Source organism: Ascidia mentula, chromosome 6 (assembly GCF_947561715.1).
Source record: "Ascidia mentula chromosome 6, kaAscMent1.1, whole genome shotgun sequence".
NCBI lineage: Eukaryota > Metazoa > Chordata > Ascidiacea > Phlebobranchia > Ascidiidae > Ascidia > Ascidia mentula.
The window spans coordinates 1,265,005-1,409,183 of NC_138571.1; the positions used below are offsets into that span (position 1 = coordinate 1,265,005).

General features: G+C 40.8%; 5 protein-coding genes, 1 long non-coding RNA gene and 1 pseudogene across 7 annotated transcripts in view; 5 read left to right on the forward strand and 2 right to left on the reverse strand.

The window, feature by feature from the left end:
• Positions 1-11,228: 11,228 nt before the first annotated feature.
• LOC145906428 (uncharacterized) lies at positions 11,229-15,738 on the reverse strand. Its single transcript, XM_082993845.1, has 3 exons — positions 12,044-15,738; positions 11,718-11,780; positions 11,229-11,661 (listed from the first exon to the last, which is right to left on the reverse strand). The coding sequence occupies exons 1-3, from the start codon at positions 15,736-15,738 to the stop codon at positions 11,229-11,231; spliced, it is 4,191 nt and encodes a 1,396-aa protein (XP_082849971.1).
• A 16,892-nt stretch (positions 15,739-32,630) lies between these two features.
• Positions 32,631-36,662, forward strand: LOC145906581 (uncharacterized; annotated as a pseudogene).
• A 1,865-nt stretch (positions 36,663-38,527) lies between these two features.
• Positions 38,528-67,647, forward strand: LOC145906240 (NACHT, LRR and PYD domains-containing protein 3-like). Its single transcript, XM_082993668.1, has 7 exons — positions 38,528-38,800; positions 41,507-42,104; positions 42,512-42,652; positions 43,864-45,512; positions 46,782-46,943; positions 53,496-53,657; positions 67,483-67,647. Exons 1-7 carry the CDS (start codon positions 38,528-38,530, stop codon positions 67,645-67,647), a joined length of 3,150 nt encoding a protein of 1,049 aa, XP_082849794.1.
• Positions 67,648-69,160: 1,513 nt separating this feature from the next.
• Positions 69,161-74,142, forward strand: LOC145906244 (uncharacterized). The gene is made up of 3 exons (XM_082993671.1): positions 69,161-69,555; positions 69,721-69,856; positions 73,978-74,142. The coding sequence occupies exons 1-3, from the start codon at positions 69,161-69,163 to the stop codon at positions 74,140-74,142; spliced, it is 696 nt and encodes a 231-aa protein (XP_082849797.1).
• Positions 74,143-86,111: 11,969 nt separating this feature from the next.
• LOC145906245 (protein NLRC5-like) lies at positions 86,112-95,370 on the forward strand. The gene is made up of 5 exons (XM_082993673.1): positions 86,112-86,139; positions 86,334-86,443; positions 86,870-87,023; positions 93,263-94,911; positions 95,299-95,370. Exons 1-5 carry the CDS (start codon positions 86,112-86,114, stop codon positions 95,368-95,370), a joined length of 2,013 nt encoding a protein of 670 aa, XP_082849799.1.
• A 41,241-nt stretch (positions 95,371-136,611) lies between these two features.
• LOC145906623 (uncharacterized) lies at positions 136,612-139,311 on the forward strand. Of its 2 annotated transcripts, none has more exons than XR_014402840.1 (3): positions 136,612-136,650; positions 138,678-138,786; positions 139,040-139,311. It is a non-coding gene; the product is annotated as an uncharacterized LOC145906623 (long non-coding RNA). The 2 variants fall into 2 exon arrangements; XR_014402839.1 differs by lacking the exon at positions 136,612-136,650 and adding an exon at positions 138,458-138,630.
• Positions 139,312-140,655: 1,344 nt separating this feature from the next.
• Positions 140,656-144,179, reverse strand: part of LOC145906432 (C4b-binding protein alpha chain-like) — a 9,992-nt gene continuing 6,468 nt past the window's right edge. The window contains exons 3-12 of the mRNA XM_082993847.1: positions 143,698-143,869; positions 142,912-143,006; positions 142,667-142,846; positions 142,394-142,597; positions 142,125-142,316; positions 141,674-141,862; positions 141,398-141,610; positions 141,150-141,338; positions 140,742-140,921; positions 140,656-140,663 (exon numbers count right to left, since the gene is read on the reverse strand). Coding sequence (XP_082849973.1) covers positions 140,656-140,663; positions 140,742-140,921; positions 141,150-141,338; positions 141,398-141,610; positions 141,674-141,862; positions 142,125-142,316; positions 142,394-142,597; positions 142,667-142,846; positions 142,912-143,006; positions 143,698-143,869 — 1,622 coding nt within the window. The remainder of the gene's footprint in view (positions 140,664-140,741; positions 140,922-141,149; positions 141,339-141,397; positions 141,611-141,673; positions 141,863-142,124; positions 142,317-142,393; positions 142,598-142,666; positions 142,847-142,911; positions 143,007-143,697; positions 143,870-144,179) is intronic.

Below are 144,179 nucleotides of genomic sequence, written 5' to 3' on the forward strand. Positions count from 1 at the left end.
AGGCGGGCGTTTAAACACTTGGATGTGAAAATCTGTAAGAGGACGCATCAAGGTGTCAGATAGTTCTCCAAAATAAGGCAACACAATCACACCCTTCGTCACATCTAGGCGGAGAAGCCTGGTTGCGCCGCACAAGGAAAAGGATGGCAACAGTTCGCTAGCCCTCTTCACGTTACCCATCTACTGCTCCTCTGCTTCTTCCCCAGAAATCAGGATCTCCACTCTTGTGTACATTGTACGTACTACACCGGAACCCGAACTTCGACATAACATAACTGTGTCCAACTTCAACTTGCTTCTAGTTTTGGTTAACCTGCAGTAACGAATCACCGCTAAAAGCAAAGCTAGAAGCCACACGAAAAATAGCGGCTTTCTTTGTTTTAATGACTCGTAAAATGAGGAGGAAAAATGCGTTTACAAAGCCAAATAAAATAAATAATAATCAATAATCAATGAAATAAACAGAGAAAAATCAGTGATTAAATTAAGGTGTATTAAATCAACCAAATCCATAGAGATGTTAAAGAATAGAGAAGAATTGTTTGCACAACCACTTGTAACATCTGTTCGGTTGCCGGGTTTCGGTCCAACTTGATTCCCAGAAACTCCTCATCGTCACGCATCGTTAGTATCACTGTCGCCAACCATAACACTTCCATGGGAACAACCAAAGACTGAACTTCCTTTGGTTCAATTCCTTTGATCTAATCACAATCGAGGTCTTCTCGGCGGCCTGGGGCGCGCTACCTGAACTGGCACGGACAAGTCAACGTGCGCTGGCTTCAGCCGATTGATGGATACGTGTTGGTCGCGACCGGCAATATCAAGTTTAAATGGAGCCGGAAAACTGAGGTGTGGATAAACGAGGAAAGACTCCAATAATTGAAACGTTGGCAACAGTAATCAGCTGTGGAGTCAAGTAAAAACATTTCTTCTTGGGTAGTTTCTCTGCAAACGCGTATGTGCAAGGCGTTGTCTGTGTATATCTGCCAACAGCATATTAGGGTTAAATTTTTTGGCCAGCTCGCTGCAAAACCTTAAAGGGGATCGTAAGGAGTCATTTTTAATCAAGCGACTTGAAATTTTACAAACAAATACTAGAGTCAAGTAGAAAACGAGCAGTGCAAATCGAATGTCTTTTGGTTTTTATTCTTGTCCGAAAACACATGTTTGAAACTAGGGTGGCCAAGGTTTTGCGGAATTGACTGACTTTGACAGTCATTAGCGAGTCATTTAAACTTTTTTAAATTAGGCGACTGGAATTTTACACACAAGCTCTGCAGAAAACAAATAGTAAAAATTTGCGGATGTCTATTAGTTTTTTATTCCTGCGCGACAACCCGTGTTTGAAACTAGGGTGGCTAACGTTGCTTAGTTGCATCAAGTTTCGATCGTCGTCACGCTACGGTGCTCACAGTTTGTAGAACGTTTAATGACGTCGCCACAGGAAATATCCAATGGTAGATGAAAGCGCGGGCGCACGTAATCCTGCATGGGAATTTCCTCTTGCCTGCGAGTAAAACGGTGTACCACCGTGAGTAAATACATCTTGCCATGACATTGTGGTAATGGCCCAACTATGTCAATATAGACATGACTGAAACTGTTTGACGGACGTTGATATTCCTTTCGCGGCGCTTTGATGTGCTGTTGTACTTTGGATCGCTCACCTAAGAGTCACTACCTCACCCATATACCCACTTGCTTACACAATCCATGCCAAACAACCTTGGAGGCAATAAGCTGCTTGGTGATGCGGATAGATGGATGAGAAAGTGCATGAATAACGTCAAACACAATTTTCGTCCATGTTACTGGGACGACCGGAAGTGGATTACCGAGTTACACGTCGAATTAAAGCTTATGCAAAGTAGTCATGGTAGAACGCTAAAGGGCATCGGCGACTTTGTTGCTTTTCCCGTTGATTTACTGCACATCAGTGGTACTCTGATATCGCCGAGGTCGCTGTTGACGTTCGGACCAAAGCTCTGTGGTTTTTGAATTTACACAGTAAAATATGGTATTATGGTGTGTTTACACAGTAAAATTGCGTCCTTCAATAAAGTATTGTAAACATCAGATTGCTGGGTAAAGTGCCAACAGTTCACGATCAAATGCGCTGTGTTTGATGTCGGGCTTCCCCAGCTGACAGCTAAAGAATACAAGTGGCTGCAAGTTGCCGTCGTTTAACTTTTAAGACCAGAAATCAGTTTACCTCCGTCAATCACTCTGATACAAACTTACCAACTATTTCGTCGGTTGTTCCACACGGATGGGGATGATGTGAATATGTTAATATTATCGAGATTGATCGCTTTCGGAACGCAGGAACTGACTTTCCTTCATGACAAGCGAACGAACGAATTACAAATTGGCGCCGCGTTCTCACTCGACCCCGCAACAGCGCGTGTTTCGCGGTGTTTACGCACGAAACGAACTCGCATCGTTACGTCATCGACCCCCTGCATTGAATATTGTGATCAGCTATCCATCAAGTCAACCTGGAATGCATTGGAACCCTCACGCGGCTTTTAAGAAGCCTCACGCGGCTTTAGCCTGCAGGAAATGTATTCAGTTGATTTGCGTGGGAATGATTATTTGCGGGTCGTTTATATGGGATTTGTGAGTACACGGGCATGATTTATTTGCGGGTCGTTTATAAGGGATTTGTAAGTACACCGGCATGATTTATTTGCGGAACGTTTTGTGACTGACAAGGGCAGGGGAGTCCATATATGTTTTTTTCAACGCAGATAAAGGCGAGCTTACAAACCAACAGACACACACCAAAGCGAAAACAATGCACAAAAATTCTGCGACGAGAATGATGTCCGTTCTACGCTGTAATGTCGGTTTCTAAGCGATTCCTTTTCCCCCTAAAAAAATGAAACCAATTAAACTATTTTAATCAAATAAAAATTAACCGAATTTAACCGCCTTCGGCGTGCCAAGGTAAAATCGGGCGGGGAGAAAAATGCGTAAAGAAAATACGAAATTAATACCTTTGGGAGTCAGGCGAATCAGGCATCTCGGACCAAGCTCAGAACATAATTGGTCCATGATATTCATAACCTTAACAGTCACACAGTCGGTAAGCACTCCAGAACCGAAGCATTTATAATATTGGCAATCCAGAGCAATCGGAGCTAAATATTTCTCCGAAGAAAAAACGCTTTTGGCCTAAAGCACATCGTAACACCGGTGACTAGCATTTCAACCGACTTTTGACGAATGAGCGATGCGATAATGCATTCGGTATCGTCAGGTGGTGTCGCATAATACATTAACAATAACCGTTCAAATCCATCCTCGATATTCGGGAAAATCACCACCACCTGACTTTCGAGCATAAGCGTCTATGCCACGTTATAGAGGTTCTGGAGTTTAAATCACTGCCCCTCGTATTTCATAATAAGGAACAGCGTAATTTCGTGACTGGAACACAATAACAACGATTGTAAGTTGTCTTGCTGTATTTTTTTAACGGCACATAAACACACAGAGAGAATTAACTGAAATTCTGATACGATTGTCGCACACCGAAAAGCGATTTACTTACACGATTCCTTGCGCTCTCGGTAAATGGCAGCGACAACTTGTTCCGTGCTTTCAGCAAAGGGTAAGCCCTGTACCCAGATCAGCGCTTGAATCTTCTTGTTTGGCATTTTTGCAATTGTTGTAACAAATGTGATATCTGCTTGGTGATGCGGATAGGTGGGTGAGAAGGTCCATGAATAACGTCAAACACACTTCTCGTCCATGTTGCTGGAACGACCAAAATAAATTTATAGGCCTGGCGAGAAAGGTCAAAAGTGTCCATCAGCAACCGTGCCTTGATGGCTGCTGTAGTTAGTGCGGTATTTTCACGTGCGTATACAGAGTTGATTGCTTCTTAATTCTTTTCTTGTTTTTTTTTTTCATTTTATGGAGCAACAGGATTACCTGAACACCACATTGGGTCGGGTATTTTTAATCCCATCTATTCCTCAACGTTTCTGTTACTTTAGTCATAAAAATTGTTAAGCAGTCACAAACCTCTGCATCTCCAGTAAAGTAATATATTTAACGACATCTGTACAGTTTTTCATTACATATGTTGGACCCCAACAAATTCGTTTGCTGCTCGTCATCCACAAAGGTTTCGTCCAACAATAAATGTTGTATCTCTGAGGACGACAACATCTTACTCACAATTTTACATAATTATTTGCTGCCCACAAAAATAAAGAACATTTAAAATACCAAGTATGCGACAATAACGTGTAATTAACTCTGGTAATTTCACCCAATCCTGAACAATGTCATTGAGTATTCTCGGGTAAATTCTGATGCCCACTGATTAACAATGCGACAAATATATGGAAAATCCGCGTGGGGCAAGATTACTCTTCTCTGAAACGACGCAGCGATGACGTATCGACATTTGTGAAATCCCACGCTGAGTTGACCCCAGTGCGTTATTTCCAGTGTTATGTTAAAACGTAACGCTTATAAACACGGCGTTAACATGCAGTCTACAAGATGTTGATTCAAATCATCGAGCAAACAGAACATATTTTATAGACAACTCCCTTGTTACATAAAATATTGGGTCCAAAGCTAACTTCAGTTTCTTAATAAAGTTTTTTGTTAAGTTTTCCAATTAGCTGGCTGGTGGTATCCGAAATTGCAATGTGAAATTTTAAACGATAGGAACCAATAATATTCAGAGAATGACCCGAAGTTGATCAGTGACCAAATTTTGTTGCTTTAAGTTTCGGTCGTCGAATACTTGTCCAAACTTTGGTTGTGAAAATGTTGCCAATTGTCACTGAATCGACCTCCACTTTGAACCATTTCTAGTCGAAAAGTGGAATTAATATTTTTGGCACGACTTTGCATACGAGAGTTGCCACTAATCTCACACATGAAATCTGTTTGCTTTCACGACTCACAACTGTCAGATATCCTCGCCTGACAAAATTACACCTGTGAGTTTTTGAAGCAACAGTTTGATGCAATATGCCTAGGTTTTGAAGCTATGGCATTTCAACGATACCCCGGAAACCTAGACTGCAAACACAGGGTGCGAAATTAACAATACGTTGCCATCCATAACAACTTCCGCAGTGCTTTTTATTTACCTGCTTTCTTGCGACCTGAAATACTTTTGGTTTGTAACCTGTTCAATCCTGGCTTCTTACACTAAACTTTATTTTAAGCAAATTATACGCTTTAGAGTACAAAGAAAAGCTCGTGGCACCCCTGAAAGTTACAAATGGCATCCCGGTGGTAACCACTGCTGTATTCGTTTAAAATAAACAAAAAATAACATCTGGAAACTGCAATAAAACAAACGAACCTGACATAACCACAAAAAAACGATAAGGTTAAATATCACGCAAGGAAACTGTAACAAATATACCAGAACACTAAACTCGCCTGACATAACCACTCGTTATCCAAGTATAAGCAGGACGACGTCACACCGATAATGCGAAAGAATTACAGCAAAATAACAAGTTTGACTCAAATATTAACAAACCATTGCTTATTTGCAAACAATGTCAGTTGTTTTGGAACAATGAACACTATTTCCAAAATCCTTGTGATTTTCTTCATGACAAATATTTGAACTCAATATTGTGAACAACGATAAGATCACTGACGTAATAATCTGATGAGAAGAAACTTGCTGTGTTTATTTTCGACTTTTTAGTTTATGTTATTACAAATCCACTCTGGTCATTTTACAACAACATAATTAGATATTATATTTACATAACATGATCCTAAACCTCCAAGCTTAAGTTATTTTGTTGTTTAGATGGAGTTTCTTGATCTGTCCTACAACCGTTTGACGGATGAAAGTGCTGAGTCATTGGCTACATGTGTTCACAACATTGCAGACTTGCGTGCTTGGGATTGTGACTTCACACAAACAGGGAAGGATCTCATCACATCAAAGTCGCAAATAGTAACTTTCACTCCATTTTCAAAGAGGAAATCATTTTTTGACAGTTTTGATTCTCATTGACTCTGTTACACCACCACGAGTAAAACTATTCTCGTGTAAATTTTATTTCCCAAATTTATTTCTGTATTCTTAACCTCATTATATAATCCGGCCTTTAATCTTGACAACATGCAATTATTTTCCTGGAAAGTTGTGAGTTTGAACACCAGTGTGTCTTGACCACAATATAACGGCTGTGTTCAAGTAGATAGGAGGGCCTGGTTAACCCTGGGATCGTAAGTTCGAACCTCACCGAGAAATTGATTTTAAAGATCTCGCTCCGACTTATCGTCAAAAAAACTAATCGAAAAAATGGCTGATCCAGCTTGGCTGTAATATCAGTGAACCTATTACACACATTGTAATGAATTTAATTCAAACCATCAATCTTGCATAATTTGTGGATACTTCGGTAACCCTTTGATTTTTAACTTGTGCGCGGTGAAAATTTAGATTTGTTTGTGAATTATTTGTGGATTACTGACACTTTACTGTTTTTGGCAGCGATGTAAATTAGTTTATTGTGACGTCATTCTATGTTCTGCATGATTAATTGCATGTGTTATAAATAAATAGAGATAGAAGATATGCATTAATGAACAAGATATAACGTAGCTGCAGAAGGGATGAGAATATTGTGTGTTGACGACTTTGAAACTTCTAGTTATGACTTTACCACGTTGGGTGTAGTTAAGTGTTGTCACGTAAATAAAAACCGACTTCGACTCTGCAAATATTTTCGACTCGTGTAGTTTAAACTTTCCTTATAGCTGTGTGCTGTGATCAGTGGAAGTATTTGGTGTTTAGCTTGGTGGTGGGATTAACCTTTAGTTGGATTTGTTTGTTAGCCCCGTGCAATCACACCTTCATTACAGGAAATCAATTTCTTTCCTTTGGGATTTTTTTTTAACTTTCTGTAGCAAACTTCAGTTTGAAAGTCCACAATGATTGAAAGACAAATCCGTCAAACCCAGCAAACGTACATGGTAGTAAGAGAGTTAGATATATCACAGATTAGATGATTTGATCTGTTTATCCAAACAAGAACATTAGTTCTCAGTTAACTGACTCTCGGAAACCTTTGTAAACTGCACTCGGTTCTTCAAGCAAAGAGGTTGGACGTCCCTGCTCTATTCTTCATAAATCACATAGGAGTGATAAAACTAAGTCTCGGTTATGGGGAATTCCCAAAATTGTTAGTTAGGAGAAGAAGAATGTTGACGAGAAGTTTGAGTTGTGACACTGAATGAAAGCATTTCTTTATCGGGAGTTTTTCTGCAAACAAATTCAGGTGTTGGGTGTGAATATCGACACAACGACTCCTTGGTTGGATTTCATGATAAGTAAGCGGGATCTTTCTCCTTAAATTCGGTTTTTGTAACAGTTTTTAATTCTAGAGTAGAGCTTATTCGTTGCGTAAAATTGTTTGAGAGCGTTAAGTTCCCTTTCCATCTATTTTACTGTCCTTGCTTCATTATTAAAATCACATTCCATCGGTGCAGTTTGGCTGTTAGCAATTCTCTATGCGAAGTTATGTTGCTTATGAAGCGAAATTCTGTGCGACTAACAACAAACATCAATATATTCGTTCCGAAATCGACCTTTTCTATAACGCTACTTGTTGTATGTAGGGATTCTTCTTTGATGCCAACGAGTTTCTTGCGGGGTTTCGATTTGATTGAACGTCACACTAACATCAACAGTTACGTCACAAACAATGGCGAATTGCTTCAGTACAACATCAGACGATGAAAGTCACCACAGCGGAGATTCAGCGAAAGTTGGAGGATTAAATTTAATTTAGTAAAAGTCCATCGGCCAGGACCAAATTTTCACCGTTTCCATGGTCTTTTTTATGGCCAAATGACCATATTCAAATCTGACGCAAATGACGCAAATAGAAATAGCTGGTCGACTTACACGGAAATAAATCACGACGAGCGCGCGTTGTGGTTCCACTTACCGTTGCGGTACTAATTAAAGATTTCACGGTTTGCTCAATTGCGCCTCATAGCGTTAGGTTGTCTGCGCTATGGTGGCATCATGGTCATATACAAGGTCGTAGGTTTTGTTTACTTTCTTGAGCGTTGAAGTGGAAATATTTTTTCGCTGAAGTAGTTAATTTTTTTATTTTTGTTTCATTGAATTCTTCACTTCTAACACAGTTTTCTTATCTTCTGCCATTCCTGTATTTTCCAGATATTTGCGGATTGTGCGATTGGTGAGAGCTTTGTAGAACTCATGTTGGGTCACTGAGAGAGGAGCGAATATTAAAACTTCTCGCTTTCGTGGAAGTTCTAAATTTACATCTCCTTTGGTTCTTCGCAGTCGGTGCAAGGATTTTATGAAGCATCAAAACAACATTCTTCTCTTTATCGGAGCTCACTGTTTGGCTGCTTTTCTGGATTTTCTTGAAATCCAAGTAGCTCAGTTTGTTATTAATTTGAAGCATTTTTACTGAAGGAAAATGCATCCACTGCTTATCATGAAAAAGGTTTAATAGCAATTGGTTATATAATAGTTGTCAATATATATAATAGTTGTCAAAATATGAACTGGTCAATAGTGTTTGCAGACACAAATCTGTAAACTATCACAGCCCGTGTTTGGCCGATACGATGACAACGGTCTTGGGCTTGCAAATCATTTTGAGGATTTCAATCAGAGTCATAAACAATCACTGTGTCGGCTGCAGTTAAATTAATCCCAAGTCCTCCAGCTCTTGTTGTGAGCAAGAAAATAAACAACTCCGGGTCAGAGTTGAAACGATCAATGAAGTTTTGTCGAACTTCACATGGAGTCGATCCATCTAATCTTACATGATTGTGATTTCTATAGCGACAATAATCCTCCAGAATATCAAGTAGTTTTGTCATCTGACTAAATAAAAGAACCTCATGCCCTTTTGCATTTAAGACAGGCATCATTCTGTCGAGAAGATGAAGCTTGCCACACGATGTCACCAGTTCCTCGTCAATTCTTTAAATGCGACAATAATCCTCCAGAATATCAAGTAGTTTTGTCATCTGACTAAATAAAAGAACCTTATGCCCTTTTGCATTTAAGACAGGCATCATTCTGTCGAGAAGATGAAGCTTGCCACACGATGTCACCAGTTCCTCGTCAATTCTTTAAATGCGACAATAATCCTCCAGAATATCAAGTAGTTTTGTCATCTGACTAAATAAAAGAACCTCATGCCCTTTTGCTTTTAAGACAGGCATCATTCTGTCGAGAAGATGAAGCTTGCCACACGATGTCACCAGTTCCTCGTCAATTCTGTAAATGTCAGTGCCTGGTATTAGTGGATACTGGATGAGATATGGATGGTTGCAGCACTTACGCAGTTGCATAACAACATTATTTAATGATATGTTGGTGACAGCATCTGCGTCAAAACACTTCCTCTCCACTTTCTCCTTTTCCAACCGAGATTCCAAAGTGAGACTTCGACTTGTGTGTCCATTGTTGTTCTTTTGGGTGGCACTCATAGGCCACCATACAGCGGAAATAAGGAAAGCACAAACGAGTGTACCAGGAGCAATGAATGCGACTGAAAATGGGAAGTAATTTTTAAAAGGTAAATTCGAAATGCAATAAAAAATATCTAATTCTCGGTAAAATTATTTTCTGAATTTTTACAGATGTTTGCGTCATATGAAGCCATTTGGTCTCACAGCAAAAGTAAACCAATGCGTTCTTTTCCCGACAAACGGAACAATCGTATGACGTAGGGAGTTATAATGCGTTCAGAGAAACACGCAGTGGGTGGGTGGGTGCGACAGAAACTTGAACAATGCAACTGGATTCGTTGTATTGATTGATTGCGTTGTTTTAGGTAATTGGTTTTAGTTATAGACCATTGTAACGTTTTTGCTATGTATTTATTCTCCTTTCATTTAAAGAAAACGTAATAGGTGGCGCCATATCGACTCACCAAAGTATTTCTTATCTTAACGGTAAACTTCACACCATCTTCTAACCTACCATGTTTGAAATATTTGTGTTTCTGATAAAAGCAGCTGTTACGCATAATTTCCAAAACTTCCACATGCTTGGTATCCACACTGTTTTTTACCAGTCGTTCGTTCACACAGTTCCATGCGCAACTTTCACATAGTTTCGTATCTTGTTGCTCACAAACGCCACAGCTTTGCTGGACAGGAAACTATTAATCCTTCACACTTGCTGTTGTTTTTGTGTGATGTAGTGATACAACTGCCACATATATTTTGCACGAATTAAGTAAAAACATTTTGCGATATTTAAATATTCAAATGTGTCGCATTTTGCTCACAAACAAAGAATATATTTCTTGCGTTCGAAATTTTTTAATTCTACCGCCATACACTTTCACGTCAGTGGTTTACAAAGTTGGCAAGTCTATCTTGTGATATTACCCAAGTTAATTTCAGTCTATGCTTGTACATATTTTTTCCTCCAAACGTTTTCCATATTCACGCTTTTGTTACCTTTGTGTGAATTTTGTGGGGTCTCGTTACGTTGTACAGCGCACGTATTAAAGTCTTCTTGGTCATTTGCATTGTTTGGTAATTTACGCATTTTCCAAACCTAGTTGAGTTGTTTGATAAACTTAATCTAAACGACCAGGTTCAATTCACAAGAGAAAAAGCATTCAGTTGCTTAGGTTTCGTAATGACTTCGTCTGTCAATCTGAAACTTCTGAAATTTCACATTATTGAGTACTTATATAGGGCCCGACACTACATGTTACGCTTCTTAAAATAAACGCTTTCCTTGGTTCTCAGGACGCTGCATTCACGGCTAACCACAAGCCTGTTCCAGCACAACCGTTTAGAGAAAATCTTGTTCATAAAACCATAAAAATTGCACAGCCGAAACACAATCTCCCCAAAACAGTATGCCCAACGATTTTTCTTAGCGTCTCGTGTTCGTCCGGTTTTTCTTTTCTCTCGCCAGTCATTGGCCCAACCGTGTCACGTGAGAAGGGAGCTAGCGCTACGATATCAAATCAACGTGCGGTGACTGGTGCGTTCGAGACACTTAAATAATAAATACAAAAATATAAATCAATACAAAACATTTAAGTGAACAGGTGGAAGGTGAAATAACAAAAGGTGAAAAAGAACGTGGCGTAAAAGAATACGTGATTTAACGAAAGCGTGAAACTTGGAAATGAAACGCAAACAAGTGGGCAAATTCTTTTGCGCTACACACTCCCCCCTCTATGTCGAGGCACTCCCGTGCAGACTTATGGGGAATAGCGCTGAGTGGGACGGCGATTTACGCGAAGGCGACTGGCAATTCCGTTGTCATCGCGAGAGTTCGGTGCCTGCGCATTTTCTTCGTTTTCGGTGATATGGGTCCAGGTCACCACTTGTGTCGTGGGGTCTCCCGTAGGTGGCAATGTCCGGACTTCCTCTTCCACGGTTGGTCGCCCCTCCGTCTTGTCCGCCCCTTCACCTTGAATTTGTTTGAGGCGATTATAATGGACGACTTTTCGGTGTCCTTCTTCGTCCTCGATCTCATACGTCACGGCTGACTTGATGTCCACCACTTTGTACGGGCCTTTGAACGGAAGGTGGAATTTCCTCGCCATCCCTGGCTTCACCGCGGGGTCTGACACTCGCATTATAGGCGGCGACCACCGCCGACAGCGCCTCATCCCAGCACCGTTCATCGCGCTGTACGTAATTCCGTATCATGGAGAGTATTGTTCGGTTGTTGCGTTCGCACGCACCGTTTCCTTGAGGATGATACGCGGTCGTCCGGGTCTTTCGGCAGCCCATCAACCGTGCTAGCTCTTTAAATAAAATAGATTCAAAGTTTGCACCTTGATCGGAATGGATTACGTCCGGGACGCCGTGTACCGTAAACCAACGATGAAACATTGTCCCGGCTACGTCTTCTGCCCTTTGCGTCCTGAGTGGCCATGCGCGCACGTATTTAGTGAATATGTCGCATGCAACCAATACGTATTGATTACCACTGGAGGTCGCCGGAAGTGGCCCCATTATGTCCACCTCGACCCGCTCCATTGTTTGCATCTCCCCGGAAGGAACCAACGGAGCGCGGGGCCTTGCTGTAAACTTCTTACTTCTTTGGCAGTGGCGACAGGAACGGACATATGCCTCAACATCGGTCCTCCAACCGGGCCAGAAGTGTCTTTCTTCGATCTTCGAACAGGTTTTTGCCATCCCGAGATGGCCACCGCCGAGTGGTGCGTCGTGCAAAACGGACATAATCGTTTCTCTGGTGGTCTGTGGAGTGATAAGGCGGTACACACACGCGCCCGGTTGATGTAAGGAGTCACTCGTTTGATACAACAAGTTGTTTTGAACGATTAACCGCCCGAATTGCCCCCAAAGGTGTTTGGTCATCGTCGAGGCAGACCTAACAGTTCGGTAAGGTGGTCTCTTGCCAAGGTTTAACCACCTAAAAGCCGGGGAAATTTCGGGGTCGTCGTGTTGGGCTTTACTTATTTCCTCGTATGGCAGTCCAATGGAGCGACGCAAGTCTAAGGAATAAACTTTTTCTGTACCGTTGCGACGACTGTTTGTGCCGTAGGAAGTGTTGACCGGAAATGGCATCGCTTCTTCCTCTTCATTGGTCAAGCGGCTTAGTGCATCGGCGTTGCCGTGTTTTTTTCCCGGGCGATGAATCAGTGTGAAGTCGTACTCTGCGAGGCGTTCAAACCAACGCGCACACTGGCCATACATCTCCCGCGACTTCCACAACCACCGGAGTGACGAATGATCAGTCCGCAGGAGAAAGTGCCTGCCAAGCAAATAACACCTATACAATTTAACGGCGTATACTACAGCTAACAATTCTTTTCGCGTAGTGGAATAATTGCGCTCAGCTTTCGATAGCGATTTGCTGCCATAGGCGATCACATGTTCTTTGCCATCTACTACCTGGGACAACACACATCCCACCGCGTTATTGGAAGCGTCGGTATCTAATACAAAAGTCGCTGAAAAGTCCGGGTGCTGTAGAATAGGTGCTTGTGTAAGGCGTCGCCTTAGTTCGTCGAATGCATCTTGTTGCTCTTCCCCCCATTTGAATGTTCGACCCTTTTCTGTAAGCTTGTGTAACGGACCAGCCACCCGAGCATAATCTTTGATAAATCTGCGATAATAAGAAGTAAGGCCAACGAATTGTCGAATGTGTTTAACACTCCTCGGGGTAGGCCAGGAACTTACAGCATCTATTTTGCCGGGATCGCAAGACACTCCTTTATCGGAAATCACATGCCCCAAAAAACTTACTTGCGATTGAAACAAATTGCACTTGGTCGGTTTCAACGTGAGACCCGCCTCTACTAACCGATCGAGTACTCTACTTAAACGATCCATGTGCTCTTCAAAGGTAGTGGCATACACTATAATATCGTCGAGGTATGCCAAAGCGCCGCGCCATTCCATCCCGTTTAGAACTAGCCGCATTAATCTCTGAAAACTAGCCGCGGCATTGCACAGTCCCATGGGCATAACATTAAACTCGTAAAGTCCCATGTGCGAAGAAAAAGCGGTTTTCTCTCGGCAGTCATTCCGCATTGGAATCTGCCAATAGCCTGACTTAAGATCAAGAGTTGAGAAAAACTTCGCATGAGCCATTTCGTCTAAACTATCGTCCACCCTTGGTATCGGATAGCTACACTTTTTCGTAAGAATGTTGATTTGCCGGTAATCCACACAAAACCTCGTCTCATCAGACTTTTTCCGAACCAGAACGACGGGACTTGACCACGGCGATTGCGAAGGGCGCACCAAACCCTGTTGCTCCATCTCCCCGACAATTTCCTCCACTTTCCTTTTGTTTCCTGGGGCCATCCGTCGTGGCGGTTGTCGGACCGGTGCATGATCACCTGTATCTATCGCGTGTTCGGCCAAGTGGGTCCGACCGAGATCCCCTGCCTCTGTGCAAAACGCGGCTTGTTTCCTAGAAATTAATTCTTCGACACGTTTTTTCTGAGCGGACGTCAGTCCCTCATTAATTGAAACGGAATCTATAATCCTACCCGCTCCTGAGCGGCCGGCCTTTGGGGTTCGTTGCGCTGTTGTCGTGATCGAAGCAATATATTCACTGTTGATGCATCCTCTGTCTTCGCACTCACAACCTGGCGGTGGAAAGGATTCCACTGCAACACAGTTGTCGTCAGACGAACATGTGATGTTGCCGGAGGTCAGTATCGGAGTCAGGCGAGCAACATGCGAATCTGCAAGCAACCTCACCGGGTCGTCGGACAAATTTGCTAAAAATACCGGAACAGTTGCTTGCGAAGTTATAGTTACATAAGTTCCGCCGAGTAAACTATTTCGGAGTGTGAAGTCAAGGTTTTTCTCAACAAGAACTTGCATCGCACTAGGGACATTTTCTGGGGGATTCCTTATGAATGAACCAACAACGCATACCTCTGAAAACGGTGGGATCGTCACATCTTCTTTTAGACGTACATCTGTGCGTTTACAGTGGAAGGGAGAAGAAAGTAGAGCCGCGGAACCCGATCCAACGTAGAACAACATTTTTTTGTAACAGAGTTGGCAACCGTTGCTCTGAATGAAGTCCAGGCCTAAAATGCATTCTTCTTGAATGTAGCGTGTCACGCACATTCTTTGCGATAAGCGTAACCCGCAAATCCTTACGTCAACATCGACAGCGCCGTCCATCAAAATAACTTCTCCGGAAGCGTTGACATACTTTGTTTCCAACGGTAAGGGTTGTAACACCCCATTAGGCGTAGCTTTAAGTGACTTATATACGCGACGGTTTAATACGCTTATTGTCGCGCCGGTGTCTACTAAAGCACACACGATCCGATCTCCCAACAATATGTTCAGGTAGGGATTTTGTTTGTTCGTCTTGGCTATTCCTTGCACGGTAACCCGCGACTTACTTGGTGTCGGCCTTTGCTGGGCGGTGTTCACCACCTGCGATGGGGATTGTTGACTTGATGGTCTAAAAGGTGTAGATTTAATCGTCCTATCGCCGCCGCGTGGTCGACAACAATTTCTTGCCACATGGCCACGTACCCCACAGTTGTAGCAAGCGCTTGTAGACTTACTTGGGCGCAACCTTGGTGGTCCGGGTCGCTGGAGAACGTCGAAATCACGGCGCATGGCATCGAGCTCGTTACGAAAGCTATCAATAGATCGCTGCACATTCGAATTAAGCTCGACCAAAGTGTTTTGGAGTTCGACCAACTCAGGATTTCGGGTTGAACTTATCGATGTAACGGGAAGAGAGCCGTGTGACACATCGGACTCGACGACCATTTTAGCACAAACACTGAAATCCCGCTGTGGACACTTTTGTCTAACTGAGTCCACTAGTTGGTGGTCCTTGAGACCCCGCAATAAAGCGAGAAGCATCACCTCATTTTTAATGGCGGCGTCGGCTGCCCTCGGGTACGCACGGGCGGCTAAAGCTTCTATGGCATACACGAAAGTTCTACCGTCTTCTTGTGGCCCTTGGATTCGGTTGACCAACTGGATTCTTAGCGCGCATTGGCCAGTGGCGTTTACTCCGACTGCTTTGGCTTTAGTAACTATCTCTTCAAATTGCATTTCGTACAGATTATCGGCCCCGTTTTGAATATCCCATATAAAGTCTTTGTCAACATTTGTTAAGAAAAGGTGCTTCTTAACCTCTTCGGTAGCCTTTATGCTGGCGCAATAAGAATTAAAAACTTGTAAAAATGAGTTAAAATTGTCTCCGTTTCTAAAATGCGGGGGAGTCATGCCGATGTTAAAAGCCATCTTCCGGATCAAGAAAAAATATGACGAACCTTGGTCCTTTCTCGTGTGACAGGAACTCTTCTTCTGTGGTTGCAGCGTCCTAGCGTGCTCGCCAATTTCGTGTTACGCTTCTTAAAATAAACGCTTTCCTTGGTTCTCAGGACGCTGCATTCACGGCTAACCACAAGCCTGTTCCAGCACAACCGTTTAGAGAAAATCTTGTTCATAAAACCATAAAAATTGCACAGCCGAAACACAATCTCCCCAAAACAGTCTGCCCAACGATTTTTCTTAGCGTCTCGTGTTCGTCCGGTTTTTCTTTTCTCTCGCCAGTCATTGGCCCAACCGTGTCACGTGAGAAGGGAGCTAGCGCTACGATATCAAATCAACGTGCGGTGACTGGTGCGTTCGAGACACTTAAATAATAAATACAAAAATATAAATCAATACAAAACATTTAAGTGAACAGTTGGAAGGTGAAATAACAAAAGGTGAAAAAGAACGTGGCGTAAAAGAATACGTGATTTAACGAAAGCGTGAAACTTGGAAATGAAACGCAAACAAGTGGGCAAATTCTTTTGCGCTACACACACTGGCAAAATTAAGGAACCAATCTTACATCACAAATATTTTCACTATAACTTGACATGGTCTATCTTCGACTTCATCCATTCACGCAGCTGAAAGAATTCCACCCCATGTGCTTTAACATGCCTTGTGTAAGAGAATGAACTTTCAAGTTTTAAATCAGGTCATTATAAAAAAGGCGGACTTTGCGCCCAGTTGAAGAACTAATATATTTTTTACAATTTACGAACGTATTTGCGCACCAAGGTAGAAAGATTGGTAAATATTTGCCATAGTTCATAGAAGTAAATTGATTTGCAAAGGCGAAATGAAGAATTGTGCTTTATTATTAAAAATCAATTTAAAATATATGCCTGGCAGCTTCAGTAACAAATTGCTTGCTGGACTGCTTGTGCAACGTAGCAAATACAATTGTGTAGCGAAAAAGACAGCTTTGCTGGGCAGGAAATTTGCTGTTATTGAGGAAGATTGAGGACCATTGATGTTTGTCTTGGTCTCATCGGATTTTTTCCCACCATGTTTCTGTGGCAAACTTTCAATAGCATTTCACGTGACTGAGAGTTGTTCGGTTTGCCTGATACAACAGACTGAACTTATTCACATTTACACTAACGTTAGCACAATTATTGTTAGTAACGAAACTTTGTATATATTTTGCACACATTATGCATGATATTTAGCAAATTCTTGGTCTGAATAAAATGTCAAAAAGTACAGGAATCAGTCTGTGGAATTCGGTGACCGGCGGAACTGTCTTGCGAATCAATATAATATATTCATGGAACACCAAAAGTAGTGAATCAACGCCAGTATAGGATCTTTTTTGTTTTCAAAAGAAATTTTAATTTTGCTTTTTGGCATTTTCATTGTCTGTGTAACAAGAAAAGCAACAAAAAAACAAAAACCACAACAAAACCCATCAGTAAGTCCACTTTCGGGATCGCCAAGACAAAAATAGGCGATAAAAACGTTAAAAGTTTTTCTGCGAGTAGTCGTAGTCGCACAGGTAAGCAAGAAATGCCGATAGATAAACCCAAGGTGTTAGTAGACTATGGCAAAAAACGGGGAAGGAGCAAGGACAGTAACGTAGTCATGAGATAAGGCGATAACGCACACAAAATACAAAACAGTGAAGGATATAAAAGGCGATAAGTGTGTGGAAAGTCCTTGCAGCAGCAAAGACATTTTATCTGAGAGCATCGACAATGCGGATCTAAACGTCGTTAAGTGAGTGAGTTGTTTGCGGTTTTACACCATTGTATGGGAATGCTCGGTGTGACAGATCTCGTTTGTCGGAATTTAATACGCTGAATAGCTAACTGTATTTTGTTTGTGACAGTAAAAGATCGCCATAGCGGTTAAACTGTTGGTTTGTTATTTTAATTTACATAGTTGTGATCATTTATACGACGTCCGCATACAGCATAGTACATAGGAAGGTAACCAGTCACTTGTTGAAAATATTGCGTGATTGCAGTGAATCAAAATGATGTTTGTCTCTAATTTTATGAATTTGAAATGCAACCAAATACAATCGAGTTTGAATATAATCGAATTAGAATGGAATCTAATAGAATGGTAAGAAAGAACCAAAGCGTTACATTATAAAGTGGCGGTCACGTGATCAGCGACAGAACAAATTCACGTCTTCCTTCCATTCGAATTTTTTTGTAGAATCTTTCTATTCCAAGGCTACAAACTCATCGCCTATAGGGAATAAGTTTAGTGTGAATATGGCTGACAGATGTGCGTGTATTTATATTGTGAAGAATATCACTAACTGAACCAACCACATCCTCACAAGTTGAATTCACTTGTTCTCACTTTACACAATGACACTTATTATATTTTATTTATTTCCGAATTCCCTTGTGTGTAGATTTCATCTTCCCTAGTTTTGATCTGCAACTATAAACAACATTGGTCTGTTGTACGCTTGATTGTTTTTAAAATAAAAACTTTAACCGCTTTGTGCCCTCAATGTCACATTTGTTAAGGTAATGGTGGAAGGTCTGGAAATTCTGATGCAAATCTGAATTCTTCGAAGAGGTTTTATTTAGAAAGGTTGTAATAAATTAAACAAGACTTGAAAACCAAGTTTATTTGTGTCTCTGCGTTGTATATTTCAATTAAATATCCACTCGTCGTAAAACAAAATTTGTTACAAGGCGAAATAATTTATCACCAAATATAATTCGCGTTTCGGCGAAACTTCTCCCTAAAATGCAATCTTTCTCTCAACCACTGTTCGCATCTAATTGAAGCTGAGTCCGACAAGCAGCTTTTCCGTTTTTTCCTTTCTTTGAAAACGAGAGAATCGAATGTAAACGTACTAATCCTGACCAAGTAATTCGCTGCTCGTGCATCTTAACTCCATTAAACCGAATAAAACCGAGCACCAGGTTCACTACAGGGCGCGAACAGGACGAAATTTATCAGTTATAAGAACGAGGGACTCCGGACGCAACATGTTAATCACAAATGTACAAATAAAAATACTGAAAATAAATCAACTGGTAAAGTGGTTTTAGAAATGACCTAAATGAAAAAAACCTAATTGTATTTTGCAGGTAATTGTCTCATGGTCATTATAGCATGGCATTTATGTTGGAAACTACGTAAAACTCAGTCACGTCGTAAATATATAAACGGAATGAAACTGGTTCGAAACTCGTCATGGATCCATTTGTAACGACTGACGGAGTTCTGTTTATACTTTTTACTTGCATTTAAGTTTGGTAAAAAGGCAAAGACATTTCGGATGCACTTGTACTGTTGAAGATCAATATCGCAGAGGAATGTTTAACGAAAATTTTGCGACCAACCGCAAACCTCTAACACCTAACCTACGCGTTTCGTGCTGCTTAGAAAACATTACGTGACAATATTCTTGGCGTGCTTGTCGAAGTCTGCTTGAAGTTCCGCATTAGTTTCCCCCCACACAGAACCAACGCGTTTGTTGCAGCTTAGAAAACATTACGTCACCACACTCTGGGCGTGCTGGTTCTGCTTGAAATTCCGCTTTAGTTTCTGCCACACACAAGGACCTACGCGTTTCTTGCAGTTTAGAAAACATTACGTCACTAAATTCTGGGCGTGCTGGTCGGACATTCTGGGCGTGCTAGTTCTGCCTGAAGTTCCGCATTGATTTCTGCCACACACATGGAAATAGTCAGGTGATTTTTGTGTTCTTGGTTAAGTTTATTCAACATTTCAGTCAAAAATGAATAGCAAGAGTCGGGAAATGACAAATCGCTCCCACCCACAACATAACGGTAAGTTGATTCAACTAATTATTTTCAACTGTTGTAAACTATACAACCAGAAGTCGTACAAAACAATCCTGATAGCTAACATCAGAGTAAAATAGTACAAAAGTAAACGTCAACAAACGTTATAAAAAGCAAACATTCAACTAAGTCAGTTTGATAACCAGTTTTGGTGATCACCATGAACAACTGCGATGACCTAAGTAAACTCCTGAAAAACATAACATTGGGTGTAAAGACATCGTTTCTTCGAAAATGCGTGAAGGCTAAGGTACTATTACCATCAAATAGTAGAAAAGGCATTGATTTCGATCTGTTGCTTGTCCAACAGTCAAGAGGCATTGAAAAACAGATAAGAAAATTAAATCAGAACGGAATTAGCAAATGTACGTGGAGAAAGATCTCTCTGCACGACAAACAAATACTTCTTGCGCGTAAACATCACGTATGGACCAAGTACAATTGGAAATTTTGGTGGCTTCATCAAAAACAAACCAAACTGAGAAAGTCGTTTTGCGCTGTCGGATGTGACAACAAGAACCGTTCCAAAGCAAGAAACAAGAAATCAAGGCAGAGATATTGCACACGTAAAACGAACTGCAAGTCCAAAGCAGCTTGCAATGACGCTGAAAATAACATACTTGACAAATCCAGCCATCCGTTAGACCTTAACGCGAAACTTCTCCTATCGGGTGGCTTGAATTTTGTACCAACCCCTGGATGGAGCAACAAGACCAAGGATTTAGAATGGCTAAATCTACAAAGACACATCAGAAACGTGGAATGGTCTAATGTGTTCCAAGATAAGTCCGCAGACAAAAACCACCTAAAATTACCAAACAAACTGAAAATACCGAAATACTCACGACCCACCAAAGACCAGTTGGACGAAGAAACAATCGTCTACACAGAGCTCATAAGCTCGAAACTTCGTAATTTGGACCAACACGTTAGGGATTCATACAAATACAAAAACAACCTCTCTGTTCCCCTACGCCGCAGTTTACAACAACTGCAAAGGTTAGTTAGAAATAAGAGCATAGTTATTTGCAAGTCTGACAAAGACGGAAAAATTATTGTGATTGACTATAAGGATTACAACACTGTTATGGAAGCTCAGTTTGCAACATTTAAGAAATTAAATATGGACAAAATGGCTTTCCGCAAGCACTGCACGACGATCCACACCAAATGTGATCAGTACCTCAAGCAACTCCACGCTAATGCGGTTCTATCAGAAGAACTTCTGTTACATGTTGCAGGGATTAAAGTGTGTGGAAACAACTACCACCATGTATCCGGCCCAAGTGCAAAGTTTTTTGCGAACACAGATGCGGCGTACGCTTACCCTTTGTTTAAAACACACAAGCTGACGAAGGCACAGCTTAAGTCTGCCACGATTTTTGACATTCCGGTCCGACTCGTACAAGCAGCGGGGAATACCTGTACGTCTCGCGTCACAGCAATGCTGGAATATATACTGCAACCCATCGCAGTCAACTATTGTAAGTCCCTAGTCAATGAACACTGCAGAGACAGTGCCCATTACGTACAAGAGGTTCTTGATTGGAAAAGTGAAAACACCCACAGAGCACAACAACTAAAGTCAAGGCTGTACATAACAGCTGCAGACGTTGTTGCACTTTATCCGAATCTACCTCGGACTCTGATCAAAGACGCCCTCAAGGAAGCACTGTATGAACAATCACGTTTCAATGACGAAGGCAGAAGGCAGTTGGCAGACCTCATTAGCTATACCATGGAAAACATCATCACGGTGCATGGAGGTACGTTTTATACGCAAGTTAAAGGAATAATTACTGGAGATAACCACTCAGTATCCGTAGCCAACATTGCCCTACACTATGCAATAAAACCCCTGGCAAAGTCGTTGAAACACTCAGAATTGTTTAAAAGGTATATAGACGATATAATTTGGATAGCAGGTGGAAAAGCTGTCAACCGCAGCATTCAATCATCTGTTGGGAGAGCACTGGCCAAACATAATTTAAAATTAACTTTTCGCACCATTTGTACTGCGGATGCCGGAGAAGAATTGGAGTTCTTAGATGTGAAGCATGTTACAAGCACAAACCATCCATTCGGGTTTGTTATAAAAGACTTCACGAAAGCAACAGCAGCACACCGGAAGTTCCTCCACGGTGCCTCTCACCACCCCTTGTGGGTCTACAGTGCGATCGTAAAGGGTGAGGCTATCAGACTTCGCAGGACAAATGAACGAGAACAGGATTTCCACGACAGCCTACAAAAATTGCAACGTAAATGTGTTCAATCACACTTCCCCCAAAACGTTGTCAGACTGGGTATAACGAAGGCATTGCAGTGGATAGAAGATGACAGCAACTCAACCATCCGCACTGCACACAAAAAGGACGATCCCTGCGTGTGGGCCACGGGGTTTCCTAAACTCATTAAGCTCACAGAAAAAGAAAGATCACTCAAGCATAGTGCAATGGTCGCCTACAAAAGACCACCGACACTATCTTGTATACTAACCAACTACAAACGTATTGCACTTTCTGAAGATCACACTACTGTTCGAGGTAGTTCTGGCCCTTGTGGACATTGCAGTTTATGTGGTTGCCACGGAAAAGGGAAAGACATGGTTCCAGCTATGTCCTATATCTCCCTCCAGACCAGCACAACAAACCTCCAACAAAAGTTGACTAGCCAGAATTATGGCATATACGTAGCAGTGTGCACGCTGTGTGAAAGCAAATACGTGGGCCAAACTAAAAATAGTTTCGCCGTTAGGTGGCGTGGCCACAGAGCAAATTGGAGGAGCTTTTCCATTGCCAAAGGGGATGACAACGTAGCTCTGCTAAAGCACTACGCAACCCAGCACAAGTCCACTTTTGCAAATCAACCGAACATGGCGGATTGTTTTTATGTAATTTTTGTGGAACAACCACATTTTCGGGATTTAGACATGTGCGAGGCAAAGTGGTTTCACCTTACAGGTGCCACCATTAACATACAAAAAATGATATTGCCTAGGGTGCGTTGATGTGTTTTCTTAAAAATCGTTCTCTCTTTTTTATTGCTTTTAATCGTTTTAATGGCTACATGTTTTTTCGTGTTTTTCGTGTGTGTTTTTAAGGTGGTTTTACGCCGTTCGACTTATCGCCGCGTTCCTTATCTCCACCCGCGTCTGATGCGGTTTCTCCACAGTGTACGCAAATCTCTTACCTTCTCATGCAAGGCGGGTAACTCAGTGTTTTGCCTTCGCACAGTAGCATTGCAAGAGGTCGAAGTTGTTGTTGTTTTTTATCACTAGCCCTTTCTCTAATGTTGCTGTTTTTCAGACGTTTTTATATCATTTAATGTGTTTACTGAAGGAACTGAAGATGCCCATTGGGCGAAATATATATTCCTGATTTATAAGCCAGGCTGATCCTGTATAAAAAGCTACTGCTTTTTTTAGTATTATAAAATAAGTTGCAGTGATCGCTAGGCCTGCATCTGCAGTTTTGGGTAGATCCCAATATTTCAATTTTTGAAGTCAAAACATTCAATTGATTTGTTTTGTGCATGTTATCCAAACCTAACAACAGTTTATGAGGAACCACAAGTACCAGAAGAAAACAATGATTTTTCAAAGTTACGTTCAGAACTTAAGAGAATGAAGACTTTGCTGGTGGTGTTGGTTGTGATTGTACTGATATTTATTGGCACGACACTCGCCATGGTAAGTTTGTTATCTGATTTTACTTTGTCTGTTGACGATAAAGACGGGATATTTCCATATTACTGCGTGCTGGTTGGCGGCCAAGAATCTCTTGGTTAGAGAGTAAGATTTGGAAATGAAAACCACGCAACAATAAACATTTCACATGATAAGCAATGTGGAGCCAATAATATGAATTTGTGTATAAGCTGCAGACAGATGGCCACTGTTTCGACCTAAAAGGTCTCATCAGTGCAGCTGGTGTGACTATCAGACGACTTTGCTGACCAAACGGCCAAGCAAAGACTTCCACTTTGTGGTGACTATACAGTCACCGTCATCCGTTGGGCACCAAACTAGGTGCAACCTCACGGAGCAAACAAGGTGGAAACACTACGGCCAAGCAAACTCAACCAATAGCCAGAAAATGGAAATCCAGATTTTTCTGTGAAAAAACGGTGGACAAGACAACGAAGTCGCGCAAACTCATTTGGGCCACGGTCTTCCCTAATATTCTAAGACTATCACCCAAGGAAATGCATCTTCAGAACAATGCAACTATTGTTTACAGAAGAGGACGAACTATATCACAGCAACTGTGTAAATACAAACACATAGCGCATGAAACAAAACATTCAGAGAGTGGCCAATCTGCTCCTTGTGGTCATTGCGATTTGTGTGGCCACTATGGCCCACACGAGTCAATGGTAGAAACATCCAACGTTCTGTGCACCCCCACAGGTACAATCAAGTTACATCAGCGGCCAACCTGTCGCGACTTCGGTATTTACGTGGCGTCATGTAAAGAATGTGGGGCTCAGTACGTTGGTCAGACAAAAAACCGCTTCTCCACACGATGGAATATGCACAGATCCACGTGCAATAAGTTTCAATGCCCAGCGGATAATGACGCCACAGCATTAGGCAACCACTTCAAAACAAAGCATACTCATCTTTTCCACCAGAAACCCTCATTATCACGCTGTTACATTCGTGCACAAACCGTCTGCAGAGAATTTGGATGTATATGAGGATATGTGGTTGCATAGGACACGGGCACAGATCAACGTGCAGAGTATGATCACACTTGTATGCAAATAGTATATTTGCAATGTGCCTTGTTTGTTTTCAATTGCTCTTGTTGTTTTGCTGTAGCGTTTTATGTCGTCACGATTGCGTGAAACTGCCAACAATCATTGTGCGCCTAAAGGTTCAAAAGTTCGAACCTCTTGTTCCCTTCTTTGTGGTGTTTTTCCTCTTTACGGTTTGTTGCATTTTTGGCGTCGCGTATCGTGTGACGTATACATTCAGATGTTGGACTTGCTCGCGAGATTTGTCAGGTTTTGTGCGACATAATTTTTGTTGGAATTATACTGGCAGCCAGTTACTAGTTCTTTTCTTACATATCCAGGTTTTTATTTGCATTCTTTAATTTTTTAATTTTTTAATATTTTTTAATTTTTATTTAGGTACTTTCCTTTATGTGGCATACCTTCGCTTCTACTTAGTTATTTTACGTTGTTTTGTTCACTTTGCAGAAACTGATGATGCCCTTTTCAGGGCGAAATATATTTTTCTGATAAAAATAAAAACATCTTTCAAAGAGCTGTCTAACAGATTGATTTAAAAAGGTTTTATACTCAGCTACCACAGATACGGTATCGATCGACAGCCTACCAGGGTGGCTTGGTTCATCGATCCTGTGTTGTTTATTGTTTTTTCATTAACTTTACAAAAGATACTACATTGCAAAAAAAAACATTCTAATCCATTATATCGTCTATTTTATAACAAGACCTGATATAACAGTTTGCAAAAATAACGGAACCTTTGGTAAATTGTCTAAATATCATGTGGTGACAATATGTTCAATGGCATCGCAGCCAGGGCATGCCATCGAACTTAATGACGCGATACGATAGGGTCCTGCGCAGAGTGTCGATCCTGCAATGTGTTATCATGTGCTGCTTGAAACAAATTTCATGGTGCTTTATTGCGATCGTAAAATCATTTGCGAATTTAAAGGCGACTTCGATAGAAACAAGTTGCCAAGAAGTTGTCGCGATGTTCTTAAACATGGAAACACCAGTGACACCTACACTATATTTCCATTTTCTAACAACCTTGGCGGATCTTTGCAAGTATTTTGTGACCAAACAAGAGACGGTGGTGACTGGATGGTAAGGATGTGCAAGGATTTTATGATTACCAATAGTGATGTTCCTAGTTCCAAATTATCCGACCCGGCCGAATCCGGATAGCTTTCAATCAAATCCGGCCGAATAATTTGGATCCGGCAGTTTGTTAACACCGATTCGTGTATTTTATCGGTATGGCAAAAATGTTTAATTGCCAAACAGAATGCTATGTTAAGGTTAGTTTATCATGAGTGGAACAAAAAAAACGTGGGCATTTATTAATATGATATAACACGCAACAAAAATACTTAATAACAAACAACAGAAAAATCGGAAGTCGGCGTGTATCACAGACTGGGTCCCAAAAACGGGCAAACATTTCGCAAATTACTCGTTTTGGGACAAAAAAGCTCTCTCAACTATCCGGTAAAATTAACTGTATTATCCGGCCGGGTGTGGGTATTAAAAATTGGTCAATATCCGGCCTGGTCCAGGTACCCGGATCCGGATCCGGATCCGGCGCAAGACATCACCAATTACCAACATAAATTAGTGCAAAAAGGTCGCGAAGGACCGAGTGTCACTGTGGAAAATATTCCGTCCTTTTGTCAAAGTTATTGAATCAAGTACCTACGTTACTGTGATTTCACAGAAAAATCATCATCTTTTGTAGGATTTGGCCTGGACAACATTTATCACCAAGTGACAACACGCATATAAGAAATTTCCTTTTCAAACCCTACACGATGGGTGTGTTTGAAACAACGCTAGATGTCGCTCATGAGTAGAAATGGTTCGCATCAGATGTCGGTGTTTGACGCCAACCACATCGTCCCACTGTGCGGTGAACTTTCACCTAAATCTCCTTCCCTTTTTCTCTACAGACACAGTAGGTGATACGCTAGATGTCGCTCATGAGTAGAAATGGTTCGCATCAGATGTCGGTGTTTGACGCCAACCACATCGTCCCACTGTGCGGTGAACTTTCACCTAAATCTCCTTCCCTTTTTCTCTACAGACAAAGTAGGTGATACGCTAGATGTCGCTCATGAGCAGAAACGGTTCGCATCTGATGTCGGTGTTTGACGCCAACCACATCGTCCCACTGTGCGGTGAACTTTCACCTAAATCTCCTTCCCTTTTTCTCTACAGACAAAGTAGGTGATACGCTAGATGTCGCTCATGAGCAGAAACGGTTCGCATCTGATGTCGGTGTTTGACGCCAACCACATCGTCCCATTGTGCGGTGAACTTTCACCTGAATCTCCTTCCCTTCTTCTCTCCAGGCACAGTAGGTAATTGTCCTAGTACTTTTCATCGGTGTTAGGTTTCTCCAGTTTCAGTTTTAGTTTCCCCAATTCGATTCACCAGTGACACGATATGTCATTTGCAACAAATAGAACTGTGGTTCAGAAGTTGGATCCTTTGCTGTACATCAAAAGAACAATATGAACAAGTGCACTGAAGCGTGACGAAACGTGGAATAGTGATGGAAAAGCTATTCAATATTTACAAACTGATGCATTAGATATTGCTTAGTAATCAGTCACGTGTTTCCTGGGATTTTTTGTGCATAAATTTCCGCAAACTTTACTGAAAATAACTGTGTGTTGTAACAAATATCCACATCCCAAGATGTCGCGCAGATGTTGGATGATTTTGTTCAAGTTACCAAGTTAAGATGGGAAACTGCTTTGAAACTACTTTCATTGTTTGGTTGAAACCACTCGTACCTGATCGAACGCTCACGTAGCGACAAACATTAATGTTTGCCATCATTCGTGCCATTGTCCCGTCATAAAGGCGACTTGTTGTTTGTTCTGTTGCCAGGTTCGTTTACCATGTAATAAATGTTCTCCATCTGGTAGAACATCGAACCTTCGCCATCCTGATGTTAAAGATGGACCACATATTTAATTTTTGCCTTTTTCTATTGAATTCAAATGTCAGCAAATGCTTCCCTACACAAGCTTTATGTTGTCAGTATACAATATTATTAAGTTTTAACAAAACAATTAATTTGTTTTATGAATGGAAAAGTCTCACATCTGCATAAAAGTATTTCTACAAAACTTTGTGATATTCCATTGCGTGAATGTGAAAGTTTTGAGACGTTGACTTTAGGTTTGGTGCATTAATGATTCCTACACGATTACTGCTTGCTTTGTCACAATTTGGACACCTGATATCTCCAACAAGTGTTGTAGTTGAAATAGGTTAAACAGAGAAAGTCGTGTGTGAAATTCCATCGAAGTTGAACGAAGTAAGCGGTTGGTCAACGTTGATGTCAGTCGTCAATCTGACAAGATCAAAACTAACTTTAAACGAGAACAAATGATCTGAAAGTTTTTTGGAAAAACTGGGGAAATTGATTTTTTGAAAGTTTTAGCTTGTCTGGTTTGTGCGAAACAAACACGAAAAGAAAAATGTAATTGTGAACAAGGGTTTAAAATATCAGAGCATTTCAATCTGTCGCATCGCTGCAGAAGTTAATGTTTGACGTGAATCGTAGCTGGCTACCTGTACGACTAACTTTTCCATCAAACTCTCTCTCCAGAATAAGCAGGGTGTTCACTGACGCGTGGCGTGCTTGGTTGAATGTTGTTCATCGAAGGTTTGTTGTTGCGAAAGCAAGGAATTGGTAATTATTGTCATAAATGTATACAAACTTAATTTTCTTGATTAGACACTCTTTTGTAAAAGACTGACTTTTGTATTACAAAAAGTACTGATGAAGCGAGGAGAACTCGCGAAAGCTAGTGTACTTTTAGTAATACGAAAGTCAGTCTTTTACAAAAGAGTGCCTAATCAAGAGAATTTGGCTTGTATCCATATAAAGACTGATACGGCACGTTTAAGAATATCATAAATGTGTCACGTTTAAAGACATCTACATGCTTGGAGATTGTTTCAGGATGTCAGTAAATGTTTGAATTGCCAGCGGAAACTTTTATTATTAACAAATTCAAAGCTTCGGCTGAATAAATAAGTTCTGCCAGTAAAGCTTTGAATTTATTCAATATTATGCCTGGTAGAGTCAGCAACAAATTCAAACATTCATTGTTGCAAAATTCGGTTTTATTGTTTGATTAATTAAGCCTACATTTAAATGTTGTATGTTTGACATCTTGCAATGAAACCTGCTGGTTTAGGAAATAAGATTTATTATAGTGAAGGATATTATTTGAAGTATGGTCGAAAGTGAATTGAACTTGGATCAAGTAATGTTGAAAACCTGACATAGCCCAGTAAAAAGTTATGCATTGAAATTAAGCGGGCGAATACAAGTCATTACGATCATGTATTGACCAAACGTGTTTTCATTCCGGAAAAGGTAATTGTAAATACACAAACCTATCTTCTATGATTAAATTTCATTTATCACTGTCGCCCAAAGCAAAGCTTTTCTGTATTTGTGTGCGCAACAATGTTGCTTTTTAATTGGTTAGTATAACAATTTTAAACCTTTTTCACAACTTTGTCCGCTTTTGAAACATTTGTATCATGACAAACATTTATTCCATTTTGTTTCAGAAAAAATTAAAATCGAATCAAATCTTTGCAGCCAAACATGCCATTTTCACCACTTCAACAACAAGGTAGCGTAAAATCAAATCTTGCGAGCTCTTTAATAAAGACGTGTTAAATCAGTAAATATAAACGACCAATGTGGCCGGTCGAATCCCATTACCCCCAACCTGTCAAGTGCAATCGGCTGCGATCCAACGGTAGATGGTAATACACCGTAAGGAAATCACCATTATATGGGCGACTGTTTATCGGTGGCCATTACATTTGGCCTTTTGCATGTAATACCTTCCATGTGTAAAAATTATATTTGCATATTTTGAATATATTTTCTTTTCTGAGTTCTATGGCCTTCAGACACACTCACAAACCAGTTCAATGTGATTAAATTTCACTTGCTCTATTCAACACTAAAACATTCATATATTAAACAAGCTGGGAGTTCAAGAGATGTGGATGATCTCTCACAAATGTTACATGTTCTACCAACGACCAGCCAACATGACGTAGTTGATGTTCCGGGGACATCTTCACAACGTGTAGTGGTAACTTACAATGTAGAGATTGCAATTAGAAAATACAATTTTACCACAATGTTATATTGCGTTATTCTGCTCAGTCATCACAAACGACGGATGACTCATCACAACATAGCTCCAGCCAGGAATCGAGTGATACAGATGAAGAAGTGAATCAAACTGCTTCTAAATATGTAAAAAAACCAGAACAAATGTTGGAAGTGTTACCAACGACCAGCCAACATAACGTAGTTGATCTTCCAGGGACATCTGGAGAACGTGAAATTGTAAGTGAGGTTTTTGACCAAGCCTGCTGTAATTTGCAGGGACTGCTTGGCGAAATAGAATGACTAAATGATGTTTTTAATCCGGATAAACTGGAATGTTTTGTTTTTATAAATTGGATTGACTGAGTTTAGTGTAACTTATTGACAGAAGTGCTTTGTAATATCAGCAACGCAAAAATACAACCAACGGCTTATTTTTACTAATGCAACCAGTTTGAAATTTTGCACCGCAACATGTGCAGAAACACCAAGCAACGTTCATTTTGGAGAAACACAAGCTTTTCTTTATGCGTACTTTACCAGTGAAATACTTTATAAAATTGTCCGCCAAACACAGATGATGATTTTTCTACACTAAACCACAACATGTGCAGAATATCCAAGGAGAAGGCCCTGTTCTTGGCGACCAAAACATCCACACAACTGGGCCAGTCTATACCGGACCAGTTTTGATGGTCAAACAAAAAGTCAAAGTTGTTCAACATACAACACCACAACAGGTCAACGTTGTTCAACGTACTACACCGCAACCGCCCAACTTACAATCAGAAATACTGGAAAAATGTGAGTTAACATTGATAGAAAAATGAGTTGTCTGCGTTTAAACTTCAGGTGTTGTAGCTTCCAGTATAAAAGCAATAATTAGAAATAGCGACGATTCGGTTTTGTTCTGTATGTTGATGTAGCGTTTTTAGTTGAAAAATATCATGCAGGTCACAGAAATTCTCCTAACTTTTATTATAGTTTTGCTAAAAGATTACGACTTCAGGCTTTATTTGAACGCTTGAGAAACTTTAAACTTCAAATCACGTCACACCAATTGTTGGCTCAACGTGAAAGTTGGACTAAATTTGTCAACACTTTCTCAATAAAACCTACACAATACAATTCAAGGTTACGGGTTATGGCATATAATAATAATGACTAATCCTTAACAACACTTTTTTTCAACTAATATCGCAATATCATAAAAGTTTGTTGAGTAGAAATTGATTGGTCTGTAAATCCAGTGTTAAACGTTCATCGTCAGACTGCGATTAACTTTACTTCGGTGTTAAAGGAACGTTTTCCATACATCTTACATTACAAGTTGTACACTGTCAACACCATGGGACAGTATGCAAACAATGTTACATATGTACACAGTACGCTAGTCAACAGTCTGTTTGAACTAAAGTTGCCAACGCTTCAAGGTCTGAACTAATAGCAAATCCAACCCAAACTGCGATTTTGAGCAAGGTTTGTCAACCCTAACTTGGTAAACGTCTAGGTTAACTAGCACTCAATATATGATAGAAACGATATGATAGAAAACATACCATTAAAACAAAATTTGTGTTTCGAATGACGAATGACCAATCAGTTTGTCTAAAATCTACGACGTTACCAAATTTACAGCGGTTATCATGGAGAAAGTCCAAGCACACAATTAAGTGGTGAGTGACGCCAGACGTCACATCCTCACGCGTACAGGCGAAATAGCGTCGAAAGAACACGTCTGTCTGCTTGTCAGGAGGTGTCGACTTCCACAATCGTTGTACTTCACGCTGCGCAATTTTGAAGTCTGTCTGGAGCGTGTATTTGCATCTAAATGTTTTTTTTATACAAATGATTTTGAACATGTTTCATCCTTCTCAGATGAAACCTGTCTGCGGTTTTATGAATCTGAGTCAGAAAAACTACACCTGAAAGTTAAATAAATTTATGAGTTTGTCTGTAACAAAAATTATAACAAAATTACGATTGGTCAAATAATTAGATATCGTAAAGTGGAACATAAAGTTTTCACTGTTCGATATATGCGTTTAAATATGTACAAAAAGTACAAAAGCACTGTTTGTTGTGAACTGGAACATCCCAGTTTGTCTGTTATAGGGCCTATGTGGATTTGCACATTCAACATTTTTATATCAAGTTGCATCACAATAAAATCACATAGTCACATTATTAAGAAACAGCCTTATGTCAAGTCATTTGTATGACCAACTGATGCACAACAACATGCCAAGAATCTTTAAATTACTGTGGCGATGTTTATTGAGCCCCTGTCACAAATGTATTATAGATCGACCTAATGCGATAGTCTATGGCCTAATTCCCATGCGACGATATCTGGCAACCACCGGACGTTTACTGTGCGTATCAAATCTTTTGTTTCGAACGGCCGCTTCGCACCCTCATTTCTTTTGTTTTCGTCCCGAATGTGCCAGTTTTATCGCGTCGCCCGTTACTTGCTGCAGCCACCATTGTTGATACTGCTGGGAAAAAAGTTAACGCTTTGACCCCAGTCATTGTTACCCAAACGATATAAGTAGCACTCTGTTTTCTAAAACAATTCATTTTAGTACAAACCCGCGCTGGTAAAAGTTTACACGTAAAAGCATTTAGCGTATGTGTAGTTACAAAAGTGTAGTTCAGTGTATTGGTTAAATTTATAACCGTGTTACTACGTCTGTAAGTAATCGTATTTTGTGTGTTGCATTCTATTTGAATAAGACAATAAAGGTGCAGGAAAAGGTTTATTGCTGATCAGGGTACAAGTGCGTTGCTGTTAAGGAACTTCCAATAGTCAGACCCATCTTTTGCGTAACCGTTAAAACGGAACGTGACATCTGGGGGCTCGTCCGGGATCTGACTTGAAAACGCGAAGTTGAACACCAACCCTTGTAAGATCGGCAATGGAGTCTGGAGATCGGTTGGGAAGACAATTAGGGCTCGCTGACGAAGGTTTGCTCCAATACGTCAATGAGCAGATGAAGAAGGAAGAGGAACGTGAGGAGCGAAGATTAAATCGCGAGCACGAAAGGCATATGGAAGAGGTGCGACGTGACGCCGAGCAGAGGAAACTCGAGGCCGAGCAGAGGAAACTTCACGCCGAGCAGAGGAAACTTGAAGCCGAAAGGGAAGAGCGGCAACAAATCCGCGCGATGGAGCACGAACTGGCGGTAAAGAAGCTTGAGTTCGAAGATAGGCAAGGCCGTGAAGAGACTACAAGCACGTCTTCAACATGCAGCAACACTGGTGCAGGCAAGTGTCCAGAGCTTCCCAAATTTGTGGATGATGTGGATGACATGGACGGATATTTGCTGCGATTTGAGAGATACGCGGAGAACAGCGGCTGGGAAAGGAATCAATGGGCGCCATGGCTTAGTGCACTGCTGACTGGAAAAGCGATGGGAGTGTATTCTCGACTCTCGGCAGACGAAGCCAGAGACTACGAGGTGTTGAAACGGGCGTTGCGGGAGCGGTATGGATTACGCGAAGATGGATACCGCAACAGGTTCAACAATGAAACCCAGCAACAAGGCGAAACGGTTTCCCAGTATTTTGTTAGGTTCGAAAGTTATTTGGACAGTTGGGTAGAAATGGCCGGCATCGAAAAGACCTACAAAGGACTCAAGGAACTGTTTCTTCGCGAGAAGTTCCACAAAGACAGTTACCGAGAGCTATCACTATACATGAGACAACATTCGACGAACGATTTAAAAGAATTTGCTGAGAAAGCCGATAGGTTTCTCGGCCCATTGAAAAAGACGATCAGCGGTCATAGCTCGAGCTGCTGTTTACTTTTCCAATTGTGAAAGGCCGGTCCAACGGGGCGTTAATCATCGCTTGTCAGGCCCTACTGACCGCAGGTGCTTTAACTGTAACGGACATGGACATATTGCAAGAGATTGTAACGAGAGAACAACCGGAGCGGTGCCACGTCGTCTCACAGACAGACCAGCAAACGCTTTGGTGATTCAGGTACGGAACCAAAACTTAAAGGCGACAATGGGTAGAGTAGGACAGAGACCGGTCGAAGCGATCCGCGACACAGGATGTACATCGGTAGTGGTTCGTAGGACATTAGTATCGGATGACCAACTGACGGGAGAGGTACAATACGTCCAGGGTTTCAAGGGGAAGGCTGAACCTGCACCGGTAGCAGTCATCACGGTAGACACACCTTATTACTCAGGTACGGTGGAGGCTATTTGTGTTACCGACCTGAACGTCGATCTTATTATTGGCAACATCCCTGGAGCCAGAGGTTGGGACTCACCAGATCCAAACTGGAGTTGCACGCCCGTTAAAACTTGTGCAGTTGTCACGCGATCAAAGACACATGAGCGAAGTTGTATAAAACCCTTAAGAATACCTGGCTGCAAAGGGTTTGACATTGTTAATCGGGAGTCCTTTCTAAGGACGCATCTTTAGATAAGTTCCGGGACAAATCAGGTTTAAAATCTCGAGGCAACGGCCATGTGAAGTTTGTTCGAAAGGGAAACCTTCTGTACAGAGAGTTCTGGAATCCTAAATTCAACTATGGAAAGCCATTTCAGCAGCTGATGGTTCCCATGGCTTATCGATGCAAGATAATGGGAGTGGCTCATGACTCCATTATGGGTGGTCATATGGGTATAAAGAAAACGCTGGACCGCATTCTTGGGAATTTTTACTGGCCTGGTATAAGGGGAGATGTTCAACGTTTCTGCAAGTCTTGCGATGTCTGCCAGAAAACGATCAGCAAGGGAAGAATTGCAAAAGCCCCACTTCAAAGAATGCCGTTAATCGATGAGCCATTTAAAAGAGTCGCAGTGGATTTGGTCGGCCCAATTCAGCCTCCAAGCGAAGGTGGCCATCGCTATTTACTGACTCTGGTCGACTACGCCACACGATATCCTGAAGCGGTGCCATTGAAGAACATCACAACCGAAGATGTGGCTGAAGCGCTGGTGGATATTTACAGTAGGGTGGGCATTCCGTGCGAGGTGCTATCCGACCAGGGGACCCAATTCATCTCCAGCTGCATGAAGGAAGTCGAAAGGCTGTTAAAGGTGCGCCACCTAAACACTACCCCATACTCTCCACAATGCAACGGGTTAGTTGAAAAGTTTAATGGCACGTTAAAGACAATGTTGAGACGGCTTTGCAACGAGCAGCCGAAGCAATGGAATCGTTACGTAAACCCCTTACTTTTCGCCTATCGTGAAGTACCCCATGAATCTACTGGGTTTGCGCCGTTTGAACTTCTATACGGCCGGACGGTCAGGGGACCGCTTCACATCCTCAAGGACATGTTCACCAACGAGGCAGCGGATCCAGAAACTATGTGCAGCTACCAATATGTCTTTGAGCTCCGAGAGAGACTGGAAAAGACTATGCAGGTCGCCAAAGAAGCAAGTGAGAGGGCACAGACCAGGTACAAGAAGAATTTTGACCGCAAGACAAGAAGACGGGCTCTCAAAGAAGGTGACCAGGTTCTGATTCTACTCCCCACCGACAGCAACAAGTTGCTTATGCAATGGAAGGGGCCGTTCAAAGTCGAGGGGAAGGTTGGAAGCAATGACTACCGTGTGAATGTCAAAGGTAATACCAAGCTTTACCATATTAACTTACTGAAGAAATACGTCCAAAGAGAGTCAGAACAGAACATCGGATCAACGACGGGCGACGCACTGGTAATGAGAGCTTTGTGTCATGAGATACCCGACTCAGTGGACGACGACGAATTGCTTGAGTTGAACTTGGGAACTCACCACGAAACAACCGATGACTTGGCCGTGAGTGATTCCCTTGCCGAGATTCAGAAGCAAGAAGTCATGAGGATTGTCAAAGCGCATGTAGGGGTATTTTCCGAAAGGCCCGGGTGCATGAACTTGGTTGAACACAACGTTCGACTTACCAGCGACAAGCCGATACGTTCGAAGCCCTATACAGTGCCCTTTAACGTACGCGAGTCATTGCGAAAGGATATTCGCGAAATGTTAGACACAGGGGTAATAAGACCTTCAACGTCATCATATGCGTCACCGGTGGTTATAGTTCGAAAGATAGATGGTACAAACCGGATTTGCATAGATTATCGAAGACTTAACAAGGTAACGGTGTTCGATCCTGAACCGATGACGACGGCCCAGGATGTTTTCCACGACCTTAGAAACGACAAGTACTTTTCGACAATTGATTTGACTAAGGGATACTGGCAGGTGAAAGTCGCAGATTCCGACGTACACAAGACAGCTTTTGTGACACCGGATGGATGCTACGAATTTTGCAAGATGCCATTTGGGATGAAAAACTCCGGTGCAACCTTTGTACGGGGGATGCGAAAACTGTTGAAAGGTATGAAGAACGTAGAGCATTACATCGACGACGTCATTGTACACACGAAAACATGGGAGGAACACCTTACGACACTGGAAGAATTGTTTAGGCGACTGGCCCAAGCCCACATAACTGCACGACCCACCAAATGTCTCCTGGGGGCCAGTGATGTTAATTTTCTTGGGCATCATATCGGAAACAATGTCATTGGCTTGCATCAGGACAACGTAGGGAAAATAAAAGGGGCACCGAGACCAAGAACTAAAACAGAGGTTCGATCATTTTTGGGTTTAACCGGCTACTATCGGGACTACATTCCAAATTATGCCTCTATCGCCGTGCCTCTAACTGACCTTACCAGAAAGGGTCATCCGGACACCGTTAATTGGGGAGATGAACAACAAACGGCTTTTGATAGCCTTAAAACAGTATTGTCGAGTAGGCCCATTTTACACCTACCGGACACTGCACGGGAATTTGTTTTACGGACTGACGCCTCATGTGAGGGTATTGGGGCTGTTCTGCTCCAAATGCACAATGGACAATACTTTCCAATAAGTTATGAGAGTAAAAGGCTGTCGAATGCAGAACGACGATACTCGACCATCGAGCGCGAATGCCTAGCAGTTGTATGGGGTGTCAAAAAATGTATGGTATACTTGTACGGAAGAAAATTTGTCTTACAGACAGACCATCAACCTTTATCGTTTTTGCATAACGCCAGGTTTGACAATGACAGAATCATGCGCTGGGCGATGTACCTTCAAAACTTTGACATTCGCTGCGAATATATTAAAGGATGCGAAAATGTTGGGGCTGACTATCTCAGCCGAATGTAATTGCCTTATTGTCGCCACATTTGTGTTTGTTTGCCGAAAATTTTTCAAAAGAAAAATTTCTTTTTAAAAACGGGGTTATGTCACAAATGTGTTATAGATCGACCTAATGCGATAGTCTATGGCCTAATTCCCATGCGACGATATCTCGCAACCACCGGACGTTTACTGTGCGTATCAAATCTTTTGTTTCGAACGGCCGCTTCGCACCCTCATTTCTTTTGTTTTCGTCCCGAATGTGCCAGTTTTATCGCGTCGCCCGTTACTTGCTGCAGCCACCATTGTTGATACTGCTGGGAAAAAAGTTAACGCTTTGACCCCAGTCATTGTTACCCAAACGATATAAGTAGCACTCTGTTTTCTAAAACAATTCATTTTAGTACAAACCCGCGCTGGTAAAAGTTTACACGTAAAAGCATTTAGCGTATGTGTAGTTACAAATGTGTAGTTCAGTGTATTGGTTAAATTTATAACCGTGTTACTACGTCTGTAAGTAATCGTATTTTGTGTGTTGCATTCTATTTGAATAAGACAATAAAGGTGTAGGAAAAGGTTTATTGCTGATCAGGGTACAAGTGCGTTGCTGTTAAGGAACTTCCAATAGTCAGACCCATCTTTTGCTTAACGGAACGTTACAGCCCCCTATACAAAATATTGAATGAAAAATTCAATGATCAACATAAAAACGAGACGCATAACAAACTGTTTTTGCAGAACACACGTCAAGCCATTGTAAAACTAACTTAATATTTCATGTAAAAAAATGCACGTTGAAAGTGATGTTTTGTCTTTAAATATTTCAAAGCAACTTCGCCATCAATCTTTAGTAACACATTTACATTTTTTCCCACATATGTGCAAAAAAGCCACGATATTAGAGAGCTGCAGACAGGGTGTGTACACGCACTGTTTCGACCTGTAAGGTCTTATCATTGCAGCTGTTGACAGTGGCACTGTGCTAGAATATACACTATCGGGCGCACTAATTTCCACTTTGTTGTACCTTTCCGGTCAACGTTGATCCGTTGGACATCAGTCCTTACATTAGTCACGTGGTCATACCCAGCTATTGTGTTGGTTTAGTTCAGGAATTTCGATTCCTTGGCTAATTATGCCACCTTCATTATAATCACGCATACACGATTACCTCACATGCAATTTGAATATTCATAAATTATCGATGATAAAACGGATTATCTGCTTTCGGCTTTGAACGGATTGTTGTTGTTATTATTATGCTTCTGCTCACATTAATTGTATACAAATTGTCAATAAGTTGTTTTTACTACTTTACTGTTGTAATTTTATCTTATTTTGTGATTTTATTTTTCTGTTTATGCTGTTGTTTGCTGTTTGCTACACTTTCCTTCTTTTTTTATTTATGTTGAAGACATCTGTGTAACGAATTTTATTTCCTCCACGTCACCTTACACTTTTGTTAGTTATTGTTATTATTTGTATTCCATTGTTTTCACCTTTCTTCCTGGCACCTTGTAATTTCACTGTTTTCTTTCGTTGTTACCACTTTATTTATTATATTGTTTTACCCACGTATATCGCTTTTAAGTCTCGCACTTCACTATCACCACACTATTTTATTACCTTCGTCTTCTCTCCCTCTCCTATTATTTTACCCTCCGCTTATCAACTTGGGGAGCACGCCAGGACCCTGTCACCACACTCGGCTGGTTTTACTGGTAAGACTCCCTACGTGTATTTTGGTTTTATGATATTTTAAAGGTTGGTTTTTCTTAACAATGGCTTTTAATGTTTTAATGCAACCTCCGCCTTTACGGCCGGGAGCTGACCTAGGACAGTATTTTAATGTATTTGAGTCCTATTGTACGAACGTCGAGGCCTCAGAAGAAATGAAACGACAACTGTTCCTGGCAAGCATTGACAACGACTTGAAATGGACAACACAAGAAAAAGACGCAAACTTGTTCGAGGTTTCCTACAAGGACCTCAAAGAACGCGCATTGCGCCAGAGGGCTTCTGGTCAACACGCAGAGCGTCAACGCGCCGAGCTGATAAGGCGCGTGCAATTACCTGGCGAATCCGCACGTGAATTAGTTTACGCCCTACAGGCACTGGGCGATGGTGCCTACAGCAACTCCGCTGAAGCTGCCCTTAAAAATAAGGTTCTGTACATTACCTTATTGCAAGGCTTGCAAGACCGGCGCCTCCGGACACTATCCCGATCACCATTAAGTAAGAGCGATCATTCAGAGCCGCAGCTCAAGTCGTTGTTAATACACAAACACCGAGCTTGGTTCAAGTCACTGCAGTAAACACAAAAGCATCAGTGCAGTAATCACAAAAGCATCAGAGATCAGAGATTACCCGATCCCCCGGATAGACGACAGCCTTGACCAAATGTCGAACGCGGCGTATTTTTCTACGCTAGACCTGAAATCTGGCTATTGGCAGGCAGATATGGATGCCTCTTCGCAAGAGAAAACTGCGTTTACCAGTCACGTCGGGCTGTTTGAATTTAACGTAATGCTTATGGGTCTATGTAATTCGGCAGCGACCTTTCAACGCTTAATGCGCATGGTTAAGCGGAATCGAGTGGCGGGGTGCCTTAGCGTATCTGGATGACATTATTGTTTACACCAATACTTTCGAGCAACACTTAAATCGACTAGCTGACGTCCTAGAGAGAACTCAAACCGGGGGGCTGACGGTAAAGCCGTCTAAGTGTTCGCTTTTCAATGAGGAGGTGGCTTTTTTTGGTCACGTATTGTCGAAGGACGGAATACGATGCGACCCCAACAGGTAATTGCACGCGCCTTATCAGCTCGGCGCGTTGACGCTCTGCGTGTTGACCAGAAGCCCTCTGGCGCAATGCGCGTTCTTTGAGGTCCTTGTAGGAAACCTCGAACAAGTTTGCGTCTTTTTCTTGTGTTGTCCATTTCAAGTCGTTGTCAATGCTTGCCAGGAACAGTTGTCGTTTCATTTCTTCTGAGGCCTCGACGTTCGTACAATAGGACTCAAATACATTAAAATACTGTCCTAGGTCAGCTCCCGGCCGTAAAGGCGGAGGTTGCATTAAAACAAAAAAAGCCATTGTTACGAAAAACCAACCTTTAAAATATCATAAAACCAAAATACACGTAGGGAGTCTTACCAGTAAAACCAGCCGAGTGTGGTGACAGGGTCCTGGCGTGCTCCCCAAGTTGTTACGGAATTATCTCGGCAGCTTTGCAATTCGGCCGTTAGATGTTTTTGGGTGGCGATGTTAACCCCCAATTAACCCTTCTACCTAGTTCGGTACTTTTCACAAAGCTGCCTCCCTAATTCTGATACTGCCCAGAACCCTGCAATGACGGCTCACCACAAAGCCAAGGTAACCCAGGCCGATTTAACTTATTGGACGTCGTGTTAAACTCAAAGCGACTAAAAACAATACAAGACGTTACTGGCAAAGATCCCGACAACTCACACACAACACTGAGATGTTCACAACGCGACGCCCAGAAGAAGACTCGCCCGTTTTAGGGAAATCGTTCGTTACACTACAATCGTCAACCAATCAGGATGCGCCTTTCCTACACGCGGCACATCCGGGGCATACAAAAATAAGCGGAGGGTAAAATAATAGGAGAGGGAGAGAAGACGAAGGTAATAAAATAGTGTGGTGGAAGTGAAGTGCGAGACTTAAAAGCGATATACGTGGGTAAAACAATATAATAAATAAAGTGGTAACAACGGAAGAAAACAGTGAAATTACAAGGTGTCAGGGAGAAAGGTGAAAACAATGAAATACAAACAATAACTAACAAAAGTGTAAGGTGACCTGGAGGAAATAAAATTCATTACACTCCCCCCAACCCAAGAATTGTCCTACTCCTGTTGGACATTGGTCTACACGTGTGTCTCCGACGAGAATCGAACTGGCCGGTGTCGGGTCCGTATAGACCTTCTGCATCCGCCCGAATTATCCGGTGAACTCGATATCTCTCCATTGTCCACTCGGGTTGTATTTGGCCTAAATACATACACCAACGTAGGTTGTCGATCCTCAGCCTGCGGAGGTTCCGTCGTTTGCTCAGCGGGCATTGGGAATGTATCTGTGGTCGGTTTAAGCCGATTGAAATGGACAGTTTGTTGTTTACCAGTCCCATCTTCAATGACATAATTTAATAATCTGTTCTTCTGGCATATATAAAACGTAACTTTATTCACCGACGTTTCGCCTGTTATTCAACAAGGCTTCCTCAAGGTAATGGTACGGCACACACTAACACAAAAAATGGGCCAACACGAAAAAGGGGATAACGCTAACACCGCTTGTTAAATCACGTGATGTATAAAAAATGGGCGGGAAAACTGCAGTTACAGTAAGTTGTTATAGAGCACCGGGAAGTAAACGCACTATTCCCTATCATTAACACAGCGATTGTTCTTGTGAATGTGGAGCGCTTCTAGGAAGAGGCGCTTTGTATGGTCCATCTCCTTTTCCTAAACCTTAGCCTTGTCAAAGGCGATCTGATGACCTTTTAAGGCAGCATGCTTGGCTAACGCTGTCTTATTTGCGTCTTTCGACGCAACGTCGCGGCGGTGCTCCTTAATTCTGGTTTTCAAGGCTCTTCCGGTTTCCCCGATGTAGACACCCTCGCACTCTCCACATGGAATTGAATAAACCACTCCTTTTGGTTCCGCTACCTCCATGACAATGGGGTGCGACACCAAACTGAGTGTTGTATAGGGTCTAATGTATACCTTAATCCCATAATCTGTCAGCATTCGCTGCAAAGTCTCGGTGAGTGTGGGGACATGGATGGCAAATCGGCACTCGTGCCTACCGAAAGCCGACTCACACCAACCGCTACCTTTCCTTCCAGTCGGCGCATCCGCTACAACACAAAAAGGCGGTTGTCAGGTCCCTGATGGAAAGAGCGGATGCCTTGGTCTCAAGCAAAGAAGATTATGAAGAGATCACTATCATCCGGAATGCGCTAAGAAAAAACGCGTATCCCTCGTGGATATTACGTCGAAGATCGGCCGTCACACACAAAAACCCGACGCCAACCTGCGGCACGGTGGTTCTTCCCTATGTCCCCACACTCACCGAGACTTTGCAGCGAATGCTGACAGATTATGGGATGAAGGTATACATTAGACCCCATACAACACTCCGCAGTTTGGTGTCGCACCCCATTGTCATAGAGGTAGCGGAACCAAAAGGAGTGGTTTATTCAATTCCATGTGGAGAGTGCGAGGGTGTCTACATCGGAGAAACCGGAAGAGCCTTGAAAACCAGAATTAAGGAGCACCGCCGCGACGTTGCGTCGAAAGACGCAAATAAGACAGCGTTAGCCAAGCATGCTGCCTTAAAAGGTCATCAGATCCCCTTTAACAAGGCTAAGGTTTTGGAAAAGGAGTTGGATCATACAAAGCGCCTCTTCCTAGAAGCGCTCCACATCCACAAGAACAATCGCTGTGTTAATGATAGGGAACAGTGCGTTTACTTCCCGGTGCTCTATAACAACTTACTGTAACTGTAGTTTTCCCGCCCATTTTTATACATCACATGATTTTACAAGCGGTGTTAGCGTTATCCCCTTTTTCGTGTTGGCGCGTTTTTTGGCGTTAGTTGTGTGCTGTACCATTACCTTGAGGAAGCCTTGTTGAATAACAGGCGAAACGTCGGTGAATAAAGTTACGTTTTATATATGCCAGAAGAACAGATTATTAAATTATGTCATTGAAGATGGGACTGGTAAACAACAGAGTGTCCATTTCAATCGGCTTAAACCGACCACAGATACATTCCCAATGCCCGCTGTGCAAACGACGGAACCTCCGCAGGCTGAGGATCGACAACCTACATTGGTGTATGTATTTAGGCCAAATACAACCCGAGTGGACAATGGAGAGGTATCGAGTTCACCGGATAATTCGGGCGGATGCAGAAGGTCTATACGGACCCGACACCGGCCAGTTCGATTCTCGTCGGAGACACACGTGTAGACCAATGTCCAACAGGAGTAGGACAATTCTTGGGTTGGGGGGAGTGTAACGAATTTTATTTCCTCCAGGTCACCTTACACTTTTGTTAGTTATTGTTTGTATTTCATTGTTTTCACCTTTCTCCCTGACACCTTGTAATTTCACTGTTTTCTTCCGTTGTTACCACTTTATTTATTATATTGTTTTACCCACGTATATCGCTTTTAAGTCTCGCACTTCACTTTCACCACACTATTTTTTTACCTTCGTTTCCCCTCCATCTCCTATTATTTTACCCTCTGCTTATTTTTGAATGCCCCGGAGGTGCCGCGTGTCGGAAGGCGCATCCTGATTGGTTGACGATTGTAGTGTAACGAACGATTTCCCTAAAACGTGCGAGTCTTCTTCTGGGCGTCGCGTTGTGAACATCTCAGTGTTGTGTGTAAATTGTCGGGATCTTTGCCAGTAACGTCTTGTATTGTTTTTAGTCGCTTTGAGTTTAACACGACGTCCAATAAGTTAAATTAGCCTGGGTTACCTTGGCTTTGTGGTGAGCCGTCATTGCAGGGTTCTGGACAGTATCAGAATTAGGGAGGCAGCTTTGTGAAAAGTACCGAATTAGGTAGAAGGGTTAATTGGGGGATAACATCGCCACCCAAAAACATCTAACCGCCTAATTACAAAGCTGCCGAAATAGTTCCGTAACAACTGTGTACAATTTAATAAAGTTTTGTGTCGCAGCTATTACAGTTTCTCTTAAAGTGGAGCGGGCTGATAATGACTTCATTGTCCTTCTGTCAGCATCAACCGACAAAACAATTAGTTCTTCTCACTCAAATCAGTTATGTGAATATTCTTTCCTTGTTTGCGGAATAAATTGACGTAAGATTATTCTGATGGAAACACAAACCATCACAATACCCTACCTACACAACTTAGCGACTGATTTTCCAACAATCCAAATTCATCCTCTTTTCGAGCCACCACAAGTAAACAACCGGGTTATGCCACTGATTATTTCGCCCGCCAACATCAAGACCAATCAACGTGTCACAAATCTACCTAAAAATTAAAACTACTCAAGCGTACACAACTAATCGAGACATTGTCGGTGAATCAAATCATCACTGTGTGACATTACAAACCAATGTGTAGGCATCCATTTTTTGTTCTACAAAACACCTGACATATTCTTCAAAAAAAACCTTAATTAGGCGAAGAAATAAAAATGTAAAAAAACTTTTTGTAGGCGAAGAACTGAAGTCAAGTTTAAAAGATAAAGTGGAATTCATCGCCAAGGAAGAATCATCACTTGCAGAAATTACCCAACGAAACATAACACCAGTCAACCTATCCATAGTCAGCAAACCACAACGAATTGATGACGAGTTTCAAGCAGAAGGACATTACCATCGTAGAGAGGAGTTGGCTAAAGTTTACGATCGACCATCCGGTGACATCAGCCCTGATGAAATGTTTACTCGTGCAAAGCAAGCAGCACAAAGAGAAGCAGAAAGGAAATTTAATCCTGAGCAAGAGGAAGCAAAACTCGAGTACGTGGAAAAGCATGGGAATATTGTTGGCGTTCTCGGTCAAGCCGGTATCGGGAAAACTACTTCATGCAAAAAATGGGCTTTACAAGCTTTGCATAGAGAGTTGTTTGGGAAAATATCCTTCATCTTCTACATTGTAATTCGAAACATAAATTTTAAAACAAGCATGACTTTCCTTCGGTTTCTCCTCCACGCCATGCTACTTAGCTGGGAATACACTCCAGAGGTAGCTCAAGGCATAATGCAAGCAATCAATGGTGATCCAGATGTTCTCTTTGTTTTCGACGGAGTAGATGAAGCAGCTTTTAAATTCTCAAGTAAAGCTTCAACTCCCCTGTTGGATAAAGAGAACAAAGCAGAAATTTATCTCAAGCATTTATTGAGTGGAAATTTGCTTCCACGTTCCCGGAAGATATTCACGTCACGACCAGCTCCATTCTACAAACTCCATCCTTCACATCGACCAAGGTTTATTGTTCAGATACTTGGCTTAATTCCAAACTCACAGAGAGAACTTGGACAACAAATATGCGGTACAAGATATGACTCTGTGCAGAAAAAACTTGAACAAAACACCAATATGTTCTCTTACTGTTACGTTCCGGTTAATTTCATACTGACCGTCAACTATCTGCTGAATCATGACGATGATATTCAGCATGTTTCGCTTACCCGTGTTCTGGCATCTACTTGTGTTCAATACTCACAAACTGAACACCTGAAGAATGAAAATCCACAGTTGAACAAACTTTCAAAACTGGCCTGGGACGGATTTCGGAACAAGAAAGTTGTTTTTAAAGTGCAGGACTTCAAAAGCGCAAAACTGAATGACTCAACAGTTAATGCTTTTCTGAATACCTCAATTACAAAGCAGGGAAACTTAAAGTTAACAATACTAGACGGACATAAACGTAGATATTTTTCACATCTCATTTGGCAAGAATTCTTCGCTGCGATATACCTGATGACGATCATGCCTTTAAAAGAATTCAAGAAACAATACACCCGACTTACCAAGGACAGATGGGAGGTTGTTGCCAAGTTCGCGTTCGGAACTTGCGATTCTTTAGTTTTCAACGATATTGAAGCCGTAGTTTCCGGATGTTCACGTGAAAATTGGAAAGCTAAGGAGTGGCTCCTGAAGAGTCTCGTAATGTCGTGTATGGAGAAACCGACCAACCAATCGATACTTCGATGTTGCAGCTGGGCTCATGAAGCGAACGATGAGGAGATAACTTCAATCGTGTCCTCCTTACTCCCTGAAAAGATCGACCTCAGTGACTCATCGCTCCTCCCGACCGACCTCGAGAATCTCACCTTCGTGATTCAAAGGAGAAGCAAACCGGTAAGATATTGTTTGTGCATTTTTATGCCCGTAAGATATTAGTCCAGTTGTGAAACTTCGAAACGAAAATGATTTTTTTTCAAGTGTCAAATAATACTTGACTGTCAGCGATATGGGCACAAATGCAAATGTTTTCCAACTAGTGGACTGTTACCCCAATATGGGTCGCATGCTATTTATTTTTTTGGCTGGCGGAAATGTATGGGTGTATTTAGTTTCAAATTTTTTGATGAATGCACCGAGGGAAAATGATAGAAAGGTTAAGACCAAACGGCGATCCGTATATATGTGATGTACATTTACTTGTTTTAAAGGGAGGTCTCCAAAGTACAGATGAGCTTTGGCAACAGTTGGCAAAAGTACTCAACTGTGGAATTGAATAAAATAATTTCTTTATTGGGCAGCTTCTCTCTATGTTTAAGGCGTTGTCTGTGTATATCTGACGTTTTGGTGTCTGTCCAATTCCAAGCTCTGGATAATCCAATTTACGCTTTGGGCAGTCGAGTTGTTTGTGTCACTTTTCCCTGCAGTGATTGGCTGCATTGGTCAAGCGCCCGTCCCGTATACCTAGAAGAAAATCTGATCGGGATTCGTGCCCAGGATGTCCAGTGTTCAAATACCGGTGTGATAAAAAAAAGTATTTTGGAGCGCATACGCGAACCTTCTTATGTCTCGATATGGGCGTGGGGGGCAGCTGTTGAAGAGGTCTTCGGAGTGCATGAAAAACGTTGTGGGTTCTTATGCAATCATTACAATGTATTGCCCAGGTACCCCCAATGTTGTGCCATAAAGTATCTCCGCTGAAAATGTTTGCAAATCATCTTTTGGGCTAGTTATTATTCCCATCAATACCCAATGGGTGATGGTACGGCATGGGTAAATGAACGGTGAACGAAATAACGATCGGGCTTCGTGGCCAGGATTTCCTGGGTTCAAATCGCGATGTGGTTCCAAAAATTAAATAGTGCTAACGTCTGTTGGAAAGGCTTACACATCACCTAATTGGAGTTTTATCCAAAACAATATTCGGAAAATCGACATAAATTTTAAATAAAAGGGCGGGTGATAAGTGCAAGTGGTAAACGTTATCGCTTCACTGAATGTAATTTAGGTTTGTTTAAACTTTGTATTTCAGCGAAAACACGCCATTATTTTTGTATGAAGCAAACTCTAAACAAAACGGCACGACATCAATATATACCGTAATTTTTTGATTCCTTGTGTAATTGTTATTCACACCATGTCTTACTTGGATATTATGTCGTTAAGCTGAAGATGCTCAACCTCTCGGGCAACAATATAGAAGACCGTAGTGCGGTTTACGTGGCCGACTGCATTCAAAACATTGAACAAGTGGATCTGGGTAGATGCGGCCTGACAGGTGTTGGAGTCAAACATCTATACGAGAAGATTAAACTGTTAAAGAAACCGGTGAGTGATTTCATGTCTGTCTAAATGAACAATATTTATGTTTGTATTGCAATGAATGCGTCCAACGTGCACTTAAATATCAGCGTACTAGAGGTGTTGTGCGTTAGGTTTATTTGTTTTATAAGAGGAGCCGAGTGACGCAAAACAACAAAACTAATGAGGCAGGGGCACACCTTTTGTAATTTTGGCAAATTAAGTTGTTTTTCAATTCAAATATTCTGTGACGATGCAGGATTCAAACTCTACTAATTTAGTTTGTCTGAAATGTACCAAGGAAGCTAAGAAGAAGCTGCTGAAGAATCTCGTATCGTGGTGTATGGAGGAACCAACCAAACAATCGATACTTCGATGTTGCAGCTGGGCTCATGAAACGAACGATGAGGAGATAACTTCAATCGTGTCCTCCTTACTCCCTGAAAAGATCGACCTCAGTAACTCATCGCTCCTCCCGACGGACCTCGAGAATCTCATCTTCGTGATTCAAAGGAGAAGCAAACCGGTAAGATATTGTTTGTGCATTTTTATGCCAGTAAGATATTAGTCCAGTTGTGAAACTTCGAAACGAAAATGATTTTTTTTTCAAGTGACGAATCAAATAATACTTGACTGTCAGCGATCTGGGCACAAATGCAAATGTTTTCCAACTAGTGGACTGTTACCCCAATATGGGTCGCATGCTATTTATTTTTTTGGCTGGCGGAAATGTATGGGTGTATTTAGTTTCAAATTTTTTGATGAATGCACCGAGGGAAAATGATAGAAAGGTTAAGACCAAACGGCGATCCGTATATATGAGATGTACATTTACTTGTTTTGAAGGGAGGTCTCCAAAGTACTGATGAGCTTTGGCAACAGTTGGCAAAAGTACTCAACTGTGGAATTGAATAAAATAATTTCTTTATTGGGCAGCTTCTCTTTATGTTTAAGGCGTTGTCTGTGTATATCTGACGTTTTGGTGTCTGTCTATTTCCAAGCTCTGGATAATCCAATTTACGCTTTGGGCAGTCGAGTTGTTTGTGTCACTTTTCCCTGCAGTATATACAAGTTGCTACCTGCCCATAGTATGTAACATAGAATTCGCACTCCAGTATTCTGATATAACTTAAAAGGGATCGTAAGGAGTCGTTTAAAGAAGGGCGGTGGGTCTCGCACTGAACGAACACATATTCACTGGTCCTGATGTATTTTGGAAAATATTTTAGAACAGGCGGGTGATTGGCTGCATTGGTCAAGCGCCCGTCCCGTATACCAAGCAGAAAATCTGATCGGGATTCGTGCCCATGATGTCCAGTGTTCAAATACCGGTGTGATAAAAAAAAGTATTTTGGAACGCATACGCGAACCTTCTTATGTCTCGATATGGGCGTCGGAGGCAGCTGTTGAAGAGGTCTTCGGAGCGCAGGAAAACGTTGTGGGTTCTTATGTAATCAGTACAATGTATGTACCGCCAATGTTGTGCCATGAAGCATCTCCGCTGAAAATGATTGCAAATCATCTTTTGGGCTAGTTATTATTCCCAACAATACCCAATGTGTGATGGTGCGACATCAGTAAATGTTATGGTGAACGTAATAACGGTCGGGATTCGTGGCCAGGATTTCCTGGGTTCAAATCGCGACGCGGTCCAAAAAAATAAATTGTGGTAACCTCTGTTGGAAAGGCTTACACATCACTTCAATGGAGTTTTATCCAAAACAATATTCGGAAAATCAATTTAAACTTTAAACACAAAGACGTGTGATAAGTGCGAGTCCTCGATGAAACTTATGTTTGTTATTGTTAATCACAGCATTTTTACTTGGATATTGTTTCATTCAGCCGAAACTGCTCAACCTCTCATACAACAAGATAGAAGACCGTGGGGCGGTTTACGTGGCCGACTGCATCCTAAACATTAAAGAAGTGTATCTGGGTGGATGCGGTCTGACAGGTGTTGGAGTCAAACATCTATACGAGAAGATTAAACTCTTAAAGAACCGGGTGAGTGATTTAATGTGTATCCAAAGGAACAATTTTTATGTTTGTGTTGCAACGAATGCGTCCAAAATGTACAAAAATGTCTCCGTCCTAGAGGTGTTGTACGTTGGGTTTATTGGTTTTATGAGAGAAGCCGCGTGACGCGAAAACCAATAAATCAGGGGCTCATTTTAGTTAATTTTGCAAATTAAGTTGTTTTTTAATTAAAGCATTCTTTGACAATGCACGATTTAAGCTCTACTAATTTGATTTGTCTGAAATGTACCAAGGAAGCTGAGAAGGAGCTGCTGAAGAATCTCGCATCGTCGTATATGGGGGAACCTACCAAACAACCGATACTTCGATGTTGCGGCTGGGCTTATGAAGCGAACGATGAGGAGATAACTTCAATCGTGTCTTCCTTACTCCCTAATGAGCTCGACCTCAGTCTCTCACACCTCCTCCCGACCGAACTCGAGAATCTTACCTTCGTGATTCAAGGGAAGAGCGAACCGGTAAGATGTTGTTTATGTATTTTTATGCCAGTAAGATATTGGTCCAGTTGTGAAACCTCGCAACTTAAATGAAAATTTGTTTGAGTTGCAAATCATACAACTCTTGACTGCCAGGGATCTGGGCACAAATGCAAGTGGTTTCAGACTAGTTGACCGTTACCCCCATATGGGTCGCATGCTATTTATGTTTTTTTGGTGGCGGAAATGTGTAGGTGTATTTGGTTTTAAATTTTGGTTTCATTCATAACAACATCGATTAAACCCAGTTGTTGCAAGGAATCTACTTCAACAATAAAATTAAATCAATTGGAATTTGCAAGGGTTTGGTTGTTCGTGTTTGTGACGTAATCTACTTTGAATGGTTTTTGTCATACAAGTTTTTATAAATTTCTGCATGTTTTTGTCGGAATAATGAAGCAGGCTGCCACTTTTGGAGGGGTGTCGCTACTGAAAATGCATGGAATTATTGGAGCACAGGACGAAAATATTTAGGAAAACAAACCCAACTGGTTAAATGTTTGTTTTTGTTTTATTGACAATACCCAGATTGTAAACATCTATGTTTCCGGTCGTGACTGGTTCCTTAATTTCTCCAGAATCTACCCCTTCAGTTGGCATTGTACTATATTAGCCAAAACCCGAGGGCAACCGAGGGCACGTGTGCAACCAATCACTCACTTGTAATAAAACTACGAATGTCTTCGGGCAAAAACAATTGTTTAAACAGGAAGCAAGTGTGATGATCGCCTAACAAAGCAGGCATCTCGTCCATTAACGCCGATGGCTTTCGGTCGCATAAGGAAAGTAGAATAAGCGTGATGCGCGCTATTGGCGGGAAAGATCAAAAGTGTCAACCGTGTCTTGATGGCTGGCTGGCTTGACAAATGTTTGCAGAGTTGCGCAACTGTTATCTCTATGCTCACAGAAAACTCGGGCGTTGTGGTTCATGCCTGCCACAATAAATCCGCACGCTTCGACTTAATATCTCCACTTGCAATAACAACACGAATATTTGTCTCTATCAGGTGGTGATTCCAAAATATCAATCGGTCGACGCACTGTGTCCTGATCTAGTGCGGACACAACGTCGATAATCTTTGTTTAATCTGCCTTGACATTCCCAAGTGTAAACTGTGCTTTCACTTGCTTCAGACACACACGTGGTTGCGGAGGTCAAGATATCGTTAGCTTGACGATATCACCATTTTCAGATTCCATCTTGCGTGTAATATTCCAATAAATGTTTGTTGGAATGCATTTCACCAGTTAAAATGGTTGCACCTTTTGTTTAGAACGCCTTGAAACGAGTCCATTACCAATGATATCCTATGCAAAGTCATTAGGTTTTATCGTGCAACTCAAATCTAGTTGAAGTAGCTTACTGTTAGTGACGTTGGTAATTTTGCCTACGCCATGTTTAGTGCTAATCTATTTAACTATTGGCGCACAGATATTCCATTCAGCAAATTAAAGGGAGGAAACCCGGTTGATTCCAACGCACTAAAGCGTATATAATGTTTTTGTTGCTGCCAGGCATATTGTAACTTTATAATCTGATCTTCTGGCAAAGATAAACCGAAACTTTATTCACCGACGTTTCGCCTGTTATTCAACAAGGCTTCCTCAAGGTAATGGTACAGCACACAACTAACGCCAAAAAATGCGCCAACACGAAAAAGGGGATAACGCTAACACCGCTTGTAAAATCATGTGATGTATAAAAAAAATGGGCGGGAAAACTGCAGTTACAGTAAGTTGTTATAGAGCACCGGGAAGTAAACGCACTGTTCCCTATCATTAACACAGCGATTGTTCTTGTGGATGTGGAACGCTTCTAGGAAGAGGCGCTTTGTATGGTCCTCCTTTTCCAAAACCTTAGCCTTGTCAAAGGCGATCTGATGACCTTTTAAGGCAGCATGCTTGGCTAACGCTGTCTTATTTGCGTCTTTCGAAGCAACGTCGCGGCGGTGCACCTTAATTCTGGTTTTCAAGGCTCTTCCGGTTTCCCCGATGTAGACACCCTCGCACTCTCCACATGGAATTGAATAAACCACTCCTTTTGGTTCCGCTACCTCCATGACAATGGGGTGCGACACCAAACTGCGGAGTGTTGTATGGGGTCTAATATATACCTTAATCCCATAATCTGTCAGCATTCGCTGCAAAGTCTCGGTGAGTGTGGGGACATAGGGAAGAACCACCGTGCCGTAGGTTGGCGTCGGGTCTTTGTGTGTGACGGCCGATCTTCGACTTAATATCCACGGGGGATGCGCCGACTGGAAGGAAAGGTAGCGGTTGGTGTGAGTCGGCTTTCGGTAGACTCGAGTGCCGGTCATCAGATCGCCTTTGACAAGGCTAAGGTTTTGGAAAAGGAGGTGGACCATGCAAAGCGCCTCTTCCTAGAAGCGCTCCACATCCACAAGAACAATCGCTGCGTTAATGATAGGGAACAGTGCGTTTACTTCCCGGTGCTCTATAACAACTTACTGTAACCGTAGTTTTCCCGCCCATTTTTTTTATACATCACATGATTTTACAAGCGGTGTTAGCGTTATCCCCTTTTTCGTGTTAGCGCATTTTTTGGAGTTAGTTGTGTGCTGTACCATTACCTTGAGGAAGCCTTGTTGAATAACAGGCGAAACGTCGGTGAATAAAGTTACGTTTTATCTTTGCCAGAAGATCAGATTATTAAGTCACTAAAGCGTAGTTGGTTTCATCTGTGCGAAAGTACCGTGGCAGCTTGCGGTTGCAGCTTTTATTTTGAGCTCTCAGAAATAGTCAGTTACACTGCATGCGAACAACATCTTTAAAGTGCGAAAAACACATGGGTAAAAGGCACTCAGATTGTGATACGTTTAATGCGATGCCTACAATACAATGACCCTTTATTTTGTCACAAATAACAAGATGGCGAATGTTTGCACCCAGTCCACCCTGGATTGTAATCTTATAACTTGAATCGCCGAATCGTATTAACAAGCTAGTTCTATGCTGGGTGGTCGTAAGATGTTTTATTATCAGTGTTGCAACCTATATGCCAAATGTTGTTAACTTAACGTTTGATATCAACAAGATTAATTAACCCTTGATAACGAAATCCTATTTGACTAATTCATTTGACATAAGGCCACACGTGAGTTCTAACTTCTGTGTTTTCTGATCTGATTTCAATTACAAACCTGATGCAAAATTACTTTACCATATATTAGATTAAGGATACATGATTATATTGAGAAGTATATCGAATCGAAATTACAAGTTACGAGATCACGAAGTAAACTGATTACAAACAAAGCATAGTTGAATTAGACAGATACCGAAACTAAGATTGAGCATGAGACGAGTTTAAGACTGTGTCTAGGTTAGTCCAGGAAGCGTACACATATATATACACTACGATAAAAGTCACCATAAGAAAAAAGTCAGTTCGAAGTTACCATGACAAAAGCTATTCTTATGTTGATGGATGCCCATCTCAAATACGTGAGAAGCGAACCTTCTGCAAACAATCGCGTGAGAGAAGTGAACCTTCGGCAAACAATCGCGTGACATCTCGTGCGGACATAAGAAGCGGTCATTTTAATGAAGTGGTCAAGAAGTGGTCAAGAAGTGACCAAGAAGTGGTCAACCACTTATCAATCAAACAGAACAACGAAAATAGCGTGCGAATAGCAACGAACTTCGCGTGAGAATAGCGTGAGATGTTTGCAAAAGCATAGTTCTTCCGTAAATTGGGAAATGAGGTCACCGACGAATGCGCATCCCTATTTACCGCAGTACAATCCGAATTTTAGAGGTCCCGAACTTTAATGAAGTAATTTGGCTATTTGTGATCAATGTTCATGATATGCGTAAATGTCCAATGTCCATGTTACGTGAACACGTGAACGTAACAATCAGGAATCGGTTTACCTCCGTCATTCATTCTGATACAAACCTCACAATTACTTCGTCTGTCCCAGTTTCTATTCTTTTAAACAAATCGGATTTATTTAAATCGGGATAAGAAATATTCGCGCATGATTAAAAATAATTATTACTGGTTTGAATAAAGTTTTAACTTGGATATTATTTCATTCAGTTGAAGATGCTCAACCTCTCGGGCAACAATATAGAAGACCGTGGGGCAGTTTATGTGGCCGACTGCATCCGAAACATTGAACAAGTGGATCTGGGTGGATGCGGTCTGACAAGCGTTGGTGCCAAACATCTATCCGAGAAGATTAAACTGTTGAAGAAACCGGTGAGTGATTTTATGTCTTAGTCGGAATTCGTCCAACACACACGAAATTTTGTGAGTGTCGCGAGCAAAAATCCAACAAACGAAAAGAAGGAAAGTTACAGGCTTAGTTATTTAAATGCCGACTGTCGCCATGTCGCTATGTAATGCTTTACGGTAGTATTTCCCTATACCCCAACTATGATTTAGTGACATTCTGAAGATTATGCTATTTTTAGATCTATCCCTTGCACCAAACCAGCTACATGCTGCTTACTCGTTATTCCCGTAGACTTCTGTCAGTTAATTACGTCACGCTGACGTTTCTTCAGTCGTGTTCTTTATGCGCAGTCAGTCTCATCAATAACGACCACGTCGTAGTTACCACAGTGTGTTTAGTATACCACACCTCACGCATCGGGCATATCTCCTGCGTAGTCCGAAGAAGGTAGTGTAACAGGCGGGCGTTCAAACACCTGGATGTGAAAATCTATAAGAGGACGCATCAAGTTGTCAGATAGTTCTCTAAAATAAGACAGCACAATCACACCCATGGGAGCCCCTTCCTCACATCTAGGCGGTGAAGCCTGGTTTCGTCACATAAAGGAAGTATGGCAACCGTTCGCTCGCCTTCTTCACGTTACACACCTCCTGCTCTTCTGCCTCTTCCCCTAAATCACGGTCTTCACTATGGGTACATACTACCCCGGAACCCGAACTTTGACATAAATTGGTGTCCAACTCCAACTTGCTTCTAGTTTTGGTAAACCAGTAGTAACAAATCACCTCTAAAAGCAAGGCTAGAAGCCACACGTAACAAGGCTCTCTTTGTATTAAATGACTCGTAAATAGAAGTAAAATTACACAAGGAGGAATGTGTTTACAAAGTAAAGTTACGTGTTGGTAACGCCAAGTAGAATAAATAATAATCAATAATCACGTTTGTGGGGAATAAACAAAATGAATTAAACAGAGAAAAATTAGTGATTAAATGGAGGTTTGTTAACAAAACAAGAGACAGAGTTGCATTGAAATCTTCGTAAATACATATAAAAATAAATATCAGTGTGTGGCGGTGTTTATTCAAGCGTCAACAAATCAGAATGACGGGCACTTCAACGAGCAACATAAAACGAGACACATGTAGAAAAAGGCAATCGACGCTTGTCACGGTTTGATAAATAAGCAGTAGTCGCTACACCACCCCCGTTCAGAAACGCACAATGCGGAAAATAAGGAGACAATTACACAATAATATCATCTGAGCGCAGGTGGTCTAGAGGGTCTGCCTCGACGTGGAGGTCGCACAACTGCGACCGGTTCCGTCAGGTCAACTTCTGCGGGTTTAAGCCGTTCAAAAGAAATTGTTGCATGTCGGCCGCCAAAATCCAAAACAAACGTTTTTTGAGATGTCTCAACAACCTTGAAGGAACCCTCGTAAGGTGCTGATCATGTTGGTCGATGAGTATCCTTGCGTACGAACACGTACTTCGCAATTAACAGCTTACTCGGAAGTGCTACTCTTTTAGCACCGTGGCGGGACATTAATATCGGAATCTGGCTTCTCACTGACTGTCGGAGTTGTGAAAGCAAATTTGCAACATTTGGTGTTGTAGCAATGTTGGGTGTGATGTCTCCCGGCACTGCGAGCGGTTCACCGTAAACCAGTTCGGCCGACGAAGTTTGTAAATCTTCTTTGGGAGTTGTTCTGATTCCCAGAAGCACCCACGGTAAATTGTCAACACAGTTTGCCGTTGACGTTGCGCGCGCCACAAGAGCGCTTTTCAAATGCCTGTGGAATCGTTCCACAAGGCCATTGGCCTGGGGATGAAAAGCCGTTGTTAGGTGCACTTTAATACCGAGGAGCTTGTTAACAGCTGACCAGAGTTCTGAGGTAAACTGAGGTCCTCGATCCGACGTTAAATGGGAAGGAATGCCAAAGGGGGCAATCCAAGCAGCGATGATCCGACATGTGTATGGCTACTGGCCATCGTGTGACACGGTCCACGACAGTAAAAAGGTATGTGAAACCTTGGCACTGTGGCAAGGAGCCCACTATGTCAACGTTCAGGTGAACGAATCGTGCATGAACAAAAGGATAGTCTTCGATCGGAGCTCGTACATGGCGTTGTACTTTGGAGTATTGGCAAGAAAGACACTGTCGTGCCCAATTTCCTACATCTTTCTGCATTCCATGCCACACGTAACGTTGCGTAATGAGCTTTTTAGTCCTCACCGAAGGGCGAGAAATGTCATGCAGTGTATGAAACACGTGTTTGCGCCATGCTGTCGGCACCACAGGTCGCGGTACACCAGTGGAGATGTCGCAAAGAATTTTGCAACCATCCTTTTCATCGGTGAGGACTAAAAAGCTCATTACGCAACATTACGCAATCCTTTTCAAAATTAAGCATTTTAATAATCTGCCATTTCTTGCTTAGTTGCTCGTGAGATCGGGAAAGCGCGTCAGCGACATGATTCTGCTTGCCTGCGACATGCCGTACATCTGTGGTAAATTCTAATATGTAAGACAGATGTCGTTGTTGACGACTCGACCAAGGATCAGAACATTTTGTGAAAGCAAATCTGAGCGGTTTGTGATCAGTGAAAACCGTAAACGTACGACCTTCAAGGAAGTATCTGAAATGACGTACCGCTAAATACAAAGCCAGCAACTCTCGATCGAATGCACTGTACTTTGTTTCCGCTGGGCGATGCTGTTTGCTGAAAAATGCCAAAGGTTCCCATTCATCTTTAATAAGTTGCTTAAGTACAGCCCCAACAGCTGTTTGTGACGCATCCACTGACAAAGCAGTGTTAGCCATTGCCCGAGGGTGACTGAGAAGCGTGGCGTTCGCAAACGCCTGTTTGGCTTCGAGAAACGCGCGGTTGAGTTCATCAGTCCACACTACTTTTTTTACTTTGCCGCTATCGCTTTGTAAATGGGTGACATAATTTGTGCCGCAGATGGTATAAAGCGATGGTAAAAGTGTATCATCCCATTGAACTGTTGTAGGCCTGCCAGGGTTGTGGGTCGTAAGAATGCTTGAATGGCCTGCACTTTTGATTGCAAAGGCTTAGCTCCAGTTTTGTCCACTCGGTGTCCGAGAAAGTCTATTTCCTTTAGACCGAAAGAGCACTTCGAAATGTTAATAATAAGTCTATGGTCGTTAAGCCTTTGAAATATTTGCCGAAGATGCGTTACATGTAGGACTGCCGAGGAACTGGCGATTAAAATGTCATCCAAGTATACAAATGCAAATGGCAAATCCTGACACCCAGAATCCATTAGACGTTGGAAAGTTTGCGCAGCGTTTTTTAAACCAAATGGCATGCGCAGAAACTCGAACAAACCAAACGGCGTTATTACTGCCGTTTTAGGAATGTCGGCGTCATTAACTGGAACTTGATGGTACCCGCGAACTAAATTAATTTTTGAAAATACGCATGCACCTGATAGCTGAGCTGATAAGTCCTGTATGTGTGGCATGGCGTACCGATCAGCTTGTGTCACCGCGTTTAAGCGCCTGTAGTCTCCACAGGGCCTCCAGCCACCGGACGTCTTGGGCACCATGTGCAAAGGTGGGGACCAGGGGCTTGATGAGGGACGTATTATTCCCATGGATAGCATTCGCGGGAATTCCTGTTTGGCAATCATTAACTTTTCCGGCGGTAGTCGTCGTGCTCGTGCATGTACTGGCGGGCCCGATGTGGTGTTGTACACCATGTTTTGGCCTCGTGGAGGAAAACTGTTCGTAGGTTAAACCAGAAAACTCATCAATGAGGTCCCGATACGTTGAGTCAACGCTTGAAACGCAGGGTTTAAATGCACAATGTTCAGTCGCGCCAGTGCACAAACGGCGTCTTTTAAAATCCACACATATTCCCTTCGCTTTTAAAAAATCTGCTCCAAGCAGGGGTTTTGATACATCGGCAATAGTCAAACTCCACGCAAATTTTCCACACAGCAGGTGCAGGAAAACCTTTTTTGAAACGAACGTGCGTATGTTGGTTCCATTGACTGCTTTGAGTGCCGAGGATTGGCTCTGGAAATGCCGTCTTTCATAGACGGTTGGCGGAATTACACTGACTTCTGCACCGCTGTCTACAAAAATCGGATGTTTTGAGTTTCGGTCAGAGACGAAAATGAGATTGCTTTGTCCGCCGGCCGTCGAAAGTATTGAGGAGTAGCAGAAGTTGTTATTTGTTTGGCGTAGTGTTGGCCGTAATTTTGCAACTGCAAAGTTGCAGCTGTCTTCCTTGGCGTGCCATAACAAATCTGCCTTCTTTTGCTAGAGACCGAAGATCTGCAAAATCCTCTTTTGCCAGATGAACACGAATTTCTTCTGGCATTTGTTTGATAAGCAAATATTCATAAAGAAAGCAGGGCTTATGTTGATCCAGCATTGCTAGCATTTCGTCCATAATAACAGTAGGTTTACGATCCTCAGAACGGGGCATGTTTAGCAACTTTGACGCTCGTTCATACCTTGACAGACCAAATGTATCAAGAATTTCTTCCTTGAGCGATGCGTACTTGTCTTCTGCTGGTGGAGCATCAATAAAATCAATGAACCGTTGGGCGGTATCCTGATCCAAAGCCGCCACCACGTAGAAGTACTTGGTTTGGTCATCTGAAATTCTTCGCAGTGTGAACTGTGCTTCAGCTTGCTTGAACCACACACGGGGTTGTGTCACCCAAAATTGCGGTAACTTGAGAGCAACAGCGTGTTCTTCCATTTTATCAGCAGTCGTGCTTGATACTCGGAGTCACCAATGTGGCGATGTTTATTCAAGCGCCAAAAAATCACCATGACGGGCACTTCAACGAGCAACATCAAACGAGACACATGTAGAGAAGGGCAATCGACGCTTGTCACGGTTCGATAAATGAGCAGTAGTCTCTACAAATGAATAATTTAGGTGTGTTAAAATAAACAAAATAACAGAGGTCTTAGAAAAGAGTTGTAAATCGTTTGCACAACCACTTGTGACATTTGTTCGGTCGTCGGGTTTCGGTCCAACTTGAATTCCCAGTAACTCCTCATCGTCACGCATTGTTGGTATCAATTTCGACAACCACAACACTTACCTGGAAACAACCGGTCGTCTGTTTGTCCAAAGTTTTGTCGCAGGTTTCACGCGAACTCATCCAACATGTTCACATGATTCGTCCGCTCATTCCCATTGACATCCCGAGCAAAATCATTAAGTTTTATCGTTTATCACAAACCGAGTCTGGTTGTAGTTGCTGACTGTAGTTAGTAATGTTAGTATTTTCACACACGCTATGTTCAGTGCAAATCTACTTAACTGTTGGCGCACATATCTTCCATTCAGCAAATTGAAGGGAGTTGATTCCAACGCACTAAAGCGTAGTTGGTTTCATCTGTGCGAAAATACCTTGGCAGCTTGCGGTTGCAGCTTTTATTTTTAGCGCTCGAAAGTAGTCTGTTAGAATGCATGCGAACAACATCTTTAAAGTACGATTTCGTTCGCAGCGGTAAAAATGCGATTTTCATCAGCTTTATCTTATAAACCAGTCGTCGTGTCAAGCTACTTTTTTCGCCAAAAATGTTTTAAAGTTGTGAACATCTCTTAGTATAATTATTAACATGTTTGATTTTTCCGTGTTACATGCACTTTAATAGGATGCATACACTACAATGGCCCTTTGTTTTATCACAAATAACAAGAAGGAGATTGATTGCAAACAAAACTCCATGTATTGTAATCTTATAACTTTGATCGCCGAGTCTTATTAGCAAGCTAGTTCTGCACTGGGTGGTCGTAAGATGTATTATTATCAGGAATCGGTTTACCTTCGTCATTCATTCTGATACAAACTTCACAATTACTTCGCCTGTCCCAGTTTCTATCCCAAATCGGATTTATTTAAATCGGGATAAGAAATATTCGCGCTTGACTAAATATAATTATTACTTGATTGATTCGTGTTTTCGACTTATTCTTTTTTGATATCATTTTTTTTTTTTGGTGTTGTTATTCAAACTTTGTTTAACATTGATATTATTTCGTTCAGCTGAAGATGCTCGACCTCTGGGACAACAATATGGAAGACCGTGGTGCGGTTTACGTTGCCGACTGCATTCGAAACATTGAAGAAGTGGGTCTGGGTGAATGCGGTCTGACAAGCGTTGGTGCCAAACATCTATTCGAGAAGATTAAACTGTTGAAGAACCCGGTGAGTGATTTAATGTCTTAGTCGGAATTCGTTGATCACACACGAACTTTTGTGTCGCGCGCAAAAATCCACACACGAAAAGAAAGTTACAGGCTTGGTTATTTAAATGCCTACTGTCTCCATATCGGTATGTAATGCTTAACCATTGTATTTCCACTAAACCCCAACTATAATTTGTGACATTTTGAAGATTATGACATTTTTAGATCCATCCCATGCACCAAACAAGCTATAGACTGCTATCGCCTTCTTTCCGTTCACTGTAACAAGTTTTTTTACATAATTTCTTTGGCCGCACAGTCGCTATACGGCGTATGTAAATTTACATCTTCAAGCATGTAACTTGCGCTAACGTACATTGTATGTATTTTTATGGTACATCGGTTTGCTTTCAATTATTTTAAAAAATATGTAAAAAAACACACTTGTTCTGTAATTCCTGGCAGTCTATTTTATTTGACAATCGACACAAATGCATGAATATGCATACCCAGAGGTGTCCTCATATGAAAAAAGGTCGTTACAGAAACCATTTTGAAACGAGCAGTGGCACACATGAAAAACGAAGGGAAAGATAACGAACACAACTGTTGACTTTATCATTTCTCTTCAAATGAGCTGAAGGCCTTGTAAAAGTTAAGGATTTTTGTGTGTATTCCTTTCACTCTTGACTTCTTGGCCGAAGTTTTGGATTGTGTCGGATTTATGTCATAGAAGTTCCTGATAGAGATGAATATGGCCAAGGTTAATTATTATTGTAAATGACATGAAATAACTTAAACACTGAACATGCAGAAGAACAAGTTTGATAATTTTATCACAAAAGCATGTACTTAGGATTTTTGTTTCATTACCTTTGTATGAATTCAAGTGTTATTTCTATGCTCCCAGGATACTGTATGTTGAAATTATAGTATGCCGCAAAGCAGATGCACACTGCATCCATTGAAGTAAAAATATTTCCAAACAGTATTTGACCATCCACTGCAACAGTGAACTGAGTTGCTTCCAATGGAGAAGTTCCTGAACACAAAAAAAGGAGTTGTAGAAAAGATAACAATATATATGCTATATATATATGCAATGTTTGCTGGTTAGTGAAAACTCCTAGTCCAATACTTAAGAATGGTTGTTTCACTATCACATGTAATTTCAGTACATACTAACCGTAAGCAACGATACATGGGTTCTTTGGGTATGATGGTTCAACATCCTACGAAAAATTTAAGTCTATTAAATGTTTTAAATAAAAATCTAACACAACTTAAAATGTAAGGTCATGTTTTTACGAAGAGGACATATCTAGTTAAGTTTTTTTACTAAAAGCAAAGCAATACTTACATTTACACAAATAAAAAGTTCTTTTGACACTTCTCCAAAGTATTCAAGCAACAATAGAATAACTCTTGGTGTTGGTGTTTATTTTATTTATTTGTGGAAGTAGCTTCTTGATATATGTGCAAAAAAAGCCATATTATTGCAAAGCTTTATGCAGCTTTGCTTTAATATGGCTTTTTTGCACATATATTACATTGGTGTTTTTGCCTTTTGCACTATCGGTTACCAAGCAGTTCCGTTTGGCCATAGTGCGCTCCACAGTGGTTCGTCGTCTCTGTTGTTTGGTACCTAGTATAGGGTACCCTGCAGATCGACGTTGACCGAAAGGTACCACAAAGTGGAGACTGGTGTGCCTGCTAGTGTGAAAGCTAGCACAGTGCCACTAATCAGCTGCACTGATGAGACCTTACAGGTCGAAACAGTGCGTGTACACACCCTGTCTGCAGCTTAGCTTCTTGATATTTTGCTTCTTTATTTGTTGGAAACTCATAAACTGAATAATTCGTACAATCTTCTGTTCAATAGCTGCGGATACTGATTGAAAATCTTTGCCGGTCACTTTTTGAAAATACAAGTCCATGCCTGTTTTATCAAATATAAATGGCCAGTCCTTTTTAACTTCTTTGAGTGTGACTTGGTTAATTAGTTTTTGTAGTGACAAAAAAACACATATTAAGCTATTCTTTGGCAACCTCCACTCATGGAATGTTGTGCAAATAAATGGTGTAGAGTGCCTGTTTGCTTGATTCCACCTGGTCATTGCAATCCTTTTCAGATTCATTTTCCATTTAGGTGCTGGTCTTGGAAGTTTTGTTTCTAGTAGAATTGGTCAGTTTTCCATCCATATCCAAGTCTTGAAATGATTTAGGGTAAATCTTAACTATTGTTGCGGCAATGCTTCTGTAATCCTGTCTTTTTATTGGAGATTGAATTTGGTCCATCATTTCATTGCAAACTATACGTACAAACTCTCTACGTTCCCATGTTTCTGGCCTTACTTTGGACTCCATTTTTGACATAAATTGACAAGACATTTTATGCCATCGTAACTTAAATGAACTATCAAATCAAGTATTAAGCAACAATAGGCTATCATCTGAACGGGAACTTGAAATAGGACTTGAAGTTATTGGATTAGTTGCCAATGGTGGTTCCATGCGGTTGTTTATTTTGGTTATGAAGTCCATCAACTTTCTCCTTTTTATTGGGGAAAGCACATCAATCAGATCTTCATTTTTTATATACTGAAAATCAGCTGTTGTCTCTGCACCTACTTCCATGAATAATCCAAAAAGCTTGTCTTCTTCATTTGATTCCAAATTTGGAAAACATTCATACAATACATCCCGAAATGGTTGTAAATCCACAATATCATCACTTTTTTCAGACATGCTTTTGCAACACAACGTACTGTAACAATCTCTGAAAAAACAATCTAAGACGGTAGTTACATTTTGCAGCTAATTTACTAAATGGTTGATATAGTTTAGCTAAATAATGCAATGTTTCAAACACAGTACTGTTTTTGCCCAAATGAATATACAGGCAAAGGATAAAAATCTCCCAAGTTGATAATTTTACAACAAACAAATTTATTTTTAATACTACACACTTCATATAAACCAGAATTGGGAATCAACTTAGTTTTGTAAGACTCAGTACATAAACATCTTGATTAACAATTGCAAGTAATAAAACTTTTCCGCAAAGAGGATTGGAAATACCTTGTTTTTGCAAAAGAACAAAACACCCCTTTTTATAAACTGTGCCATTTAAACCTACTTTTTCTGAAAACAAACAATGTGCAAACGGTACATTTTTTTCTTTAAAAAATTTATTTATGTTGTGTTTAAGTACATGCAAATTAATACAACACGGGGAATAGTTGTCAACAGCTGGTTCAAAAGCATTGCCGGTACAGATATATGCATGATAATGCTGGTGCTTATGTGACAATGAAAAAGCAAGGTTTTTAAAATTTTTAAAGCGTTTTGCACATTCTTTGAAATAAGAAAGCTTACTCTCAAATCGTAATGTCAAAAATTCAACAAGGGGTCCCAGTTGGAAAATGAGCATCGGATAGTGCATAAGATAGTGGTGTATGGGTTTTAATGTACAACCCGGAAAGAAACGTTTTCTTAAACACAAATAGTCTTTAATTAGACAATTTAAATAGCAAACAATTTCAGCTTTAATTTCGGGGGAGAAAACAACACTAACAATTTCAGCTAACGTTCTAATCTTCTCCAGAAAATGACTCCAAAAATCCACCAATAGTATGTGATCCAAGATTGTCACCCAAGATATATGAAAGTCGAAACTTCATATTTACTTGACCGAAATCAATGCCAGCCACCTCCATCTCTTTCAGGTCATAAACAAGTTGATGAAACACTTTTTGCTAATCAAACCACTTCCAGTATTTCTCTTTAAAGCATTACAAGGATTATGTTGTCAACTATGTAACGCACTTCAGACCTAAGATTCCCAATAACGGCATAAACTGCCAAATTTTGTGTTTTTTACGACTGGAACCCAGGGGATTTACTACTTCAAATGCATCTTGAAACAAAAAAATGTCCAACATATTTTCATTAACAATCTGATAGATGCTCCCATCAAAATAATCTTCAAAAGTATTGTTTTTTAACTTCAACGTAGGTTTGATCAAATGTTGTCATTTTTCAGAAACACAGTCAAACTCTTTTTTATTGGAATGTAGTAACCATAACGTGATTTTCTTTCATTTATACCGAAAAATAAACTTTCAGGTTGAACATAACCAAACATTTTTTCATATTATTGCGTTCTACAAAAAGCTGATCTCAAAAAAACCTGAATGAAGACTGCATGCAGCTGTTACAGGATTTGCATTCCAAATATTTTCTATAGATGACAAAAGTGCGTCTGGAAAATTGTGTGTTTGCATTTCATTCTTTAACAGTTGTGTAGCAACCACTGAAAATGAATGTAATTATGTGTGTAATTCATTAACTAACACTTGCATTGATGATTGTGGCACAAGAAGTTTGCTTTCTAAATATAAAAAAACATCGTCCAAGTGCATTATAGTCCTGTCTTTGGCTTGATATAGCCACAGAAGAAGCATGACCTGCATCTGCCTCTGTTAAATTATTAAAATCTAAAGTTGAATCTGGTTCAGAAACTACTTGGTAGGTGATGGCAGTGACTTTGCTTGGCTTGTGGCTGTGGCAGTCTGCAACAAATTGGGGGCGACTATTTGGGAATGGTGTCTTGACAGATGTGCTGAAAAAGACGCATTGAAAAGTCTGTCCACATGTTATAATTTCACAAACAAAACATTTGTCACAGGTTTCATCCACTCTTGATGGTAGGATTAGAGCTTTGTGTTTTCGGTTGAAATGGGACATCATTGAAGTATACTTTTTAAAAAACATCTGGCAGTTTTTAAACTAACACCGAAAAACATAGTTGTGCACATTTCTATGCGCAACAATATGCTGGTTGTATGTGTCCACTGATTTACTTACGTTGGAGCCGCAAAGGTCACAAAATTTAACATACATCTTCAACACACAGTCATCAAAATGTAACAGGTCCTACAAACGAATATTATTTTAAGTGGTACTTTTACATGTTATTTAGGTACATATATTAGATTTAATATGCAAACCTAAACTTTTAAACACCTATATATTAACATCAAAGCTAAGATATCACAACGTCGGACGTCTTTCTCAGAGATTGTGTTGACGAAGAGGACCAGATGTTCGTAGCACGATGCCTTGCTCGATTAAGCGTGACGGCATAAACTATTGTACTTGTCGTTAAATCTGCGTAAGTTTTTGTTTCAAAAATCGCTTAAACACATTTCGACAAATGGAGGTCAACCATAAGTGAAATTAAATGGAGCACGAGTGATTTTGTACATAGAAACGTAATGGTGCGACATGGGTAAATGTACGGTGAACGTAATAACGGTCGGGATTCCATTTGAAAAATAAAACTGAATCAACGAGAATTTGCAAGGGTTTGGTTGTTTTTGTTTGTAACGTAATATATTTTGGATTGCAAAAAGTGATTCCTATTACTGGCTTAGATTGCTGCTAAATCATCCAACCAAGATATTTTACCGTCTTACAACATAAGGAGGCCAAACATAAGTGAAATTCTTTTGTTACAGTTTTGTGGGCGTTGTGGATGCAGCAATCGAACTTAGCAGATTTTGATGCAATATCTCTTGCGTTTGTGCGTCGTTCAAATCCAGTAGGAGACATACGGCACTGACTTCAATGCCCGTGTCGATAAGAGACTTTCGGCTGCAATACCTTACAAGGAAAAGGCCGGTTGGTTTGCTGGTTACCTCAGCCATTACAGGCAACCAGCGTTGGAGTTTTCCTGGAACACAACATTGCAGTACTTTTCGCCCGAAATGTTTATGATAAAAGCACATGCCAGGAACGTCGGGCTTGACAAATGTTTGCAGAGTTGCGCGATTCCTTTCTCTGCTTACAGAAAACTAAGACGTTGTGGTTCGTGCCAGCCACAATAAATCCGTGCACTTTGCCAAATCCAGAGGGCAAGGAATATCCTCACTTGCAACAACAATACGAATGTCTTCGGGCATGTGTTGCAAAAACAAGTGTTTAAACAGGAAGCACGTGTGATGATCACCTAACAAAGCCAGCATCTCGTCCATAAACGCCGATGGCTTTCGGTCGCCTAAGAAAGGGAAGTAGAATAAGAGTGATGCGCGCTCCTGGCGAGAAATGTCAGACGTGTCCATCAGCAACCGTGCCTTTGATGGCTGCTGTAGTTAGTGTGGTATTTTCACATGCGCAAACGGAGATGAATGCTTCTTAATTCTTTTATTTTTTTTTATTTCGAGTAGCAACAGGATTACCTTAACTCCACATTAGGTCGTTTTTTTTTAGATCCCATCTATTCCTCAACGTTTCTGTTACTTTAGTCATGAAAATTGTTAAGCAGACACAAAACCTCTGCAGCTGTTCAGTTTTTTCATTACATATTTTGTACCCCATCAAATTCGTTGTCTGCTCGTCACCCACAAAGGTTTCGTCCAATAGTAAATGTTGTATCTCTGAGGACGACAACATCTCACTCAAAATTTTACATATTACTGCCCACAAAAATTAAGTACATTTAAAATACCACGTATGCGACAATAACGTGTAATTACCTCTGGTAATTTTACCCAACCCTGAGCAAGGTCATTGATTGTTCTCAGGTAAAGTCTGATACCCACTGATTAACAATGCGACAAATAAATGGAAAACCCGAGTGGGGCAAGATTACTCTTCTCCGAAACGACGCAGTGATGACGTATCAACATTTGTGAACACAGCTTCGTATACGAGAGTTGCCACTAACCTCACACTTGAAATATGTTTACTTTTAGACACACAACTTTCAGATATCCTCAACGCCTACAAAAATTTTACCTGTGAGTTTTTGAAGCAACAGTTTGATGCAATACGCCCAGGTTTCACGAAGCTGTGACATTTCAACGATAACCCGGAAACCTACACAGCAAACACAGGGTGCGAAATTAACAATACGTTGCCATCCATAACAACTTCCGTAGTGTTTTATATTTACCTGCTTTGGTGCGTCCTGAGATACTTTCAGTTTAACCTGTTCAACCATGGCTTCCTACACTAAACTTTATTTTGAGCAAATAATACGCTTTAGAACACAATGAATTGCTCGTGGCAACCTTGAAAGTTACAAATGGCATCCCGGTTGTAACCACTGCTGTATTCGTTTGAAACAAACAAAAAATAACATCTGGAAACTGCAATGGAACAAACGAACTTGACATAACCACATAAAAACGATGAAGTTAAGATCACACCAGAAAATTGTAATAAATATACCAAAACATCAAAATCGCCATACATAACCACTCCTTATCCAAGTATAAGCAGGACGACGTCACGCACCGATAACGCTAAGAATCACAGCAAAATTTGTGCTGTATTTATGCTGTTGCAAGTTTAACTCAAATATTGACAAACTATGGTATATATGCAAACTAAGTCAGTTGTTTTGAAACAATGAAACACAACCACTATTTTCAAAATCTTGTGATTTTCTTCATGACAAATATTTGAACCAAATGTTGTAAACAACGATGAGATCACTGACGTAATAATCTGATGAGAACAAACTTGTTGTGTTGATTTTTGACTTTTTGGTTTATGTTATTACAAATGCACTCTGGCCATTTTACAACAACATAATTAGATATTTACGATCATAACATGATCCTAACCTCCAAGCTTGAGTTATTTTGTTGTTCAGATGGAGATACTTTATCTGTCCTACAACGATTTGTCGGATGAAAGTGCTGAGTCATTGGCTGTATGTGTTCACAACATTAAAGATTTGGATGCTTGGAATTGCGGCTTCTCACAAGCAGGGAAGAATCTCATCACATCAAAGTCGCGAGGAAAAGTTTACTTGTAACTTTCCATTCTAGCTTGCAGTTCCTTGTGTCATTTCCGATGAAACATTTGATGTAGATTCAACTGAATATCACCACGCTACGCTAATTCAATAACGTAACACGTGATGTAATATTAACCAGAATTTACTGTGTGTTACGCATATAATTTGTAAACTCCTCATTTCGTAACATTAATTCTCATTCACATGTGACGTATACGACGTAAACTCGCCAATGAACTGAAGTAACCCCGTGAGGCAATAGGGTTTTCCCCTTATTGCACGTCCGTGATGTGGTTAAAGAATCCACCAATTCTCATTGATTCTGTTACGCCACCACGTGTAAAACTGTTCTTGCATCAATTTTACTTCGCAAACTTCTTTTCGTATTCTTAACCTCATCATATAATCAGTAAAATTGTGCGCTTGAGCATCAGTGTGTCTTGACCACAAATATAAAGGCTACGTTCAAGTAGATAGCAGGGCCTGGTTAACCCTGGGATCTTAAGTTCGAACCTCACCAAGAGCTTGATTTTAAAGATCTCGCTCCGACTCGCCGATATAAAAACCAGTGAACCTATTACCCACATTACAATAAAAAAAATCCATCAAAACCTGCATAAGATATTTCGGTAAGTTACTTGGGTGCAAAATATTTGGAGTTTATAACTTTGAAAATGAAAGCCAAAGCTAAAATGCTGTTAATCATTAGTAAACGTTTCGAACACTAACTGCGTTCATCATCAGTACTACAATGAGTGCATGCAAGAAAAGCGTCTTGGTAATAAAGGACTGAGTAGGCAGAAGGGAAACATCAGCAGCAACAACGAGCAACAAGCCGGAGCATTGTCACGTGACAACAGCATAGAAGCGCAGCAGCGACGTCATCATTAGCAATGTGTGAGGCTGCAGTACGGACCTAGATGTTGAATAGGTAAAGGGGTTTGGAGCTGTCATCCACGTTCAGTGCTGGTTTATGGTGTTGGATGTAAAGTGTTTCCAGAATTAATTTAGATTTTATATTACAGTTTTGTAGAACTTAGGGCGAATTGAATTTAACCTGATGATCCGAATTTTCCCACAGGTGGTTGCTGACCTCGCTTTCAGCTTTCGTTGAGGGATGATGTTCCTTCATGCAAGTGGCAAGGTTGCGGTGGGCTCACGTTCACGGTAGTATACCGACAATTGAGGTAACGTCTAATGCAAGTGGAGATGAAATGGGATGGAAAGCCATTATCCATGAGCATGCGAAAAATATTGCAATACTCAGCATGCGATTCTTGGTAAGTGGAGCAGATTTTGTACGCTTTATGTAAAAGGCAATTGACTAGGTTTCGTTTATAGATGAAAGGCACGAAACTAGACCCTTTGGTGTATAGACGTTAGAGCGTGGCCGATGCGACACCAAACCGCAAATGAGACCGCTAGCTTGCTTTACCGCAATTGGTTTACGGTGCACGGCGTCCCGGAAACGGTCCATTCCGATAGAGGGACAAATTTTGAAAGTCACCTGTTTTCCGAGCTGTTGCGCCTGATGGGCTGTAAGAAAAGCCGTACGACGTCATATCACGCGCCCGGAAATGGCGGTGTCGAACGCAACAATAAGACCATAATAACAATGATAAGAAATTACATACAGAAAGACGAACGACGATCGGACGAGGCGTTGCCAGGAGTAGTCGCGGCTTACAACGCAAGCGCCCATGAAGCAACGGGAGAAGCTCCGCACATCCTTCTGACCGGCCGACCGTTGCGCCTTCGGGCAGATTTATTGGGATCCCTCCGAGAAGATTCAAGACGATCTTACGGAGTGGAGATCGACCAGTTATGCGACGGCCTAGAGCTGGCCGAAGAAATTGTCAGGGAAAGTCTTATGACACAGCGCAAGCGTATGGAAGACCGCTACAACTTGCGACAACGGGGAAAGCCATACTCGATGGGAGACTATGTGCTGTTAACGAACCCGGTCGTTCCCGTAGGTCGGTGCAAGAAATTGCAGTATCCCTACAAAGGTCCGTACCGAGTGGTCGAAGTACGCGGGCCTGTGAACTATGTCATTGAAGATGGGACTGGTAAACAACAGACTGTCCATTTCAATCGGCTGAAACCGTCCACAGATACATTCCCAATGCCCGCTGAGCAAACGGCGAAACCTCCGCAGGCTGAAGATCAACAACCTACGTTGGTGTATGTATTTAGGCCAAATACAACCCGAGTGGACAATGGAGAGGTATCGAGTTCACCGGATAATTCGGGCGGATGCAGAAGGTCTACACGGACCCGGCGCCGGCCAGTTCGATTCTCGTCGGAGACACCCGTGTAGACCAATGTCCAACAGGAGTAGGACAATTCTTGGGTTGGGGGGAGTGTTACGAATTTTCTTTCCTTCACGTCACCTTTTACTTTTGTTGAGTATTGTATGTATTTCATTGTTTTCACCTTTCTTGCTGGCACCTTGTAATTTCACTGTTTTCTTTCGTTGTAACCGCTTATTTATTATATTGTTTTACGCACGTATATCGCTTCTCTCACTTCACTTTCACCACACTAGTTTATTACATTCGTCTCCCCTTTCCTAATATTTTACGCTCCGTTTATTTTTGTATGCCCCGGATGTGCCGCGTGTCGGAAAGGCGCATCCTGATTGGTTGGCGATTGCATGTAACGAACGATTTCCCTAAAACGAGGAGTCTTCTTCTGGGCGTCGTGTAGTGAGCATCTCTGTTACGGTGTTGCGGATAATTGAGATCTTGGCCAGTGTCATTTGTACTGTTTTTATTCGTTTTATAGTTGAACACGACGTCCAATAAGTTAAATCAGCCTGGGTTACTTTGGCTTCGTGGTGAGCCGTTATTGCAGGGTTCTGGGCAGTATCAGAATTAGGGAGGCAGTTTTGTGCAAAGTACCAAATTAGGTAGAAGGGTTAATTGGGGGATAACATGGCCACCCAAAAACATCTAACCGCTTAATTGCAAAGCTGCCGAAATAATTCCGTAACAGCAGTGTTCGAAACATTTGCTCTTACCATGAGTAGAATCTTAGCTCTGAGGATTTTCTTTGACGAAATAAAATTATTTGCAAAATCCAATCCACAAATCAAAATTTGAGTTACTTTTTGATGCAATACTACAGCTTTGCTCACAAACATGGTGTTGGAGACGTAATCACAACTAAGTTAAATCGTCTTTAACACAAACAATTGTGGTTTTGAAGATAATTTTCGTTTATAGAGGAAAAAATAGTTTGAATTTTCAGACATAATAAGGATTGAAATCCAAACACGACAGAAAACCCTTTAATGCAACTTCTGTTAAATCCTCAGCACTAACTTCACGCAGAGCTTCAGAAGCGAAGTTGAGAAAATGTTTTGATTAAATCCAATAGACGAAATTGATAGCTCAGATAGGGAAACCATACAAGAGTAACATAGACATACACGTCCACAAAACTATGCTAATATCATCACCAAGATATCAACATCACACTTGTTGCCATAACAACAACTAAACATGTTTTGCTTTTGGTGACAGCTCACGTTAACAAGTTATATAAGAGCAAACCTAAGTCCTGTGACTTTCTATTGTTTTTGATATATATATATTTCGCTTATAATTCGGCATCAAGAGTATCACACAGAATTTTATTGCAAAAAGTTGAAAATGAGTGCGAACGCGAGAAAAGAAAGTGATTTTCCATAATAAAGGCGTAATTGCGTGGCGCTAACAAACACGTTTAACCGAACTCCAATCCCACCAAGCCAAACACAAGTGCTTCCACTGATCACAGAACACAGCTACAAGGAAAGTTTAAATTAAATGTGTCGAAAATATTTTGTGGAGTCGAAGTCGGTTTTTATTTACGTGACAACACTTAACTACACCCAACGTGGTAAAATCATAACTAGAAGTTTCAATGTCGTCAACACACAATATTCTCATCCCTTCTGCAGCTACTTTATATCCTGTTCATTCATGCATGTCTTTTATCTGGATTTATTTTAACACGTGCAGTTAATCGTGCAGAACATAGAATGACGTCACAATGAAATAACTTGCAGCGCGACTGGAAAACGGTAAATTAAGAACAGCGTGTCAGTAATCCACAAATATTTCACAAACCAATATCTAAGTTTTAATCGCGCACAAGTTAAGAATCTTGGTGATGCGGATAGATGGGTGAGAAGGTCCATGAATAACGTCAAACACACTTCTCGTCCATGTTGCTGGAACGACCAAAATAAATTTATAGGCCTGGAGAGAAAGGTCAAAAGTGTCCATCAGCAACCGTGCCTTGATGGCTGCTGTAGTTAGTGTGGTATTTTCATATGCGTATACGGAGATGATTGCTTCTTAATTCTTTTCTTGTTTTTTTTTTCATTTTGTTGAGCAACAGGATTACCTTAACTCCACATTGGGTCGGTTTTTTTTAGATCCCATCTATTCCTCAACGTTTCTGTTACTTTAGTCATAAAAATTGTTAAGCAGACACAAAACCTCTGCATCTCCAGTAAAGTAATATATTTAACGACATCTGTACAGTTTTTCATTACATATTTTGGACCCCAACAAATTCGTTAGCTGCTCGTCATTCGCAAAGGTTTCGTCCAACAATAAATGTTGTATCTCTGAGGACGACAACATCTTACCCACAATTTTACATAATTATTTGCTGCCCACAAAAATAAAGAACATTTAAAATACCAAGTATGCGACAATAACGTGTAATTACCTCTGGTAATTTCACCCAATCCTGAACAATGTCATTGAGTATTCTCGGGTAAATTCTGATGCCCACTGATTAACAATGCGACAAATATATGGAAAATCCGCGTGGGACAAGATTACTCTTCTCTGAAACGACGTAGCGATGACGTATCGACATTTGTGAAATCCCACGCTGAGTTGACCCCAGTGCGTTATTTCCAGTGTTAGGTTAAAACGCAACGCTTATAAACACGGCGTTAACATGCAGTCTACAAGATGTCCTACCTGGTAACGTCGACTTCCGTACTGGAACTACCAGTGTTACCCTGGCGTCCGTATTCCGTTCCGTATTCCAGCTTCGTAACATTGATTCAAATCATCGAGCAAACAGAACATATTTTATAGACAACTCCCTTGTTACATAAAATATTGGGTCCAAAGCTAACTTCAGTTTCTTAATAAAGTTTTTTGTTAAGTTTTCCCATTAGCTGGCTGGTGGTATCCGAAATTGCAATGTGAAATTTTAAACGATAGGAACCAATAATATTTAGAGAATTACCCGAAGTTGATCAGTGACCAAATTTTGTTGCTTTAAGTTTCGGTCGTCGAATACTCGTCCAAACTTTGGTTGTGAAAATGTTGCCAATTGCCACTGAATCGAGCTCCACTTTGAACCATTTCGAGTCGAAAAGTGGAATTAATATTTTTGGCACGACTTTGCATACGAGAGTTGCCACTAATCTCACACATGAAATCTGTTTGCTTTCACGACTTACAACTGTCAGATATCCTCGCCTGACAAAATTACACCTGTGAGTTTTTGAAGCAACAGTTTGATGCAATATGCCCAGGTTTCACGAACCTGTATGGTATTTCAACGATACCCCGGAAACCTAGACTGCAAACACAGGGTGCGAAATTAGCAATACTTTGCCATTCATAACATCTTTCGCAGTGTTTTATATTTACCTGCTTTCTTGCGTCCTGAGATACTTTGGGTTTGTAACTTGTTCAATCCTGGATTCTTACTCTAAACTTTATTTTAAGCAAATAATACGCTTTAGACTACGAAGAAAAGCTCGTTTCACCCCTGAAAGTTACAAATAGCATCCCGGTTGTAACCACTGCTGTATTCGTTTGAAACAAACAAAAAATAACATCTGGAAACTGCAATGAAACAAACGAACCTGACATAACCACATAAAAACTGCAGTTAAAGATCACACCAGGAAACTGTAATAAATATACCAGAAGATTAAAATCGCCATACATAACCACCCCTTATCCAAGTATAAGCAGGACGACGTCACACCGATAACGCGAAAGAATTACTGCAAAATAACAAGTTTGACTCAAATATTAACAAACCATTGCTTATTTGCAAACAATGTCAGTTGTTTTGGAACAATGACCACTATTTCCAAATTCATTGTGATTTTCTACATGACAAATATTTGAACCAAATATTGTAAACAACGATGAGATCACTGACGTAATAATCTTGTGAGAACAAACTTGCTGTGTTTTTTTTTTGACTTTTTAGTTTATGTTATTTAAATCCACTCTGGTCATTTTACAACAACATAATTAGATATTTACGACCATAACATGATCCTAACCTCCAAGCTTAAGTTATTTTGTTGTTTAGATGGAGTTTCTTGATCTGTCCGGAAACGATTTGACGGATAAAAGTGCTGAGTCATTGGCTGCATGTGTTCAAAACATTGAGAAGTTGCGTGCTTGGAGATGTGGCTTCACACAAGCAGGGGACAGTCTCATCAGATCAAAGTCGGGAGGAATAGTTTACTTGTAACTTTTCATTTCAGCTAGCAGTTCCTAAAGTTATTTCCGATGAAACATTTGATGTAGATTCAACATAATATCACCACGCTACGCTAATTCAATGGCGTAACACGTGATGCAATGTAAACCAGTAATTATTGTTTGTTACTCATATAATTTGTAAATTTCTCATTTCGCAACATTAATTCTCATTTACATCTGATGTATACGACGTAAGCTCGCCAATGAACTGAAGTAACCCCATTACACGTTGGGGTTTTCCCTTTATCGCTCGTCCGTGAGGTGGTTAAAGAATCTACCAATTCTCATTGACTCTGTTGCGCCACCACGTGTAAAACTGTTCTTGTATCTTATTCCTCTGGCAAGATGTGCGCTTGAACATCGGTGTGTCTCGACCACAATATAACGGCTGTGTTCAAGTAGATAGCAGGGCCTGGTTAACCCTGGGATCGTTCGAACCTCACCGAGAGCTTGATTTTTCAGATCTGCAATGCCTGTGAACCTTATAACCTGCATAATATTTGTGGATATTTCGGTAACCCTGTTAATTCTTAACGTGTGCGCGATTGAAATTTAGATTTTTTTTTATTGGTTTGTGAATTATTTGTGGATTACTGACACGCTGTTCTTGATTTACAGTTTTGAAGTCGCGCTGCAAGTTAGTTGATTGTGACGTCATACTATGTTCTGCATGATTAACCACACGTGTTAAAATAAATCAAGATAAAATACATGCATGAATGAACAAGATATAAAGCAGCTGCAGAAAGGCCGAGAATATTGTGTGTTGACGATTTTGAAACTTCTAGTTATGACTTTACCACGTTGGGTATAGTTAAGTGTTGTCACGTAAATAAAAATTGACTTCGACTCCGCAAATATTTTCCACTCCGTCTCATTTTGTTTGAACTTACCTTATAGCTGTGCGCTGTGAAAGCATTTGTGTTTGGCTTGGTGGGATTAAAATTCGGTTAAACTTGTTTGCTATCTCCGCGCAATCACGCCTTTATTACAGAAAATCACTTTCTTTCCTTGCGTTCGCACTGATTTTCAACTTTCTGTGATAAACTTCAGCGGCGATCACAAGCAGTTTAAAAGCCTACAATGAATAAACTTCCACAGTTATCAAATTTAAAGTGTATACGACACGTAAAAATAAAACATGTTAATAATCAAACTAAGAGATGTTCATAACTTTAGAACATTTTTCGCGAAAAAAGTAGCTTGATACGGCGATTGGTTTCTGAGATACAGCTGATCAAAGTCGCATTTTTACCGATGCGAACGAAATCGTGCGGAAGCGAGATATTGTTGCGTGACGTCATAGAAGGCGCTTCGGTCGTGCGTGAGTGTTGGCAGCAAGCCTTATGCGTACGAATGGAAAAGATTGTATAACTGGTTTAAGCATAATATTGCATTAAACAGGGGACAAAAAGTGAACAAGTGCAACAAAGGGATTTTGATGTTAATTTAAGCTGAAGACAGATGGCCGCTGTTCGACCTATTATGTCTTATTTAGTTTCGTAATAATAAAACAGTTACTGGGACAGGGTGTTCTTATTGTTAAAGCATTTATGATCGCCAACGTGATACATGAACTTTTGAAAACACGACAGAGACAAGCCGTTAGTTTACCATTGTCATTTTGTCCACTCACAGTTATTTCGTTTCTGCTACACCCTATGGTCTTCCGTTAATTAGGGACAAATAAGCCTTTGATTCGTGACGTCACAATGACAAATTTTTATGTGATGCAAAACCCTGTCCTGACCTTTACGGTAACGTAATCTGTGGATTCTCCCATGTTTGAAACTATTCGAAATCTGCAAAAAAAGGCGCTTTCTTCTATCTACAATGCATTTTTTCGACGCGAGTGTCTTGTGTGATGTCCGTTTCTCCTCCGCGCAAAAGGTTTACGATTTTTGGTCGTCGCTTCTTTCCGTGCAGTTTTCTAGATTTTTTAGTTAACGTAAAACCGTGAAACCTTGGATATCTGTTTGTTGTAGATGTACCTTAAGTATTACGCAAAGTTGTCATGGTCGTGTCATATGCACTTTAAGCTGGTTAAACGTGTTTGTTATCGCCGCGCAATCACACGCCTTTATTACAGAAAATCACTTTCTTTCCTCGCGTTCGCACTTATTTTCACTTTTCTGTAATAAAATTCAGTGGCGATCACAGGCAGATTAAAAGTTCGGAATGATTAAACTTCTACAGTTACCAGAAATCACTGATTCCCGTTAAAGTTTAAGAAGTTCGAGAGTTATCTTGGCCTTCATAAGCTGTTAAATCTTACACCATTCTCATATTTAACAGCTCTGCTTTGTATCAAGTTTGTGTAGAGCTTATTCGTTGCTTGGCATTGTTTGGGAGCGTTAACTTCCCTTTCCGCCTATTTTACTCTCCTTGCTTCGTTATAAAAATCACATTCCATCCGTGGAGTTTAGCTGTTAGCAATTCTCCATGCGAAGTTATATTGCCAATGAAACGAAATTCTGTGCGAGTAACAACAAACTAAAATATAGTCGTTCCGAAATCGACCTTTTCTTTTACGTCACTTGTTGTGCGTGACAGAGTTTGCAAAATTACAATATAAAACAACCTTGTGTCAAACGCAGTTTAATGGGTCAGAAAACCCTAATTTGACCAAGCGTGCAATGAGAGCAATACACTGGATAGTCTTTCCCAATCCCATTTCATCTGCTAAAATTCCATTTACTGCATTTTCAAATAGAATTTTAAGCCACTCATAGCCAGCAATCTGGTAATCTCTCAGGATTCCCCCAGTTAGTAGAGTTGGTTGCGAATCATGAACAGCTTTTCCATTCAAGTATTTCACTCCATCAACCACAGTAATTTCATTTTCTCCAGACTTTCCTTGGTGGAGTTTGGATTCAAGCAAAGCTTTTTTGTCTATTTTGGAATTTGTTTTTTGTTGGTTGGAAAATCATGAACAACCAAATTCAGTCGATGTGCAGAGCAGTGCACAAAAGTGGCTTTGGGGTAGATGCTTCTGATACAGGCCTGAACATCGTTGTCTTTTCCTGCCATTGAGCATCGTCCAACTTGTTGAGGAAACAACACACAATACTTGCACAGAGCACCTTTTAAAAGACTTGAGTAGGCCAGCCATGGAGAATATTGGCCTATCCACGCGTGACGGAAGGAGCGGGAGCCATGAGAATCGTTGTTGTAATTGTATTGAATTGGTGGAACATATGTGTTGATCAGGAAGTCGTATAGTTTTTCATCAGTCAAATGTTCTGTGATTTTCACGTATAGCCCTATGTCCCTATCTTGAGGAAAGTGATTGGCCACTTTGGCAGGTGGTGTTTCGGGTGGAATTTGGTTGGTTACAGTGACCAACTGTTTGTCCACTCTAAGCTGCTTTGCTGGTTCAGCAAGCGTTTCTGATGGTTTGTATCTATTATCGTTTATTTAGGAACCTTCTGATATCCATTTTTTGTTCCTGTCAAAAAATTACTAAAGTTTTACCTGCTAGCGAAAAACAACAGCAGCTAAACAAACTCGCGTTAAAAGCAGTATTACGAGCTGTAACTGCAACTGAATAGAATGAGGTTTCACAACAGATTACATGAATCATGCATTATTATCTATCAATAGCTCTGCAACAGGCATGTTGTTACGTCACTGATGAATGTGTCAATAAGCCATTATGTGATATCAACACTGTGTCTGTTGTTACATCTGATGAGGTTCGTATATGTAAACCCACTTCCGTTGAAAAGCTTTTGCCATTCCACCACATACTTCAGTGATAGTTAATATTGTGTTTGTTGTGTTATTTCTCCATATCGGGATTGGCAGCACAGCGATGTGAAAATAATATTGCCCCCCTGCTTTGTTTCCTGCGGACGCCCATTGCTGGAATGTAGACGATTAGAGTTGTCTTCATCTTTAGTTATGTCGGATATAATCGAAGAAACATCAACCAATTTGTCTTTTGACTGAACTTTTTCGCCGATTTCAAATTCTGCTTTTCCATGTGTTTTTTCATCAACAATATTTTTCTGTTTGCATTTTAATTTCGCTGGAGTTCCAACTTCCATCTTTCCCGGACTCCGCACTCGTTTCCTGGTGTGTGGTTTTGCTTCATTTCCTGCTTTAGGTTTCACCTCACTTTCCTTTGCTTTTTGTAGTTTTTGTTTTCTCCTCTTTGCCCTCTTTTCTTTCTTTTCCTTTGTTTTTTCAATAATTTCAAGAAGATAATTTGCATAAACACCACTTTTTTCCAATAAATGATGAAGTTGGTTCATTCTCATATCTTCTGATATCTCCCTCCATTGATCAATAGCTTGTTTTTCAATCTCTTCTTCCTCTTTCAAATTTTCCTCTTCTTCAATCATGGAAGATGTAAAAATCTCCTGGTTGCAATTTTTTAACTTTGCATCAGATGTGGATGACTCAAAATCTTCAGCTGCCACATCGTCTACCCCAGTTTCCCAATTTATTTCTTTATTTTCTGTTTTGTTTTCCTCCAATCCGCTCTGAACAGGAGCTGGGGAATTAACCCTCAAGCTTGGCTTCGATTCAAAATCATCATGTATTTGGTTTGAATCCAATTCACTAAATATTCGACGTGAATTTGAATCGTTGTCAACTTCACTTCCTGTGATGCTGTCAGGTTCTGACTTCACCATTGTTAACTTTCTGTAACGTTTAGAACTTAATTTCGTCTAAAATAAAGTTTTCGTGAAAATGACTTCACAAACAGAGCAAGCAACAATTTGTATGAGAATTCCGCGTGCAGTGAACAACATTTTTAATACCAGGTTGTAATAAAGAAATAAACTTTGCATGTTTGTGAAACTTTCACATATTAATTCCAAGAATATCCGACTTTTTACAATGAAGCACCAACAAACCCTGACATATTTAGCGGTTTGCTCCCGCGTAACTAGTAAAGCGTGACAACTTCACTTCAATTTAAACAAATAACAAAAAAATTGGAAGGTTTGTTAAATTTTTAACTTGCAGTTTTTTTTTACAATTATTTTATCAACCTGCAACAAGACATACGATGTCTATAGTTTTATGTGATTGGTTCCGGTTGAGTGATCACAGTTAACAACATGTGGAAACCTGAACACTCGTGTCTTGCTGAACAGAAATCTGTAGATTTAAATATTATGGAAACTTCAACCACCTCCTCTGATAAAATAACTTTGCAATTTCAATGGAGGGCGGCAAATTTAATTGCCGTCAAACACTGTCAAGTATCTCGCAACATTATGTAAGTTAATTGAAGTAAAAGTATTTTGGTCAAATGATATCAATGTGAAATTTAATTGCAGTGGTATAAGTTTATGAATCATATCAAAAAACTTTTAAGAATATTTTTGTTTGTTTGCGGGTCTCAATTCATGCAAAGCAAATGTGTTTTGAAGCTAGGTATGTTCTACATGTTTTTACACATAAAACTGTAAACATCATATAAGATCTTCAACTTATTTCAGATGATTTATATTCTGACAATGATAACTTTGTTGGATTAACTCATATTAACTTAAATCGGTCTGATGGTCTTTTTTAAGTAAAGTTTACTATTGGTGAAAAGTTTTACCCTTTTGATATTTTGTAGAAAATGTAAAAGCCTCTGCCCAGTTCTGCCAGAAGTGTGGAAGCATTTTTACCCCGAATAACTCCATGTTGACAATCAAACCAAAGATGAGGTTTGACAAAAAAGTTAAGCGGAGTCTAAACAGAATGAAAAGTAAAATTGAAGTGAGAGCAAATGCAAAGGAAAAAGCGTTTGGTGAAAAAATATCTTGAATCTCAAACATGCATACGTTTGACGTGCAAAGTTTGTGGTTACTTTAACAAATTGTTTGGTTCAAGTCAAGAATACCTGAATGAAATCAATGGAGAATCACAACTTCACGGTAAAACCATTGTTTTAATATATGTTAAGGTAAACGTAGTGCATTGTTGTAAACTTACATGGCAATATATGGTTCCAAGCACTTGCCTAATGTGTTTTTCTGTGGTTCATATCTATGGATTGACATAGATTGCAAAGTCACCACAATGTGGAAAAACTGTCTGCAGCTCACAAGTGATTTTTTTGTACCAAATTTACCACCATGTTTTTCTTATATTTGTTGTCAATCTGTGTAATTCTTTTAACCTGGGTTTTATTTGAGCTGCAGACAGATTACCATAGTAGTTTGCAATCTGACTAAAATGCTCGGGGGTGGGGGTGCGTTATCAATATTGCCGTCAGCAAAATGCCGTTTTCAATTTGTTTTTTCTGGAATTAAAAATGAGTTTTTGTATTAACTACTGTCTTGTTATATGTTTTGTGCAGATGTGTCATCAGTTGCCATGGCAACCCCAAGCAAAACCTCAACTCCACTAAGGACAAATGTAACTCCCTCTAGTGGTAATCGGATGAACAAGAGAAAAATAAATTCAAACTCAAGATTATCGAATCTTTTACGGGAACAGGGAAACTTATCGATAAACAACAGTCTACAGGATTTCCTTTCATCTCTTCCTTAAAATTATTCAGCTGATAAAACGTTCAGCAAATCCACTGGAAAATGGGTGGAGTGACAATTCTGTGTATTTTTTATGTGCGCAAAAGAGCCATAATATGTATTTTTGTTTCTTAATTCATCTTTTTTGTCGGTAATAAACAATTGCCTTTAAATAATCCACAAGTTGTTTTTGATTATTTATGTGTGAAGCGCTTACAGAGGGAGATTTTGCCAGACAAATATGTTTTACTAACGATCGTCATTGTGTTAATTACCATTTCGTATAAGAAACTATTTTTAGTAAAGAAGCTTCTCTGTGTGGCGTTAACTGAACAACGTTTATCACCAAGTGACAACAAAGATATGAGATATGTCTGTTACAAACCCTCCAGTATGCGTGTGTTTGAAACAACGCTAGATGTCGCTCATGAGTAGAAATGGTTCGCATCAGATGTCGGTCTTTGTCGCCAACCACATCGTCTCACCGAGCGGTCGGGGCACTTTTTGCTGGATCTCTGAATGTAAATGATCAGTTTAATATTACAGTGTAAATTGTAGAGGTATTTTGAACAAAATAAAGTTGTACTTCAAATAAAATGTCCCGCAGTCGCATTCTCGAACAACGTAATAAACAGTGATAAGTCTTGAATGTGAAACTAGTACAGGTCGATTGAGATATTACAGAGTTTGGTTTTATTCCGCGGTTGGATTATCGATGTCTGGTCTGGATGTTTGCGTTATAACAGTAAAGGTTTCGCCTTACATTCATCACCAGCTCAAGGAAGTAATCATGCAACCTCAGCCACCGCTTGAAATCTCCCTACTCGGGAAGCAATCATGGTATTGAATAAATGCAAAGTTTTCAGTCATAAGCCGACCCACATTAACCAAATCTTCTAATTTCTTTCTCCACACAAAATAAGAGGTAGCCGTTATATCTCCGCTTGGGAAGTTCAATATTAGGCCTCATATAATACTTTACAGCCTAATATCTCGACCGGCTGAGACGACAGCGGCCAACACGATGGCCGCTGTGCAATCAAGTTCGTGTAGTGAATATGATAGAGTTAGCGAGGAGGCGAGAAACCTTAAATATACCATCGACGTCATATCACGTCGAGAAATGCAAGTAAGACTAGGTTGGTGAGTTAATTCGTCGAACCTGGGTCGCCTTAGACGAGGTCGAGGTTCTTTGGAAAGGGACGAATCACAACAAACGCTTACAGGCAACAATTTGTGTTTTTGTTGTTTTTTCAACTACTTCTTATATTTTGTCGCAGCACCGCCTTTGGTCCCTTGCATTGAAATGACGTCGCATTGGTTCGGGCGCCACAAGCTTCTACTTGAAGGATTAACGAATTTTATCCCATATCATATTCCTTCACCTTTTCGCTGCTGCAATGATCAACGTTTTGATGTATGTTGGTGAATTCATACCTAAAGAAGTTTAACAAAACCGTAGTTTCATTGCCTCTAAAAGTGGTCAACATTTTTTGTTGAATCTGCGTAACATTTTGTTAGCGGGAAATGCGTCACCGGGTTCATGAAAGTTGAGAGTCACTGACCCATTGTGTAAAGTTGAGCGGACCTGCGCGAGATACTTTCTGTTTCATGTTTAGAGCTTTTGTGGAAGTTTCCTCAATGGTTGAACTCACCCCAGTAGTTGAATATTGTTACAGACAGTGGAGGGCTAAACTAAACCCTCTTGTTGCTAACCACGAGTGAAGGAAATGTAATGGATTTACCCGTGGAATGAATAAGCACTGAAACTGATATCTTGAACTTCTCAGTGTTGTGTTGTGAGTAAGAATATGAGTTGACAGAGGTTTCCACGAATTGTGAAGTATTGAGGTTTAAAGGCCAGGTGCATAATATGGATATGATTCCATTAAAAATAGAATGAAGATGAACAAATCAAATACTTGGCAGCTAAAGACTGGTGTAAACACTGTTTCTACCTGTGAGGTCTCATCAGTGGAATTGTTGACTGAAGCACTGGTCTCGCTTTTACATTAACAGACAGAGAGATTTGTTGTTTAAAGATTATTTCATTTAAGTTTGAAGAAAACTACTTCGTGAATGAAAAATAAACACAAGAAATAAAGTGAAAAAAAGTTAAAACAGCGGCGACGTGACTTCAAATTTGTCGCAGTGAATCACCCACTGACGTAGGAAGTAAAGAAGCTTCTCTCTATTTTTAGTAAAGAAGCTTCTCTGTCTGGCGTTAACTGAACAACGTTTATCACCAAGTGACAACACGCATATAAGATATGTCCGTTACAAACCCTCCATTATGCGTGTGTTTGAAACAACGCTAGATGTCGCTCATGAGTTGATACGGTTCGCATCAGACGTCGGTGTTTGTCGCCAACCACATCGTCTCACTGAGCGGTCGGTGCACTTTTTGCTGGATCTCTGAAAGGAAATGATCAGTTTAATTTTACAGTGTAAATTGTAGAGGTATTTTGAACAAAATAAAGTTGTACTTCAAATAAAATGTCCCGCAGTCGCATTTTTGAACAACGTAATAAACAGTGATGAGTCTTGAATGTGAAACTAGTACAGGTCGATTGAGATATTACAGAGTTTGGTTTTATTCCGCGGTTGGTTTATCGATGTCTGGTCTGGATGTTTGCGTTATAACAGTAAAGTTTTCGCTTCACATTCATCACCAGCTCCAGGAAGTAATCAGTCGACCTCAGCCACCGCTTGAAATCTCCCTACTCGGGAAGCAATCATGGTATTGAATAAATACAAAGTTTTCAGTCATAAGTCGACCCACATTAACCAAATCTTCTCATTTCTTTCTCCACACAGAATAAGAGGTAGCCGTTATATCTCCGCTTGGGAAGTTTGATATTAGGCCTCATATATCACTTCTCAGCCTAATTTCTAGACCAGCTAAGACGACAGCGGTCAACACGAAGGTCGCTGTGCAATCAAGTTCGTGTAGTGAATATGATAGAGTTAGCGAGGAGACCAGGAAGGCGAGAAACCTTAAATATACCATCGACGTCATATCACGTCGAGAAATGCAAGTAAGACAATAAGGTTGGTGAGTTAATTGGTCGAACCTGGGTCGCCTCAGACGAGGTCGAGGTTCTATGGAAAGGGACGAATCACAACAAACGCTTACAGGCAACAATTTGTGTTTTTGTTGTTTTTTCAACTACTTGTTATATTTCGTCGCAGCACCGCCTTTGGTCCCTTGCATTGAAATGACGTCGCATTGGTTCGGGCGCCACAAGCTTTTACTTGAAGGATTAACGAATTTTATCCCATATCACATTCCTTCACCTTTTCGCTGCTGCAATGATCAACGTTTTGATATACGTTGGTGAATTCATACCGAAAGAAGTTTAACAAAACCGTAGTTTCACTGCCTCTAAAAGTGGTCAACATTTTTTGTTGAATCTGCGTAACATTTTGTTAGCGGGAAATGCGTCACCGGGTTCGTGAAAGTTGAGAGTCACTGATCCATTGTGTAAATTTGAGCGGATCTGCGCGAGATACTTTCTGTTTCGTGTTTAGAGCTTTTGTGGAAGTTTCCTGAATGGTTGAATTCATCACAGTAGTTGAATATTGTTGCAGACAGTGGAGGGCTAAACTAAACCCTCCTATTGCTAACCACGAGTGAAGAAAATGTATTGGATTTACCCGTGGAATGAATAAGCACTGAAACTGATATCTTGAACTTCTCAGTGTTGTGTTGTGAGTAAGAATATGAGTTGACAGAGGTTTCAACGAATTGTGAAGTGTTGGGGTTTTAAGGTTAGGCGGATAATATAGAAATGATTCCAATAAAAATAGAATGAAGATGAACAAATCAAATACTTGGCAGCTAAAGACTGGTGTAAACACTGTTTCTACCTGTGAGGTCTCATCAGTGCAGCTTTTGACTGAGACACTGGTCTCGCTTTTACATTAACAGACAGAGAGATTTGTTGTTTAAAGATTATTTCATTTAAGTTTGAAGAAAACTACTTCGTGAATGAAAAATAAACACAAGAAATAAAGTGAAAAAAAGTTAAAACAGCGGCGACGTGACTTCAAATTTGTCGCAGTGAATCACCCTCTGACGTAGGAACACAGAGAGTCACACTGGCGATGGGTTGCGACCCGCGCGTTAGATATTACAAACCAAGCAGTTTCAATAAGGAATTGTTTGACATAAGACGGTAGATGTCGCTCATGAGTAGAAATGGTTCGCATCAGATTTCGGTGTTTGTCGCCAACCACATCGTCCCATTGTGCGGTCGGGGCACTTTTTGATGGATCTCTAGAAGGAAATGATCAGTTTAATATTACAGTGTAAATTGTAGAGGTATTTTGAACAAAATAAAGTTGTACTTTGAATAAAATGTCCCGCAGTCGCATTCTCGAACAACGTAATAAACAGTGATGAGTCTTGAATGTGAAACTAGTACAGGTCGATTGAGATATTACAGAGTTTGGTTTTATTCCACGGTTGGTTTATCGATGTCTGGTCTGGATGTTTGCGTCATAACAGTAAAGGTTTCGCCTCACATTCATCACCAATGCAAGGAAGTAATCAAGCAACCTCAGCGTTCGCTTGAAATCTCCCTACTCGGGAAGCAATCATGGCATTGAAGAAACACAAATTTTGTGCTCATGCATTGATCAATCACACAGTTTTCGATCACAAGCCGATTTACCAAAACTTCTCATTTCTTTCTCCACACAAAATAAGGAGGTAGCCGTTATATCTCCGCTTGGGAAGTTTAATATTAGGTCTCACATAATACTTATAAAATTCTGAAAACGATAAAAGATACAAAAACGCACGATTAAAACAACATTTATTATAATGTAAGTTCGTATAGGCGCCCATGTGATGTTGGTTTCCATTGAATCGCACATGGATTGATAATTTGCAACAGGTAAAATAGGACGTTCTGTTTTGATTGTCTTACAAACAACTTATAAATATCCCGAAGACTGACAAATAGTAATGGAGAATTGTTTATCAGTCTCTTGTATTGTGAAGGTGCTTTGTACCAAAGTGTTAACTAAACCTTTGCACATTTTACATGTTTTTTGATTTAGGAAATACGTTTTCTTCTTGTGTAAAGAAAGAGACTATATGTGATTTTGCCTAACAATGTGCAAATAAAACTTGCATCACGTGGTATTTGAAAACCAGATCAACCGCAACTTTAAGGTGAGATTTTCGACAAAAATCATAGCGACCAATTTTTGTCAGGGAAAAGTGGCTGATCCAGCTAGGCTGCAGTGCCTGGGCTGTGAAGCCTGTAGACCTAGTGTATTTAGGTTTTATTTTTCACACCAATAATCAAAACATTAATTGACCTCAATGCAATGATATTAGCTTAAAATGTTTCTATTTAATTAATATAAGCGTCACGAAAGTATGTAATATATTGTTGTCTGTTGCTAAACTCGTAACAAGCATATTTCCTAGCAAACATCGAAGGAACGTTGAAACTTGCGGACAAACATGTCATCTCCTGCTCCACAAGAACAAGGTGATGTTAAGTCAACTTATATAAATATATTAGCGCTTTAGAATTGAGTTGGTTCTGTAAATATAATCCCTTTGCTCTGTCCACATGAAATATAACTGCTATAACGTAAGCTTCAAACATGCTCACAAATCAGTTTAATGTAATTAAAATTAACATGTTCCATACAACATTTAAACATTCGTATATCAATCAAGCTGGGAGTTCAAGAGATGTGGATGATCTCTCACAAATGTTGGATGTTCTACCAACGACCAGCCAACATGACATAGTTGATGTTCCAGGGACATCTGGACAACGTGAAATTGTAAGTCGGTAACTCCCCTGTGTGGTAAATGTTGCTAGGCCTGCTGGTATTTTCAATCACTGCATGTCGAGGTTGAATTTTCCTTTTGAGGGCCAATCCATGTGTTGTTTATTTCTGATAAAAATCAGTTTATTTCTTCATTGTGTTTTTCATTTCTAATGAACTAGAATAATTTGAAATTCCTGTTGCCGCCAGGCATATTGCAATTAACTACCTGATGAAGTCTCGCCGCATGGCAGACGAAACGTCGTAAAAATACAGTACGTTTATGCTCAGTACATTTTTAATTAGAATAACTTGTTGTTACAAAATATTCTGTCCGAGAAAGGGGAACTTGTCGATAGAAATGTTTTGTTGTGTCAACTACACATCGAGAACACCTAACTGCCTATTTCAAACCTGAATTTTACATCACGTCCCATGCAGAATATCCAAGGAGAAGGCCCTGTCCTTGGCGACCAAAACATCCACACAACTGGACCAGTCTATACCGGACCAGTTACGATCAAACAACAGGTCAAAGTTGTTCAACATACAACACCACAACAACCCAACCTACAATTGGAAATACAGGAAAAATGTGAGTAATTATTGGCAAAATAAAGTGTTGTCACACATGGGTAATTTGCCTCTCCAAAATGAACAAAGGCTGTACAGTACGTCACAAATGTTACACGGGAGAGTGCCCGAAAGAAGTGACTTGTTTGCATTCATGAAAAATGCAATGAATAATAATAAGATACCAGGATAAATTCGTGGTGTGCTACTTTACATATAGGGGAGTGTTTGTTTGTATTATTATGTACTGTAACGCACAACACGATTATGCAGATGTCAAAGCGACCATGAATGCCTCCAAGAAACCTAGGGGCATATAAGCGCATTAAACACAACAATGTGTGACACAATTTTTGTAGTCATTTTAAATATTCTTTCTTCCTGTCTCTGTGTTTCTTCGTCCGACTGGGGTACAGTGAAATGAAGATATGTCCGGTTTCACACCCGTGCATTTTAAATCGCAAATCGTCCTGTGAGGATACAGTTACATTACACTAGTCAACAGTGCTGTCTTCTGTTTGAACTAAAGTTGCCAACGCTTCATTCAGAGTACGAACATAATATCGAGATTAGTGAAAACTCACACAAACACCGATGGTGGAATGATTACTTGTGTAACCGAAGTTAGTCGGCGACCTAGAAATTCTTAGTGATCCACTCACGGTCATCCGCTAAAACCTGGAACCACGCGGCGATCATTACCGACATGTTAAACACTGTTGGTTAATCAAACATAATCATCACCAAACATAATATTGAGATTAGTAATATATAATCCTTCGGTTCTCTGAGATTCTCTTCCGATTGGGAGACAGGAAACTCTGAGAGTACTCTCTCAGTTTCTTACGTATGCATTTTAAAGGGCGAAATGTCTTAGGGGACACTCACAGGTGCTCTGCGTTTCCCGGTCTTAAATGGGATGACGTTACAATTCTCACTGAACCGGAACGAGAGCGTGGAGAGATTTTTAATGGCGGTTGAATTGCTTCCTGTATGATTCGTCTAAACGGCAACGTGATTAATGTCATTACAAAGGTCGCGAGCATGCGGGCGAGTTAATTAATTGCGTTAATTATGTTCGCCGCTCAGTGGCAATGAAAATGTGATTCGTCAATGTTTTTGATGTCGCTTGCGTTCGCTTGACGTCGAAAAACGCTGAAAAATCGAGTGTGGCGCTATCTGACGAGCGTCGACAAAAGTTTATCGATGTGATACCGCTAATAGTGGCGAGGTACAATTGTAGCCATCATCGTAGTATTGCCATGAACCCGGTCGCGGTCGCTCAATTTTGCGAACGAGAAAAAAGGCGTGACGTCAAACAATACCTGGTGAAGTGGTGACATTACGGCGAGCAGTTTAACTCCTGGATCGATAGACGAGTTTTCAGAAGGGGACCCAAGAAGAATCGTTGAGCTTTTTCGACAGGAACGTTCCTCGAACGGAGGTGGTGTTCGTGTTTCAGATTATCATCATATATTCCGTGGTTGTGACGAGCTTGCTTGACCTAACGGCGGGGAGTCCTTACCAAACCCTGTGGACCGCCCTGCTTTCCAGCTCGGTAGGTTACATATTACCTGCCCAAAAATTGAAGAAAAGGCGCGATATACGTGACCCTTCCGTCAAACAACTCGGCCGAACACTTCCCGAACAATATCCCGTCCAATTTCACAACGAAACTACCGACGGTCATTTCCTTGGAGCCGGGTGAATGGGAGATCGGTCACAGCCAAATAATCTTCCCACGATCATGGGATAATATAGACGAATTCGAGGGCTGGTTTGATATTTCGCACTGCGGAAGCACGTTTCGATACACGCTCGAAGCCGGTTATTACGAAACGGGTCGAATTCTGGTGCAACGAATGCGATTTCAAGATCAAGCGCCTGGTCGGTCACGGTCTATTTACTGTCGACGAAACAACGCACCTCTCCACACATTCCTGAAGGTTTAGCAGAGGTGCTTTCACCCCAACTCGCCTAAATGATTGGTTTCAAGCGCACCGAGCTGCCACCAGGCCGGCATACGAGCGCATGTCGATGCGACGTTTCCTCGGATTTCTCGGGGATATTCGTCTGTTGGTAATACCATGAGCCCGCTGCTGGAGATCGTTCCGGCTGAGGTGAAATCGGCAAAACGCATCGAGTGCGCCGCACGCGTCTCTATATGACGGTGGAGGCAAACCGATATCATTTCAAGCGGGTGACGTGATCGTGACTTTGGCAAAAGTTCAGAAACCGTGCAACGGCGAGTTCGACATTCGGGATTATGAGGAAGGCAGCGGCTTGCCCCATTTCGCCGGTTCTTCGCGTTCGCAACGCGGCCATGGATTGGGCTGATTGTTCGCGAGTTTGGGGCGCGCCGTGTTGCCTGTTATGAATTCGAGCGCGCGACACGTAGGAAAACAGTCTTTAGAATCGGGGGTGGGCTTCGCAAGTAAATTCTTGACGGGTCGGCCACCGCGGAAAGGCGCTGCAAAGAGATCGCGTCTGGCGGCTCGTGGTTTATTATCCACCGCGAGTCGTAGCCTAGAGTCGCCACCCGGTGAACAGGTCACGAAAAGCAAACGCAAAAAAGCTGCTGGCAAACACAGGTGGCGATACTTTCGCTTGAAGGATGGCGATGAGGTGTACCCAGTCTAGTGTTTCTTTGTCGCTCCTGGTCGAATATCTGCACTTATATAGCCACGGTAACAGACGCTGTATGATTTTTAAATTGCCGCCGACGGGGAGCACTACATCGACTTGAACGACAAGCTATTATCTTGTACGATGCGCATTACCAAAGCGGATGGTACAGACATGGACTCCGATGTCGCAGTGGCACCGTCAAACTCTTTTGCGCACAGAGCTATCTCTCTATAATAAGACAGTGACGCCGACAAGCAACAATTATGCATACAAAACGCACATCGTAACCCACTTTTCCTTTGGATCGGAAGCGAAGAACGCCCTAACGAAATCCTGTATAAACTCCACTGCGATATGAGTCAGCAGCAGCGTTATGTGTTAAACAGCGTCGGCATACGCCTTCGTTCCAGGAGTGACAAAAATCAATTCGCCGTCATGGCGGGCGCCGACCCCAATCTGTAACAGTTATCGATGTCCGGTTATTCGTTCGCAAAGTGAAGCCCTCAGCACTACTTTGACGCATTAGAAAACGCCCCAATCTCACTCGGTCGTGTATCCACTGCGCCGTTCGGAAGTTCGCGTATTTACGATCGCCGGCGGGAGTTTAACAACCGTATGCGATGCATTCGTGACCGGGTAGGTTCCTGTCAGGGTTGTCTTGGGCTTTGTGGACGGCTCCGCTTACAACGGCGCTTGGGAACGAAATCCATTCGAGTTCAAACATATGAACATTAAGCACTTAACGTTACACGTGGGCGGACGTATACATCCTGCAAAAGCATACCAACCGGATTTTCAAAACGGCCGATTCAGTGGAAGCTGTTTATCGCTATTTACAGAGACAAACACTCGTCACACGAATCAATCAAACGAAATATCGCTCGTACCCGCGCGGCTACTGCCTTTTCTGTGTGGATCTGACGCCCGACCACTGTGACTTGGCAACGTTTGACCTCAGACGTTCCGGTTCGGTGCGCTTGGAAGTGCAATATTAAACGGTGCTCGCAACACCAGTGGCTATAATTGCATTTTGCAAATTCGACAATATCATCGAGTTGGACCACTTTCGAAACGTGATTACGGATTTCCCCTCGTGAACGGATGGACGAATTAAGAATCGACGGCTTGCTGGCACGTGACCCTGCAACGTCACAAGTATTTCGCAGTGTTTACGCACGTGACGAGCTGGCGTCAATACGACCGCAATCGACGGCTTTGCATGTTGTTAATAGTGGCTTGTTTTATCGACCCAACAACCTTTGGTTTGTATTTTATTTTGATGTAGTTGGTTATAGTGAATCCTTATAAATATCTTTGGCATCTATCTTTAGTAACACATTTTTTTTTTAACACAACACAAGACACGCTTCCACGTGAACCTTTTACAAACGTAGTGTGCGCAGAACCACTTACCTCAACAAATAAACAAATACAAAATTGTGGCCATTGAATCCCACGCCGTTGTCCAGCCTGTAATTTCAATGCAACATCAGTCCTTACATTGGCCCCGTGGTCATTCCCAGCTATTGTGTTGGTTTAGATCAGGAATTTTGATTCTTTGGCTAATTATGCCTCCTTCATTATAATCATGCATACACGATTACCTCACATGCAATTTGAATGTTCATGAATTATCGATGACTGGATTATTTGATGACACAGATTATCTGCTTTCGGCTTTGTAGTATAACGGATTGTTCTTACTATTATGCTGGTACTCACATTGATTCGATACAAATTGGGATTGCGTTGTTTTTATTAACTCACTCTTGCAATGTTCTCTTGTTGTTTGATATTTTATCTGATATTTTCGCTGTAGTTTGCTGTTTGTTTCATTTTCCTTCTTTTGTTTATGTTGAAGACATTTGTTTACAATTTAATAAAGTTTGGGTCGCAGTTATTACAGTTTCTCGTAAACCTGACCATAGTGGTGCTCGCTGATAAGGACTTCATTGTCCTCCTGTCAGCATCAACCGACAAACAATTAGTTCTTCTCACTCAAATCAGTTATGTGATTATTCTTTCATTGTTTGCGGAATAAATTCACAACACAAAACATTACAATACTCTAGGTACACAATTTAGCGTCCAAGTTTACTTCAAAACAACTTCAACACCCTTATGAGCCACCACAAGTAAACAACCGGGTTATGTCACTGAATATTTCGCCCGCCATCATCTCAACCAATCAACGTGTTACACATCTACCTTAAAATCAAAACTACTCAAGCGTATCAAACTAAGGGTGAAACAAATCACGACAAACAATAAAGTGAGTGAAAAAAATAAAACGTATAAGTAGACGTGAATAACGAATGAAGGACCTATGTGGGTATTAAATTGGAGAAATCCTGTTTCTCTTTGGCACTTTTTCAGCAACTAAATTCGAGGCCATTGCATAGAGAAGAGTTGGAACTTACAAAAAATGCAAATAAGGGGGTAGTTGAACGATTCATTTTTCTGCAAAATCAGGCACAAATTTTTGTGGCTTTTTTGTCAAAATATTGACTAACCAGGGGGTGGCTAAACCATTTTTTTGTGGCTAATTTTGATCAAAATTTGTTGATCTCCACGTGGTTCGTCTGTGTTGATTGGTACCTAGTTTGGTACCCAACATATCGACGATTGACCGAAAGGTACCACAAAGAGGAAATCTGTGTGCCTGCTAGTCTACCAGCTAGCACAGTGCCACATCAACAGCTGCACTGATGAGACCTTACAGGTCGAAACAGTGCGTGTATACACCCTGTCTGCAGCTCTCATTTACAGCCTGAATTTAGTGCTCCATTTTCACCATAATTTTCAGCAGCACCCACCAGTAAGTAACTACCTGATTGAAATAGCCCAAAACTTCACCAAAACAGCCCCAAACACCCTAAAATTCGCCATGACAACAGCACACGCATGTGCGCTCAATCAACCGATAAAATGAGCCCTATGCATCCCTGGTTTGGTTTGTGTCCTTTCCATTGTGACAAAGATCTACACGGTGGACATTTCCCGCATCCAACACTTATTTTCATAAAAATACCAATATGCGTCCTTCAGGTGAAAATAAAGATCGATAAACATCTTTATTTAAAAACATATAAAAAAAGAAAACGAACAACAAGTGGTTTATACTTTAACTTACAACTACGATCACTTGTACACAAACCAACATAGTAACGTTACCATTTCCTACATACTATTGAAGTTACAGAATCTTACAAAGTATTGATTGGTTTTCGGACATTTCGTACTTCGCGTTTCGACGACAAATCGTTTCGTGGCTTTGGTTTTGTCAAATCCCAACACCATGAAGCGACAAGTGGTGGAACTTTATCAGTTCTAGAAGGAACGTTTTATTACGTCATAACTCAATATAATCAAACATATGGGTGTCAGTTATTGCTGATTTAAACAGGACCAACAATTTCGACATTGTTATATCAGCACATGCAAATTGGTTACGTTATATTTTCGTTTTGGTTACTTGGGAATAACAGTGTTTCATGTTTAAAAACACGAATTTACGGTTTTATTTTTTCCTTACTGTGTGAAATCACAAACCAACGAGTAAGCATCCATTTATTGCTTTACTAAAAACCTGACACGTTATACAAAAAAACAAAAAAAAAAACCTTGTTGTAGGCGAAGAACTAAAGTCAACTTTAAAAGATAAAGTGGAATCCATCGCCAGTGAAGAATCATCACTTGCAGAATTTACCCAACGAAACATAACACCAGTTAACCTATCCATAGTCAGCAAACCACAACAAATTGATGACGAGTTTCAAGCAGAAGGACATTACCATCGTAGAGAGGAGTTGGCTAAAGTCTACGATCGACCATCCGGTGACATCAGCCCTAAAGAAATGTTTACTCGTGCAAAGCAAACAGCACAAGACGAAACAAAACAGAAATTTAAACCCGAACAAGTGGAAGCAAAACGCCACTACGTAGAAAAGTATGGAAATAATGTAGGCGTTGTCGGTCAAGCGGGCATCGGAAAAACTACTTCCTGCAAAAAATGGGCTTTACAAGCTTTGCATAGAGAGTTGTTTGGGAAAATATCCTTCATCTTCTACATTGTAATTCGAAATATAAATTTCAAAAAAAGCATGACTTTCCTTCGGTTTCTCCTCCACGCCATGCTACTTAGCTGGGAATACAATCCAGAGGTAGCTCAAGGGATAATGCAAGCAATCAATGGTGATCCAGATGTTCTCTTTGTTTTCGACGGAGTCGATGAAGCAGCTTTTAAATTCTCAAGTAAAGTTCCCACTCCCATGTTAGACGAAAAGAACAAAGCAGAAGTTTATCTCAAGCATTTATTGAGTGGAAATTTGCTTCCACGTTCCCGGAAGATTTTCACGTCACGACCAGCTCCATTCTACAAACTCCATCCTTCACATCGACCAAGGTTTATTATTCAGATACTCGGCTTAACTCCAAACTCACAGAGAGAACTTGGACAACAGATATGCGGTGCAAGATATGACTCTGTACAGAAAAAACTTGAACAAAACACCAATATGTTCTCTTACTGTTACGTTCCGGTTAATTTCATACTGACCGTCAACTATCTGCTGAGTCATGATGATGATAGTCAGCATATTTCGCTTACACGTGTTCTGGCATCTACTTGTGTTCAATACTCACAAACTGATCACCTCAAGAATGAAAATCCACAGTTAAACAAACTTTCAAAATTGGCCTGGGACGGGTTTCGGAACAAGAAAATTGTTTTCAAAGTACAAGATTTCAAAAGCGCAAAACTGAATGACTCAACAGTTCATGCTTTTCTGAATACCTCAATTACAAAGCGGGGAAACTTAAAGTTGACAATACTGGACGGACATAAACGTAGATATTTTTCACATCTCATTTGGCAAGAATTCTTCTCCGCGGTTTACCTGATGACGATCATGCCTTTAAAAGAATTCAAGAAACATTACACCCGACTTACCGATGCCAGATGGGAGGTTGTTGCCAAGTTCGCGTTCGGAATTTGCGATTCTTCAGTTTTCATCGATATTGAAGCCTTAGTTCCTGGATTTTCACGTGAAAATTGGAAAGCGAAGAAGAAGCTGCTGAAGGATCTAGTGTCATCGTGTATGAAGGAACCAACCAACAAATCGATACTTCGATGTTGCAGCTGGGCTCATGAAGCGAACGATGAGGAGATAACTTCATCCGTGTCCTCCTTACTCCCTGAAGAGATCAACCTCAGTAACTCATCACTCCTCCCGACCGACCTCGAGAATCTCACCTTCGTGATTCAAAAGAGAAGCAAACCGGTAAGATGTTGTTTTTGTATTTCTGTACCCATGGTGGAAATCCTGGGGGAGGGTGTCGCAGGGGACTTTCCCCAACATTTGGGTTGGTGGAGACATAAAATGATTGGTCCGCCAAAAAACTTAAAGTATTTAATGTTTGGTGTTTTTAATCCCTCCAATATAAAGTCTTCTTCGTCGAATAAATGAATTATTTGAAAGCAGCACGTCCATAGCTGCTTCGTTTCGGACCAAGTCGATCGTAATACGACCTCACAGTCGTCAATTATTGTTGCACAAACAACCGTATCGTTGTTTTGTGTTACTTCGATGTTTGGTCATTTTAAGATAACATATAATACGGTATAAAAGATATGAAAAGTTTAATTTTGTTTTAAATCAAATCTTTAGAATTACGTCCACGATAATGACAGGAACAACCACGAAGTGTGGTCGCTATTAAAAAGCGCAAAAAATAATTGAAAACCAATATATTAATCCAGCTGCTTGTTGCTGAAGCTACCAGACATAATGTAAACTTGACAGATTTTCTGTCCTTGGTGTGCAATGTATATTTCGACGATATTAGTCGTCATCATATTATTGACGGTGATAATCGAACAGAGTTTAGGCGTGTCAGATATAACCAACACATAATATTTTGTGCTTACCGTCTTGCAACATAAGGATGTCAATCGTAATTGAATTTAAATGGAGCCGGTGCCCATACATGTGAACAACCACGTATTCACGAGTGATTTTGTACTGAGAAACGTAATGGTGCGACATGAGTAAAAGTACGGTGAACATAATAACGGTCGGGATTCGTGGCCAGGATTTCCTGGGTTCAAATCGCGATGTAGTCCCAAAAAATAAGTTGTGCTAACCTCTGTTGGAAAGGTTTAAACATCACTAAAATAGAATTTTATTCAAATTGATTAAAATTTTTGATTAAAATTTTAAATACAGTAATAAGTGCACGTGATTTAGAGTGGGTGATAAGTGCACGTGGTGAACGTTATCACTTTACTGAATGAAACTTAGGCTTGTTTAAACTTTGTATATCAACCAAAACACGCAATTATATTTGTATGAAGCAAACTCTAAACAATACGGAACGACATCCTTATAGGCTATGCCATTATTTGTTTGATTCATTGTGTTATTGTTATTCAAACCATGTTTTACTTGGATATTATTTCATTAAGCTGAAGATGCTCAACCTCTCGGACAACAATATAGAAGACCGTGGGGCGGTTTACGTGGCCGATTGCATCCACAACATTGAACAAGTGGATCTGTGGAGATGCGGCCTGACAAGCGTTGGTGCCAAACATCTATTCGAGAAGATTAAACTGTTGAAGAAACCGGTGAGTGATTTCATGTCTGTCCAAAGGAACAATATTTATGTTTGTATTGCAATGAATGCGTCCAACATGCACGAAAATGTCAGCGTACTAGAGGCATTGTGCGTTAGGTTCATTTGTTTTATAAGAGGAGCCGAGTGACGCAAAACAACGCAACCATTAAAGCAGGAGCACAATTTAGGTAATTTAGAAAATTAACTTGATTTTCAATTAAAACATTCTGTCACGATGTAGGAATCATGCTCTACTAATTTGCTTTGTCTGAAATGTACCAAGGAAGCGGTAAGATGTTGTTTGTGTATTTTATACCAGTAAGATATTAGTCCAGTTGTGATGCATAAAAATGAAAATTTTTCATGAGTGACAAATAATACAATACTTGACTACCAGGTTTCTCGGCATAAATACAAATGTTTTCCAACTATTGGACCGTTTCCCAAAGACGGCGGTCGTTTGTAAACAATTCTCGCTTGGCTTTTCAATTCTTTCTCTTTGTGCATTAGTTTGAGCGCTTGAGTAAAGGCGATGCCCCAAGCAATCATTGAGATTTTGCCCTTTACGGTGTCATCACGAAAGCGTTGTATCCAAGTTCGTGCCTCTGCAATATTTTCACTAATAACTTCCTTCGAGAAGCCCGATTTTATACATATGTCCTGAAGTTGATCTAGGCATTGTAGGTGGTTGTCTTGTCTATCATACAGGCGATGTAAACGACATGCTTCATCTAGAATAATGGACTTGTAATTGTGTCCGGATGATAATATGTTCCATGAAGGAAACGCCGCTCTTTTGCTGCCTCCTTAACAAAGTTATTGGTGACAAACCCAAAACTAGATTCGCAATCCGGCACATGCTACACATCCAAAAACTCTACGGAAGTGTTACCATCCGTGATGCGAATTTGACGGAACACAATCCGCAGTCTTGTAGATAAAAATTCTTACGGCCGTTAGTCGAAAATTCTTACGCATTTATTTGGAACGATTCGATGCACATACAATTACACCTGTATTTTTCTTTGTTTGGAATTGTTTTTTTAAATCCAACTTACTCCTCGTACTTAACACATGATGTGAAAGCGTTTCCAAAAACATCAGGCAGTTAATCTGTAACAAAGCTTCGCTCATAACTTGAATAATGCTGCAATGGTTCAGACTAAACGACGATAATGTAACCCCCGTATTGGAGTGATGCACATTAACGTCGTTTTAAAGGGAGGTCCCCAAAGCACTGATGTTAGCCATATTACAAGTGTGTTTTTTAGGCATGAACCAATCGGCGTCGGTAATTGCACGCGCCTCGTCAGTACTTCGCGTTGGTAAATAGTTTGGTGACAACTTTTACGCCCATATCGCGGTTGACGGTTGCGACTAAAAACTTTGGTACGAAACTTCATTTAGTTTTATTAAGCGACAAATCAAGTTGTTATTATCGATTAACTTAATATTCAACAAGTTAATCATGTACAGAGCGTTTACTTAGAACATATGTATTAGTGAGTTCGAAGATTTTTTAAACCAAACGATTTTACTGTAGCCAAAAATTAATTAACGTAAGGCAATTTACGCCATTGCGAACAATAATAATACATGAAATATTTTGTGTCAAACTTATCACCAAACACTCAATTTATAAATAAAAGTAGTTAAAACCCCTTTAAATTAATCATAACAAGCCGAGCGAAAACAAGCTTACAATCATTGCAGCTGACGGAAAAGTTAAAATCAAATTTAACTCCGGTCAACCACTTCAAGCGAGAAAATCACGCCGTCACGGCATGATGCAGATTGGTGTGAATACTTTGGCGCTTGCCGCTTGCCGCGTTTAGAAAACCACGCCGACAGCAGCTATGGTGTGATATTTTGCATTGATTATAATGATTATCGCATTACGCAAACCAATTTGCACCTAAAATGTAGTCAACACTATCAAGATTTCTAAAAAGATCATGGTTGAATTAGGAACACTCTAAAAAATGCACCAACTTATTCTATAATTTAACACATTAACACGACGCTAAACGGGGTTACAGTGTTTGAGTATAGTTTGCGCTGAGTACTTTTTCACAGAAAAAAACATCAACGGTCGAGAAATCGGCATAGAACACAAATTACTTGAGTTAAAGTCAAGCAGCGCACGACCACATTCCATTACTAACATTTAGTTCGTTTTTTACGAGCGATTTTCGATTCAATTGTTTTTGCCGATTGTAAAGCTAACACAAAGTCTGTTATGGTGTCTACATGCATATTTGCATTTATATTTGGTGATTAAATTGAGGTGTGTTAAACCAAGAATAAAACGACAGAGAAATTAAATAGAGGTTGTAAATCGTTTGAAAAACCACTTGTGACATTTTCACATACGTCATGTTCAGTACAAATCTGTTCAGCTGTTGGCGCACAGATCTTGTATTCAGCCATTGAAGGGAGGAAATCCCATCGTTTCTTGGGGAACAAAAGCGAAATGCCTTTGTTTTCATCCTTTTACGTAATCACAATTGACCAATCGTTGAAAACTTGTTTTCAATTTAGTCTTTTGGGCAAACAACACTCCCAGGATTGTAATCTTATAACTTTGATCTTATAACCAGTTTCTGTCCATCTCAGTTTCTATTCCAAAGCCAATTACTGAAATCGGCATGGGAAATATTCGCGCTTGATTAAAAATCATTATTACTTGTTTGATTCGTGTTTCAACTTATTGTTTTTTGATATCAATTATCTGTGTTGTTATTCACACTTTGTTTAACATTGATGTTATTTCGTTCAGTTGAAGATGCTCAACCTCTCCTACAACAATATAGAAGACCGTGGTGCGGTTTACGTGGCCGACTGCATCGAAAACATTGAACAAGTGGATCTGGGTGAATGCCGTCTGACAGGTGTTGGAGCCAAATATCTATCGGAGAAGATTAAACTGTTAAAGAAACCGGTGAGTGATTTCATGTCTTAGTCGGAATTCGTCGCGAGCAAAAATACAACACACGAAATGAAAGAAAGTTTCAGCCTTAGTTATTTAAATGCCGACTATTGCCATATCGGTATGTAATGCTTAACCATTGTATTTCCACTATACCTCAACTGTAATTTAGAGACATTCTGAAAATCATGCCATTTTTAGATCTATTCTATGCACCAAACCAGCTATAGACTGCTAACTCGTTGTTTCCGTAGACTTCATGCAGTTAAATACGCACCCTGATGTTTATTCAGTCGTGTTCGTGTTATGCGCAGTCAGTCTCACCAATATCGACCACGTCGTAGTTGACACAGTGCATTTTGTACACCACACCTCACACATAAGGCATATCTTAATTTAATCACTGATATTTCGATCACACGTGGTTGTGTATTATTATTATTTAATTTGGCGTTACCATTACTGTGTAAATGTATTTCTACTTTATTGATTTTACTTTTATTAACGAGTCAGACAACGCGAAGAGAACCGCTTTTTATCGTGTGGTTTTTATCTTTGTACTTAGCTCGTTACTGCAGGATAAAGAGTGTCAACAAACAAACAACTGAAATGTTAAAAAATAGAGAAGAATTGTTTGAAGAAAAACTTGTTACATTTGTTCGGTTTTCGGGTTTTTGTCCAACTTGATTCCCAGTAACTTCTCATCGTGACGCATTGTTGGTATCACTGTCGCCAACCATGAAACGTATCTGGGAACAACCGGTCATCTGCTTGTCCAAAGTTTTATCACAGGTTTCACGCGAAATCATCCAACATGTTCACATGAAACGTCCGCTCATTCCCATTGACATCCCGAGCAAAGCCATTAAGTTTTATCGCAGGTTTCACGCGAACTCATCCAACATCTTCATATGATACGTCCGCGCATTCCCATTCACTTCCCGAGCAAAGTCATTAAGTTTTATCGCAGGTTTCACGCGAACTCATCCAACATCTTCATATGATACGTCCGCGCATTCCCATTCACTTCCCGAGCAAAGTCATTAAGTTTTATCGCAGGTTTCACGCGAACTCATCCAACATGTTCACATTACACGTCCGCTCATTCCCATTGACATCCCGAGCAAAGTCATTAAGTTTTATCGCAGGTTTCACGGGAACTCATCCAACATCTTCATATGATACGTCCGCTCATTCCCATTGACATCCCGAGCAAAGTCATTAGGTTTTATCGCAGGTTTGACGCGAAATCATCCAACATGTTCACATGATACGTCCGCTCATTCCCATTGACACCCCGAGCAAAGCCATTAAGTTTTATCGCAGGTTTCACGCGAACTCATCCAACATGTTCACATGATACGTCCGCTCATTCCCATTGACATCCCGAGCAAAGTCATTAAGTTTTATCGCAGGTTTCACGCGAACTCATCCAACATATTCACATTACACGTCCGCTCATTCCCATTGACATCCCGAGCAAAGTCATTAAGTTTTATCGCAGGTTTCACGCGAACTCATCCAAAATCTTCATATGATATGTCCGCTCATTCCCATTGACATCCCGTGCAAAGTCATTAGGTTTTATCGCAGATTTCACGCGAACTCATCCAACATGTTCACATGATACGTCCGCTCATTCCCATTGACATCCCGAGCAAAGTCATTAGGTTTTATCTTGTAACACAAACCGAGCATTGTTGAAGTAGCTTACTGTAGTTAGTGACGTTGGTGTTTTCACATACGCTATGTTCAGTACAAATCTGTTCAACTGTTGGCGCACAGATCTTCCATTCAGCAAATTGAAGGGAGGAAACCCCGTCGATTCTTACGAAACAAAAGCAATCGTTGAAGTTTATTTGGATCCATCCTGGAACGTAATCACAATTGACCAATCGTCCGGACAAGTTTTTCTCAAATTAGGTTTTCTCAGTCCTAACGAACCCAAGTGATTTTAGGGGGTAGCGAAGATTTCTTCTTACATCGTGTGAAATTACCTTGTCTTGTTTTGGTAGCATAAATTCAAGTAAATTTTTAATTGCATCCTTTGACTTTTTATCAGACTAATGCGGTTACAGCTTTTCTTTCGAGCGCCTCTGAAAGAGTTTATATTCATGCAAACGGCGGTTTAGCAAAAATAGATACGAAAAAGGCACACTGCACGCTTCGGTGCACACTGTTTGTGGTACGTTCAGTGATGTCGCCACAGGATCCCTCCAGTGGCGGGCAGTCGTCACGCCTGGTAACGTTCTGGTGGGCGTACGTGACGTCGAGGTCTTCCCGGCGGCTTGGGTTGCGCTACCTGAACTGGCACGGACAAGTCATCGTGCTCTGTTTCCAGCCGATTGATGGATACGTGTTGGTCGCGACCGCCAATATCAAGTGTAAACGTCTTGGCTGCTCGTTGCAACACCTTATAGGTACCGTAAGACGCAGTTAAAGAGGTCAGTGGGTGTCTCGTCGTGACGCATTTTGGAACGCTTACGCAAACCTTGTTATGTCTCGACATGGGCATCGGATGCAGCTGAGATCTTCGGAGTGCAAGCAAACGTGATGTGGGTTCATTTGGTGAAATGAATTGCTCAGCAACAGCCAATGTTGAGCCATAAACCATCTCCGCTGAAGTTGTCTGCAAATCAAGTTTTGAGGTAATTCGTATTCCCAACAACACCCAAGGTAGGCATGTGGGCTGTAATACGGAAACGGGATATCCAATGGTAGATGAAAGCGCGTGCGCACGTAATCCTGCGTGGGAATTGCCTCTGGCCAGCGAGTAAAACGGTCTACCACCGTGAGTAAATACATCTTGCCTTGACATTGTGGTAATGGCCCAACTATGTAAATGTTGACATAAATGAAACGGTTTGACGAACGTGGATATTCCTTTCACGGCGCTTTGATGTGCTGTTGTACTTTGACTCGCTGACATAAGAGTCACTGCCTCACCCATAGACGCGCTTTCTTGCACAATCCAAGCCAAACAAACTTGGGGGTAATAAGCTGCTTCGTGATGCGGATAGACGGGTGAGAATGTCCATGAATAACGTCAAACACATCGATGCTTCTGGGACGATCGACAGTGGATTACCGAGTGACACATCGCATAAAAGCTTAACACCTGGAATGGTAACGTCCTGAAGATGAAGCCCAAAGCTGTACGATGCGTCTGTACCTCGTAGGTTGGTTGCACTGTTGACAAAGCTTCAAACTCGAAATCCAAGGTTGGCGTTTGCAAAGTAGACATGGTATCATTCTAAAGGGCATCGGCTGCTTTGTTACTTTTCCTGTTGATTTGCTGCACATCAGTGGTGAACTCCGATATCGCCGAAAGATGTCGCTGTTAGCGTGCAGACCAAGGCTCTGTGGTTTTTTTCAAACCAAAAGTGAGAGGTTTATGGTTTGTGTACGCAGTAAAATTTCGACCATCAATAAAGTATTGTAAACATCAAATAGCTGAGTGAAGTACCAACAGTTCACGATCAAATGCGCTGTACTTGATTTTGGGCTTCCTCAACTGAAGGCTGAAGAACGCAAGAGGCTGCCAGTTGCCGTCGATAAACTTAGATGGTCAGAAATCGGAATATACAAACATCAACCATTAAGTTTTCAGCGTAACGAGACAGTTATTTATGTCGGTAGAAAAAATATTTATTTCAAAGTTAAATAATTATTATTATTTTGTTTCGCGTTGCCAAACTGTAGTTTCAATACCACCCATTTGTATTGTTGTTATTCATACCATGTTTTACTTGGATATTATTTCATGCAGCTGAAGATGCTCAAACTCTCGGGCAACAATATAGAAGACCATGGCGCGGTTTACGTAGCAGACTGCATTCAAAACATTGAACAAGTGGATCTGCGTGAATGCGGCCTGACAAGCGTTAGTGCCAAACATCTATTCGAGAAGATTAAACTGCTGAAGAAACCGGTGAGTGATTTCCTGTTTGTCCAAAGCAACAATATTTATGTTTGTATTGCAATGCAAAAACATGCACGAAAATGTCAGCGTACTAGAGGTGTTATGCGTTAGGTTTATTTGTTTCATAAGAGGAGCCGAGTGACGCAAAACAATACAACCAATAAAGCAGGGTCACATTTCAGGTAATTTTGGAAAATTAAGTTGATTTTCAATTAAAACGTTCTGTCACGATGCAGGATTCAAGCTCTACTAATTTGATTTTTCTGAAATGTACCAAGGAAGCTAAGAAGAAGCTGCTGAAGAATCTCGCATCGTCGTACATGGGGAAACCGACCAAGCAATCGATACTTCGATGCTGCAGCTGGGCTCATGAAGCGAACGATGAACAGATAACTTCATCCGTGTCCGCCTTACTCCCTGATGAGATCGACCTCAGTAACTCATCACTCCTCCCGACCGACCTCGAGAATCTCACCTTCGTGATTCAAAGGAGAAGCAAACCGGTAAGATGTTGTTTATGTATTTTTATACCAGTAAGATATTAGTCCAGTTGTGAGACTTCGTAACGTAAATGAAAATTTTTCATGAGTGACAAATTATAAATACAAATTATACAATACTTGACTGCCAGGGATTTAGGCACAAATGCAAGTGTTTTCCAACTAATGGACCGTTACCCCCAAATGGGTCAAATGCTATTTATTTTTGGTGGCGGAAATGTGAGGATGTATTTGTTTTCTTTCATAATAACGTCGATTGAACCCAGTTGTTGCAAGGAATGTACTTGAACAAAAAAAATTAATCAATTGAAATTTGCAAGGGTTAGGTTGTTCGTGTTTGTGGCATAATATACTTTAAGTTGTTTTTGTCATTCAAGGTTTCATAAATTTCTGCATGTTTTTGTCGGAATAATGAAGCATGCTGCAATTATTGAAAGGGGGGCGCTAATGAAAATGAATGGAATTATTGGAGCACACGACGAAAATAGTTAAGAAACCAAACTGCTTTAATGTTTGTTTTTGTTTTCGTTACAATACCCAGTTGGTAAACATGTATGTTTCCGGTCGTGACTGGTTCTTTAATTTCTCCAGAATCTACCCCTTTAGTTGGCATTGTACTCTGTCAGTGACACCAATTCATTTTGATAATAAGTTAATGTTATCAGATGTTTCAAATTGAAGTCAACTGATTTGTTAACAATATTGAACAATTGATTTCGAATGCACGGGCATTCTCAGTTTCTGCAAATACGAAATTACCAGGAAACACAGGAAGCTATACGGGAATTGGTAAAATAAGAAAAAAAATTAAATAAATAAATCAAAGTAAAAAGCAAAAAGTCCTGTACTACTGCCTTCCCTGTGCACTTCACTGCAATGGAAGGCGTTGTTGCTCCAGTGGCGCTAAGATAAAATTGGGCGAATGGCGTGAACACGCAACGCAACAACACCTGCAGCACGAACGTAAACACAACACATGTGAACGTACAATGGGCCATGATAAAAACCAATGAACAGAATTACGTTGCAACCGAAGGACATAGCAATAAAACGTCAAGATATTATTTCCCGAATTCTGGGAGTGATCATTTTTTGGACTTGATTAAGGTTTATCCATTTGGCTTCGAAAACATCCAGTCTGTTGACCATCGGTTGTTCCACAAATGTCACTGCAATAGAGCTGTGAATGGGCTTGTGTTGAACTGACGAGGGGTGCGCGCTTTAATAATGGTGGCGCAAGGCCGTCTTTTCGGTACTCCTCGTTTTGCCTATTGTCATGTTTCAATCCCACCTATGTTGCGTCCATCGTTTTGAGAATTTATTTTTAGTCTGATCAGCGTACTGCTCTTGACAGATTTGGCACGATGCAACGTAAATGCAATAACTTGCACAGGTTAGATGTTGCGTTAGTTTGTATTGTTTTTTTCGTCGTTAAATTGGTCGTTTCAATAACCATAGATTTAGGGTTGCCATGGTGTCCGCACATTGGGCACCGTCTGCAAGCGTAACTCCCCGCGGAGCTGCTGCAGTCTGTTTGCAATGCCAGTTGCCGGTAATTGGTCAGAATATTTCCCAAAGACGGCGGTCGTTTGCAAACAATTCTTGCTTGGCTTTTCAATTCTTTCTCTTTATGCGTTAGTTTGTGCACTTGAGGAATGGCGGTGCCCCAAGCAATCATTGAGATTTTGCCCTTTTCGGTGGCATCACGAAATCGTTGTGTCCAAGTTCGTGCCTCTGCAATATTTGCATTAATAGCCTTATAAATAGCCTCAGAAACTCTACGGAAGTGTTACCATCCTTGATGCGCATTTGACGGAACTCAATCCGCAGTCCTGCAGATGAAAATGCTTACGGTCTTGAGTCGAAAATTCTCACGCATTTATTTGAAACGATTCGATGTCCATACGATTACACCTGTAATTTTCTTTGCCCAGAATTGTTTTTAAATCCAACTCACGCCCGTACTTTATGCCTGATGTGAAAGCGTTGTTTCCATGGACATCAAGCAGTTAATCTGCAACAAAGCTTCGCGAGTAACTTAAATAATACTGTAATGTTTAAGATCAAACGACGATCATGTAACCCACATATTAGAGTGATGTACATTAGCTCGGTTTAAAGGGAGGTCCCCGAATTACTGATGTGAACCATATTACAAGTGTGCCTTTTAGGCGTAAACAAATCGGCGTCTGGAATTGAGTTTGGTGAAAACTTCCTTTTAACGCCTATATCGCGGTTGTGGCTGGCGATGCATGACGGTCGCGTATTCACACCTGCAGTGCGGTTGGCGCCAACGCTGCATATCAATTCAACATCTAAAACACCATGAACGTCTTTATGTCGTAAATACGTTGGTAGGAAACTTCATTTAGTTTTATTAAGCGACAAAACAAGTTGTTATTATCGATTAACTTAATATTCAACAAATTAATCATGTTCAGAGCGTTTACTTAGAACATGTGTATTATTTAGTTTGCTATTACTGTTGTAACAGAGAAATGACGATGTTAGTGGCACTGATCTAGAAGATTTTTTAAACCAAACGATTTTATTATAGCGAAAAATTAATTAACGCAAGGCAATTTAATCCATTGCGAACAATATTAATACATGCTAACCGTGACTGGTGTGAATTTCGGTTGGAATTTTATTTCAATAATGAACTGCGTGATATTTTAAAATAATAATAATGATTATCGTATTACGCTAGCGAATTCGCACCTAAAAATATTGTCAACGTTATTAAGATTTCTCAAAAGATCATGGTTGAATTAGGGAAACTATAAAAAAATGGACCAACATCGTTGTATAAATTAACACAACAACACGGCGCTAAACGAGGTCACAGTGTTTGTCCATTATTTGCGCTGAGTACAGAAAAAAACATCAACGGTAAATTGAAGGAGAAAAAGAAAAAAAACAATTTTTACTGGCGAGAAATCGGCATCGAACACAAATTACTTGGGTTAAAGTCAAGCACGACCACTTTCCATTACAAAAACATTTAGTTCGTTTGTACGATCGATTTTCGATTCAATTGTTCTTGCCGATTTTAAAGTCAACACAAAGTCTGTAATGTTGTCTATGTGCATATTTACATTTATATGTGGTGATTTAATTGAGGTGTGTTAAACCAAAAATAAAACGACAGAGATGTTACAAAAAGAGTTCATTTGCACAACCACTTGTAACAATTGTTCGGTCGTCGGGTTTCGGTTCAACTTGATTCCCAGTAACTCCTCATCGTCACGCATCGTTGGTATCACCGTCGCCAACCATAACACTTACCTGGGAACAACCGGTCGTCTGTTCGTCCAAAGTTTTATCGCAGCTTTCACGCGAACTCATCCAACATGTTCACATGAGACGTCCGCTCAATCCCATTCAATGCCCGAGCAAAGTCATTAGGTTTTGTCGCAGCTTTCACGCGAACTCATCCAACATGTTCACATGAGACGTCCGCTCAATCCCATTCAATGCCCGAACAAAGTCATTAGGTTTTCTCGCAGGTTTCACGCGAACTCATCCAACATGTTCACATGATACGTCCGTTCATTCCCATTGACATCCCGAGCAAAGTCATTAAGTTTTATCGCAGGTTTCACGCGAACTCATCCAACATGTTCACATGATACGTCCGCTCATTCCAATTGACATCCCGATCAAAGTCATTAAGTTTTATCGTAGGTTTCACGCGAACTCATCCAACATGTTTACATGATACGTCCGATCATCCCCATTGACATCCCGAGCAAAGTCATTAGGTTTTCACCCTGGTTTCACGCGAACTCATCCAACATGTTCACATGATACGTCCGCTCATTCCCATTGACATCCCGAGCAAATCATTAAGTTTTATCGCAGGATTCACGCGAACTCACCCAACATGTTCACATGATACGTCCGCTCATTCCCATTGACATCCCGAGCAAAGTCATTAAGTTTTATCTTGTAACACAAACCGAGCATTGTTGAAGTAGCTTACTATAGTTAGTGACGTTGGTATTTTCACATACGCCATGTTCAGTACAAATCTGTTCAACTGTTGGCGCACAGATCTTCCATTCAGCAAATTGAAGGGAGGAAACCCCGTCGATTCTTACGAAACAAAAGCAATGCTTGAAGTGCATTTGGATCCATCCTGGAACGTAATCACAATTGTCCAATCGTCCGGACAGGTTTTTCTCAAATTAGGTTTTCTCAGTCCTAACGAACCCAAGTGATTTTAGGGGGTAGCGAAGATTTCTTCTTACATCGTGCGAAATTACCTTGTCTTGTTTTGGTAGCATAAATTCAAGTAAATTTTTAATTGCATCCTTTGACTTTTTATCAGACTAATGCGGTTACAACTTTTCTTTCTAGCGCCTCTGAAAGAGTTTAAATTCATGCAAACAGCGGTTTAGCAAAAATAGATACGAAAAAGGCACACTGTACGCTTCGGTGCACACAGTTTGTGGTACGTTCAGTGAGGTCGCCACAGGATCCCTCCAGTGGCGGGCAGTCGTCACGCCTGGTAACGTTCTGGTGGGCGTACGTGACGTCGAGGTCTTCCCGGCGGCTTGGGTTGCGCTACCTGAACTGGCACGGACAAGTCATCGTGCTCTGTTTCCAGCCGATTGATAGATACGTGTTGGTCGCGACCGCCAATATCAAGTGTAAACGTCTTGGCTGCTCGTTGCAACACCTTATAGGTACCGTAAGACGCAGTTAAAGAGGTCAGTGGGTGTCTCGTCGTGACGCATTTTGGAACGCTTACGCAAACCTTGTTATGTCTCGACATGGGCGTCGGAAGCAGCTGAGATCTTCGGAGTGCAAGCAAACGTGTGTGTTCATTTGGTGAAATGAATTGCTCAGCAACAGCCAATGTTGAGCCATAAACCATCTCCGCTGAAGTTGTCTGCAAATCAAGTTTTGAGGTAATTCGTATTCCCAACAACACCCAAGGTAGGCATGTGGGCTGTAATACGGAAACGGGATATCCAATGGTAGATGAAAGCGCGTGCGCACGTAATCCTGCGTGGGAATTGCCTCTGGCCAGCGAGTAAAACGGTCTACCACCGTGAGTAAATACATCTTGCCTTGACATTGTGGTAATGGCCCAACTATGTAAATGTTGACATAAATGAAACGGTTTGACGGACGTGGATATTCCTTTCACGACGCTTTGATGTGCAGTTGTACTTTGGCTCGCTGGCATAAGAGTCACTGCCTCACCCATAGACCCGCTTCCTTGCGCAATCCATGCCAAACAAACTTGGAGGTAATAAGCTGCTTATGATGATGCGGATAGATGGGTGAGAATGTCCATGAATATCGTCAATCACATCCATGCTTCTGGGACGACCGACAGTGGATTAGGTTGGCGTTTGCAAAGTAGACATGGTAGCATTCTAAAGGGCATCGGCTGCTTTGTTACTTTTCCTGTTGATTTGCTGCACATCAGTGGTGAACTCCGATATCGCCGAAAGATGTCGCTGTTAGCGTGCAGACCAAGGCTCTGTGATTTTTTCCAAACCAAAAGTGAGAGGTTTATGGTTTGTGTACGCAGTAAAATTTCGACCATCAATAAAGTATTGTAAACATCAAATAGCTGAGTGAAGTACCAACAGTTCACGATCAAATACGCTGTACTTGATTTCGGGCTTCCTCAGCTGAAGGCTGAAGAACGCAAGTGGCTGCCAGTTGCCGTCGATAAACTTAGATGGTCAGAAATCGGAATATACAAACATCAACCATTAAGTTTTCAGCGTAACGAGACAGTTATTTATATCGGTAGAAAAAATATTTATGTCAAAGTTAAATAATTATTATTGTTTTGTTTCGCGTTGCCAAACTGTAGTTTCAATACCACCCATTTGTATTGTTGTTATTCATACCATGTTTTACTTGGATATTATTTCATGCAGCTGAAGATGCTCAAACTCTCGGGCAACAATATAGAAGACCATGGCGCGGTTTACGTAGCAGACTGCATTCAAAACATTGAACAAGTGGATCTGCGTGAATGCGGCCTGACAAGCGTTAGTGCCAAACATCTATTCGAGAAGATTAAACTGCTGAAGAAACCGGTGAGTGATTTCCTGTCTGTCCAAAGCAACAATATTTATGTTTGTATTGCAATGCAAAAACATGCACGAAAATGTCAGCGTACCAGAGGTGTTATGCGTTAGGTTTATTTGTTTCATAAGAGGAGCCGAGTGACGCAAAACAATACAACCAATAAAGCAGGGTCACATTTCAGGTAATTTTGGAAAATTAAGTTGATTTTCAATTAAAACGTTCTGTCACGATGCAGGATTCAAGCTCTACTAATTTGATTTTTCTGAAATGTACCAAGGAAGCTAAGAAGAAGCTGCTGAAGAATCTCGCATCGTCGTACATGGGGAAACCGACCAAGCAATCGATACTTCGATGCTGCAGCTGGGCTCATGAAGCGATCGATGAGGAGATAACTTCAATCGTGTCCGCCTTACTCCCTGATGAGATCGACCTCAGTGACTCATCACTCCTCCCGACCGACCTCGAGAATCTCACCTACGTGATTCAAAGGAGAAGCAAACCGGTAAGATGTTGTTTATGTATTTTTATACCAGTGAGATATTTGTCCAGTTGTGAGACTTCGTAACGTAAATGAAAATTTTTCATGAGTGACAAATTATAAATACAAATTATACAATACTTGACTGCCAGGGATTTGGGCACAAATGCAAGTGTTTTCCAACTAATGGACCGTTACCCCCAAATGGGTCAAATGCTATTTATTTTTGGTGGCGGAAATGTGTGGGTGTATTTGTTTTCTTTCATAATAACGTCGATTAAACCCAGTTGTTGCAAGGAATGTACTTGAACAAAAACAATTAATCAAGTGAAATTTGCAAGGGTTTGGTTGTTCGTGTTTGTGGCATAATATACTTTAAGTTGTTTTTGTCATTCAAGGTTTCATAAATTTCTGCATGTTTTTGTCGGAATAATGAAGCATGCTGCAATTATTGAAAGGGGGGCGCTAATGAAAATGAATGGAATTATTGGAGCACAGGACGAAAATAGTTAAGAAACCAAACCGCTTTAATGTTTGTTTTTATTTTCGTGACAATACCCAGTTGGTAAACATGTATGTTTCCGGTCGTGACTGGTTCTTTAATTTCTCCAGAATCTACCCCTTTAGTTGGCATTGTACTCTGTCAGCGACACCAATTCATTTTGATAATAAGTTAATGTTATCAGATGTTTCAAATTGAAGTCAACTGATTTGTTAACAATATTGAACAATTGATTTCGAATGCACGGGCATTCTCAGTTTCTGCAAATACGAAATTACCAGGAAACACAGGAAGCTATACGGGAATTGGTAAAATAAGAAAAAAAAATAAATAATAAATATAATGGAATAAATAAATCAAAGTAAAAAGCAAAAAGTCCTGTACTACTGCCTTCCCTATGCACTACACAGCAATGGAAGGCGTTGTGACTCCAGTGGCGCTAAGATAGAATTGGGCGAATGACGGGAACACGCAACACAACAACACCCCAGCACGAACGTACGACGTAAACACAACACAGAACGTGATAAGAGCAATGATAAAACCAATGAACAGATTTACGTTGCAACCGAAGGACGCATCAATTAAACATCTAGATGTTATTCCCCGAATTCTGGGAGTGATCATTTTTTGGACTTGCTTAGAGATTTTCCCATTTGGCTTCGCAAACATCCAGTCTGTTGACCATCGGTTCTTCCACAAATGTCACTGAAAAAGAGCTGTCAATGTGCTGGTGTTGACCTGACGAGGGGTGCGCACCTAAATAATGGTGGCGCAGGGCCGTCTTTTCGGTACTCCCCGCTTTGCCTGTTGTCATGTTCCAATCTGACCTATGTTGCGTCCATCGTTTTGAGAATTTATTTTTAGTCTGATCAGCGTACTGCTCTTGACAGATTTGGCACGATGCAACGTAAATGCAATAACTTGCACAGGTTAGGTGTTGTGTTAGTTTGTATTGTTTTTTTCGTCGTTAAATTGGTCGTTTTAATAACCATAGATTTATGGTTGCCATGGTGTCCGCACATTGGGCACCGTCTGCAAGCGTAACTCCCCGCAGTCCTGCTGCAGTCTGTTTGCAATGCCAGTTGCCGGTAATTGTTCAAAATATTTCCTAAAGACATCGATCGTTTGTAAACAATTCTTGCTTGGCTTTTTAATTCTTTCTCTTTGTGCGTTAGTTTGAGCATTTGAGGAAAGGCGGTGCCCCAAGCAATCATCATAACAAAGTTTTGGTGACAAACCCAAAGCTAGATTCGCAATCCAGCACATGCCACACATCCAGAAACACTACGGAAGAGTTGTCTTCCTTGATGCGAATTTGACGGAACACAATCCGCAGTTCTGCAGATGTAAATTCTTCCGATCGTTAGTCGAACATTCTTACGCATTTATTTGAAACGATTCGATGTCCATGCGATCACACCTGTAGTTTTCTTTGCCCAGAATTGTTTTGAATCCAACTCACGCCCGTACTTTATGCATGATGTGAAAGCGTTGTTTCCATGGACATCAGGTTTGCTCGTAACTTGAATAATGCTGGAATGTTTCAGACCAAACGTCGATCATGTATTAGAATCCCCGTATTAGAGTGAAGTACATTACCTCGTTTTAATGGGATGTCTCGGAAGAACTAATGTAAGCCATATTACAGGTGTGTCTTTTAGGCGTAAACAAATCGGCGTCGGTAATTTCACGCGCCTCGTCAGTGCTTCACGTTGTTAAAGAGTTTGGTGAAAACTTCCTTTTACGCCCATATCGCGATGGACGGTTGCGATTGGCGATGCATGACGGTCGCGTATTCACACCTGCAGTGCGGTTGGCGCCAACGCGACAATTCATTTCAATATCTAAAACACCATGAGCGTCTTTGTGTCGTAAAAACTTTGGTAGGAAACTTCATTTAGTTTTATTAAGCGACAAAACAAGTTGTTATTAACGATTAACACAATAATCAACAAATTAATCATGTACAGAGCGTTTACTTAGAACATATGTATTATTCAGTTCGCTATTATTGTTGCAACAGAGAAATGACGATGCAAGTGGCACTGATCTAGAAGATTTTTTAAACCAAACGATTTTATTATAGCCAAAAATTAATTAAAGCTAGGCAATTTAATCCATTGCGATTAATAACAATACATCAAATTATATGCGCAAAAGAGCCATAATAATCAATGAGAGCTGCAGACAGGGTGTATACACGTATACATCAAATATTTTGTGATAACTTATCACCAAACACTTAATTAATAAATAAAATCTGGTAAAACCATTTAACTTAATCATAACAAGTCGAAGGAAAACAAGTTTCCAATCACTGCAGCTGACGGAAAAGTTGAAATCAGATTTAACTCCTTCGTCAACCGCTTCAAGCGAGAAAATCACGCCGTCGTCAACCGCTGGTGTGAATGCTTTGACGCTTGCCACGTTTAGAAAACCGCGCCCACAGCCGCAAACCGCTGGTGTGAATTTCGTGATATTTTGAAATGATTATAACGAATATCGTATTACGCAAGCGAATTCGCACCTAAAAATATAGTCAACGCTATCAAGATTTCTCAAAAGATCATGGTTGAATGAAGGAAAAAGGGGAAAAAATGGACCAACATCGTTGTATAATTTAACACAATAACACGGCGCTAAACGAGGTCACAGTGTTTGAGCATTATTTGCGCTGAGTACTTTTTAACAGAAAAAAACATCAACGGTAAATTGAAGGAAGAAAAAGAAAAACAACTTTTTTCTACAATTTTTTTGGGCGAGAAATCGGTATCGAACACAAATTACTTGGGTTAAGTCAAGCACGACCACTTTCCATTACAAAAACATTTAGTTCGTTTGTACGATCGATTTTCGATTCAATTGTTCTTGCCGATTTTAAAGTCAACACAAAGTCTGTTATAATGTTTTTGTTGCTGCCAGGCATATTGTAACTTAATAATCTGTTCCTCTGGCAAAGATAAAACGTAACTTTATTCACCGACGTTTCGCCTGTTATTCAACAAGGCTTCCTCAAGGTAATGGTACGCCACACACTAACGCCAAAAAACGTGCCAACACGAAAAAGGGGATAACGCTAACACCGCTTGCAAAATCATGTGATGTATAAAAAATAGGCGGGAAAACTACTGTTACAGTAAGTTGTTATACTGTGTTACAAATCGCTGTGTTAATGATAGGGAACAGTGCGTTTACTTCCCGATGCTCTATAACAACTTACTGTAACTGTAGTTTTCCCGCCTATTTTTTATACATCACATGATGAACTCATCCAACATGTTCACATGATACGTCCGCTCATTCCCATTGACATCCCGAGCAAAGTCATTAAGTTTTATCGCAGGTTCACCGGGAGCTCATCCAACATGTTCACATGATACGTACGTTCATTCCCATTGACATCCCGAGCAAATTTATTAAGTTTTATCGCAGGTTTCACGCGAACTCATCCAACATGTTCACATGATACGTCCGCTCATTCCCATTGACATCACGAGCAAAGTCATTAAGTTTTATCGCAGGTTTCACGCGAACTCAGCCAACATGTTCACATGATACGTCCGCTCATTCCCATTGACATCTCGAGCAAATTCATTAAGTTTAATCGCAGGTTTCACGCGAACTCATCCAACATGTTCACATGATACGTCCGCTCATTCCCATTGACACCACGAGCAAATTCATTAAGTTTAATCGCAGGTTTCACGCGAACTCATCCAACATGTTCACATGATACGTCCGCTCATTCCCATTGACATCCCGAGCAAACTCATTAAGTTTTATCGCAGGTTTCACGCGAACTCATCCAGCATGTTCACATGATACGTCCGCTCATTCCCATTGACATACCTAGCAAAGTCATTAAGTTTTATCGCAGGTTTCACGCGAACTCATCCAACATGTTCACATGATACGTCCGCTCATTCCCATTGACATCACGAGCAAAGTCATTAAGTTTTATCGCAGGTTTCACGCGAACTCATCCAACATGTTCACATGATACGTCCGCTCATTCCCATTGACATCCCGAACAAACTCATTAAGTTTTATCGCAGGTTTCACGCGAACTCATCCAACATGTTCACATGATATGTCCGCTCATTCCCATTGACATCCCGAGCAAAGCCACGTTTTTTCGAGTAACTTAAATCTAGTCTTGTTGAAGTAGCTTACTGTAGTTAGTGACGTTAGTAATTTCACATTCGCCATGTTCAGTACAAATCTGTTCAACTGTTGGACCTTCTATATAGCAAATTGAAGGGAGGAAACCCTGTCGATTCTTGCGAAACAGAAGCAAAGTCCAAAATGCCTTTGGTTTCATCTTTTAACGTTATCACAATTGACCAATCGTCTGAAGAAGTTGTTCTCAAATTAGGTTTTCTCAGTCCTTACGAACCCAAGTGATTTTAGGAGATTTCTTCTCACATCGTGCGAAATTACCTTGTCTTGAATTGTTAAAATCAATTAATCTGCATTGTTAATTGCATCCTTTATATCAGACTAAATGCATGCGAACAGCGGTTTAACAAAAATAGATTCGAAAAATGCACGCTGCACGCTTCGGTGCTCACAGTTTGTGGCACGTTCAATGACGTCGCGACAGGACCCCCTCCAGTAGCGGGCAGTCGTCACGCCTGGTAACGTTCTGGTGTGCGTACGTGACGTCGAGGTAACTTGTGTGACAACAAATTCGCTACAGCGAAAAAGGTTTACGATTATTGGTCACCGCTACTTTAGCGCAGTTTTCTGCTTTATTAAGATGACGTAGAAGCTTTTGAAATGGGTTTGTTGTAGTTGTATATTTATTTGTGCGCAACGCTACCGCAACCGTGTTGCATCCACTTGAAATTGATCGAATAGCAATTTGTTGTGAAGATGCATTCTATATTTTCTTCCACCAACATTGAATTCCTTTCAGCATTTTCTCAGTAGCTTGTCTGTTGTCTCATCCTCTTTCTACGATCAACCAACACATAATATTTTGTGTTTACCGTCTTACAACATGAAGATGTTAATCATAAGTGAATTTAAATGAATCCAGTGCCCATTCTTGCGAACAACCACGTATTCACGAGTGATTTTGTAATCAGAAACGTAATGGTGCGACATGGGTAAATGTGATGGTGAACGTAATAATGGTCGGGATTCTATCCCATTTCAACAATAAAACTGAATCAATGAGAATTTGCAAGGGTTTTGTTGTTCTTGTTTATGACGTAATATACTTTGGATTGCAAAAAGCGATTCCTGGCTTTCATCTTGAGCATTTCAGAAAGAGTCAGACAAAATGCATGCGAACGGCGGTACAAAAAATAAGTGTGAAAATAGGCACACGCTTCGGTGCACACAGTTTGTGGCACGTTCAATGACGTCGCCACAGGACCCCCTCCAGTAGCGGGCAGTCGTCACACCTGGTAACGTTCTGGTGGGCGTACGTGACGTCGAGGTCTTCTCGACGGCCTGGGGCGCGCTACCTGAACTGGCACGGACAAGTCAACGTGCGCTGGCTTCAGCCGATTGATGGATACGTGTTGGTCGCGACCGCCAATATCAAGTTTAAATGGAGCCGGAAAACTGAGGCGTGGATAAACGAGGAAAGGACGCCATTAATTGAAACGTTGGCAACAGTATTCAGCTGTGGAGTCAAATAAATGCCTTTCTTCTTGGGCAGCTTCTCTACAAACGCGTATGTGCAAGGCGTTGTCTGTGTATATCTGCCAACATCATATTAGGGTTAAATTTTTTGGCCAGCTCGCTGCAAAACCTTGAAAGGATCGTAAGGAGTCATTTTTAATCAAGCGACTTGAAATTTTACAAACAAATACTAGAGTGAAGTAGTAAACGGGCAATTAAAATCGACTTTGCGTATGTCCTTTTTTTGAAATTTGAAATTAGGGTGGCTAAGGCGAAATTGACTAATTTTGACAGTTATTCGCGAGTCATTTGCACATTTTTAAATTAAGCTACTGTAATTTTACACACAAGCTCTGCAGAACATGAGCAGTGAAAATCGACTTTGCATATGTCTTTTAGTTTTTCATTACTGCACGATAACACATGTTTGAAACTAGGGTGGCTAATATTCAGCGGAATTGACTAAATTTGGCAGTTAATCTCCTGGATCTGTTTCAGTTCGTTGATTTCGACCTGCATCGCCCGACAGTGGCTGTTAGTTCTTCAGCTAGTTCGTTTGCGTCTCAATTCTTTCTGAATTATTATTGTTCAGCTTTTATTCAAGGTTCATATGATTGCACCAAAACCTCCAAAGCGGCTGGGCTATGCGAGTCCAAGCAGAATTAATCGGATGCAACAAAGCTTTGACTGTAACTTGATAAATGTCGGAAAGGTTTAGACTTCACGAGAATCCTGTAATCCCGTGTTAGTGCGAAAAACACAAGGGTAAAATGCACACAGTTTGTGACACGTTTAATGCGATGCCTACAAAACAATGGCCCTTTATTTTATCACAAATAACAAGAAGGCGATTTTTGGCAAACAAAACTCCCAGGATTGTAATCTTATAAGTTGGATCGCCGGCATCTCGGACCAGCGTAACTTCGTGACTGGAACATAATAACAACGATTGTAAGTTGTCTTGCTGTATTTTTTTAACGGCACATAAACACACAGAGAGAATTAACTGAAATTCTAATACGATTGTCACACACCGAAAAGCGGTTTACTTACACGTTTCCTTGCCCCGATCTTTGAGGCAACGCAATGTAGGTGTTTTAATATTTGAAACTATGGTGTATCTTCAACATAAGACGCATTCTTAATGTAAACAAACTTTGTTGTACCAGGATAACTTGTGTGACAACAAATTCGCTACAGCGAAAAAGGTTTACGATTATTGGCCACCGCTACTTTAGTGCAGTTTTCTGCTTAATTAAGATGACGTAAAAGCTTTTGAAATGGGTTTGTTGTAGTTGTACATTTATTTGTGCGCAACGCTACCGCAACCGTGTTGCATCCACTTGAAATTGATCGAATAGCAATTTGTTGTGAAGATGCATTCTATATTTTCTTCCACAAACATTGAATTCCTTTAGCATTTTCTCAGTAGTTTGTCTGTTGTCTCATCCTCTTTATACGATCAACCAACACATAATATTTTGTGTTTACCGTCTTACAACATGAAGATGTTAATCATAAGTGAATTTAAATGGAGCCGGTGCCCATTCTTGCGAACAACCACGTATTCACGAGTGATTTTATACTCAGAAACATGATGGTGCGACATGGGTAAATGTTATGGTGAACTTAATAACGGTCCGGATTCAATCCCACTCGAACAATAAAACTGAATCAATGAGAATTTGCAAGGGTTTGGTTGTTCTTGTTTGTGCTGACGTAATATAATTTGGATGGCATAAAGCGATTCCTAGCTTTCATCTTGAGCATTTCAGAAAGAGTCAGATAAAATGCATGCGAACGGCGGTACAAAAAAATAAGTGTGAAAATAGGCACACTGCACGCTTCGGTGCACACAGTTTGTGGCACGTTCAATGACGTCGCCACAGGACCCCCTCCAGTAGCGGGCAGTCGTCACACCTGGTAACGTTCTGGTGGGCGTACGTGACTTCGAGGTCTTCTCGACGGCCTGGGGCGCGCTACCTGAACAGGCACGGACAAGTCAACGTGCGCTGGCTTCAGCCGATTGTTGGATACGTGTTGGTCGCGTCTGCCAATATCAAGTTTAAATGGAGCCGGAAAACTGAGGCGTGGATAAACGAGGAAAGGACGCCATTAATTGAAACGTTGGCAACAGTCATCACCCTGGAGTCAAATAAACGCCTTTCTTCTTGGGCAACTTCTCTGCAAACGCGTATGTGCAAGGCGTTGTCTATGTATATCTGCCAACATCATATTAGGGTTAAATTTTTTGGCCAGCTCGCTGCAAAACCTTGAAAGGATCGTAAGCAGTCATTTTTCATCAAGCGACTTGAAATTTTACAAACAAATACTAGAGTGAAGTAGAAAACGAGCAGTTAAAGTCGACTTTGCGTATGTCATTTTTGTTCCTGTGCGAAAACGCATGTTTGAAATTAGGGTGGCTGAGGCGAAATTGACTAATTTTGACAGTTATTCGCGAGTCATTTGAACATTTTTGAATTAAGCGACTGTAATTTTACACACAAGCTCTGCAGAACATGAGCAGTGAAAATCGACTTTGCATATATCTTTTAGTTTTTCATTACTGCACGATAACACATGTTTGAAACTAGGGTGGCTAATATTCAGCGGAATTGACTAAATTTGGCAGTTAATCTCCTGGATCTATTTCAGTTCGTTGATTTCGACCTGCATCGCCCGACAGTGGCTGTTAGTTCTTCAGCTAGTTCGTTTGCGTCTCAATTCTTTCTGAATTATTATTGTTCAGCTTTTATTCAAGGTTCATATGATTGCACCAAAACCTCCAAAGCGGCTGGGCTATGCGAGTCCAAGCAGGATTAATCGGATGCAACAAAGCTTTGGCTGTAACTTGATAAATGTCGGAAAGGTTTAGACATCACGAGAATCCTGTAATCCCCGTGTTAGTGCGAAAAACACATGGGTAAAATGCACACAGTTTGTAACACGTTTAGTGCGATGCCTACAAAACAATGGCCCTTTATTTTATCACAAATAACAAGAAGGCAATTGTTGGCAAACAGAAACCCATGGATTATAATCTTATAAGTTGGATCGCCGAGTCAAACTAACAAGCTAGTTCTACACTGGGTGGTCGTAAGATGTTTTATTATCAGGAATCGGTTTAGCTCCATCATCTGATACAAACCTCACAAATACTTCGTCTGTCCCAGTTTCTATTCATTAAATCAATCGGATTTATTTAAATAGGGATAAGAATTATTCGCGCTTGACTAAATATAATTATTACTTGTTTGATTCGTGTTTTCAACTTATTGTTTTTTGATATCAATTATCTGTGTTGTTATTCACACTTTGTTTAACATTGATAATATTTCATTCAGCTGAAGATGCTCGACCTCTCCAACAACAATATAGAAGACCGTGGTGTGGTTTACGTGGCCGACTGCATCCCAAACATTGAACAAGTTGATCTGAGTAGATGCGGTCTGACCAGCGTTGGTGCCAAACATCTATCGCGGAAGATTAAACTGTTGAAGGAACCGGTGAGTGATTTCATGTCTTAGTCGGAATTCGTCCAACACACACGAATATTTCTGAGTGTCGCGAGCAAAAATTCAACGCACGAAGAGAAAGAAAGTGACAGGCTGAGTTATTTAAATGCCGACTGTCGCCATATCGCTATGTAATGCTTAACGGTTGTATTTCACACTATATACCCCAACTATAATTTAGTGACATTATGAAGGTTATGCAATTTTTAAATCTATCCTATGCACCAAACCAGCTATAGACTGCTGACTCGTTGTTCACGCAGACTTCTGTCAGTTAATTACGTCATGCTGATATTTCTTCAGTCGTGTTCATAATGCGCGGTCAGTTTCACCAATATTGACCACGTTGTAGTTGCCGCAGTGTGTTTAGTACACCACACCTCACACATCGGGCATATCTCCTGCGTAGTCCGAAGAAGGTAGTGTAACAGGCGGGCGTTCAAACACTTGAATGTGAAAATCTATAAGAGGACGCATCAAGGTGTCAGATAGTTCTCCAAAATAAGGCAACACAATCACACCCATGGGAGTCCCTTCGTCACATCTAGACGGTGAAGCCTGGTTGCGCCGCACAAGGAAAAGGATGGCAACAGTTCGCTCGTCCTCTTCACGTCACCCACCTCCTGCTCCTCTGCTTCTTCCCCAGAAATCAGGGTCTCCACTCTTGTGTACATTGTACGTGCTACTCCGAAACCCGAACTTCGACATAAATTGGTGTCCAACCCCAACTAGCTTCTAGTTTTGGTTAACCTGCAGTAACGAATCACCGCTAAAAGCATGGCTAGAACCCACACGAAAAATAGCGGCTCTCTTTGTATTGAAGACTCGTAAATGTCTGCAAATCGTATTCTGGTGTAGTTCGTATTCCAAACAATACCCAAGGTAGACATGTGGGCTGGAATACCGACACAGGATATCCAATGTCAGATGAAAGCGCGGGCGCACGTAATCGTGCATGGGAATTGCCTGAGATCGTAATGTCCTGAAGATGACGGCCATTCAAAGTTTTACGATACGTCTGTACCTCGTGAATTTGTTGCACAGTTGACAAAGCTTCAAAGTCGAAATCCAAGGTTGGCGTTTGCAAAGCAGACATGGTTGCATGCGAAAGGACATCGGCGACTTTGTTACTTTTCCCGTTGATTTGCTGCACATCAGTGGTGAACTTGGCGCCGCGCTCTCAATCGACCCCGCAACAGCGTGCGTGTTTCGCGGTGTGTACGCACGAAACGAACTCGCATCGTTACGTCATCGACACCCTGCGTTGTATATTGTGAACAGCGATCTATCCAGTCAACCTGGAATACATTGGAACGCCGTACTTCCAGTTTAACGCTTTTTCAGAAGCCTCACGCGGCTTTAGCCTGCAGGAAATGTATTCAGTTGATTTGCGTGGGAATGATTTATTTGCGAAGCATTTTGTATGGGATTTGTAAGTACAAGGGCATGATTTATTTCCGGACCTTTTGTGACTGACAAGGGCAGGGAAGTCCATATATGTTTTTTTTCAACGCAGATAAAGTCGAGCTTACAAACCAACAGACACACACCTAAGCGAAAAACATAGCACAAAAATTCTGCGACAAGAATGATGTCCGTTCTACGCTGTAATGTCGGTTTCTAAGCGATTCCTTTTCCCCCTAAAAAAATAAAACCAATTAAACTATTTTAACCTAATAAAAATTAACCGAATTTAACCGCCTTCGGCGTGCCAAGGTAAAATCGGGCGGGGAGAAAAATGCGTAAAGAATATACGAAATTAATACATTTGGGAGTCAGGCGAATTCGGCATCTCGGACCAGCGTAACTTCGTGACTGGAACACAATAACAACGATTGTAAGTTGTCTTGCTGTATTTTTTTAACGGCACATAAACACACAGAGAGAGTTAAATGAAATTCTGATACGATTGTCACACACCGAAAAGCGGTTTACTTACACGTTTCCTTGCCCCGATCTTTGAGGCAACGCAATGTAGGTGTTTTAATATTTGAAACTATGTTGTATCTTCAATATAAGACGCATTCCTAATGTAAACAAACTTTGTTGTACCAGGATAACTTGTGTGACAACAAATTCGCTACAGCGAAAAAGGTTTACGATTATTGGCCACCGCTACTTTAGTGCAGTTTAATGCTTAATTAAGATGACGTAGAAGCTTTTGAAATAGGTATGTTGTAGTTGTACATTTATTTGTACGCAACGCTGCCGTAACCGTGTTGCATCCACTTGAAATTGATCGAATAGCAATTTGTTGTGATGATGCATTCTATATTTTCTTCCACAAACATTGAATTCCTTTAGCATTTTCTCAGTAGTTTGTCTGTTGTCTCATTCTCTTTGTACGATCAACCAACACATAATATTTTGTGTTTACCGTCTTACAACATGAGGAGGTCAAACATAAGTGAATTTAAATGAATCCAGTGCCCATTCTTGCGAACAACCACGTATTCACGAGTGATTTTATACTCAGAAACGTGATGGTGCGACATGGGTAAATGTTATGGTGAACGTAATAACGGTCGGGATTCTATCCCATTTGAACAATAAAACTGAATCAATGAGAATTTGCAAGGGTTTGGTTGTTCTTGTTTGTGCTGACGTAACATAATTTGGATTGCATAAAGCGATTCCTAGCTTTCATCTTGAGCATTTCAGAAAGAGTCAGATATAATGCATGCGAACGGCGGTACAAAAAATAAGTGTGAAAATAGGCACCCTGCACGCTTCGGTGCACACAGTTTGTGGCACGTTCAATGACGTCGCCACAGGACCCCCTCCAGTAGCGGGCAGTCGTCACACCTGGTAACGTTCTGGTGGGCGTACGTGACGTCGAGGTCTTCTCGACGGCCTGGGGCGCGCTACCTGAACTGGCACGGACAAGTCAACGTGCGCTGGCTTCAGCCGATTGATGGATACGTGTTGGTCGCGTCCGCCAATATCAAGTTTAAATGGAGCCGGAAAACTGAGGCATGGATAAACGAGGAAAGGACGCCATTAATTGAAACGTTGGCAACAGTCATCACCCTGGAGTCAAATAAAAGCCTTTCTTCTTGGGCAGCTTCTCTGCAAACGCGTATGTGCAAGGCGTTGTCTGTGTATATCTGCCAACATCATATTAGGGTTAAATTTTTTGGCCAGCTCGCTGCAAAACCTTGAAAGGATCGTAAGGAGTCATTTTTAATCAAGCGACTTGAAATTTTACAAACAAATACTAGAGTGAAGTAGAAAACGAGCAGTTAAAGTCGACTTCGCGTATGTCATTTTTGTTTCTGTGCGAAAACGCATGTTTGAAATTAGGGTGGCTGAGGCGAAATTGACTAATTTTGACAGTTATTCGCGAGTCATTTGAACATTTCAAATTAAGCGACTGTAATTTTACACACAAGCTCTGCAGAACATGAGCAGTGAAAATCGACTTTGCATATATCTTTTAGTTTTTCATTACTGCACGATAACACATGTTTGAAACTAGGGTGGCTAATATTCAGCGGAATTGACTAAATTTGGCAGTTAATCTCCTGGATCTATTTCAGTTCGTTGATTTCGACCTGCATCGCCCGACAGTGGCTGTTAGTTCTTCAGCTAGTTCGTTTGCGTCTCAATTCTTTCTGAATTATTATTGTTCAGCTTTTATTAAAGATTCATATGATTGCACCAAAACCTCCAAAGCAGCTGGGCTATGCGAGTCCAAGCAGGATTAATCGGATGCAACAAAGCTTTGGCTGTAACTTGATCAATGTCGGAAAGGTTTAGACATCACGAGAATCCTGTAATCCCCGTGTTAGTGCGAAAAACACATGGGTAAAATGCACACAGTTTGTAACACGTTTAGTGCGATGCCTACAAAACAATGGCCCTTTATTTTATCACAAATAACAAGAAGGCAATTGTTGGCAAACAAAACTCCATGGATTGTAATCTTATAAGTTGGATCGCCGAGTCAAACTAACAAGCTAGTTCTACACTGGGTGGTCGTAAGATGTTTTATTATCAGGAATCGATTTACCTCCATCATCTGATACAAACCTCACAATTACTTCGTCTGTCCCAGTTTCTATTCATTAAATCAATCGGATTTATTTAAATAGGGATAAGAATTATTCGCGCTTGACTAAATATAATTATTACTTGTTTGATTCGTGTTTTCAACTTATTGTTTTTTGATATCAATTATCTGTGTTGTTATTCACACTTTGTTTAACATTGATATTATTTCATTCAGCTGAAGATGCTCAACCTCTGGGGCAACAATATAGAAGACCGTGGTGCTGTTTACGTGGCCGACTGCATCCACAACATTGAACAAGTTGATCTAGGTAGATGCGGTCTGACAAGCGTTGGTGCCAAACATCTATCGGAGAAGATTAAACCGTTGAGGAAACCGGTGAGTGATTTCATGTCTTAGTCGGAATTCGTCCAACACACACGAATATTTCTGAGTGTCGCGAGCAAAAATCCAACGCACGAAGAGAAAGAAAGTTACAGGCTGAGTTATTTAAATGCCGACTGTCGCCATATCGCTATGTAATGCTTAACGGTTGTATTTCACACTATATACCCCAACTATAATTTAGTGACATTATGAAGGTTATGCAATTTTTAGATCTATCCTATGCACTAAACCAGCTATAGACTGCTAACTCGTTGTTCACGCAGACTTCTGTCAGTTAATTACGTCACTCTAATGCTTCTTCAGTCGTGTTCGTAATGCGCGGTCAGTTTCACCAATATTGACCACGTTGTAGTTGTCGCAGTGTGTTTAGTACACCACACCTCACACATCGGGCATATCTCCTGCGTAGTCCGAAGAAGGTAGTGTAACAGGCGGGCGTTCAAACACGAATGTGAAAATCTATAAGAGGACGCATCAAGGTGTCAGATAGTTCTCCAAAATAAGGCAACACAATCACACCCATGGGAGTCCCTTCGTCACATCTAGACGGTGAAGCCTGGTTGCTCAGCATAATGGAAGGATGGCAACCGTTCGCTCGTCCTCTTCACGTTACCCACCTCCTGCTTCTCTGCTTCTTCCCCAGAAATCAGGGTCTCCACTCTTGTGTACATTGTACGTACTACACCGGAACCCGAACTTCGACATAAATTGGTGTCCAACCCCATCTAGCTTCTAGTTTGGTTAACCTGCAGTAACGAATCACCGCTAAAAGCAAGGCTGGAACCCACACGAAAAATAGCGGCTCTCTTTGTATTGAAGACTCGTAAATGTCTGCAAATCATATTCTGGTGTAGTTCGTATTCCAAACAATACCCAAGGTAGCCATGTGGGCTGGAATACCGACACAGGATATCCAATGGTAGATGAAAGCGCGGGCGCACGTAATCGTGCATGGGAATAGCCTGAGATCGTAATGTCCTGAAGATGAAGGCCATTCAAAGCTGCACGATTCGTCTGTACCTCGTGGATTTGTTGCACAGTTGACAAAGCTTCAAAGTCGAAATCCAAGGTTGGCGTTTGCAAAGCAGCCATGGTTGCATGCGAAACGACATCGGCGACTTTGTTACTTTTACCGTTGATTTGCTGCACATCAGTGGTGAACTTGGCGCCGCGCTCTCAATCGACCCCGCAACAGCGCGCGTGTTTCGCGGTGTGTACGCACGAAACGAACTCGCATCGTTACGTCATCGACCCCCTGCGTTGTATATTGTGAACAGCGATCTATCCAGTCAACCTGGAATACATTGGAACGCCGTACTTCCAGTTCAACGCTTTTCAGAAGCCTCACGCGGCTTTAGTCTGCAGGAAATGTATTCAGTTGATTTGCGTGGGAATGATTTATTTGCGAAGCAATTTGTATGGGATTTGTAAGTACACGGGCATGATTTATTTGCGGAGAGTTTTATATGGGATTTGTAAGTACCCGGGCATGATTTATTTCCGGACCTTTTGTGACTGACAAGGGCAGGGGAGTCCATATATGTTTTTTTTCAACGCAGATAAAGGCGAGCTTACAAACCAACAGACACACACCTAAGCGAAAAACAATGCTCAAAAATTCTGCGACAAGAATGATGTCCGTTCTACGCTGTAATGTCGGTTTCTAAGCGATTCCTTTTCCCCCTAAAAAAATAAAACCAATCAAACTATTTTAATCAAATAAAAATTAACCGAATTTAACCGCCTTCGCCGTGCCAAGGTAAAATCGGGCGGGGAGAAAAATGCGTAAAGAATATACGAAATTAATACATTTGGGAGTCAGGCGAATCCGGCATCTCGGACCAGCGTAATTTCGTTACTGGAACACAATAACAAAGATTGTAAGCTGTCTTGCTGTATTTTTTTAACGGCACATAAACACACAGAGAGAATTAACTGAAATTCTAATACGATTGTCACACACCGAAAAGCGATTTACTAAAACGTTTCCTTGCCCCGATCTTTGAGGCAACGCAATGTAGGTGTTTTAATATTTGAAACTATGTTGTATCTTCAATATAAGACGCATTCCTAATGTAAACAAAACTTTGTTGTACCAGGATAACTTGTGTGACGACAAATTCGCTACAGCGAAAAAGGTTTACGATTATTGGTCACCGCTACTTTAGTGCAGTTTTCTGCTTTATTAAGATGACGTATAAGAAGCTTTTGAAATGGGTTTGTTGTAGTTGTACATTTATTTGTGCGCAACGCTGCCGTAACCGTGTTGCATCCACTTGAATTTGATCGAATAGCAATTTGTTGTGAAGATGCATTCTATATTTTATTCCACAAACATTGAATTCCTTCACCATTTTCTTAGTAGCTTGTCTGTTGTCTCATCCTCTTTCTACGATCAACCAACACATAATATTTTGTGTTTACCGTCTTACAACATGAGGAGGTCGATCATAAGTGAATTTAAATGGAACCAGTGCCCATTCTTACGAGCAACCACGTATTCACGAGTGATTTTGTACTTAGAAACGTAATGGTGCGGACATGTGTAAATGTACGGTGAACGTAATAATGGTCGGGATTCTGAAGATTGCAAAAAGTGATTCCTAGAACTGGCGTAGGTTGCTGCTAAATCATCCAACCAAGATATTGTTTATTAGAATATATAGATTTTGCCTATACGGCATCATCAGTATTCTAAAATCTATTAGAATGATGCCGTATAGCCGAAATATATATCGAGATCTATGCTTTTTATAATCATTTCTATACTTTGGATTGTTTTTGTCATACAGGTTTTCATGCATTTTTGTATGTTTCTGTTGGAACTGCTGGAATGGTTTAGATGATGCCTCTCTGACCGTCCATGGCTTCTATCATGGCGCCCGGATCGTTTCTCAGTTATTCGTATGCAATTTGTTAGAGTTTGGTGACACCTTCCTCTATCACCCATTGCATGTCATTGTTACTGACTGTCAGATACATACGAGCTCTGAACAAAATGGACAAACTTTGGTATATGTTGTAACACTGCGGTAAACGTCGTCACAGAATTTACCTCGCCCATAGACACACTTGCTCGCGCTATCCAAGCCAAACAAACTTGTAATAAGCTTGGATTTGGAGGCAATAAGCTGCTTGGTGATGCGGATAGATGGGTGAGAATGTCCATGAATAACGTCAAACACACTTTTCGTCCATGTTGCTGGGACGACCAAAATAAATTTACAGGCGAAATTTTTTTGTCACAGTCTTGTGACCGTGGTGGATGCAGCAATCGAACTTAACAGATTTTAATGCAATATCTTTTGCGTTCGTGCGTCGTTCAAATCCAGTAGAAGTCATGGCACTGACTTTGACGCTCGTGTCGATTAGAAAATTTCGGCTGGAATGGCGCGCAAGGTAAAGGCCGGTTGGTTTGCCGGTTACATAAGCCATTGCTGGTAACCAGCGTTGGAGTTTTCCTGGAAGATTGTGGACAACATTGCTGTGCTTTTTGCCCGAAACGTTTGTGGTAAAAGCACATGCCAGGAACGTCGGACTTGCCAAATGTTTGCAGAGTTGCGCGATTCTTTTCTCTGCTTACAGAAAACTCGGACGTTGTGGTTCGTGCCTGCCACAATAATTCCGTGCGCTTTGCCAAAACCTCGGGGCAACCAATAACAATACGAATGTCTTCGGGCATGTTTGCTTGACAAGTGTTCAAACATGTGATGATCAACTAACAAAGCAAACATCTCGTCCATTAACGCCGATGGCTTTCGGTCGCCTAAGGAAGGCAAGTAGAATAAACGTGATGCGCGCTCCTGGCGAGAAAAGTCAGACGTGCCAACCGTGTCTTGATGGCTGCATACTTGTCTCTATCAGGTGGTGGTTCCAAAATATCAATCGGTCGACGCGCTGTGTCCTGATCTGGTGCGGATACAACGTCGAAATGCTTTGTTTATTCTTGCTTGTGGTTCCCAAGTGTAAACTGTGCTTTCAATTGCTGCAGACATACACGTGGTGATGAAGGCCAGAATGTCGTTAGCTTGACGATATCAGCATTTTCAGATTCCATATTGCGTGTAATATTTCAATAAATCTTTGTTGGAATGCGGGTTCAACAGTCAAAATGGTTGCAATTTTTGTCTAGAACGCCTCGAAACGAGTCCATAACCATTGACATCCCGTGCAATATCATTAGGTTTCACATACGCCATGTTCAGTACTAATCTATTTAAATTTTGGCGCACAGATGTTGCATACAACAAATTGAAGGGAGGAAACCCCGTTGATTTCAACGCACTAAAGCGTAGTTGGTTTCATCTGTGCGAAAATACCTTGGCAGCTTGCGGTTGCACCTTTTATTTTGAGCGCTCAGAAAGAGTCAGTCACAAGGCATGCGCTTTATGTTATAAAATGGCCCTTTATTTTATCACAAATAACAAGAAGGCGATTGTTGGCAAACAAAACTCCCTGTATTGTAATCTTATAACTTGGATCGCCGAGTCTAACTAACAAGCTAGTTCTACACTGGGTGGTCGTAAGATGTTTTATTATCAGGAATCGGTTTACCTCCGTCATTCATTCTGATACAAACCTCACAAATACTTCGTCTGTCCCAGTTTTAATTCTTTTAAATAAATCGGATTTATTTAAATCCGGATAAGAAATATTCGCTCTTGACTAAATATAATTATTACTTATTTGATTCGTATTTTCAACGTATTGTTTTTAATATCACTAATCTGTGTTGTTATTCACACTTTGATTTACTTGGATATTATTTAATTCAGTTGAAGGAGCTCAACCTCTCCGGCAACAATATAGAAGACCGGGGGGTGGTTTACGTGGCCGACTGCATCCAAAACATTGAACAAGTGGATCTGCGTGGATGCGGTCTGACAAGCGTTGGTGCCAAACATCTATCCGAGAAGATTAAACTGTTGAAGAAACCGGTGAGTGATTTCATGTCTTAGTCGGAAATCGTCCAACACACACGAACTTTTGTGAGTGTCGCGAGCAAAAATCCAACGCACGAAACGAAAGAAAGTTACAGGCTTAGTTGTTTAAATGCCGACTGTCGCCATATCTCTATGTATACCCCAACTATAATTTAGAGACATTCTAAAGATCATGACATTTTTGGATCTGTACTATACACCAAGTCGCTACATGCTCCACACCAAACCAGCTATATACTGCTATCGCGTTGTCCCCGTAGACTTCTGTCAGGTAATTACGTCACGCTGATGTTTCTTCAGTCGTGTTCGTAATGCGCGGTCAGTCTCACCAAAATCAACCATGTCGCAGTTGCCGCAGTGTGTTTAGTACACCACACCTCACACATCGGGCATATCTCCTGCGCAGTCCGAAGAACGTAATGTAACAGGCGGGCGTTTAAACACTTGGATGTGAAAATCTGTAAGAGGACGCATCAAGGTGTCAGATAGTTCTCCAAAATAAGGCAACACAATCACACCCACGAGAGTCCCTTCGTCACATCTAGGCGGTGAAGCCTGGTTGCACCGCATAAAGGAACGTTACCCACCTACTGCTCCTCTGCCTCTTCCCCAGAAATCAGGATCTCAACTCTTGTGTACATTGTACGTACTACACCGGAACCCGAACTTTGACATAACATAACTGTGTCCAACTTCAACTTGCTTCTAGTTTTGGTTAACCTGCAGTAACGAATCACCGCTAAAAGCAAAGCTAGAAGCCACACGAAAAATAGCGGCTCTCTTTGTATTAAAGACTCGTAAAATTCGGAGGAAAAATGCGTTTACAAAGCCAAGTAAAATAAATAATAATCAATGAAATAAACAGAGAAAAATCAGTGATTAAATTAAGGTGTGTTAAATCAATCAAATCGATGGAGATGTTAAAGAATAGAGAAGAATTGTTTGCACAACCACTTGTAACATTTGTTCGGTCGCCGGGTTTCGGTCCAACTTGATTCCCAGAAACTCCTCATCGTCACGCATCGTTAGTATCACTGTCGCCAACCACAACACTTACATGGAAACAACCAAAGACTGAACTTCCTTTGGTTCCATTCCTTTGATCTAATCACAATCGAGGTCTTCCCGACGGCCTGGGGTGCGCTACCTGAACTGGCACGGACAAGTCAACGTGCGCTGGCTTCAGCCGATTGATGGATACGTGTTGGTCGCGACCGCCAATATCAAGTTTAAATGGAGCGGAAAACTGAGGCGTGGATAAACGAGGAAAGACGCCAATAATTGAAACGTTGGCAACAGTCATCAGCTGTGGAGTCAAATAAAAACATTTCTTCTTGGGCAGCTTCTCTGCAAACGCGTATGTGCAAGGTGTTGTCTGTGTATATCTGCCAACATCATATTAGGGTTAAATTTTTTGGCCAGCTCGCTGCAAAACCTTAAAGGGGATCGTAAGGAGTCATTTTTAATCAAGCGACTTGAAATTTTACAAACAAATACTAGAGTCAAGTGGAAAACGAGCAGTGAAAATCGAATGTCTTTTAGTTTTTATTCTTGTCCGAAAACACATGTTTGAAACTAGGGTGGCCAAGGTTTTACGGAATTGATTGATTTTGACAGTCATTCGCGAGTCATTTAAACTTTTTTAAATTAGGCGACTGGAATTTTACACACAAGCTCTGCAGAAAACAAATAGTGAAATTCGACTTTGCGTATGTCTATTAGTTTTTTATTCCTGCGCGATAACCCGTGTTTTAAACTAGGGTGGCTAACGTTGCTTAGTTGCATCAAGTTTCGATCGTCGTCACGCTACGGTGCTCACAGTTTGTAGAACGTTTAATGACGTCGCCACAGGAAATATCCAATGGTAGATGAAAGCGCGGGCGCACGTAATCCTGCATGGGAATTTCCTCTTGCCTGCGAGTAAAACGGTCTACCACCGTGAGTAAATACATCTTGCCTTGACATTGTGGTAATGGCCCAACTATGTCAATATAGACATAACTGAAACTGTTTGACGGACGTTGATATTCCTTTCGCGGCGCTTTGATGTGCTGTTGTACTTTGGATCGCTCACATAAGAGTCACTGCCTCACCCATAGACCCTCTTGCTTACACAATCCACGCCAAACAAACTTGCAGGTAATAAGCTGCTTGGTGATGCGGATAGATGGATGAGAAAGTGCATGAATAACGTCAAACACAATTTTCGTCCATGTTACTGGGACGACTGGAAGTGGATTACCGAGTTACACGTCGCATAAAAGATTAACACCTGAAATCGTAATGTCCTGAAGATGAAGGCCATTCAAAGCTGTGCGATGCGTCTGTACCTCGTGAGTTTGTTGCACGGTTGACAAAGTTTCAAAGTCGAAATCCAAGGGTGGGTTTTGCAAAGTAGACATGGTAGCACGCTAACGGGCATCGGCAACTTTGTTGTTTTTCCCGTTGATTTGCTGCACATCAGTGGTGAACTCCGATATCGCCGAGGTCGCTGTTGACGCGCAGACCAAGGCTCTGCGTTTTTTTCCGAACTAAAAGTAGGAGGTTTACGGTCTGTTTACGCAGTAAAATTTCGTCCTTCAATAAAGTATTGTAAACATCTGATTGCTGGGTAAAGTGCCAACAGTTCACGATCAAATGCGCTGTGTTTGATTTCGGGCTTCCCCAGCTGACAGCTGAAGAATGCAAGTAGCTGCAAGTTGTCGTCGTTTAACTTTTAAGACCAGGAATCAGTTTACCTCCGTCAATCATTCTGATACAAACTTACCAACTATTTCGTCGGGTTTTCCACACGGATGGAGATGATATGAATATGTTAATATTATCGAGATTGATCGCTTTCGGAACGCAGGAACTGACTTTGCTTCATGACAGGCGAACGGACGAATAAAAAATTGGAACCAAGCTCTCACTCGACCCCGCAACAGCGCGCGTGTTTCGCGGTGTGTACGCACGAAACGAACTCGCATCGTTACGTCATCGACCCCCTGCGTTGTATATTGTGAACAGCGATCTATCCAGTCAACCTGGAATACATTGGAACGCCGTACTTTCAGGAGTTTAACGCTTTTTAAGAAGCCTCACGCGGCTTTAGCCTGCAGGAAATGTATTCAGTTGATTTGCGTGGGAATGATTTATTTGCGGATCGTTTATATGGGATTTGTAAGTACACGGGCATGATTTATTTGCGGAGCGTTTTGTGACTGACAAGGGCAGGGGAGTCCATATATGTTTTTTTACAACGCAGATAAAGGCGAGCTTACAAACCAACAGACACACACCAAAGCGAAAAACAATGCACAAAAATTCTGCGACGAGAATGATGTCCGTTCTACGCTGTAATGTCGGTTTCTAAGCGATTTCTTTTCCCCCTAAAAAAATAAAACCAATTAAACTATTTTAATCAAATAAAAATTAACCGAATTTAACCGCCTTCGGCGTGCCAAGGTAAAATCGGGCGGGGAGAAAATGCGTAAAGATTATACGAAATTAATACCTTTGGGAGTCAGGCGAATCCGGCATCTCGGACCAAGCTCGGAACATAATTGCTTGATGATATTCATAACCTTAACAGTCACACAGTCGGTGAGCACTCTAGAACCGAAACATTTATAATATTGGCAATCCAGAACAATCGGAGCTAAATATTTCTCCGAAGAAAAAACGCTTTTGGCCTAAAGCACATCGTAACACCGGTGACTAGCATTTGAACCGACTTTTGACGAATGAGCGATGTGATAATGCATTCGGTATCGTCAGGTGATGTCGCATAATACATTAACAATAACCGTTCAAATCCATCCTCGATATTCGGGAAAATCACCACCACCTGACTTTCGAGCATAAGCGTCTATGCCACGTTATAGAGGTTCTAGAGTTTAAAGCACTTCCCCTCGTATTTCATAATAAGGAACAGCGTAATTTCGTGATTGGAACACAATAAGAACGATTGTAAATTGTCTCGCTTTAACACGTAACGGCACATAAACACACACAGAGAATTAACTGAAATTCTGATACGATTGTCGCACACCAAAACGCGGTTTACTTACACGATTCCTTGCGCTCTCGGCAAATGGCAGCGACAACTTGTTCCGTGCTTTTAGCGAAGGGGCAGCCCTGCTCCCAGCCCAGCGCTTGAATCTTCTTGTTTGGCATTTTTGCAATTGTTGTAACAAATGTGATATCTGCTTGGTGATGCGGATAAATGGGTGAGAAGGTCCATGAATAACGTCAAACACACTTCTCGTCCATGTTGCTGGGACGACCAAAATAAATTTATAGGCCTGGCGAGAAAGGTCAAAAGTGTCCATCAGCAACCGTGCCTTGATGGCTGCTGTAGTTAGTGTGGTATTTTCTCATGCGTATACGGAGATGATTGCTTCTTAATTCTTTACTTGTTTTTTTCATTTTAAGGGAGCAACAAGATCACTTTAACTCCACATTTGGTCGGGTTTTTTTAGATCCTATCTATTCCTCAACGTTTCTGTTACTTTAGTCATAAAAATTGTTAAGCAGTCACAAAACCTCTACATCTCCAGTAAAGTAATATATTTAACGACATCTGTACAGTTTTTCATTACATATTTTGGACCCCAACAAATTCGTTAGCTGCTCGTCATCCACAAAGGTTTCGTCCAACAATAAATGTTGTATCTCTGAGGACGACAACATCTTACTCACAATTTTACATAATTATTTGCTGCCCACAAAAATAAAGAACATTTAAAATACCAAGTATGCGACAATAACGTGTAATTAACTCTGGTAATTTCACCCAATCCTGAACAATGTCATTGAGTATTCTCAGGTAAATTCTGATGCCCACTGATTAACAATGCGACAAATATATGGAAAATCAGCGTGGGGCAAGATTACTCTTCTCTGAAACGACGCAGCGATGACGTATCGACATTTGTGAAATCCCACGCTGAGTTGACCCCAGTGCGCTATTTCCAGTGTTATGTTAAAACGTAACGCTTATAAACACGGCGTTAACATGCAGTCTACAAGATGTCCTACCTGGTAACGTCGACTTCCGTACTGGAACTACCAGTGTTACCCTGGCGTCCATATTCCGTTCCGTATTCCAGCTTCGTAACATTGATTCAAATCATCGAGCAAACAGAACATATTTTATAGACAACTCCCTTGTTACATAAAATATTGGGTCCAAAGCTAACTTCAGTTTCTTAATAAAGTTTTTTGTTAAGTTTTCCCATAAGCTGGCTGGTGGTATCCGAAATTGCAATGTGAAATTTTAAACGATAGGAACCAATAATATTTAGAGAATTACCCTAAGTTGATCGGTGAGAAAAGTTTGTTGCTTCAAGTTTCGTTTGTCGAATACTTGTCCAAACTTTGGTTGTGAAAATGTTGCCAGTTGCCATTGAATCGAGCTCCACTTTGAACCATTTCGAGTCGAAAAGTGGAATTAATATTTTTGGCACGACTTTGCATACGAGAGTTGCCACTAATCTCACACATGAAATCTGTTTGCTTTCAAGACTCACAACTGTCAGATATCCTCGCCTGACAAAATTACACCTGTGAGTTTTTGAAGCAACAGTTTGATGCAATATGCCCTGGTTTCACGAACCTGTATGGTATTTCAACGATACCCCGGAAACCTAGACTGCAAACACAGGGTGCGAAATTAGCAATAGTGTTTTTATATACCTGCTTTCTTGCGTCCTGAGATACTTTTAGTTTGTAACCTGTTCAATCCTGGCTTCTTACACTAAACTTTATTTTAAGCAAATAATACGCTTTAGAGTACAAAGAAAAGCTCGTGGCACCCCTGAAAGTTACAAATGTCATCCCGGTGGTAAAGAGTTTACTTGTAACTTTCCATTCTAGCTTGCAGTTCCTTGAGTTATTTCCGATGAAACATTTGATATAGATTCAACTGAATATCACCACGCTACGCTAATTCAATGACGTAACACGTGATGTAATAATAACCAGGATTTACTGTGTGTTACGCATATAATTTGTAAATTCCTCATTTCGCAACATTAATTCTCATTCACATGTGACGTATACGACGTAAGCTCGCCAATGAACTGAAGTAACCCCCTTTTCCCTTATTGCCTGTCCGTGAGGTGGTAATCCTTGACAAAATGAAATTATTCCCCTGGCAAGTTGTGCGCTTGAGCATCAGTGTGTCTCGACCACAATATAACGGCAGTGTTCAAGTAGATAGCAGGGCCTGGTTAACCCTGGGATCGTAAGTTCGAACCTCATAGAGAGCTTGATTTTAAAGATCTCGCTCCGACTTATCGTCAAAAAAACAGTGAACCAATTACCCACATTACAATACAAAAAATCCAGCAAAACTTGCATAATATTTGTGGTTATTTCGGTAACCCTGTTGATTCTTAACTTGTGCGCGATTAAAATTTAGATTTGTTTTTATTGGTTTGTGAATTATTTGTGGATTACTGACACGCTGTTCTTGATTTACCGTTTTCATCCACGCTCCAAGTTAGTTGTCTGTGTCGTCATACTATGTTCTGCATGATTAACTGCACGTGTTAAAATACATCCAGATAAAAGACATGCATGAATGAACAAGATATAAAGTAGCTGCAGAAGGGATGAGAATATTGTGTGTTGACGACTTTCAAACTTTCTGTTATAATTTTGCCACGTTGGGTATAGTTAAGTGTTGTCACGTAAATAAAAACCGACTTCTACTCCACAAAATATTTTCGACTCGTTTAGTTTAAACTTTGCTTGTAGCTGTGTTCTGTGATCAGTGGAAGCACTTGTGTTCGAGGTTGTTTCCTTCGAGGTTGTTGTCACGTGATCTCAGTTATTTTTTTTAACGTCTCTGTAGTTGTTAGTGAGCGACAAGCTGCTACACAGTTACCTTACAGAAATGAAACACAATTGATTGGAACTTTCACTTCACTATGATTAAGCATATTAGCTCGGGATTTTTTCTTTCGCGTATTTAACTTCAAGTTTTTCCAATCACAATTTACTCCAGTAGTAAATTGTAGCGAATTTACATTTCCTTCCACGGAGATCAATATTTGAAGTTGTTCGTGGAATTACCGTAACCAAGTCAAATATGGTCTGAAGAAACCATCCCAAGAACAAAAATTTTGCTTGAATGAATTATACCAGGGGGAAATTCAAAGAACAAAACATTCAACTAACAAAGGGAATACACCTTTGAGATGCGAAATTTGCGGAAAGTGTTTCACAAAACGTCAACAAATCCACAACCATAGACGGATTCATACGGTTAAGTAGCAATTTAAGTGCTTGTTTTGTTCCATGTTTCCGCGAGAAATTCTCTCATGTGTATCATATGCTGAGAAGAAGGCACTTTGGTGTTTTTCTATCTCTGTTGAACGTAGGTTCGACAGACGAAGACATTTTATTCAGACAGGGAACATCTTGGTTTTCAATTAATCTGCATAGTTTAAACAATTTGAAGGAATATCACAAAGATGAAGTTTATTGTGTTGTCGATCTAGTTCTTGTTAATCGGATGCAACAATGTCGGTATGGAAATATCACTGCGTTGGTTTCAGACGAATGGTTTCCAACGAATGCTTTTTACAGGGGCTAAAAACTCTCAATCACATCAAAAGTGGTCGCATACATTCAAGGTGGATGCGATTCTGCATGTGCCTTATGCAGTGTAAAGTGTGCTTACCAACAGTACAGCCAGTGAGTTTGTGATGTACACTATGTAATTTTATTTAATCTAAAAATAGAAACGACTTGCTGACAATATACACTATTTCAACTTATTATGGCACCTTATAATAGGCGCTATTGCTTCTCATAAAAACGCCCGACTTTACCGTTTTGTTTTTCCCAACGACGGTGTTTTGACCACAAACTTCTCGTTGCAGATCAAAGTCGACCTCTTGTGGATCGTGTGTTGCAAGCTGTGTATCATGTGGTGTGATGTGGTCAAACCCATACATAGGAAGTGTCATGTTGGCGGGAACACAAGCATATCAGTTCTTTCAAGAATAGTTACTACACGCAGAAATTTTTAAATAACAACACCTTTTTAGGTTTTTCCTTTATTATAGCTGATATTATTTAAAAAAACGGCGATATTCTGCAATATCAGTATCGGTACGTGCTCGCCGTGTTATGTGCTTTTACAACATATGATACAACTGAAAACCAACTCATAATACAACTGTATTGTACCAACAGGTTTTGTGTGCTTGTTTTCATTATTTTGACCCCCTCAAAACTGCGTGCAAATGCGTTGAATAGTTGCTTCAGGTCGCGCCGGTTGACTAAACACAGAAACCCAGACGCAAGTAGAGAAACCTGTTTTGCTTGGGGGGAATCTACACCAGCTTACGTTTTAAACCAACATGTTTCAACAAATGATGTCGTTCAACTTCATGAAAGAAGGAAATTATGTTACCAGAAACCAATTTCAAACATTTTTCCGAAAATTATATGTAACTTGTTACAAATAATATACGTTTTCAGTGACAATCTTTGAAAGAAACTTGTTTCTTGTTACGATTTTTGAAACGAAATTTGTTTCCAGAAACAATTTTGAAACAAATTTGTTTCTTGTTACAACTTTCGAAACGAAATTTGTTTCCAGTAACAATTTGTGATGAAATTCGTTTCTTGTTGCGATTTTCGAAACGAAATTTTTTTTCAGTAACAATTTGCCATTAAATTTGTTCTTGTATCATATTTTTTTCAATTTTGTTTCTTCGTACGATTTTCGAAAGGTATAGTGTTATTAGAAACAAATTTTTGGATGAAACGATTTTTTATAAAAAAAATTTAATAAAATGTTTGAGAAGTTTAATTTTGGAGACGTGACGTAATTTTTTTGTGATTTTGACAAAATTTGCTCCATGTCATCATCAAGTGGTCAAAATTTGTTTCGAAATTTGTTACGGCATTGTAAAATTTGTTGAAAAATCTGTTTTAAAAAAATTTGCTCCCAAACAGATTGAAATTTTCGCCGAAACGAATTTGGAAACGTTTTTTTCCGTTCACAGTCAAAATATCTATATCTACCGCACCCTACTGTATGATCTGTACAAACGATGCCTGGCAAATTGTTAATCATTTCGATCACGATTATTGGGACTCATACGTTATTAAAGCACAGTTAATGTTTTATTTGTACACGATATGGAAAGTAAATGCCTACCTCCCATCTATTAAACTTAACAAGCACTGGTGAATTAAAAGGCAGAGCAACGTCATACGAAGTGGGACCGACATCACGATTCTCTCATTTGTATCATACGCTGAGAAGAAGGCACTATGGTGTTTATGTAACTCTGTTGAAAGAAGGTTCGGCAGACGAAAACATTTTCAGACAGGGAACATCTTGCTTTCGACCAGACAGGCTTTTAGAGTTTTTAATAAATTTTTCCAGGAGTATTTTCATAGTTTAAACACCTTGAAGGAATATCACAAAGATAAAGTTTGTTGGTTTGTCGATCACTTTCTTGTTCTTGTTAATCGGATGCAGCAATGTCGGTATGGAAATATCACTTCAAATGGTTTTTAATGAATGCTTTTTGCAGGGGCTGATAAAGCCTCAATGATATCAAAAGTTGTCATACACATTCAAGGTGGATGCGGTTATGAATGTGCTTTCTGCAGTGCACAGTGTGCTTACCAGCAGTACAGACAGTGAGTTTTTGATGTATATTATGTAGTTGTAATATTCTAAAAACATGGTCGACTTCAGACTATATACACTGTTCCGACCCACCATGTTACCGCCATTTGCTACTGCAAAAAAGAACCTGAACAAAATGCTTTACTTTTTCCAACATCGGTCTTTTGACACCCAGGCCATCCTCAAAAACAATCTTGGTCGTGTTTGTTACTTGTTACATGGGTTGAATATCTTCATCAATCTTTAACAAACTCCTCGTTGCAGATCAAAGTCGACCTCTTGTGGATCGTGTGTTGCAAGCTGTGTATCATGTGGAGTGATGTGGTCAAACCCATGCATAGGAAGTGCCATGTGGGCGGGATCACTGGCATATCAGCTCTTTTGTGGATAGTTACAACACATATAAATTTGTAAATAACAACACATTTTGCGAAATTTTGGCAACATTAGTATCGTTACATGCTCGCTGTGTTTTGTGCTTTTAGACCTTATTATGCAACTTAAACCTACTCATAATACAACAGTCTTGTACAAACCTTTTTGTGTGCATATTTACAATATGTTGAACCTCTCAACATCGCGTGCAAAGGTACCAAGAAATGTTACGTCAGGGCACACCTCCTGGCCACACAAATGAAGCCAAACCCATGTGAAGGAACTTGTTTTGTGTTGAGGGAATCCCAACCCGGTTTAGCATGAATAGGGATTAGTCGGAAAAAATGTTTATTCTTATTGTGTCGGATATATTCTTGGTCGATTCTCGCACCAATGCACTAACTGTATTACGATTAACGCTTTGTTAAGGTCACAATACATTAAATTTAGTAATACAACAAAGCATTAAATCAGTCAAACAATCAAAAATAATACACCTATGTGTCCAAATGAACAACACGGCGGTCATTTTGTGATCGTAATACAATACGCTCAACCCATTTCCACAAAAATTCAAAAAACCTTGTGAATACTTACGTTTAAAGAAAACATGCGTCAGCAAATGATTCTGTGTAGGGCACGTCACGCATGAACGAGCGGGAACTCGTCATGATCATTTGCCGACGAAATGTTGTTTGTCGTTCGACAAGATGTTGAGTTATTTGCTTTTGAAACATATGATGCAACTTAAAACCAACTCATAATACAACAGTATTGTACTAACAGGTTTTGTGTGCTTTCTTCTATATTTGGAGCCCCTCAAGACTGCCTGCGAATGCGTAGGAATGTTGCTTTAAGCCGCGCCGGTTGACTAAACACAGAAACCCAGACGCAAGTAGAGAAACCTGTTTTGCTTGGGGGGAATATCCACCAGCTTACGTTTTAAAACAAAATGTTTCAGGAAGTAATGCCGTCCAGGCCACATCACACATGAACGTGCAACAATTCCCCACAATTATCTGCCGACGAAATGTTGTTTGTCTGAATCTTCGCTAAAATTAGTTGTGATTTGGATCATTACGTTTATTAGCAGTTTAATCCGGTGGTGTCCAAATCGAAACGTCATTAGGACAATGCTGCTGACAAACATGCAAGAATTATCCGACACAGAAACGATTCATTCTCTCGCATGACAGTGTAACCGGTTCGAACTCCGCTAACCTTATTTGACATAAAACACACAAACAAGTTGTAAAACATAAAATAAAACTCAGTCTTCTTTAACAAAAAAGAGTATTGCACCAGGATAATTTATTTCCAAGTTATACATGTTTATTTCACGTTGGTAAATCACTTTTTCTCAAACTGTTTCAACACAAACATAACATTTAATTGTTGACCATGTACACATGTTGCAGCTGCCCAATCCGAAATATGTTCATCATCAACAGTTGGGGGAATGTAAACATAGCTGTCAATGATGCATAATTACTACATACTTGGTTTCAAGTACCTGTATATAAAAATAACGTTGTTGAATAGTTCACATTTCCATTAGATTTTATCTGTAACAGTTTATCTGTAACCTTACATGTAGTATATGGCAGACCACCGTAATCCCAGATTCCAGTGGACATACAAGTGGCAGTAGAGGATCCTTCCAAAGTTAGGAATCCAGGATCACAAATAAACGTGACAGCTGTTTCTTCCAAATATTCTGTCATCGGAAACATGACTTCAACGTTGGCCAGAGTCACTGGCGCCAAACAAACTGCAAAGAAAAAAAGCGAGGGCGGAAGTCATCAAATTCCTGAAATGATTTGAGCAAAGTTACGCGAAATCGTGCAAAACGCCTGTAGTTTATTCAGCAACGCATGTAGTTATAACTTACCTGCAGTACGTGATTAAACCCGAGCAAACAATGACTTTTTTCGCTTAAATCAATACAACAAATAGGTAAGCACTTTATTTTCCGCGCAAGTCATTACATAACGAGTACCTCGTAGACATGTAGGTGCTGAACCAGACCAAGCAGGTGGAAATGTTGACCCCGCATTACAAGTGTTCATTGTTGGTCCTGAAAGTTGGTGGCCTGGAACACACCCGTATGTCACCACCTCTGAGAGCTTATACACCGCTTGTGTTGGAATGACGAATTGGTTGGCATCCAAAGGGACGTTTGGACAAGCTGCAAAATAGTTGGTAATAACAGTCCGCTTACGCCAGAACAACTTCATATTGGGTCACCTGATTGGCAAGTGGCCAGTTCTGCTTCGTTAAACATCCATTCACCGTTACGCAAACACTCGTTGGTCGTTTCTCCTCCAACAGGGTTCGGAACCACACAAATTTGGTTCGGAACCACACAAATGTATGTAACTGAAGCGCCTTCCTGATAATTTGGTATGGGTGCAATAACGGTTGGAACAAGTCCCAATGTTGACGGAAGTGCATCGCAATCTAAAGAAGTCACATTGGTTTTGAGATCCACTCATTGCAAGGTTTCTGATATTTCCAATATACCTTTCAGACAAGAATCTGTAACAGCACTCCACGTGAAGTCAGCTTGGCAGGTCGATGTTGGATTCACGGGATAAGTACTACTCGAATACCCACTGTTGCATGTGTACGTAACCACTCCAGTGATCGAGTACGTTGGTTGTAAAGGCAGGTATGAGGTATTGGGTACAAAAGGTGGAGGAGGAACACACACTGTTTACATAGAAAGAGGTTTGTTAATGTGAAATGTACACTAATTTTTTTTTTATTTTATTACACTCATGTTATTTTATTCAGCTCATAAACAGACATTAAGTGCAGTTTAACGGCTGTTTTGGTGCAGTATGTGTTTAATTCTCAGTTTTGTTTTCCAAATAGTTTTAGCGTACAAATTTTCAAAAAACTAACTCTTAATTTCGCAGACGAAATGAAATGCACTTAAACATAATTCTTTTTTTCTTAACTAGTTATTTACCATCCAAACACACGGGAACTTGGGCCAAGGAGTACATCCAGTTTCCACTGACGCATCTGTTCGTTGTTTGTCCAACAAGTTGTCCAACTTGTCCGGGAGCGCACTCGTAAGTGACAACGTCGCCCTCTTTATATGGGCCTGTCCCAGGGTTATAAACGGTGCCGAACTGAAAAGGTGGGTTACCCGTGCATTCTGTCACATATATATATAACCCACGTAAAACCTTTCATAAATAGGAGCGTAACTATGGAGACAAGGCGTATTCGTACCGAGGAGACATTGAGGGCCGGGGGTTGGGGTGAACGAGCTATCAGGAAGAACACATGACTGCACCTCATGTACAGGCACATATCCGGCCAAACACGAATATGTAGCAGATGTGCCGTGAGTGTAAGGCGCAGTAGCACCTATGGGGTTTAACACAGGCGAGGATGCTGCAGCGTTATCGGGGTTCGCTGGCAGGGCTGGGCAGTCTGAAATTTTGCAAAGACTTGCATGCAGTATTATAGCAACCACACAAGCATGTTTGTCAATATACCTACAGGCAATGCATGTTGGTGTTGGGCCGGATAGTGTTGGGGGAGTTCCGGCGATGCAAGTAATTGTCGCTGGCCCATGCAGTGAAAAGTCAGCACTGCATGAAAAAGTAGCGGTTTGAGTTGGCGTGAGGGTGATTAAAGGGGTAACGGCACCATTTGGTATTGACGGCGTTGAAGGACATTCTGCGAAAAAGACGTCGTTGGGTGTTTTCTTCAGTAGAAATATTATTTTGGTTAATTTAATATACCGGTTGCTGAGCAGGTGGGAGAGGTGTCCATCCATGTGAAGTCGGCTTTGCATTGATTGCTTGTCGACCCGACAGTGTTTTGGCCAGACGGACAACTGTAAGTAACCATGGTTCCAACAGCGTATGAGGATAACGCCGGGATAACACTGACATTTGCAATGGCGGGTGGCGCTGGGCAACCTGTCATACTTCACTTGTTTAAAACGGTCAAACGCTCGAGTCAAGAAGAAACCTGCTTGGGATTCGTGCCAATCAGGATATCTTGTGTTTAAATTCCAGCGCGGTCAAAAAAATGCTTTCGGTTACCGGTTTGATCAAAATACAATTAAAATACAAAAACAATTGCTTCTTATCAAAGAGAAAGACAAATATCATGTTCCTGTTGCTGCCACGCATATTGTAATTTAATAATCTGTTCTTCTGGCACATAAAAAAACAGGAACTTTATTCACCGACGTTTCGCCTGTTATTCAACAAGGCTTCCTCAGGGTAATGACATAGGTTCAGCACACAACCAACACCAAAAAACGTGCCAACACGAAAAAGAGGGATAACGCTAACACCGCTTGTAAAAACACGTGATGTATAAAAAATGGGCGGGAAACAACAGTCACAGTAAGTTATTGTAAAGCACTGGGAAGTTACTTCCCAACTTACTGTGACTGTTGTTTGTTACATTCTGTAACATATAATTGACGTAAAATATATGTGCTGTGCTCAATGGAAACATTTTTTCTGCAATTAAGTTTCTCACCGCTTCGGCACGTCGGTGGATTGGCAGGATACCATTGACCGTTTTGGTGGCATGTAAGCTGTGATGGTCGTACCATGATTAATCCAGCAGTTTGACAAGTATATTGGGCAACTGTTCCACTTGGATACGGCGGAGAGGCGAGGGAGGTTAATATGATAAGTTGACCCCCTCCAACTGCACTAGTAGTTGGTGGGGCTCCGCAATCTGCGTACAAATTGCCAAAAGTGTTCATCACTGGCTGAGAAGTTTAGCGGTGTTCTTTCACCAAAGTAAACTGATAAGTTGAAGTGTATTTCGTGGAATAATAAATCCGGAATTAAATACCTCGGTTGCAGACAGGAGCTCCTCTGTTCCATGTTCCACCTGTTTGACATTTTATCGTATCAAACCAGGACACGGTGAAGCCAGGTGCACAAGTGTAAGTGATTGTAGCGCCAACCGTGTTAGTATGTTGGAGTATCGGGAGAAAATGATCCGTGTCCCATGGTGATAGGTGGAACCCTTGGACAAACTG

Coding starts and splice junctions, on each gene's coding strand:
- LOC145906428 (XM_082993845.1), bottom strand. CDS start 15,738: ATGGCTTTTAACATCGGCATGACTCCCCCGCATTTTAGAAACGGAGAC. Junction 11,781..12,043: donor ACAGCAAGGCCCCGCGCTCC/GTTGGTTCCTTC, acceptor TTTTATTTAAAG/AGCTAGCACGGTTGATGGGC. Junction 11,662..11,717: donor GTATCATCCTCAAGGAAACG/GTGCGTGCGAAC, acceptor AATTACGTACAG/CGCGATGAACGGTGCTGGGA.
- LOC145906240 (XM_082993668.1), top strand. CDS start 38,528: ATGAAACGACAACTGTTCCTGGCAAGCATTGACAACGACTTGAAATGG. Junction 42,105..42,511: donor CATCCACAAGAACAATCGCT/GTGTTAATGATA, acceptor GTATGTATTTAG/GCCAAATACAACCCGAGTGG. Junction 42,653..43,863: donor TAGACCAATGTCCAACAGGA/GTAGGACAATTC, acceptor AACTTTTTGTAG/GCGAAGAACTGAAGTCAAGT.
- LOC145906244 (XM_082993671.1), top strand. CDS start 69,161: ATGGGCTGTAAGAAAAGCCGTACGACGTCATATCACGCGCCCGGAAAT. Junction 69,556..69,720: donor TTGCGACAACGGGGAAAGCC/ATACTCGATGGG, acceptor GACTGTCCATTT/CAATCGGCTGAAACCGTCCA. Junction 69,857..73,977: donor CCCGAGTGGACAATGGAGAG/GTATCGAGTTCA, acceptor TTTGTTGTTTAG/ATGGAGTTTCTTGATCTGTC.
- LOC145906245 (XM_082993673.1), top strand. CDS start 86,112: ATGTCATCTCCTGCTCCACAAGAACAAG. Junction 87,024..93,262: donor ATTGGAAATACAGGAAAAAT/GTGAGTAATTAT, acceptor ACCTTGTTGTAG/GCGAAGAACTAAAGTCAACT. Junction 94,912..95,298: donor TTCAAAAGAGAAGCAAACCG/GTAAGATGTTGT, acceptor TCAAATCTTTAG/AATTACGTCCACGATAATGA.